The sequence below is a fragment of the Dermochelys coriacea genome, chromosome 20 (genome assembly GCF_009764565.3).
Source record: "Dermochelys coriacea isolate rDerCor1 chromosome 20, rDerCor1.pri.v4, whole genome shotgun sequence".
Taxonomy (NCBI): Eukaryota; Metazoa; Chordata; order Testudines; family Dermochelyidae; genus Dermochelys; species Dermochelys coriacea.
This window is the reverse complement of record NC_050087.2, coordinates 1,465,237-1,598,314: the sequence shown is the minus strand read 5'-3', so window position 1 is coordinate 1,598,314 and position 133,078 is coordinate 1,465,237. Positions and strand designations below refer to the sequence as shown.

The following is a 133,078-nucleotide window of genomic DNA, read 5'->3' as shown; positions in this document are numbered from 1 at the left end:
AATGTACCATCTTTCCTGTAAGGGGAATTGCCGTTTTAAGAAAATATACCCTAGAGGTGAACTAGGTGATGTAAATGTTTTAAAACATGGTTGTACTATGCAAAATCCTATACAACGTTTTATAATCTATAAAGCAGATGAGAGCATCCAGCAATGCTCATGTTGTGTGCTGGACGCAATAGACTTTACTGTTCCTGGCTATACAGCTAATGTTTGTTCAGGGTTAGCATGTGGTCTAACGGGTTCAGACATTCTCACTCCTACCAGGTATCACCTCCCAGGGAAATTCAGGGAGCACTGTCAGCATGGGATTGCTTGTAGAAGTAGGATCACACGTTCCCTGCCTGAGACCGTGGATCTGCTTCAGCCGGAACATGGTGGCTGTTACATTGTGGTGTATAATGTTCCTGGAAAAAGCACTTCTCTTCTGAAACGAGGGAGTGGGAAGGAAGCAGGTGTCTCTTTGGAGCATGAGAAGCAACTTGTAGAAGGTGGGGTAGCAGGAACATGTGCAGAGGGAGAGAGGGGAGAGCAAACAGGTACTGGGATTTGGAGTGGAGAGAAATCTGGAGTAAGAGGAGTTGCACAGAACTGGCCCCTTTGCATGTGAAAATGTTTTCAGTTTTTACTTAGGTGAGACTTCTGTGTGTGTGCAGCGCCTGACACTGGGGCTCCTAGGTGTGGCACAATTCACATAATTAATGATGTTGTGTTAAATAATCCCCATTCGGTAACAAAGATAGCAAATCCAATTATCATGGATATCATTCTTGGTGGGTGAGGTCACATCTTTTACTGGACCAACTTCTGTTGGTGAGGAGAGACAAGCTGTCGAACTTACACAAAAGACCTAAAGACTAGCTCACTGTAAACTGGAAAGTTTGCCTCTTTCGCCACCAGCAGTTGGTCCAATCCCTCACCCACCTTGTCTCTCTAATATGCAGGGACCAACCCAGCTACAACAGCAGCCTCCAGTAATCACTGCTCTTCTCAAAAAGAAAAGGAGTACTTGTGGCACCTTAGAGACTAACAAGCTGCTACTCTGAAACCTGCTCTTCTCACTCCTCCTTGGCCTGCAGATGGTGCTATTTGCACATGGCTCTTCCGGGGAAAGCCAGGCTTGGATCAGTGCTTGACCTGGGTGGTGTGAGCTCTGACCTGGGAATGGCAGCAGCTATGACTGGTCATCAGAAGAGAATGAAAACGGGATGTTCTTGCAACAGGCCCTGTGTTGTTACCCTGTATTATATAATCACGTGCTGTTTGCATTTCTACTGGGCCTGGTACCCCCTCATTAGGTGACATTACATATTATAGAACATGGACCCTTATTAATATGACAGATATTGTCTGGTTTTAAGTTTCTGGGTTTTTTTTCCTCCCCAACTTTGTTTTTTTAAGATGTAAAATGCAGTTGCTCACCACTTGTATTAAAAAATCAATTTTTAGTCTCCCCTACCCCCCCCCCCGAAACCCCATGAGATCAGCTTACAAATCATGAGGATTGTAATAACAGCTGGGGTGGTTTGATTTGCCTTTTGGTGCTGCAGCCTTTCACGTTTACATTTCGTGCGTGACCGTGCAGACTAGAAGCTGTTTTGTTAGTTACAGGCAAGCTTCTCCTCTCAATGATGTGACCCTGCTTTAAGAAAAGCAACTGAATATTGTGACACTATCTATAAAATCATGAGACTGGCAACAATTTAGTCATTTTCCAGCCCCCAATTTCAATTCCTGGGGAAAACACTGCAGTGGGGCCAGACTAGCACTGGAGACAGAGATCGGGAGCAGCTTAGCTTTGGCTTGACTCTAAGCTCCTGGGTCTTTCTGATACAGTTTAGTGCCCCTCTCTATCCATTACCACCCCAGCACCCATTAGGGCATTAGGTTCAAAGTGGTAACCCCCTTTCCAAAGCCAGTGTCTAAGAACCGTTCATATTTCTTATAGAATTAGGCCAAAGCCTGAAATTTACACCCTTCCTTCCCATTGGTGAAATCTGCCCACAAAGGGTGTCATGGAACCAACAGAATGTGCCTGCCTCCCACCCCCCTCCAGCTTCCTAGGGGCTCATCCCAGGAGCAGACACACCGATGAAAACCCCTACCTAGCTGACAGCTGGGGAAGGAGGGACTGGGGGGTGTACGCCCCCCAGGGTGGGTGTAGGGACATCCGCTCTCCAGGTACCAACCACCTGCCGTCACCCCATGGTAAAGTGGGGAACTGAGGCACGGGGTCAGTCACACGGGAAGCATGGGGCCCAAACACGGGCCCCACCCCTGGTTTCTGGGACCGTCCCCCAAGTCTCCGCTGCTCGCCGCCAGCAAGGCCCCGATCCCTGCTCCGGGCCCAGCCTCGGGCGGGGGCGGAGCTGGGAGCTCGGCCTATCGGGTACAGCTCCCGTCCCAGCCAATGAGCAGCGGCCGATTCAACTTCCTGCAGCCAATGAGCCCTTCGCATGGCCGGCATCACCCCGCCCCCGCCGGCCTGGCCCGTTTGCTGCGGGCCCTTTAAGAGTGGAACGGGGCGCGCCCGCGCGGATACAGTGTAGCCCTCGCCGGGAGCGCCTTAAAGGGGCCGCCGCAGCTGGACGGGCCGCCGCGGACTGAGCCAGAGGCGCCCCCAGCCATGCGGGGCGGGGAATGGAGCCGGCGGAGCTCGACGTGCTGGGGCTGCGGGAGCAGCTGTTCCACGAGCGGGTGCGGGAGTGCCTGGTGAGCGGGGCCAGAGGACTGGAGGGTGCAGGACGATACCACGGGGATGGCCCCTGGTCTGCATCTGCTGCTGGCGGGGCACGGGATTTGGGGGGGCGTCAAGCCCTGGGGTGGGGGGAGCTGGGCAGAACAGGGGGGATGGAGGGTCCGAGGGGTCCCAGTGGGATCCCTGCCCCCTTGGTGGAGCCCTGGGGTGGCAATAATGGGGGTACTGGCCTGGGCCCTTGAATCCCGCCAGGGGTTCAGGTGCCTGGCCCAGGTCGGTGTTGGTGGGGCTAGGCCAGCGCTGGGTGAGGGGCTGGGAAGTGCAAGGCGGATGCAGTTTGGGCTGGGAAAGCGCCTGGCTCCGAGTTGGAGCAAGAAAAACAAAACTTTTCCCTCCCTCCAGCCCCCCGACTTTGGTGCCCTGCCGTACATGTGCTCGCTCAGGAGTTTAAATAGTCTGTGGGTTTGTAACGTGTTTCACCCCGAACCAGCGTGTGAGGTGCCTGCAGGAGCTGCTGCTTCGGCCCTGCTGACATGCAGCCGCTTCTGATGCGTGGCATGGCAGGACCCCGACAGCTGCACACGCTGCCTGTTGGGATGGGACATTGAGAGTCCTTGGGTCAGACTGCCCAAGCCTCCGTGTTGCCAGCCTCCCACCCCACTGTCTCACAGAAAGGGGGAGCCTTTGGGAGCCCTAGGAGCAAAGAAGCAGCTGGGTGAGACTCAGGTCTGAGTTACTGTGGTCACTGGGACTCGCCTTGGCCCCCGCCCTGTGCCGTTACCCCCGGCTCTTCTGTGATCGTTCTCTCTGCTAGACACCCCTCCCTCTCCGCATGCCCTGCTTATCTCCCTTGCAGGCGTCTTGAGCTGTGGCTGCCTTTACAGATTGTGCCCTTACTGAGTCTGGAAAGCCATTTCCCCCAGCCCAAGAAGGGGAGCCACCTGTGGCCGACATCCGTGTCAAATATCACAGTTGGCCCCGTGTCAGTGGGGACCAGGCTGCACTCGGGTGCAGGTCACAGTGCTGCTGCGTCACAACAATATCAGCCGAGGTCTGTGTTTGGACACCTGATGCCGGCCGTGGCTCGGTTTCCCAGCGTCAGCTAGAAGGCAGGGAGGTCTAACAAGAAACTTTTTTTGGGACATGCCTCTACCCAGAGGCAGCTGCCCGGCTCGTCCCTGTGCCACAGTATTTGGAGGGATTGGCAGCAGGAGAGAGGTTCTTACCATTGCTGCTGTTCCCCTCACTCCCTGGGCATCTAACCCATCCCCGTGTGGCTGGATATTCCTCACCCTTGTCCAAGGGGACTCTAGCCTCTTAGCAGGGTTTCAAGTGTGGTAGCAGCGACCATGATCTGCTTAGCAGAGAGAGTTTGTTGGGTCTTGTGCAGTGTGAGTGGATGTCCTGAGGGCACTGTTTCTGCACAAAGACTGGACTTCCATGGGGTATTGTCCCCGGTACCTGAAAACATCTAGGTAAATGAATTCTCCCTTCCCACCCCAGTGCAAACCATGCAGTGCCATTGGGAGTCCTTCTCCACAGACAGTGCAGCAACACCAGCTTGTACAGCTGGCACCAAGATTATAGCTTTCAGCAAGATTGTAGCCAGTTTGTTTGGGAATTTGGACACTTCTGGCCGGATCCCCGCCTCCCTGGCCATCTGTAATCATGAGTAGGAACATGCCCTCTTGCCAGCAGGGCTCTGGTGTCGGGGGGGAAAAACATGCTAGAACCCTTTGACATCTGTGTCCTAACCAGCCCACAGTGACTCCAGCATCAGCTGGGTGATGGGGTTTTCTAGCCCCTCCTCTGCCAGTGTTGGCAGCCCCTTGACTTGGATCCTGATGACGCTGTAACACTAGCTGTGTTGGGGAGTGGGGAGCCTTGGTTACAGATGGCAGCCCTCTGTTACCCCAGGGCTCAGTCTTGCAGGAATCCTGGCTCCTGGCATTTGTACCCCCCCACCCCACATGGTGAATTGGGTGGCTTAGAGGGGGCCTTCCCGAGTGGAGGTCCTTGGGTCAGCCGGTCTGAAACAGCCCAGTGCTTCGAGCAAGGCAAACTCTGCTCCTGAGCCAACCCCGCACTGCGAGCTCTGCCAGAGAAACTGGAGCTGAAGGCCCAGAGGCAGGCAGCTGGCACACCAGGGTCCGGCTATCCTGCTTGGCAGGCGAGCGGGAGCAGGAGGGAAGCAGCTGGGTTTGTTTTTCCTGCTGAATTGACATCAGTTAAAGGGTTCAGGGCTGAAGACTTTCCCAGCCTGTTCTGGCGGATCTGTCCGCACGTAGCCAGCGCCTGAGCCCCTCCCGTTGGAATGGGAGGTCCACAGGGCTGTTGCTCCATGGGGGAGGGGTGCTATTCAGCAGGCTCCCCTCCCGCCCACAGGTTGGTAAAATAATGTCATTTGATTAAGACTGAAGCACCTCCGGGCGAAGGTGGGTTGGAGTCGGCATAAGGGGACGGGGCACAGAACACCCAATGCTGCAGGGAGTCGAGAACCCAGGAGTCCTGGCTCCCTGTCCCCTCCTGTAATGCCTAGGCCATGCTCCCTGTCTGGGGAAGAGAACCCAGGAGTCCTGGCTCGCCTATCTCTTGCTGTAGCCACGAGGTGACATTGGCTCCTGTCAATGGCGGGTCCCCCGAAGAGGAGCGTTGGTGGCCGGCTGTTGAAGGTGGCGCTAGTGGCAGCAGCCAGGTTCTGTGGCGGGCACAACCATTCATGGAGTTGTGGGGGCTGGTTGCTTGGGGGGCCCCACAGGATTGGGCAGGCATGGCAGCTAAAGCAGGGCAGTGGCTTCAGGATGCCTGGGTTCTAGTTTCCCTGCTCTGCCACTGACTCACCGTGATACCTTGGTTGAGTCACTCACCTGTGTGGCAAGGAGATGAGGATGCTGCTCTGCTGCCCTGGGTGGGGTGTGGGGGAGGAGAACAGGTTGGGATTGCTCACAATCCCTGGAGGAAAGAGCACTGCTCTGTTCTCCCTGGCCTGGGACCTGTGGCAGGGAGGGAGAGTCCAGGACCCACTCAACCCTTCCCCCCACCCCCCAGCAGAACCCTGCCTGGCTCTGTTGCTGGGGCAGCACAAACTCCTTTGCTTGGCACAGGTGACGGGGAGCTAACTTGACCTTCCAGTGCACACGCTGTGCCTTGCCTAAGAATTAGCAGGTCGGTGCCAGGGGAGCTAACCCTGCTGGGAATGCAGGTGCCATGCACCGAGTGTCTCAGCTTGGTCCTTTCTTCCGGGGCTGTAAGCTGGGGGACCCCAGGATCATTCAGCAGCTTTGCACGAGAGTCTGTGCTCACTGGGTGGGGGCAGAGGGGGGGAGCCTGTGTGATCGCCGTGGTGCACGGGTGTTGCTGAATGGCAGTTGCGCTCAGGCTCTGCACCTCTCCAGCCCTGTGCACATCGAGGAATCCTACTGACCCCATCGCCCCGGGGGTGCTAAGGCACGCGGCGGGGGGGCGGGTCTGGATGGTGCTGAAAGCTCTGGATGCGTTGGTGGATTTGCAAATGGCTTTTATTTCCCTGCATCCCCGCTACTCCCGTCACAGAAACCCTGTTAATTCCTTTCCTGCCTGGCGTCCCTGGAATTCCAAGCTGGAAAAGACTTAACTGGGTCCCTCGCTCCCCCTGCCAGAAGAGGAAGGGCTAGGGGCATGCAGGCCAATGCGTATACTGGCCCTAGGGCTAGGGGCTGACATGGCCTGCGGTGGAGGGAATGGGGCCTGGGGTGTCTGTGCCTGCCGGTCCCTGAGGGGGTATAAAGAGCCACGCAGAGCATTAGCTCCCTGCGGTGTGCATGGGTGTTGGGGAGGGGAGGTGCTGCTGAGAACCAAGGTCACAGCTCTTCAGCACCTGCGGCTGCACCTGGGAGCCGCAGGCTACTGCCCTTTATTCCCCGCTGGCTGCGCTCACTCGCTCTCTGGCGTGGCGTGACGCCCCGCTGGGGTGGCAGGGAAATCACTGCGGAGCTGGGATTGCTGCTTCCCTTCGAGCAGGGCTAGGGACCGAGGGATCCTCCCAGGGGCTGAACTGGGGCAGAAGGGGGACCCCGGACAGCTCTCCTTTCAGGATCCATTGACCCGGAGAGGGGCCAGGCCAGGAAGCTGAGGCCCAGCTGGCCCCTTCTGGCCCTCCAGAAGGCCCCCAGCCTGAGCCCCCCCGTGCTGCATCCAAACCGCCCTGCTGGCTGGACCCTTGAGCCGTCCTGTGTGGGCTCAGGAGCCAGACTGTGCCCAGGGCTCCCTGCTGGCTAAGCTCCTCTCACCGCTGCTCAGACTCTCACTAGAGAGGAGGGAGAGTTCTCTGCTCTCCTGGGATGAATCTCTCGTCCCTTCCCTGAAGCCGTTGCCACTGGTGGTCTAACACTGAGTAGGTTGGTTGTCCATGCAGCTGTCCGATCCCTGTTTGAATTCTGCTAAATTCTGTGGCTAAATTCCACAGGCTAATTAAGTATTGTGTGATTAACAGGTTTCCTTTGTACGTGTTGAACTGGCCACCCTTTAATTTCTGAACCCCTGTGCCCGAAGGATCCTGGGTAGGGCTGGGCTGCCGGGCCTGCGGGGGCCTTCCTCCAGCAGGGAGCAGGCTGGGGGTGTTGGCTGGCTCCCAGCAGCAAAGAGAGGTCAAATCAGTCTCTGCCAGCTTCTAGCGCTGACCTACTAGAAGCACGTCAGGACGGGTGCGGCCTTCGAGGGGTTAACCCTGGGCCACTTCTTGGAGCCCTAAATTTAAACCACCCAAACGTGAATGGCTGTGTGGCTGGCGGCTGCTGTGAGCTCCAGGCTGGGATGTCGGATGTGTGCAGCCCCTGATACCAGCTCGTTGACACTACAGCCACTGCAGCCTCTCTGCAGAGCCATTTCCTTGGCCCAGGGAAGCGGAACCAGCCGCGCTGGGACCCGACCTGGGTTTTCTCCAGCCGCTGAGCTCTTAGCAGCAGTCGGCCTCTTCTGTAATTGTGGTTTTATTTTGCCCTGTGGCTCTAGGAGGGGCTGGCCTGCCAATGGGTCGTGCTGCTTCTGGAGGGGTTCAGTCTGTGCCGGTGTCCAGGGAGTCTCCATGCCTGCTAGGGCACGATCCAGAGTGCAGTGGGAGTCGGCCGGCACTCTCCCGGTGAGCCCGGGCAGTCGGCACTTCTTGAGGCAGGGCTCAGAAACAGACTTGGGGGGTGGGAAGGGTAATGAATTTGTGCTGATGCAACGAAGCCAATGGGTTCAGGTCAACCTTTGCGCTCGGCCTGTCTGACACACGCTGCGAGTGATCAAAGGTCCTTGTGTTCTTAAAATGTAGCCTGCTTTGCTTGGACCTCGGAGCGCGGCTCAGGGGCGGGTGAACCATGTGCCCAGTGCTGCCTGCAGCTCAGCACAGGACACTGCCGGCTTCCTTCCAATCACTGCAATGGCTCTAGTGCTGATGGCAGGCGGGATTGACCGCACCGGGCCCCTGCTCTGTGTATAGCACAGGCAGGGGCTGGCCACGATTCCCTGGACCCTTCTGAATCCCCCAAGAAGGAGCAAATTACAGAGCAGGGGCATTATATGTGGCCAGACCTCCATCACCAGACGTTTTCTGGCCTGCTTGGCATGGCCTGGCTTGGATCCGGCGAAGAGGAATGCCAGCAGTGAGCGTGAATTGCCAACCTGATTGCCGTGTCGCGGTTATCCAGGCCCTGGTGACACAAATTCAGAGCCTAAACCCCTTTGTGGACCTAGGCCAAAATGTACCCTGTTTGTTCAGAGATTGATTTCTCCGACTTGGCCTGAAATTTATTCACCCCCCCACTACGCCCTGCTCCAGTTGCCCCTGCAAAATGCAAAACCCACCAACACAATCCCTTCCCTGCCCTGCCCTGTTGCCCTCTGCAGCGAATACCCTCGCGGGCAGGTTACGGGCTGAGCTCACAGCCAGGCCTCGCGGGTCATTTTAGGGCAACGGATGCTGTGGAGCAGCAGGGCGGGGACGTACCTGAATAGAGCCCAGAGTGGTGCAGAGTCTGACAATGAACCTGGGGGCATCCTGAGCCTCTCAGTCAAAGGAGCCCCAGAAACGTGTCACGGGGGCATCCAAAGATACTGGCAAAATGTCTGGAACTTCTGGCGTGTGCATGTGTGGGGCCTCTGGGCCGCCGTGCTGGTCGCATCCGCCGTGCAAAGGCTTGCTGCTGGGGGTGGCTGAACAGCTCTGGGGCTGGCTGCTTTGTGGGAGGTTCCCTTCTGGGTCCAGGCCCAGACTTCTGAAAACAGCCCCAGGCTGGCAGGTCTGGGTTGGAGGGTACCTTTAAACTGGAGTTGTCATCCCCCCCCCACCCTCCCCTTCTGCTTGGCTGCAGGGGCAACCTGCAAGGGCCTTCAGGCTTCAGGGCATCCCATTTCCAGCTGGTGTGGGGTCAGGCAGAAATCAGTATAAAAGCCCTGCCCCCAGTGCAGCACTGGGTATTGTGTGGCAGCAGGCTGGGGGCTGCTGTCCTGAGAGACACCCAGCGTGAGCTGTTCCTGGCGGGGGCACCACAGCTCGGAGCTGGGATTCCTGCCCGGGGTGTCAGCACTTTCCCTGCAGCTGCTCTGCAGGGTTTGGATAGTAGCGAATGGGGGCGTGGGGTGGGTTGAGGAGGGGAGGATTGGTGCGGGGGTGGGATCCAGCTGCCTGGGCCACTCTGACCCTCCCTCCCTCTCTGCAGATCTGCACGCTGCTCTTCGCCAGCCTCTATATCCTGAGCCACTTCGTCATAACCTGCTTCAAGAAACACGCGGATTTTGCCACAGGTAACCGGCCTGGCTCTGGCTGGGCCCCTGGCTCTGGCTGCCCCCTCCCTGCACAGGGCCTTTGTTGAATTCCAACTCCAGGGCGCCCAGCAGCCCCCTGCCCCACGCACACACCCCTGGGGCTGCTTGAGCCAGGGGCCAAACCTCCTGCAGCAGCTTTGCTGTGTGCTGTTTGGTGCATCCCCAGGGGAGACCTTGTCCTGCTGGGGAGGGCCCCCCTTGATTTGTTTACATGGCTGCTGTGTTGTGGTTGCCATGGGCAACATTCCCTGCCCCTCCCCCCCCCCCCCCCGGATCTGGGCTCAGAGACCAGCATCTCCCGAGCATTGCCTGGTTCTGTTGCTAAGCATGGTGTCATCACCATGGTGCTTCCCTCTCCGGGGCTGTGCAGCGATCCCAGAGCAGGATGTCGGGGGGGATGGGGCCAAAACACCAGGCCCCCTAGGCAGAGCCTGTGACAGGAGAGTTGCATGGTGGCCACTCCGCCTGACCCTGCACCATCCTTGCCCTCCCTGAGGAGTTGTCTTACCAAAGGCCAAACCCGTCCCATCCCCGGGGGTCCCCCCACCATGCTGGGGGCTGTGTGGGATGGAGCCAGGCTGCCTGGCATCCTGTGAGCTGGGGTGGGCAGGAGCTGAGGGGCCGTCTGGGCACAGAATGGGGAGAGCCTGGAATGGAGACCCCTCTGCTGCCCCTGCATCTCAGAGCAGAAGCTCCATGCCCTGGGGAGAAGCCCAGCGGTGAGGATCCTCACGCTGCAGGGTCAGCATGGTGCTTGTGCTGTGGGTGTCTTGGCTGTGCCTTGTGCATTGGGGTGAGTAGCGCATTCCCTGCCAATGGGGCCCCCTAGCACACGGCTCCCCTGCAGGGTCTGCAGACCCATGGATCTGGTCTGATGCACTGCGGACCCCAGGGCACAGACCCCCGTGTGGGCAGGGACTAGTGCTGAGGCCAGGACTTGGCTTCTGCTGTGCCTGGCAGGGGTCCCTGGGCTGCTCCCCACTGGCTTGGGAGGGGACCCACATCTCCCCGTGCTGTGTGCACCCCAGCTCTCACCAAGGCCCTGCTGGCAGGTCTATACATAAATAAGAATTGACCCATAGGTTCCCCCCCCGCCAATGCACATGTTGACCCTGGCTCCTCTGGCCACCTGCTGTCTTACCCTCCCCCAGTACGCTCCTTTGCCCCCATAAGCCAGCCTTGGTGGCTCAGGGTCCAAGTATTTGGTCTGAAATCCAGGGGACCCCCCACCACCACCACCATACACACACGGCCCCTGGGTTCCTATCTCAGATGGGCTGGTGCAGCCACTCGCTCTGAGGCGAGTCCAGAGTCCTGTCGTCTCCCACCGCTCCCAGCCCCATCTGCGTCTTTCCAGATGGTGCATTTCCCAATTGAGTGAAAGCTCCACTGTCTGTCCTGTCTGAGGGTGGGAACACATGGTGGAGATTCTGTCAGGAGAGCGCTTCCCTCTGAGCTGAATCTGGTCTCTGTGGGAGGGTGTGAAACCAAGCTCCTGGCCTGGTGGTGGAGATCCCAGGACCCTTTTCATAAGAGTCGGGGTCTTGTGTCCGACATGCTGGCCAAATTCCACATCTGGGGAGGCAGAATGTGAATCCTGTTGTGGCCATTTCAGTGGGCTGCAGGATGGGCAGCGATGCTGTGGGCCCTTAATCAGCAGCCGTGCCCCACCCCAGAGGTGGCTGCTTTTCAGGCTGGGGGAAGCAATACCTTACCTGCTGTGCACAGAGGATGTGAGGCTTAACTGGTGTCTGTAAAGGGCTTTAAACCTTTGTCTGAGAAAAGAGGGGGTATTGCAGTGGCTGGGGGTTGCCTTACAGTGCTGACAATGCCTGTGTACCCTGCTCCCCTTCCCCACTGCACTGCCCCAATGCCCCTCCCAACCCCTGTGCTTGCTGGCTCTTTTCCATGGGAGTTGCTACCCCTGAGGAAACTCTGCCCAGAATAGCTTTCCTGATGAGACCATTCCACCCTCAGCCAGGGTCTCTGGGTGCCCTGTAGGGCTGGCCTGCCTTGGGGATTCCTGTGCAATGTAAACCACCAGTGTGGGGAGTGACAGTGCCCCGCTTTCATTTTGGTGCGCTGCCCCTGCTTTGGGGGTGCTTGGGGCGAGATCTGCCTGTGCAGACAAGCCCTTGGAAACGCAGAGCCAGCCCCGGAGCAGGAGCAGGCTGGAGAGAGATGTGGAGGGTTGCGAACTGGGGGTGCAGCTGGGGACAGAGTCAAGCGGGCTATTGCAGCCTCACTGCCCCGTGCTCTGACTGCGTCGCTGGGCCGCTTTCATGCAGTTCTTTGTGTAGCATTTCTGTAGTTTTTACTGCTGCCCTGCAGTGGCCACGGTGCCGACCCCTGGGCCGTGCAAGGGCTGAAACGCCCGGCGCTGCGCCGCCTGCCGCACGGACAGGTTCTGGGGTGTGAGGAACGGCTGCCGGGGTTGGGGGGTTGGTGAGCGTCAGGGGATGGGAGCTGGCTGTGAGCATTCAGCTTGGCATGGAGCCAGGCGGGGCTGGCCAGGGAATGGGAAGAGGAGACGTGTGACCTGAATACGGATGAGAGCTGCTGGCGGCTTGGTGGGAGCGAAGGCGGAGCGGAGATGGGGGAGGAGGGCTGCTGAGCCCTTTGTTAGGCGGTGCTGTCTTGTCACTTCCCCCCCCTTCCCCTTTTCCCATCGCTCAGCCCCCCACAGCCTTGGGCCGTCTCTGTTTTGACTCGGTGAAATCCAAGCTCAGGATGATTCCTGGGGGTCAGGGTGGGGCTGCTCCTGGGCAGGACAGAGCTGCCCTCCGCCCACCTGGCCTGGCTCGGCTGGGCCTGGCCTATGTGGCTGCCAGGCCCTGGGGGTGTCAGGCAGCCAGGTGCAGCACACGGGAGCCTGCCTTTGGGGAGACACCAGTGGGCACCTGGGCTTGTCTGAGTCACTGATGCCCCCGTCTCTGTGCGGCACGTGGGTGGAAATCGATGTGCCCACGTTCCCATCCATGAGGTTACTTCTTTGATTGAACCTGCTGGGGGTGCCAGTCGCTGCTTGGAGGGTCAGCTCCTCTACTAAGAAAATGTCAAATAATCCCAGTCAACCAGATTTGCCGAGTGTGAGCCAGATTAGTTGGCACAAATACGGGGGGGGGGTGTTAAATCTTCCCCGAGCCAGGGGTACAACCAGCAGTGGAATGCTGCCGAGATGTCTGTCTACACACACGCCTGAGCCTGCTACCATGGGCACAAACTCCCCAAAATGACTTGGTGCCCTCTGACCCTAGTACTTCAGTTCCTGGGCACAAGGCTCTTGGAAGTCCGTGCCGTGTTTTTAGCAACAATTCTGTCCGTTTGTATTATTGTCACAAACGTCAGCACAGTTCTCTGCGTGCCCCCAGAACAAAAGCTTATGTGCTGTTTTTAATGTGGTTTGGTACAGAGATGCAGGGGCCATGGGCTCGCTTTAGCATGAATCTGGATTCTCTTAAAAACACATAATATTGGCTGAATAATTCTGGACATCTGGCTGCAGGGCAGCAAGGGAGGGATCTGTCTGGGACAAGCTGTTGGCCTGGGTATTCTGGCATCACCTGGGACCCCCGCTGCGACCAGGTGCAGAGAGACCCTGCCCCCGAGCAGTGCCCATTTCCAGTAGGTGAGGCAGAGGCCCCTTCTCCCCATCTCAGAGCTGGGGGCAGAGGGGCTTCGCCCTGGGCCTCGCAGGAGTCTAGCAGAGCTGAGTCCCGGCCTGGCAACCCCTGGGCCATGAAACCTCCTGCCCCACCCACAACACAAAACCTTGTTGTGGCTCTTGGCTGAAGCTTCCCCAGCTCTGTCCCGTGAGGTGTAATGAGCATGAGGGTCTCTGCTGAGCTGACGGCTTTTCTCCCCCATCTCTCTGCAGTTGAAGATGATGAGGATGCTGCTGTCGACAGAATTGCGTAAGTTCCTGGCTTTCCTTGGCCCCTTTGCGTATAGACGCACTTCTCTCTCCCCCCCCCCCCCCGGCGTGCTGGGACAGGGCAGGTTTGAGGATCGCAGGTTGAGCAGGGCGATGGGGCTCAGGACTCCTGCGTTCTATCCCCAGCTCTGGGGGGGCAGTGGCTAACATGTCTCTCCCTGGGGCACGTGCTGGTTTGAGTCTCCCTGAGCTGCTCCACGCGCTGAGACCTGGCAGAACTTGCGTCACCGGCTGCCTCGGGGCGAGGCGCGGCCGGCCCTCGCCCTGGGTGCTGCCTGCTCGCATTCCAGCCATGGCGGGGGCTGCCACCTCTCCCAGCCCCCTCGCGTCCCGCTGGCTCTGCCCTGCGCCCTGGGGGCCATTCGGGAGGCTGGCTGGGGAAGGGGCAGAGGAGCCAAGCTCATGCTCGCCCCCCTGCAGGCTGTCGATGTGCACCTTCACGCTGGCCGTCTCGCTGGGCGCCGTGCTGCTGCTTCCCTTCTCCATCCTCACCAACGAGGTGCTGCTGCTCTTCCCGCACAGCTACTACGTCCAGTGGCTGAACGGCTCGCTGATCCACGGTGAGCGCCTGCCCCGCCCCATCCTGCCGGCCCGGGCGTGGTCCTGGGGGCTGTGCTCGGGAGGCTAACCTGCCCGTCTCTTTCCAGGCCTCTGGAATCTGGTCTTCCTCTTCTCCAACCTCTCCCTGGTCTTCCTCATGCCCTTCGCCTATTTCTTCACTGAGGCCGAGGGCTTCGCGGGATCCAAGAAGGTACCAGCTGCCGGACCTGTCTCCCCTGCTGCCCTCGGTGCCACCCGTGCCATGTTAAATTCTCTCCTCCCCCTCCCCCCCCCCCGCAGGGCATCCTGGCCCGAGTCTACGAGACCTTCGTGGTGCTGCTGCTGCTAACCCTGTTGGTGCTGGGGATGGTCTGGGTGGCCTCTGCCATCGTGGACGAGGACACGGGCAGCCGGGAATCCCTCTACGGCGAGTGGCTGGGCAGCGTGAGCTCCCCACAGGGTGGGGCGGCGGTGGTGGGAGGGGGTTTTGCATGCTCTCAGACGGAGGGACAGGACTCCTGGGTTCTTTTCACAGCTCTGGAAAGGGGAGTGTGTTCCAGGGGCTAGGCCCAGACTCCTGGGTTGAATTTTCCATCTCTGCCAGTGGCTTGTTATGAGAGGGGCAAAACTCTGCCTTGCCCCATGCCTCAGTTTCCCTATCTGCACAGTGGGGTGATTGGCACCCAACCCCCCTTGCTGTGATGCTCTGGTGTGACAAACCCCACCAGATGTGCTAGTTAATGTCCTCCCCCACAGCCCGCCCATACCCTGCTCCGGTGGGAGTGACCATCTCCTGCTGCATGCCAAAGAATCCCATTCCCGGCCCCCTGCCCAGCCCTGGCACCGAGGGTCTTCCGGGCCCCATGGCTTACCCCAGCCTGGGTGTGTAATGTTAACCCTCTCCTCTCCACAGACCTGTGGGAATACTACCTCCCCTACCTCTACTCCTGTATCTCGCTCTTTGGGGTGCTGCTGCTGCTGTGTAAGTGGATGGTTTGATTTCTTTGGGGGCTGAGGGGGGATCTGTGGGGTCCAAGCTGATTTTTCAGCCCTCCCCCTGAACAAATGCAAGGGGGCAGGTTGGCCGTATGATTGGGGTGCCGGGCTGGGACCCAGGAGACCTGTCTGACAGACTGCTCGGTGACCTGGGGGGAGTCTCTGATGAAATGGGGCTTGCGTAGTTAGACTGGGAGCTTTTTTGGGGTGGGGTCTGTCCCTTCCTCCAAACAAAGGCCCATTCAAGCCGCTGTAGCCAGACTCTGCCTCCAGCCCCGATCCTTGCGTCTCCTGCTCGGTCTGGTGCACATTTTCCAGGAGCTTCCGAGCTGGCTCTGGTCCGGAAAAGTCTGAATGCAGGGGCTGGAATTCAGGATCCCCCCCACTCCAGATAACCTGTTGGTGGGTGGATTTTCCTGACCAACCCCTTTTGGGTGATGCTGGGGTCTCCCTGACGGACGGGCAGATGCCAGGCCAGGTACCCACAGGGTGGAGCATGCACTCTAGCCAGGTCTGCTCCTGCGGGGGGCAGTGTCGTCTCTTCCCCCCCCCGGACACCCTGCCACGCCTCATGGCCATGGAACTGAGTGACTGTGTGTTCATCGGAGGTGTCTCCCGCCACTCTCGGAGCATGATGCGGGTTCGGAAAGGAACTGTGGAGGGGGGGGGCTGATTTCAGGGCAGGGACCTCTCCAGCTCTGGGTGCTGAGACCATGAAGGCCCCAGGCTTGAACCCACCCCACTGGCGGACCCAGAACGGACCCGATCCCTTTGGTTCCTTTTGCCAATAGAAGGTGGGGCCGGTGCCTGTTCTCATCCTGCTCCTTTGCTCTCTGCCCCCTGTAGTGTGCACGCCTGTCGGCCTCTCCCGCATGTTCACCGTCACCGGGAAGCTGCTGGTCAAGCCCAGGGTAAGGCTCCCTGTTCCTGCCCCGCCCTCGCCCCATCTCCTGTGCCCCCGCTCCTGGGGGACACTGAGCGGAGAGGTTAACCCCTTGTTTGCTGGGGGTCGAGCCCTCCGTGGGGGAGGGATGGGGTGTTGCTCTCCCAGCTGTGTGGTGGCTAAAGGGCCCCCTGCTCTCCCTCTGTCGTCCCCCCTGCAGCTGCTGGAGGATCTGGATGAGCAGCTGAACTGCACAAGGTTTGAGGAAGCTGCCCTCTCCCACAAGATCTCTGCCAGTGAGTGTGTGTGTGTCCCCCCATTCCCTGTCCTGGATGCTGGAGGGGCGTGATCCCGGCTCACTCTAACAGGCCCCTTCCCGGAGGGGCTCAGACCCCCCCCCCATTCTCCAGTTCATCCCTCAGGACTCTCTCCTTCTGCAGGTCCCACCTCCTGCTGGCTGAACCTGAGTGCGGCTGTGCTCCAGGAGCAGTTCCTGGCCATCCAGAGCCGGAGACTGGCGCTGGGTAAGAAGCGGGGGGTGGGGAGGCAGAGCTCAGGGCGGGTGGGGGATGGAGCAGGACTCCCGGGTTCTCTCCCCGCTTGCTGGGCGGTGAGATCAGTTGGATGCTCTGATCTGGGTGGGGGAGGGGGGCAGTGTTCATTCTTAAGGGGGCAGGCGGTGGAGCCTCAACCACTTGCTCACGCGGGGCGTGTCCTGTGCTTCCCGGCAGAGCTGCGGCGCTGTGCCTCGCCCTGGCAGCGGAACTTGGGCTACCCTCTGGCCATGCTGTGCCTCCTGGCGCTGACGGTAGGTGCTGGGGGGGAGGGGGGACCTGCCTGTCTGCCTCAGTTTCCCTGCTTGTCAGGGGTGGGGAGGTTATTCTCTGTGGAGCTCTCTGGGGAAGGACCCCCGAGGGTGCTGGGAGGAGGCCACACTGACCTCCCCTCTGGTCCTTCCCAGGGCATCTCTGTGCTCGTCGTCTGTTTTCACACGCTGGAGCTGCTGCTGGATGATGCTGCGATGCCGCGGGGGATTCAGGTACTGTGGCCGGGGGGGGGGGGTCTGAGCTGAGTTTAACCCTTCCCTCTCTGCCGTGGGCCCTGCATGGGACGAGTTTGCTGGGTTTCAGCCCAGCTCCCAATAGACTCACCATCAGCAATGGGGAGACCCACCTATCTAGCCCCCTACCGGGCCTCTCCAGGTCTGGGAGTTCACCCTGCACTGCATGGTCTGTGCCCACCCCATGGATTCATGCGGGGGGAAGCGCTCAACAGGTGACAGCGTGAAGGGGCTCTGGGACGTCCTGGGACATGAGCTCAGAGCTGGCTGATCAGTTCCTGCTCCAATCTGCCCCCCACACCAACCCCCTTCTCTGCTCTCTCTCCCTGCAGGACGCACCCCTGGGGCAGGTCTCCTTCTCCATCTTTGGGTCCTTCGGCGCCGCCCTGCAGGTGGTTCTCATCTTGTATCCTTGGGATGTGCAGCCCCAGCCCCTCCATCTGATCCCTGCAGGGGGGCTGCTCTCACTGGGGCAGGGCCTGGGTTTGCTAGCCCAGTCCCCCCTTCCCTGCCCCTCTGGGTGCTGTTCCCCCATCCCAGTCCCTGCATCAGCTCCCTGGGCCCAACAGATTCCCCCCACTCAATTATTCCTCCTTAATCCCTGGACTCAGCTATCTGATGGTCTCCTCTGTCGTGGGCTTCTACAGCTCCCCCCTGTTCATGAGGCTGCTCCCCGTGAGGCAGGATACCCCCATGACCAAGGTAAGTGGTACCTGCCCCTCCGCCACTGGGTGCCCTCTGCCTCCATGCAGCCAGAGCCGCTTACTACCCGCATGGAGCCACTAGGGACCACGGTGTGGTGGACCCAGCACCAGGGCTGCACTCAGGACGCCTGGGTTCTATTCCCAGCCCTCCTGCTGGGGGCGGCTTCATTGCATCATCTTGCCACACGAGGGCGCCGTGGCCCCGGCACCAGGCTGGATGGGCAGAAGGCCAGCTGTGAGCTGCCCCGTCAGATGCCCCCCCAGCTAGACATGGATGCTCAGCGGGAGCCCCCCACCTACCCCAGGGCCAGAGTCCAGCTGGGGATCTTGGTTCCCTAATTCCAGGGGTGGGGCCGCTGATCCTGGCCAGAGGGCGCCACAGGTGTCTTGTGCCTCGCTGGGTGGCGGATATGGAGTTGCGGTGGTGTTCTGGGGGGCGGGAGGGGTCCTGTGCCCATGCTGGGGTGCAGCACATGTGGGGGGAGGGGGGAGTCTGGCTCCCAGGTTCAAGGCCTGTCTCTTCTCCCCCCGCCCAGATCATTGGGAACTGTGTGTCCCTGCTGGTCCTCAGCTCCGCGCTGCCCATCTTCTCCAGGATGCTGGGTGAGTCTCCTGCGGCCGTGCTGGGCTCCAGGGAACCACATGCCCCTGGGGTGGGACTGAGTGGCTCCCGACACGCACACGCACCCCTGGACTGGGCCAGCAGAACTGCCCTATCCTGGAGGCTCATCCCGTTGGCCAGGGGTTGGAGCTCTGGAGCAGCCATTTAGGGGCCGTAAATTGGGATTGAGGGGCAGAGGCAGGACTGGAATAACAAGGGGCGGTGGGTCAGGAAGGGGGCTGCAGGGGGAGGTGCACTGGGGTCCAGCCCCACTGAGGGGAGCGCTCAGCCTCTCTCTCTTGCAGGAATCACGCGGTTTGACCTCCTGGGCGACTTTGGTAGGTTTAACTGGCTGGGCAATTTCTACATTGTTTTCCTCTACAACATGCTCTTCGCTGCCCTCACCACACTATGCCTGGTGAAGAAGTTTACGTGGGCCATGCGGGCTGAGCTCATCCGAGCCTTCGGTGAGTCCTGTGCCTGCCACCCCCACCCGTGGGGGGAGCCGGTCTCTGGGCCAGGGAGCCTGGTGTGCCGGTGTCACGGGCCTGCAGGGCCCTGGGAGAGGCATTTGCCGGTGAGCTGGGGCTGTGGGTGAATGGGACCCTGGCCCCAGCCCAGGCTGCCAGCAGGGGGATGGACATGGAGGGGAAATGTCACCATGACCCCTAATCTGTGTCTCCCCCCCCCTCAGGTTTGCACAAGCTGCCCCTACCCGTGACGCGCACCCGCCAGCCCAGCAAGCTCTGCTAGGACGAGTCTGGCGCCAGCCAACCACTGGGAAATGGGGGGCTGCTGCAGCCCCTCCAGGCCATGGGGCGGGGGGGCAGCCCCCACCCCCACTCGATGGATTTAGTTGTCTCCTGCATTCTAAGCCGAAGGACCATGGACCCTGCAGAAGGGGCGGGGCTGGCTGACTCCGCCCTCATCTGCTTCTGCCCAATGGGCTGCTGGCGAGAAGGGGCCTGCATCCTCCTGTGGTGCTGATGCTGCACTGGGATGGGGGGAATCGAGGGGGGGCCCCCCACATTCGATCCCTGGTGGGGGGAGACAGGAGAATTCTCTGCTGGGATAGCTGCTGAGCCACCCCCCCCCCCAGTCCTCCCCACTCTGCTGCAGCCTCCTGGGGGGTGGCAGCTCCAGGCACCCTGCAGGAAGATGTAGGGGATTATAATGGGATCTGATGGGCAGCAGGGGCTGCTGTGGGGAGCGGGGCAGGGCCCTGGCTGGGGGGGGGCAGCTCCCAGCGAGTCCAGTTCCAGCCTCTCCCAGCAGGGGGAGCGGGGGTTTAGCAGGTGCAGAAGCTGCCTCACTAGAATTGTTGCCCGGGGGCTCGGCGCGCCCCCCTCACCCCGTGCAGACCCCCCCCCGCAGCCACGGCTACATACCTCACTCAAGCACACTAGGTGGCCACGGGCTGTGCGTTCGTCTGCTTCGCTGGCTGCGTTTTTTCTGTCTGGGCATTTTTTATTTATTTATTTTTTTTTTTTGAACAGCTGCTGCCCTGATGTTTTATGGGTGAAATATCTCCCCTCTCTCCCCCCCTGCTCCGAGACCCTCCCCTCGCCCAGTGAGCTCAGCCTCTCCCTGCTGTGTCTGTCTGCCCCCCTCAGCCCCAGGATGCTGCTGTCTCTCTGACACTAAGTGACTTAGGACTGGCCTTCAACTGAGCGGGGCTCCCGGGTGGGGCAGGGAGCCAGGGAGGAGTGGGTGGGGGTGTGGGAGGCTCATCATTCAAACACCTGGGGCTTTCTCTTTCTCACCCGGGGTTGTAGGGGGAGGAGCTCTGGCTACAAACACCCCTTATCCAGCATGGGTCAGGCTGGTGCCTGATTCTGCCTCTGTGAGGGGGGAGTTGGGTGGAATGTATCTGTGTGGGGGGGGGAGGCTGTAAATGTCAATACCCCCCCCCCCGGCATTAGCATTGGGGTCAGGGGACAGAGCTGAAAGGGGTGTGGGCCTGGATCTCCAGTCCTTCCAGCTGTGTCCCCTGCCCCCGCTCCTGTTCCTGCTCTGGAGCATGGGAGCCCAGGGCAAGCTTTGCTTTGTCTAATGAGTGTGTCAGGTCTCTGCGCTGTCAGCTGATAGCTGATCTGCCTTGTCACTATCAGCTGCTGTGTGGTTGTTTTTTTTATTTAAATAATAAAAAGTGTCTTTTAATACATGGTGAGAGGCTAGTACCTTGCAAGACACCAGCTCTGACTGTTGAAATTCCTGATGGGAAATGTGGTTCCCAGCTCCTGGAGTGCTGTGTGGGCACGTACACACCCCCTGCTGCACCTGGACGCCCCTGGGCCTGCCCCTTGGTTTCCTGCTGCTGGAGCTGGGTACAACTTGTTCCTCCCCCAGGTGCTGGGGCATGTGCAAAATTGCACCCACCTCTCTGGGCCTGCTTGGGCTGTTGGGGGAACCTGGGGGTGCTGCAGCAGGAGCAGCTCTGCTCTCTGACACATCCAAATGGGTGTGTGAATATACACTCACAGCTTCCCTCCTCCCCCCACCCCATCCTGGAAGGTGCCACACCCTGTCTGACTCCCCATTTGCTTTTGGGTATAATTACCCATTTTCCTGGCTGTAGCAAATGAGCCTCTTCTACCTTCCCCCCAGCCCCAGGGGAGGCAGCAGAAACAGTCAGGGCAAAGGTGAGGGCTGGGCTGCTGGGTGGGTTCCTGGCTTTCAGGGGCCCATTTTCCCTGCTCCCCTCCCCCGCCCATAGACAGAGTCCCTGCAGGTCTCTATGGGCCAGAGGGGGCCCAGGCTGGGCTAGAGCACCAGCGGCAGCTCCGGGCTAGCGGAGAAGGGGGCCAGGCAATCTGTCACTGGGAGCTTAGGGCCTCTAGGCTGGGACTGAGAGGCAGCAACAGAGCTGTGGGGGAAGGGAGACCAAGGGGGGCTGTGGGTCAGGACTGCAGGGGGGAAGGGAGCCAGGGAGCAGGGGTGCCATCGACGATGACTTGTTCACCTTTCAGCCCAGCTCCAGTCTGCTCTATAGGCTTTTTGGGTCACAAGCTCCATCGAGCCCAGTGTCCTGTCTGCTGACAGTGGCCAAGGCCGGGGCTCCCAAGGGAACGAACAGACCAGGGAATCACCACGTGACCCATCCCCTGTTGCCCATTCCCAGTCTCTGGCAAACAGAGGCTAGGGACCCCCTCCCTGCCTAGCTTGGCTAATAGCCATGGATGGACCTGTCCTCCAGGAACTGATCTAGTTCTCTTTTGAACTCTGTCATAATCTTGGCCTTCACAACACCCTATATTGGGTGGGGGGAAGTTGTGGGAGGGGGCAGCGATGCCTCCATCCGCAGGCCCTTCCATGGGGTGTTTGTCAGTCTGAGCACAGAGGAAACTGCCCTAGTGCCAAACCTTCCCACCCATCCTGCCCTGGCTCTCCGGATGGGGGGAGTGGCCGCAGGGGGCTGGGAACTGGCCCGGCCTGGCTGTCACAGCTGGGAGTTTGCTGTCTCGTCCGTGCCCTGCCCAACCTCCTGTTTTTACAGGGGCTGATCAGGAAGCTGGGTGTATATTGCAGGAAATGTGGCTATAGCTGCCCGGCTTCCCTGGAACATGCTCTTCTCCCAGCGGCCCTGGCCCGGCACCGATCCACCCCCCCCAGTGAGCGCTGCTCAATGCACCTGCCCCAGCCTCCGTCTCCCACCTGGGGGCCACAGCCCTGGGGGGGAGCTGGCTCAGCCTGCTCAGAGCTGGGCCACCCCCTGGGCCTTGGACCTCCAACCTGCTCTGTAGGCGCCCAAGTGACCCTGGGGACCTGCTGGGGGGAGGGCCCTGTGGCACAGGTCCGGCTGGGAGCGTGGGTGCCCGGCCCAGGGGAAGGCAGAGGTCGCTCTCTGCTCTTCCCCTTTAGGGGTGAATTTGTTCAACTTTGGTCCTTTGAACTGCAACAAAAGGCAAATTAGGATGAGAGGAGCCTGCCCTCTGCTGGCCAGAGCCGGAAATGCTGCTGCAGGACCCGCCCCGACCCCCGCCCGGGCGGGCGGCCGGTTCTGCTGAATTTTTGGGGCCCCCACCCTGGAAGCTGCACCTCTCCCGCTCCTGGGGCATGGCCTACGACTCCAGCAGGGACCCCTGGGCGAGTAGGGTTGCCAACCCTCCAGGATTGTCCTGGGGTCTCCAGGAGTTCCAGTCCTGTGGCACCTCATAGACTAACGGGCCTATTGGAGCATGAGCTTTCGTGGGCGAATCCCCACTGCGTCGGATGGCATGTGAAGACGCCGCCAGGAATACGCCTACCGACCACCGGCAACCCTCTGGGCGAGGCAGGTGCTGGATGTCGGGGTGGGGGGAGACGGGGGGCATACCCTGGGGCAGGCCAGGCTGGCTTGGACCAGGGCCCGTCTCCAACAGTGGCCGGAGCCAGCGGCTCCAGAGGAGAGCGCCGGCTGTTGAGGGGGCCCCTGCTCCCAGGCTAAATTCTCACCTGACACCCCCCCTCCCCACGAAAAACTGGCCCCGGCGTGGGGGAGGGGAACCCCAGCTCAGTTGGGGTGGCCACTTTCCCCCCTGTGAATTAAACTCTTTAACCCTCCTGGCTGGGATGGGGGGGCTAGATCTCCTTCAATGGGGGCACCCGAGCTCCCCCTCCCTGGGGGCAGGCAGCCCCTGGGAGACCAGAGGTGGGTTTACACTGACCCGTAGGGGCCTGCTGCGGACTGTAGCCCGGAGGGGCGGGGGTGCAGGAGACGAGGTGCAAAGGGGGGCTGGGGACCTGGGGAGCGAGAAGGGGGGAAGGAAACGCACTGGGGTGGGAAGAGGGAAGGGGGGGCATGGGCTGGGGTACTGAGAAGGGGAGGAGGGCGCAGTGGGGGATGGGAGACTCGGGGGTGCAGGGAGTGGGGTGCGATGAGGGCTCGGGGGGCCGGCAATGGGGGTGCGCTGGGCCCCACTGTGACAGGGGTAAGGACACCTGTCAGGAGCGCGCTTCGGAGAAGGGCAGAGCCGCGATCCCGCAGGTGGGGCGCGCCGCGCGTGGTTGGAGTTTCGCACAGGTGAAAGGGCGGGAGCGCGCTCAGGTGCCCCGAGGCTGGTAGTGCGCGAGGACGCGCATGCAGGATCCAGAGGGGTTACGCACGGGAGCAAAAGAAGAGGTTTCGCGGGGACGCGCGCTGGGTGCTGGGTGCAGGGCGCGCCAGTGACCACTGGCCGGGGCTCCGCGGGGGCGGCACCGGGGGGATGTGGCCGCCGCTCCCGGGGGACGGACTCTTAAAGGCGGAGCCGGGAGCCTGGCAGGGGCAGCAGCAGCGAAAGACCCGGCAGGGCTGCCCAGTGCCTGGCAGCAGCAGGGGGACGCTGCCCGGGGCGCGCGGCTGGCACCCAAGGGTCCCCGCAGCAGGGCGCAGCCGAGCACCCAGGGTACCTGGGCATGGCAGGGCCAGGAGGGGTCCCCGGGCCCTAGGGGCAGCGGTGCCAGGAGGGGTCCCCAGGCGCTAGGGGCAGCGGTGCCAGGAGCGGTCCCCGGGCGCTACCGGGTGGCAGTGCCGGAGGGGCCCCGGGGCTGTCGGGGGTACCTGGCTCCGCACTGATGAGGGACCCCGGAGCCGTGGGAGGCAGCTGAGCCGTCGGCCAGACCCCGCGATGCCCTGGCACGGCCCGCTGGCGCTCAGTCTGCTCTGCCTGGCCTGCTGCCTGCTGCCGCCGGGCCGGGGCTGCGGGCCGGGCCGGGGCCCGCCGGGGCGCAGGCGACAGGCCCGGAGACACCTGGTCCCGCTGCGCTACAAGCAGTTTGTGCCCAACGTGCCCGAGCAGAGCCTGGCTGCGAGCGGGCGGGCCGAGGGCCGGCTGGGGCGCCGCGCCGAGCGCTTCAGGGACCTGGTGCCCAACTACAACCCCGACATCATCTTCAAGGACGAGGAGAACACGGGGGCCGACCGGCTCATGAGCCAGGTAAGGGCCGCCCGGCCCTGGGACCCCCGGCTGCTCCCCCGGGGGCGCCCCTCTCCCGGGGCTGGTCCCCCCTCGCTAAGCCGGGTGCTTTGCCCCCCCCGCTCCCCGTTACCCATTAACCCGGCCCCTGGCGGCTTGTCCCTGGCGCGGCTGGTGCCCGGGGCCCGGGTGCTTTGCAGGGCGAGTCCAGGGGCCGTAGCCGTCCAGGTACAAGGGGGAGCGAATTGGGAGACCGGGGTCTCTCTCCGGGGGGCTGTCCGGCAGCGAGACCTTTGGAGCTGGATCCCGAGCGGCTGGACCCCCCGCCCCCCGGGGAGGGGGCTGTTCCCAGTCCGTCCCCCGAGTCGGGGGTGACCGGCCCGGACCCGCCTGCAGCTTGTTCCCAGACCGGAGCGGGCTTCCCTGAACCCCCGGCGATTTGCTGCCCCTTCGCTCGGGGGTTTGGCTGGGTTTAGAACTCACAGCGGCTGCGTGGAGCTGGTCTGGCGGCCCCGTCCCTTGCACTCCCCGACTCTGCGACCCCCGCCGCCCCCCCGGCTCTGCAACCCCCCTGGCTCTGCACCCCTCGACTCTGCACCCCCACGACCCACCGAATCTGCAGCCCCGCGACCCCTCGACTCTGCATCCCCGGGTTCTGCACCCCCTCCCCGGGTGTTCCAGCCCCAACTCGAAGAGCTGGGAACCCCCTCAGCAGCAAGGAGCGCTGGAGGCTCCGGGGAAGGGTCCAGCTGTTGGGGCGCGAGGGGGGCGCTCAGGCTGGGGGCCCCTCCGGCTGTTCTCTGTGACAGGTGAATAGCAGCCGATAGAATCCTGCTCTGCCCTGCCCCAGCCCCGGGAGCCGTCTTGGACCCTGATGCCTTGGAGCATCCCGGGCTCTGAAAGCACCTGGCCAGATCCAATTCAGCGTTTCCACCTCCTCAGAGCCTAGCTCCTACAGACTTCCCCATTTCACAGACAGGGACACTGAGGCACGCGCCTGGGCCCAGGTGATATGGGGCTTCTGTGCTAGACCCAAGCATAGTGGCTCCCAGCCCTGCGCCCTGTGGCCCTTGCCTGGAATCCCCGTGCTTGGTCTCCACCCAGGGCCTGCTGCAGGGCTGAGCAAACTCTGGCAGACCCCTCTGTCTATGTGGGGTGCAGAGACTGGATCCCAGACCCCCAGGCCCCGAAGGGACCCATTGGAGCCAATGGCAGGGAAACGAAGTGAGAAAAATGAACATGAAGTAGTTTGTGAGACCTTTTGGGGAGACTGACCCAGAGCTGGGCGGGGGGGCCTGGGGTGGAAGCTGGAGCTGGTGAGATGGGGGGTGGATTAGAGCAGAGGAGCTGGGGGCTAGTTCTGGCTCTGGTATGTGGAGGTGGGGGGGATGGGGGAGAGATTGTTCGATGTAAAGCTCGAATGCCTCCCTTGAAGCCAGTCCGGATTTACACTGGGAGAGAAGCTCGGGACCTGGTCCTTGGCATCACCATCTAACTCGGACTCCGAAATGTTTGGCACCCTGGTCTCTTTGTCTTCAGCAGCAGCATCTGGTCTGCCAGCAGACTGGGGGATAGGTCCAGCGGGGTCACCCCTGGGTGCTTGCTCTCCTGCTGTCAGAGCCCAGTGGAGACAGGGCCTAGGGAGCTTCCCCCCTATGTTGCCAAGACGGGACGTGACTCCGGCCCACGACTGACTTGGCCTCACCATGGCATGGGCCCAGCTGCCTGAGCCCTGTCTCCACTGGGACATTATCCCGCTGCAAGAACACTCCTGTCTTGGCAGTGAAGATAGGGACAAAGTGGCAGCTCCTTGGGCGGGGACGGGGGAGAGAGCAGGGACCCTGCTGCAGAGCAGGCAGGGTGGGCAATGGGGGACAGGGACATCCCATCCTATTTCATGTCCCTGCGGAGGGCTCCATGGCTTGGCAGGGGTCGAGATGCGGTGCCAGGGGCCTGGCTTGCAATAAAGCTATTGTTGGCCCCTGCTAACTGGGTTCAGGGTTACATGCAGAGATGCACCTTAATAACAGGACCCAGGAAAACCTGCACCTGGCCCCATTTCCACCCCTCCCCTGGATGTGTTCTCCAGGCTTCAAGACTTGGGCGGCCCTGGGGACATTCACCGAGGGCTTCTGTGTTGCTCTGGTTTGTTGGAAAGGTTACGAGGAGACGGCTGGCCCAGTGGCTTGGCCCTGGGAGACCCAGGATCCGGTCACAGCTCTGTCACAGACTGTATGAACACAAGTCAGTCATGCGACTTCTCTGTGCCTCAGTTTCTCCACTGCATCAATGGGGATAGTGGCCCTGGCCTGCTGCCTAGGAGGGTTGTGAGGATAAACATGTGACTAGCGAGGTGCTGGGACACTAGGGCAATGTGGGGCAGATAAGTCCCTTGGATGGCTGGAACAGGTCCTCTAACAGGTCTGTTAGCTGGGGAGTGGCTGCCTGGGGGCTGAAGGCTCCAGGGTTGAAACATGTACAAAGCAGAGTTTCAGATCCCAGCACAGCTGAGTGCGCTTTCTGCGTCTGAACAATCCTGGGGCAGTGAGTTCCATGGGTGAACGTGGTGCTAGCAACACGTAGAAGTAGTTGGGCCAGGACTGGCTAGCTGTTCCATCAGCCCCACTCACCGGGCTTGACCCCACTGCTGTGACAGGGGCCTGGCGATGAGCAATGTAATATGACAGAGGGGCTGCAGCTGTGCGGGAAGCCCCCCGGGCACCCTGGCGGAGGAGGTGCAGGCCCAGGGCCAGGCTGTGCCCCAGAAAGGGGGACATGGTTGTGCCATGCCCCTTAGTCATGATAGTTGGTGTAACCACCCCCAGGGTGGGCAATGCCAGGTCCCAGCGGTGCCAGGGGAACTCTGGCTCCCGGGCTGTGCAAGCCAGTGACATTTCTGCCTCTCGCGTGTCCGTGGGTGGGCATGCTGACTGCATCGCGGATTCATTTCCTTCTGCTGAGTCACCTGATGCCTGTTGCCTGGGCGAGGGGGGAGGCTGGCAGCCAGACTGGGTCTGGATGGCACAGGGTGGTGGGCGCGCCCGCTCTGCGAGGAGAATGAGCTGGCTGTGCCGGAGGAGAGACAATGGGGCGTGGGGGTGCATGGAGAGTGCCGGGAACCTGGAGCGCCGGGGTGGGTGTTTCCTGCTGCTCATGCTGCAGTGCTGGGGTGAGGAGGGGAGTCTGTGTTTGGGGAAGGGGCCACACTCTGGGGTGGGCCCTTCCCTCCCAGGAAGGAACCAGGACGCTGGAATATTCAAGCCCTTAGCAAACCGGGACGGGGGGTTGACGGGATGTGTCCGGTGCTGGTTGCCATGGCAGCTGGGACTCCTGGGTTCCATTTGCAGCCCTGGGAGGGGAGCGGGGTCTAGTGGTTGGAGAGCCATAGACACTAAAATTGGAAAAACCCGAAGTCCATCTTCCTGTGCACGTTAGTCCCTTACAGCTGCTCCTCGCCTGACCAATTCAGCTCCATCCTTGGGGTTTGCACTGGGGGATCTTCAGCGTATCAGCCCCGGTGCCAGGTGCTTCAGAGGGAGTGAACAGAACAGAGAATTAGTGAGTGATCCACCCCCTGTGGGCCAGGCCCAGGTTGAGGGTCCCTCTCAAGTTCCTCACGGTCTTCATTAACCTCAGTAACGTGGTGTCCTCCCTCACCCCCTGCTCAGCCCCTCTTCCAGCTCATTAATAATGGCTGGATTCTATCCCTGCCTGCAGCCCGGACTCACTGACTAGTTCCCTCTCTGCTCTGTGCCTCAGTTTCCCCAGCTCTGAAGTGGGGATACCATGGTACCTATATCCCAGGGCTGCTCTGAGGCGTCAGGACTGTACTTTGGGACTCTCAGGTGAGGGGGAACTGGCAGGTCACGGGGGCGTGAGCTGCGCTGGGCATCGTCTGTGCAGTGCCCAGACTCCCCCCCTGGAGGGGTTTTGCAGTTGGGGTGTCGCTCCCCCTCCCCTGCCCCGGCAGCACTTGCTGCTTCTCTTGGTTTCCCCATCCCTGGCTCAGAGGTGCCTGAAAATGCCCCTATTCAGCTGCTCCAGGACTGTGGTCCTGGCAGCCTCTGGCCCTCAGAGCCAGGCAGCCTCTGCAGGTCAGAGATCCCATGGCCACACAGCTGGGCTTGGCTGGCTGCCATGGGGGCGTGTGGGTACTCGGAATAGAAAGCGAAGATCATGGGGTCCCATGCCCCCACTGGGGCAAATGGGGGGCGGGGAGAGCTGGCAGGAGGGAAGTTCTGTGTCTCCCCCTCCTAGGAGGCTGGGGCAGTGAGGGGGATGCCCGTATCCCGTTGCCATGGTGATGGAGGAGGCTGCCTCAGGCTCCCCTGGTCCAGGCTGCTTGGCTCTGTCTCCATTCTCTGTCCATCCACCCTGCTCCCTGGCTCTCCCCCTTCCCTTGTTCTCCTGCTCTATCGCTCTTTTCACTGCCTGTCCCTCTCCCTCCTTCCCATGCTCCCGGCTCCCCTGCCTGCCGCGCCAGTCTCGCCCTCCTGGTATGAGAATAATGTCAAGGCTATAGCAAAGTGGTTACTTTTTTCTTTATTTGATTATTCGTTTAGTGATAAACCTCCTCTCCCAGCCGGAGCTTCCCAGCTGGTACGATTTCCCCTTGCTCCTGTCTTGCCTTCTTCTGGGCTGCTTCCCCCTGAGGCTGCCATGCTGTGGGCAGGGACCCGGAGGGCATCGTATTCTTGCTGGGGCAGGGCATTGGGGTATCTCGGGGGGATGGAAGGAACCCAGTTTTCAACAACCCCTAACTGCAGCCCAGGGGCCTGTGGGGGGACTTGAAAGGCAGCTATCCCCACAGAAGCTGTTTCAGAGTCGCACAGCAAAAGGGATTACTTGCCCAGCACTGAGATGCAGCCTCTTCTGGGGTGGCGTGTGGCGGCTGGTTAGGACGAATATTATCCAGCTGGAAGTGTGGTGGCCGGTGGTGCTGCTGAGTGGATTAGCCACCTTGAAATTTGGCTGCAGCACCCTGACTTTCATGGGGTGTCTGGCCACTAGGGTTCAAGGCCTGGGAGTTCATCCATCCCTTTGCTGGTCTGGGTACCCCAGAAAGTGCTTCCCCCAGCCACTCTGTTCACCCCTATGGAAAGTGCATGCTCTGGGACGGGGGGGGGGGGGTGAGTCAAGCTAAAAGGGTTCCCCCCCAGACCCCCAAGCACTCCTCCCCGCCAGGGGGTATTCTGCTCTCCCTCCAGCCCGACACCCCCTGGTGGCCAGCACACAACCTCTCCTGTCCACTGCTCCAGCCCCCACCCTTGCAGGGCCCCAATCCTGGTCAGTGGCTGCTGCAGTCCTGCAGAGGGGGGAGACTGGCCGGAGAGTGGGGTCCCGTGGCTGCCCCTCCCACGGTGCGCTTCCCCCTTGCTGACATCGGCCAGGGGGTGCAAGGCCGCTGAATGGGCCCTTTGTGGCAAAGCTGATGACTTTGCTGTTCTTTCTCTGTTGAACCGGAGGATCTGAAATTCTCGCCGAGTTAAGTAATTCTCGGGCTGGAAAACAGCTATTGTGCTGTGAGGGGAGAGAAGCGCGGCACATTCCTGCTCCGGCCCTTCCCTCCTCCCCGGCGCGCCATCAATCTGACTTTGTTCCCTTTCCAGTTGGTTTAAATGCCACCCATGCCCCCCCCGCCATCTCTCCCTCTGCCCCTCTTTCGTTCCTTCCCTTCACTGCTCCCCACCCACCCTGCCTGCCCCCAAGGCCCCAGCTCTGCTATCCGGCTGCAGGACTTCCCCCTACTTTTCCTATGCCTGAGCCAGGGTGGGCTGCAGCCACAGGCCGCTCAGCGCTGAAGGGGTCAGTGGCAGGAGCCCAGGAGGAGGGAGGGAAGAAGGAAGGAAAGTGGCTGCCAGGAGTGAAAGCTGCAGGAGACGGTTAATGATGCTGGGGGGGGTCAGATCTGGGGGAGCGCTGGGGGTGAAGGGAAGAGGCAGTATGGGCTGAGACTAGGGATGTTTGCTGCCACTCCAGCCTTTCCCTTTGCCTCTCCTCACTGAGCTTATCTCAGGCTCTGCCTCTTGTTGCTAGTTGTTGCAGTCCCGCATTGAGAGAGACTCGGCGGGATTCTGACTTTAATGCACTGTTTTTAAAACAATCTGCTCTGCAGCGTTGGTGTTATACGGAGCTGCTCCACCTCGCCCAGAGGTGGCCGCAGTTCTGTGCTGGAGGAATGGTATAACAGATAAATAACCTGGAAATTGTTTGAGGACAAAGTGTACATGGGTCTGCAGCAGGATGGATGAATCTAGCACCTTTCAATCAAGAGTTTCATTGCTTTGCAAAGGCGGGGAAGCGTGGCTATCCCCACAGCCCCTGAAAAGGGGAGTGACTGGCACAAGGTCACAGAGGGAGACAATTCCAGAGCCAGGAATAGGACCCAGGAGTTCGGGTTCCCGCCCCAGCGGCTCAACCTCAAACAAGTCTGATGCTCCTGAAACACGGATTAGCCATTCCCTCTGGGCCTGACCCGAGTTAATGAATCACCCATTAAGGAGCTGGTCTGTGTGTTTCTGTGGGGAGCTGGTGAGCTCTGGTTTGGGCCGGGTGGGGGCAGACAGACCCAGTTTAATCTTTATTCCCTCTCCCCACCCCCTCAGCTTTGGTTCTTCAGCCAGACCCAGGCATGTCCCGTTCCCATGTGGCGTCATCCCCAGCATGGCTCTGTGGGGCCGTGCGGCATCTGTGCCCGCCGGGGTCCCTGCCCAGGAGATTTGGCTGCCAGATTCTGATGACAAGCCAGGGCCTGGAAAAACACCACCCCCCCAGTCTCACTGGAGAGCTCAGAATTGGGGTGGGGGGTCACCACAGCCCCCCTGCCTTTTGTCCCACGCAGGAGCTCGGGGAGCCAGCCTGACTCGGGGGGTAGGGCACTGGCCAAGTGGTTCTATCCCTGGCAATGCTGCTGCCCCACGGCAATGTCCCTTCCCCTTTGTGGGCTTATTCCCTGCCCACCTGCGTCTGCCTGGTCCATAGGCCTTGGCTGTGCTGCAGAGACAGGTGTGCCCTTCGCCCAAGCTGGCTCCAGGCGACCCTTGTCTGCCAAGCCAGGGGAGTCAGCCGGGTCTCCTGGCGCTGAGTGCACCTTTCATTTCGTACTGGAGATGAGGCCTTAGCCGGTGAGCTGCTGTGGGTCTCAGTGTCTGTGCAGGGCCCAGCGTGACACTGCCCCCGTCTCCGCTGAAATGCCTCTGAAAACCTGGACGGCCTGGCCCAGCGCCCGGTGGCACTGCTTGGCTTTCCATGGCGTACGTGCGCCAGTCTGGAGAAGGAATTAGGCTTGTGAACCAGCAAAGCTGTGGGACCATGGGGGTGCTGCTGTCTTTGCCTTCCCCTGTCTTCCCCCTCTCCCTGTCCCTGTCAGTGAAAATGGCCAGCTCCAAGGAATTAAAAATTAGCCGGAGGCCTGGCCTCTGCCCCCTGCAGCAGCATCTCCTTCATCTGGGTGCCCCCCGCAGCACCCCAGGTGGCAGCTGAGCCAGGGTAGGGCTGTCCAAATCTCTTAGCACAAATCTCAAACTGGGGGTCGGGACCCATCGGGGGTCATGAGGTTATTACACAGGTGGTTGCGAGCTGGCAACCTCTGCCCCAAACCCCGCTTTGCATCCAGCATTTATAATGGTGTTAAACATATAAAAAAGTGTTTTTAATTTATAAGGGGGGGGTCACACTCAGAGGCTTGCTATGTGAAAGGGGTCACCAGTACAAAAGTTTGAGAACCACTGTCTGACCGTTCCTCCTCTGATGTCAAGGTCCCCTCTCCTTGCAGCCCCCTGGCAAGCTGTGCATTCTCCTCCTGTAATGCAGCTCCTTTCCGTCTGCCCCACTGCATCCCCTGTGCCTCCGGAGCAGTAAGGGTTAATGTATGAGGAGAGATTAATAAGAGTGGGACTTTTCAGCTTGGAAAAGAGACGACTAAGGGGGGATGTGATAGAGGTCTATAAAATCATGACTGGTGTGGAGAACATAAATAAGGAAGTGTTATTTACTCCTTCTCATAATACAAGAACAAGGGGCCACCATATGAAATGATTAGGCAGCAGGTTTAAAACGAACAAAAGGAAGTATTTTTTTTACACAACACACTATCAACCCGTGGAACTCCTTGCCAGAGGATGTTGTGAAGGCCAAGACTATAACAAGGTTCTAAAAAGAACTAGACAAATTCATGGAGGCTAGGTCCATCAATGGCTATTAGCCAGGCTGGGCTGGGAGGGTGTCCCTAGCCTCTGTTTGCTGGAAGCTGGGAATGGGTGACAGGGGATGGATCACTGGATGATTCCCTGTTCTGTTCATTCCCTCTGGGGCACCTGGCACTGGCCACTGTTGGCAGACAGGACACTGGGCTAGCTGGACCTGTGGTCTGACCCAGTCTTGCCGTTCTTACATTCTTATGTTCATGCTCTCCCTTGCTAGCGCTGCAAGGACCGTGTGAACGCGCTGGCCATCGCTGTGATGAACATGTGGCCCGGCGTGAAGCTGCGGGTGACAGAAGGCTGGGACGAAGATGGGCATCACCTGCCCGACTCGCTGCACTACGAGGGGCGGGCACTGGACATCACCACATCTGACCGGGACAGGGAGAAGTATGGCATGCTGGCGCGCCTTGCCGTGGAGGCTGGCTTTGACTGGGTCTACTACGAGTCCAAGGCCCACATCCATGTGTCGGTGAAAGCAGGTAAAGGGGAAAGATGACATGGGGGACAGGGATCCTGGCTTTGCCACCTGCTGGAGGGCATGGACCCATGTCCTAGGGTGGCATGTGTTCCTTGAAATGAGTTGTAGCTCACGAAAGCTTATGCTCAAATAAATTTGTTAGTCTCTAAGGTGCCACAAGTTCTCCTTTTCTTTTTGCGAATACAGACTAACACAGCTGCTACTCTGAAACTTGACTTCTTCAGGTTGGCGACTCCTTGTTTGAATTCAGAAGTTTGCTTCTGTTCACGTGGAAGAGTACAAAATGTGTCACTGATGCTCAGCTGTGTGATTGCTCGGGTGTGTTCTGAGAGCAGGGAGCAGCTCTGGAGAGTGTGTGGGGAAGGGGAGGGGGCAGATTTTCTTTGCCTTCATCTGAAATAAAATTTTCAACACCTCACGACCCCTTCGATTGCCTTTTATGTCCCCGCCCAATACCCCTCGTGGGCAGAGCACTAGGCTGGGACTGTGGACTCCTGGGTTCTAATCCCATCTCTGCCAATGACCTGCTTTGTGACCTTGGGCGAGTCTCTTCCCAGCTCCATGCCTCAGCTTCCCCTCCCATACAAACTGTTGCCTATACAAACTGTCAATTTGCCTATACAAACTTCCCCTCCCATACAGTTTGTTGCCTATACAAACTGTCAGCTCTTTGGGGCAAGCCCCGCCTCTCACAGTAGCACTGTGCAACTCCTGGCATAGCAGGGCCCTGATTTTTGGGGTGCTTCTCGGCACTGCCGAGCAGCAGAATTCCTTACTCATCCCTTTAGCGTTAAGGATTTCACAAAAATCTAACATGAAGAGAATCGTTCTTATGATTTTTGTAAAGAAATGCGGTGCAGAGAGGGTTCTTAGTTAGTAATTATTGTAGTAATACTAACTAATTGCTAATTACTAACTAAATAATTAGTAATACTCGCTAAGAATATTTTTTTAAAAATCCCATCTTCCCTCCCACACCCCTTCCAGCAGCCCCAGAAACCCCCAGGCATGCACTGGTGCACAAGCCAAACTGAGAAGAAACAATAAGTGAACCTGTCCAGGCTAGTCCTTGACCCCAAGCCAGCCCGGGGTGAGCAGTAAACAAAGCAGGACAGCCTGGAGAGTCCTCAAGATTCGAATACTCGGTTTGAGTGTGAATGATTTCCTGTGTGATTAGTGACATGCGTAGAGAGACTCTGTGTACTGTGTCGCACGTCTGTTGTTGTAAACACGTTTTGTCTCTTGAGAGCTAGTTTGTGTTTGCTTCATTTCGAAGCCCAGTTCAAACTGCCCCTCTCTTTGTCAGATCTATAGTATCTTTCCACACTCACTGTCCAGTTCACTTGTGCTCTCTGCAGGTAGCAGACAAAATCCTTCAGGGCCTACATAAACAGGGGCCGTGGTTTGGGGCCTGATTCTCTGCACCTTGCATTGTTGGCTCTGCTGATGCAAAGTGGGGGTGAAAGAGCAGGCGCTCACATGGGAGTGTTGTGTACTGGTGTGGTCAACACCCGCAAGGGGCAGCACAATCAGGCCCATTGGTTTTAACCTTCCAGTGACAGAGATGGGGGCGTGTTGATACATCTCTAGGTTTCCTCACCAGGCAGCAGCACTTTAAGGCAGGAGGGGAGAAAAAACTGTCTCTCAGGATCCCTGTTGAAGTCCCTGTTAAACGGGCTTTCCCAAGCACCGGGCCCTGTTGGTTTGTTTCTGGATTGAGCCCGTCAGGTGCGAGCACTTCCCCTCCCTAGAACCATGACCAAGCCCGACGAGAGAATGAAGAGGCTCCAGACACGGGAGGTGCCCACGGCTCCCGCTGCCTTCGCTGGAGGCCAAGAGCGCACAGCGCTTCTCAGGAGCTGCTCCGCCCCTGGTGTGGGCACAGGCAGGCCTCACAAGCCCGGGTCTGTCTGTGCCAGGCACTGGTCTCTCTGCTCCAGTGCGTGTGAGCCAGGCCTTGTGCTGGATTTAAACTGCCCACGTGCTAGCCCTGTTTTCACCTGGTGCACCACCTCTGCTCGGGGGAGGGCTGCCACCGTGGAAGCGAGGCAGATGCAAATATCCCCCATGCGGACAGGCCGCGGGCAAGATGCTGATGCCTGCTCGCCCACTCCGTGCCTCCATCGCGGTGTTTTCTGGCCCACTCGTGCCACCGTGTTGACGGGACCCTCTGTCTTTCCGCAGAGAACTCCCTGGCCAGCCGGGCAGGCGGCTGCTTCCCAGGCCACGCCAGGGTGACACTGCAGAGCGGCGAGCGGAAGGGGCTGTCGGAGCTGCGCCGTGGTGACTGGGTGCTGGCCGTGGACCAGAGCGGCCAGGTGGTCCCCACCGAGGTGCTGCTTTTCCTGGACCGCGACCTACGCCGGCGTGTGTCCTTCGTGGCCATCGAGACAGAGAGCCCCACCCACCGGCTGCTGCTCACGCCCTCCCACCTGGTGTTCGCTGCCCAGGGCCCGGCCAACGGCACGGCCAGCTTTGTGCCCATCTTCGCCAGGCGGGTGCGGGCGGGCGACTCGGTGCTGGCCCACCACACTGGTGGACGCGGGCTGCAGCCGGTCCGGGTGCTGCGGGTGTCGCGGGAGGAGGGTGTGGGGGTGTTCGCCCCACTGACGTCACATGGGACCCTCCTGGTCAACGGGGTGCTAGCCTCCTGCTATGCCATCCTGGAGAACCACCACTGGGCCCACCGCGCCTTCGCCCCGCTCCGGCTCCTCCATGGCCTCCTCTCACTGCTGCCCCTGAGTGGCGAGGGCAAGAACGGCAGTGCGCCGGAGACGGGCCTGCATTGGTACTCGCGGCTGCTCTACCAGCTGGCGTGGGGAGTGCTGGGCCAGGACTCCCTCCAGGCCTAGCGGCTGCGTTACAATCAGTGACTCAGACAAAGTTAATGTAACAAGCGGGAAGCAGGAGGCACTGGACCCAGAGTGGCTTCCAAGCTTTATTGCAAGTGCCTTGGGATCCCTGCAAGCCTTGGGAGCGGGGAAGGGGAGGGGATGGGATGGGAACCCGGGCCCCCAGCAGGGGAGCGAGGGGATACTGGGTTCCTTGTTACAGCATCCCAGGAAGTGTTCACGCTGACTGGGGGGACAGGGGTCTCATGGCCAGCCCCGTGCGGGTGGGTGCACACTCAGCAGTGTCACTCTGGCACCTGCTGCTGGTGCCCCGGCCGTGTGACTGGCTCCGTAACTCCCCCCTGCAGGGCGTCTGGCCCCTGCCGTATGGAGCCGATGCTGCCCCTCTGTATCTGTTCATGCTTCGTGGCACTCCTGGGGTGACCCTGTACGGAGTGGGTGGGTGAGCCCCAAACCACACTCCTGTTGGGGCACCTCTCCCCAGTCCCTGTGTTTATTGCTTCACTTAACCAGCATGACTGGGCCTTGACTTGCTGCTTTCCCTGCTTGAGATGAAATCCCGACGCCGGTTTTGGGCTGGTGCCCACCCGGGCTGACCCAGGGGCAGAATCGGGTCTGGAGGGTTTGCAGGCCCAGCCCAGCCCATGGCTTTGGGCATGTGCCAGCCCCAGGCTGGGTTCTCTGCTGCGCTCCCCAGCTCTGATTCCACCGAATGCAGCAGGTCAGACTCGGGCCATCCCTCCCTCCTGTTACTAATGCTTCTGCCAGGCCCCCTGCCCCCTACCCTCACTCTGCAGCCACCCCCCCATCCTGGCATGACCCCCACCCCACGCTTCTCCTTGGGCACGGCACCCACCTGCCCACCCTTCTAGTGTCTCCCCGAAGCGTTCATCGAGGGATTCTGCCCCAGCCCATTCTGCTGCTACCCCACAGTGCCTGGGAGATCCTCGGAATGGTCATCACCAGCAGCCAGCTGGCACGGCCGCCCCCTTTGCACCCTTGAGAGGAGGGAGTGGTGGCACTGGGCCCAGTTAGTGCCCCACCAAGGAGTTCATGCAAGGGAGGGGTTGCATAGTGGCTGCCTCGGGGTCCTTGGAAGGAGGAACAGAGGCAGGGCCCCTGAGCCCAGATCCCACTGGGGATGGTGGGGTGCCGAGCACACAGTCACGCTCCCGCAGGAGGCTCCGAGGCTGCATCATCATCCCAAGACCCTCTGCCCAGCTGCGGTTCTCGGCCGCGCGGGAAGCCATGCTCTGCCGGGCTCTGGGCTGGATGGGCCTCCCCCGCATTCCTCCAAAGCAGGGCTCAGAGGGAATGAGCTCCATGGGAGGAGTGGGGGGAGGCTCCAGGCAGGCTCTCTGACTCAGCTGCCCCACAACTGGGGCAGGAATAGGGTGGCAGAGGGCCCCTGAGCTTTGAAGTCAGAGGGGTTCCCTTGTGTGGGGGTAACTCATTGGCTTGAAAAGCCAGACCCTGGCCATGCTCTCTTGGAAACTGTGGGAGCCAAGCACTAGTGTGGGCTAGTGGCTGGAAGAGGAGGGTGGGCATCAGGACCCCTGGCTTCTATTGTGGGCTCCAGGAGGGGAGTCCGGGCTAGCGTTCACACTGGGGGGGGCATGACTCCTGGGTTCTTTTCGTGGCTCTGTGAGGGTGGCACAGCGAAGCTCACGTGTCTGTGTGTCCTGCCCGGCAAGGGTAAGCGCCTGGCTTCCTTGCCAGCCTGTTCTAGGCTGACTTGTGCTAGTCTGTGCGGGCAGTGCCAGGTGAGGGGATGGGATTCTCTCTCCTAGCCGCAAGGCCAGTCAGCAGCAGGGGCAGGACCCACGTACTGGGGCAAGTCGTTCCACTGAACTCGGGGGGGGGAGGTGCTAATCGGGGAGTGGGGGGGCTACTCCCTCACTCTGTCTCATGCAGGGGAGGCGAGTGGGGGGACGTGTATCTTGGTAACAGGTTAACTCTGCACTGCTGGGCCCTGTCACTCTAACCCCCTAACCTTGCCCCCCACCCCTGGCTTAAGAGTTTTATTTTTATATTTAGAAAGGGTAATATAATTGTATATGCTGTTCCTCTCTCCCTTGGCTACCTCTGCTGCACACCGGGGGGTAGTGGGGTGCAGGGGAGGGGTTAAAGCTGTTTTAACTGTTTGGGTTTTTAAAAAATAATATTTAATTTTTGTTAATGAAGAGATTGTGTCGTCTGGTGCTGGAGAGAGGCTGCTAACGGGCTGTGCCTGTCTCCTACCCCCACAGCTGGTTAGACCCCCCCCATATGGCTAGTCCCTCTTTCTCCTCTCCAGCTCAGGGGTGTGGGTGGGGCCCAGATTGCCCCCTCTCGCCATGGCTGGGGATAGCCCTAGGGGCACCTCAGGCCTTGGTTTCCCATGTCTCACCTGGTGCCTGGCCCCTGAGGCTCAGCACAGGTGACCCCCCCCGCCCCAGCACTCATACCACCTGCACCCCCAGGTCTCCCATCCCAGCCTTGGTCACGCCCAGTGCTGCTTAGGGGGAAGCACCAGGCGCCTAGCCAGAGGCAGGACGCGCCCCACGCTTAGCAGCAGGCCCCTTTCTCCACATCTCCCGTGGGGTGGCTGGGCCCCACATCCCCACCCCCAGCCCCGCTCTCTGACTCCGCACCACCCCAATCCCACTGCCCAGTCCTTGCTTCACATTTGCATAGCAAAGGTCAAGTGGGCGCGGAGCTGCGAGAGCAGCCAGTGTTTGCTCAGAGGGAGGCAGTCTGGGCCCCCCGAGCGGGCCTGCTCCCTTCTGGCTCCTCTCCGGGGACAAGCACATGGCTCAGCACCTCAAGGACCTGCTGCCAGCAGACCTGCCTCCCAGCTTGCTTTTGGCGGGGGGAGGAGGCGTCATTGGAGGAACAGCTCCTCCCCCACGCCCTCCCCAGCTGGCATTCAGCAGCTCCCATTCCACCCCAGGCACGAGAACAGGTGCTTTTTTCTCTCTTGCATTGACCCCCCCAGCACTGGGGCGAGATTGGCCCTGCAGGCCCCTTCTGAGCCCCCAGCACAATCCATCGGCAGGGAGAAGGGGGTGACTCCTGCTGGGAGACCCGGAAAGGACCAAGCCCAGAGCTTTTTGGCTTCTGAGCCAAAATGAAGTATGGAGATTCTTGGGAGCAAGGTGGACGGGGGTGGGATTCTAGGCCCAGAGAGAAGGGGGCTGCTTGGGGGGTTGAATTTGGAGGGCCGGGGACTGTGTGCAGAGGGGAAATGCCCCCCCCAACCCCAAACACCTGAACCTTTTGCACTGAGCCCCTTTGAGGAAATGATGCAGAAAAATATGGGGGGAGGAATTGACCCAGATTCAGGTTTAATCTCAACCCACACCTCTCCCAGGGGGCAGGATTCCAGCAGGAATTAGCAGATCCCATCCCCCATGCACTGAGACACCCCCCCCCATGATCACTGTGGGCACCTTTGCATAATCAGCCCCCTTCCCCATCATTTGCTGTCTGGCCCCTGCCCCAACCAAAACCAAGCAAGGCCTTACTCATGAGAGGAATTGGTCCTCTGGCGAGCAGCCCCTCTGGCCTCTGTCCCCATGACCCAGCGCCATCCCCCAGGAGATAGGCAGGGCTGCTAAGGGGGGAGGCTGTTTCATTGCCCACAGGCCCAGCTAGTGCTGGGAGGGCAGGGGAGGCTGAGTTGTACAGGAATTGGGATAAGAGAGGCAGAACCTCTCCTGCCCCCACTGCCCCATCTTCCCCTTTTCCCAGCGCCCCCCATTCACCTGGTTCTGCCCAAGCCCCCTGCACTGCTGCAGTCTCATCCCTCCCCATATCACCCCCCCACACACCCCAGCCTGCCCATTTCAGCCCCTCCCCCATGCTGTCAGCCTGGCACAACCCAGACCTTCCTTCATGTCACTGTGACGGGGCTGCCCTGTGGGAACTGGGCTGAGAACTCCCCAGACTCATCTCCCGCGTGAGCGGCCGCACACCAAGCGCTATGGTCAGGCGCTGGGTTCGAGCAGGCGATCCAGAGGTGGAAGGGTCCATTCTCCCCCCAGCATCTCCCAGGTTTGGGTTCTGGCCAGCTCCCATCTGTCCCCCGGTTCCCTGTGGGGGGGCTGGGGGGGCGTACAGGTATTTGGAGACACAGATATGGCTGAGCTGGTGTGGGCTGCCCCCTAGTGTCCCAGCAGAACCATGCAAGAGACTGGCCGGCAGCTGGAGGTAGTGGGCCCTGCATGGCCCTGGCCCGCCAGCACCCGGAGCTGAGCCAAAGGGGGCAAAGGGGGCAGAAGCAAGACGGGTTCAATCTCCGTGGCTGGGATCCCCACACAGAGCCAGGCCCGGCATGGTGGGGCAGGATTCTCCCCTCCAGGCCCTACCCCCACCCTGCTGTCAGGGTGCCCTGGAGGCCATGAGGGACCAGCACACATGCAGGGACCTAGCCCAGGATTGCTGCCCTGTAGTGCATGCATGGCCCCCTGCTGAGCGTGTGTCACCGGGGGAAAGGCAGAGCGGGGCCCTGGGGCTGGGAGCTGCGGTGCCCACTCAAGGCTCCTGACACCGGTGCCACAGACCTCAGGGATCCCTGCCCTGCTGCAGAGAGACCCTGGTTTCCTGCTTGGGCCCCTCCGGTTACACAACAGGGCAAGACCAAGAGCTCCCCCAGCCCTGTCCCCTAGGCCGTGGGGTGGCTGTGGCTGTCCCAGGTGAGAGGTACGTTTCAGTCGGATACAGACTAAAAGGGGACGCCGGATAAGGACCCCCCCCTTCCTAACCCTGAGCCCACCACAGATGCTTTCCTCCCTGTCCCAACCCGCCCTGACGATGGGACAGCTGAGCACTGTGCCAATGGGTCTGTCTACACTGCAGTCACACCTCCGCGGCTGGCCCGGGCCAGCTGACTCAAGCTCGTGGAGCTCAGGTTAAGGAGCTGTTTTATTGTGGTAAAGACATTCAGGCTGGAGCCTGGACTCTGGGACCCTGCGGGGGTGGGGTGGGGGGGAAGGTTAAACAGGCCCTTGTCCCAAGCCCTCCCCAGCCCAAGCCTGCTGACAACTGCAGTGTAGACAGGCCCTGAAGCTTCCCGCTGGGTTTGCAGTAAACAAGGCTGATTGCTGCAGACAGGCCCGGCAGGAGCTGATGTGCTCAGATACTTCCCCGAGGAAGGACCCAGCCCCAAGGGGCATGCTCCAGCCAGGACCTTTACACTTGTTTACAAGCAAAATTCTTCCACCACCTCCACCTATTTCCCCCTCCCCGTGCCCACCCCACCCCCCAACTGCCTGCTGTGGAAAGAACAAAACAGACTCCCACCTGCCCCTAGTCTTATCTGGTGTGCGGTTTATTTACAGGGGAAGTTAATTTATTACACCCCCACCCAGGCCAGGCTCAGGGCAGCTAACTGTAACAGAACAGCTTGGGATGTTTCCATCCCAACATGGGCAAGTCCCAACTCCACTCTAGGCTGGGAATCCCTGAATACTGGGGCTGTCTCTTCCCATTGAGATGGCAATCCACCCTCTCCCTAGAATATCTGCGAGTGCTGTTCATGGTCTCTGTGGCCAGGCATGCCCATCATATTAGCATGGAGACCAGGGGACCTACAGAAAGGGGAGAGGGTATTGAGCTGGCAGGGTACCAGTACCAGTCAAATTGTTTGAAACGGTGGTAAAGAACAGAGTTATCAGTCACACAGATGAACATGATTTGTTGGGGAAGAGTCAACATGGCTTTTGTAAAGGGAAATCATGCCTCACCAATCTCCTAGAATTCTCTGGGAAGAGAAGAGGTCAACAAACATGTGGACAAAGGTGATCCAGTGGATATAGTGTACTTGGCCTTTCAGAAATCTCTGATAAGGTCCCTCATCACAGGCTCTTAAGCAAAGTAAGCAGTCATGGGATAAGAGGGAAGGTCCTCTCATGGTTCAGTAACTGGTTAAAAGATAGGAAACAAAGGGTAGGAATAAATGGCCAGTTTTCACAGCAGAGAGAGATAGTCGAGTCTCCCATGGAGCGGTACTGGGATCAGTGCTGTTCGACAGATTCATAAATGAGCTGGAGAAAGGGGTGAACAGTGAAATGGCAAAGTTTGCAGATACATAATTAGTTATGCCCAAAGCAGACTGCAAAGGGGATTTCACAAAACTGGGTCACTGGGCAAGAAAATGCCAGATGAAATTTGATGTAGATAAATGCGAAGTAATGCACATTAGAAAACACAATCACAATTATCCATATGAAGTGATGGGGTCTAAATTAGCTGTTAGCATTCAGGAACGAGATCTTGGAGTCGCTGTGGATAGTTCTCTGAAAGCATCTGCTCAGTGTGCAGCGGCCGTCAGAAAGGTGAATAGAATGTTAGGAACCGTTAGGAGAGGGATAGATAACAAGACAGGAAATACCATAATGATAGTATATAAACCCCTCGTACACCCACAGCTTGAATACTGCCTGCAGTGCTGGTTGCCCCATCTCAAAGAAGACATATTAGAAGTGACAGAAGTGCTGAGAAGGGCAACAAAAATGCTTAGGGGAATGGAACAATTTCCATCTCAGGTAAGATGAAAAGGACTGAGACCGTCCAGCTTGGAAACGTGATGACTGAGGGGGGAGATGAGGGAGGCCTGTAAAATCATGACTGGTTTGGAAACGGTGACTCGGGACGTGTTATTTACCCCTCCACCTAACACACGAAGCAGGGGCCACCCGATGAAATTAACGGGCAGCAGGTTTAAAACAAACAAAAGGAAGTTCTGCTTCACACAGCGCACAGTCACCGGTGGAACTGCTTGCCAGGGGATGGTGTGAGGGCCAAAAGTATAAAAATATGGAGATCAGTTCATGGAGGACGGGGCCATCAATGACTATAAGCCGAGATGGGCAGGGAACCTTGCCCGATGCTCTGAGTGTCCCTACACCTCTGACTGCCGGAAGCTGGGAATGGGCGACAGGGGGTGGATCACTCCATAATTGCCCTGTTCTGTTCACTCCCTCTGGGGCACCCAGCACCTGCTGTGGGCAGACAGGACGCTGGGTGGATGGACCATTGGTCTGAGCCAGTCTGGCTATGCCAAGGTTTTGGGTGCAGAAGTGGGGCGGGGGGGCAGAGGTGGAATTGTGGGGGGGACGACAAGGTGACAGGACTACGAGGAGGTTGGTCCCTGTGGGGCAGAGAGGGGGACCAGAGCCGGGGGGGGGAAGCAGAAGGGGGCAGATGCACAGTAGGGCGTGGGGGGCAGTTAGGGTGTGGAAGCAGCTCTGGAAGTGGGGGGGTCAATTCCGGTGGGGGAGTCAGGCTGTGGAAACAGCCCTCCCCGCACGTGCTCAGTGCCTGTGTGTGTGTGTAAAACCACGTGGTTCAGCTTCCACGCCTCCGTTTTAATGAATGGAGCCTGCCCTATCAGGGCGCATGCGCCCTCCCCCTCCCCGCCCTCCTCGGGGGAGGCTCCGCCCCTCCGACCGGGCCGCCAGCCAATAGCAGCGGCGGCTTTCGCAGTGTTGTGGGCACGTGGGAAGCCGGGTGTTGTGGTTGCGGTGGCCGGCCCCGCCCGGGCGGGCTCTTATCGCTCATGTTGTCGGGCCCGCCCGCGTCTTTCTCCTTCGTCCTGCCGCCCCCGGGCTCAGCGGCGCGGGTGTCATCAGCGCGGGCCATGCCGCTGGTGCGCTACCGGAAGGTGGTGATCCTGGGGTACCGCTCCGTGGGTGAGTGCGGCGGGGCGGGGCTCCCCTGCAGGAGCGGGGGGAGGGTGCACGGAGCCGGCGGGGTGGGGCGCAGAGTGCATGCGGGGTCTGGGGCGGGGGGGTCTGGGGCATGGGGAGGGGTGATGCACTGGGGGCTCTGCACTGAGCAGGTGGGGGTCTGCTGGGGGGGCGCGGCTCCTGTGAGGAGGGGACGGGCCCGGCTGCGCTGCGGGTTTCCTGTTGCTTCCCGGCCCAGCTGCCGCACGCTTCGAGCTGCCCCGCAGCTTCTGCGGGGGGGTCCTTCCCACCTGCCCCCAGGCGCGCCCCAGGGCGGGGGGGTTATGGCCACGTTCTGGGGTGTGCAGCCCCGTGTGTCTCTGCTGGACCCCCCCCCCAGCTCCGACCCCAGAGGGGCTGCGGGGAAAGGTCATGCGGGGTCAGTTTGCCATTGAGCCACATGGCAGGGGAGGGGAGGGAGCAAATGACCTGGAGTCAGACTCGTTTCCTTAGATCTCATTTATCACTTTCAGGTGTTTGTGTGTGCGGGTGTCCAGCCAGGGGGTCTGCCCACGCAGGGGTGTGTGTGTGTGTGTGTGACGTTTTCCCTCCACTCCCCTGAGGGGCCATGGCAGAATGGGGTCTGGGCAGGTGGGTTCGAATCCCTCTGATCAGCTGTTGTCTAAAAACACCCACCCGTGGGGCTGATCCCCGCACCACAGCAGAAAGGCTGCCGTTGGCCTGGGCGCGCATTTGGACATCCCCTGTGAACCTGGACAGGGTTGTGAACTTGGCAGGCCTCGCCCGGCTGTCTCTGTGGGTGGCTCGTAGCAGCGGACAAAGCAGTCTTTAAGGGTATGTCCTCGCTGCAGTCAGACACCCAGGTGGCTGGCCCGTGCTGGGCTGACTCGGGCAAAGGGGCTTGTTTAGTTGTGGTGCAGCTGTTTGGGCTCAGGCTGGAGCCCTGGGCTCTAGACCCTGGTTCACACTGCAATTAAATAGCTTCTTGGCCCTAGTCAGCGGGCATGGACCATCTCCAGGTGTCTGACTGCAGTGTAGACGTACATTAAGAGACTTGCGGCATTCACAACAACGAGGTTTCAAATCTCTTCCCTCCAGGTAAAACTTCCCTGGCTCATCAGTTCGTTGATGGGGAATTCCTGGAGTGCTACGACCCTACAGTGGAAAGCAGTGAGTGCAGGGCCCTTGGAGGCCTGATTAAATCCGTAGTGGGCATCTCTACCTTGGGGATTGTAGTTGTCTTCACACGTTATTTATCCCCCTAGTGTCTAGAGGCCTCACCAAAACCAGTCTCCATTGGAGGTGCTGTGGAGTTCCCCCGCCCCATTGTTTAAAGATGGGGTGGGGGGGCACTGAAAAAGGACGGGATGGGAGGAGACTTGGCAAAGTGATGTGGCAGAGTCAGGGGCAGAACTGATCCGCTCGACCAGGCTACAAGATCCATGTGTTGCTGTTCTTGGATGGGACTAGGAATGTCCGGTGTCCATGCTACAACTCGCACATGTGTTAAAACAAACACCAGCCAGGACGCCAGCCGTTGGGGAGGGAATGTGGGGAGAAGGTGGCTTCCCTGCCTGGAATCCAGAGCCTTCTGCGGGGGGCAGGGAGGAGCCCGGGGCCAGGTATCCATCAGGACTCTGTCCCCGGCTCCCTAAAGCGATCGGTTAGTTTCTTTTGCCTAGTATGAATGGAAACCACTTGAGCTCTGCTTGGGGTTTCACTCGAATAGATCTCGACCCAGGGCGAGAATCCAGCTCAAAATAAAAAGACAAGGGGCCTTTAAGCTGAAAGGCCACGTGCTGTGCGTGGGGGGGAGGAGGGGGATGTTTCCTTTTGCTTTTATCGTGACCCCTCCCTCCTTCCTGCCCTGGGCTGTTTCCAGCCCCTTCCTGCTTTTCAGAAGACCTCAGCCCCGCCAAAAGTGAGGCGGTTGGGTGGCCCTTTACTCAGGCTTGCCTGTTGTCAGGAAACACAGCGATTCCTCTGGCTGTTAAGTATGCAGCTAGTCCTGTGTGTGTAATCACAGGAGACCTGCTGGACACGCTCGAGTCACAGGGGGCATCAAACGCCCAGTCCTGCTCCGGTCCTTAGCTTACCACGGAGCCTCCCTGGCCCACCCCGGGTCTGGGGCTGCATCAGGCTTTGGGCTCAAATCCATCATCGACTGAACATCCATGAGGAGGGGGGAGCTGCCAGAGCCTCTGGGGTCCCTTCAGCTCAAATGTCTCCGGGCTTGGCTCTGGTTCTGTTGCGTGGAGCTGGCTGGGCAGGACCGGAGGCCGTGGCCAATGGGAGCTGATTTCAGCTGAGCTCCTGGGTTGGGTGCAGAAGCTTCCAATGTCTTCCCTGCAGCTCCAGGGGCCTCGTCTCCTTCAGCACCCGGAACCCTGGGGCGGGAGGGGACATCCAAGTCCAAAGGACCAGGCCTGTTTGCTGTGGGGCAGTAGTGGACTCGTAAACCAGCCACCAGAGGGCAGCAGGGAGCCGTGGGGCTAAGTGTGGCGGGCCACACCCCATAACTGACTCGTGCGCCGTTGATTCCCTCTAGCCTACAACAAAATGCTGATGGTGGGAAAGGATGAATTTCACCTCCAGCTAGTGGATACTGCAGGGCAGGTAAGGCCTTGGGGCAGCCAGGAGGGACTAGCTATAGCCTTTCCCCTTGGTGCCTTGTCTTAATGGGTCTTCCCTTTCCACCCCCAAAACTGATATGTGATGCAGCCGTCTCTGGGGTGGAACCCATCACCTATCAAGGCAGTAGTTTAGGTCAGGAAGGGGGAAATCATGTCTGATGATTAGAGGGAGTTTAGGGAGGGGGGGATTTGGTCAGGCCCTTCCCCCTCCCTGTTGTGAAAGGTTCATTCACAAAGGAATGAATCTCCAGCAGCAACGCTGTCCCTTAGCATGGTGCTGGGGCAGGAGGGGGCACTCGTGAAACACCTGCTGGGGATCTCCCATCTGCCTGCTGGCCTGACTCGATTCTGCTGCACCTGGGCTGGGCGCCTGTGTCTCAGTGGGGTGGGGTCCCGTAATGAAGGGGGGAGGCGATCTTGTCTGTGTTTTTTCTCACCCAACGCTGTGCCCGGGCTCACCAGGACGAGTACACCATCCTGCCCCCCTCCTTCAGCATCGGGATCCACGGATACCTGCTGGTCTATTCGGTCACCTCACTCAGAAGGTGAGGGCTTTCCCTCCCCCCCCGGGGGGGCGGGGCAGGGGCTTGGCTCCAGCGCGGGGGAGGGGATGTGCCCTGCGGTGGGGCTGGGAGCTTAGTGAGCCCCCACACTGCAATCAGCCCTGTGTCCTGGGCCATGACTCCGGATCAGAGTGGGGGCTGTTCTCCCAACTGTCCCAGCAAACTGCCTCTGGGGTAGCGGGTCTGGAGGGGGCCTTCCAGGCTCATGTGTCATCACCAGCAGTACAGCGGCTGGGCTCCCCCCCCAGGGTTGTGCCCCCCAGTTGTGGTGGAGCTGCTGGCCAGGCTAATCGATGACAGTGATCCTAGGCCCGGCTCGGCCAGCTCCAGGCTGCGATCCAGCCAGCTCTGAGGGCGATTGGGCCCACCCTGGCTCCACCCGGGGATAGGCAGAGTGCAGAGGGGCCAGGTTGGCAGTCACTTCTTGGAGCAGAACCTGCCCAGCCCCGGTGTTGGCCCCGGATCCTGTCATCAGGGTTGCTTGGCCATTCTGGGCCACGCATGGTGGCGGAGCAGCGCGGCTGCTGCTCCCTGGCTTCTCCTTAGAGACCGCTCCCCATCTCCCCTCTGCAGCTTCCAGGTGGTTAAGACCCTTCACAACAGGCTGTACGAAAGCAGAGGGAAAACCCGGTAAGAGTTCCCCACCCCTGTCAGGGGCCCGGTCTGTCCCAACAAGGGGGCTCTCGGGGAGAGGCTGGGTCTGCAGCTGCACTGGATGGATCTACTCTATCCCCAGCCGTTGGATTCCAAATGGGGCGTGTGCCTGCATCTCAACCTACCGAGGCTGTGGATGCTAACTGGGCCCTTTGACTGAACGGGCCGTGGCCTTGGGGGGCCTCCCCAGGCAGGGCTGGACACCTGGCCTGCTGGGTGTGCATGGGCCATGGCCCAATGGAGTTGGGGAGGCGGGGGCCGGAGGTGGCCAGATGCCACCAGCTCACTCTGCTCTTCTGACCTTTCCTCCCTCTGCAGGATGCCGGTGGTGCTGGTCGGGAACAAGGCCGACCTCTCCTTGGAGAGGTAAGAAGTGGCTCTGGTGTTGCGAGGCCCGGTGGTCTGTCACCCATTCCTCCCTGCATCCCACCTCCCTAGAGCTCCCTTCTGAGCTCCAGCCCGCTGCCCCTCCCTCTGCTCACGCGGTCGCGTTTCTGTGGGGTGGGCAGCTCTGGTCTAAGGGATCTTCGCTCCTCATCCAGCTCCCATTCAACCCCCTGTCATGTCTCTAGTCGGGAGGTGAAGACAGACGAGGGCAAGAGGCTGGCGGATTCCTGGGGGGCTGTGTTCCTGGAGTCGTCGGCCAAAGAGAACCAGGTCTGGTATATTTCAGCTCGTGGTCCTGATTCTCTCAGTGGCGCAGGGGGGAGTGAGATGCTGAATTGCCCCGGGAGCCTACAGCCCGTCTCTGCAGCATCTCCTGGTATCTCCAGACTTGAGAGGTGGGGGGAGAATCTGCCCCTTCCAACAGAGCTGAGGGGTTGTGGGGCGGGGAGGGGGCTGCACAGAGGGGTAAGGTCCATGCAGTGCAGAGACAGGAGTGACTGGATTCCCTGGTAGCGCAGCCTGGTGTAGCTCTGCAGCTGCTGCCAAAATAGAGGCGCTCCGGGGGGGGCGGGGGGGGCAGCAGATGCTGGGGACCGAGAGCCCCATGCGAAGCACTGGGCGGGTGGATTCCTTCAGGACTCCCCCAAGGGGGTGCCCCAATTATCCCATCCTAGCCCTCCCGGCTGTCTCTCAAGCACCCCTCCCCGGCTCCGTCCCCGCAGATGACCCGGGGAATCTTCACCAAGATCATAGAGGAGATCGACCGGGTGGACAACTCCTACGGCACCGAGCGCAGCTGCCTCCTGATGTGAGCGCTGTTGCCTCAAGCTTCCTCGTCGGAGGCGGCACTGGGGGGCGGGGACAGGGGCAGGGAGGGTGGCCACCTCCCCGCCTCTACCTAGAAGTTTCCTTGCAGCCCCGGGACTGGTGGAATCCAGGGCTAGACACCACCAGAGCCACCTGGCCTGGCGTTGTTACGGGTAACCCACAACCACACTGTACCTCTCTGCCTGGCCCCGCCGGGTCTCCCTGGGGGGCAGGGCCTGTGTTTGCACATTCCCAGCCTGGAAGCAATCTGTGTGTATCGGGCACTCTGCGTTTATAGAAGAGGCTCTTCTTACCAAATGTATTTATGTTTTTTGGGGGGGGGCTTTGGATATTTATAGCCGATGTCTAAGCCTGCACCCACATGTTTACAGCAGTCTCTGCCCCAGTCCCCAGCATGGGCTCAGTTCCCCTTGGCTGGGCCTCCGGGGCAGACTGGGACTCCCCTTTTTTTTTCTTTTTTTTTTCCTACCGCTGCTGGCACTGGAATCAGTTTTCCAGCCCTTCCAAGACCCGGTCTGGTCTCCATTCGGCTGTGCCGGCGGCAGCCGAACCCTGATCTGGCCAGGATTCCACCCACCCTCCTGCCTCACCATCTGTTGCCTTAGTTCTCCTTAAAACCAAGAAACTGTTGTGAATTTTGGGCGGCAAAGGGAATGTTAATGTGGATTCTTTTCTGGTGTGGGAGTTTCTTCCCCAAGCCCTGTTGGAAGGGCAGCACTCATGGGTGGGAGCTGGGGGTGGGGTTGGCTGGATCAATTAAACTTTGTTTCATATGCAAAACGAATTTCCTGGAGTCTTTGTGCTCAAGGTCTGAGAGAGAGAATGGGGAGCATCTGCCGAAGCTGGGCAGCACTCTGAGACCGGGGTGCTGTATATTAAAACCTTAGAGTAGGCAGGGGAGGGGGAATAATTGGTGGTGTTTGTCACCCACCATCTCAGAGCAGCTGCAAAAAAGATGAGCAACGAAATGGTGTTATCATTAGGTTTCAGAGTCAACATTCACTGGGCCTGGATTAACACTCTGCATGCACGTAGCCCTGTCAGCAGATCTTAGTGTTTTGGAAGAACTGAGCCAGCCCTGAGAGGGGTAGGTCAGAATTATTTCTGGTTTGGGGGAAGCTGAGTTAGAAGGAGTAAGTGACCTGCTGGGGAACACGCTGCCTAGGTTGGAACCCAGGTGTCCTAGGACCCCCTGCTCTGCCTCAGCTTGTCTGAAGCATGAAGGGAAGGCTTGGTTCTCCCGCAGGGCTGGGGCAAGCTGCAAAGGAGCAAGCAGAGCCTTTGCTGTGGGGGGCACCTAGTCTCTGCACTGCTAAAGAGGGGCTGGACAGCGACACCAGCTCTGGGTCTCACAGGATTGGCCCCGTTCATCCTGGTTGCTTTTTGCTGTGACTCTTTGTGAGGGGGGCTCGAGGGTCTCTGGCTCTGTGGGTTGCAGATGCTGGTGTAGACAGTGCCCTGCTGGCTGCACAGAAACCCCCCCCACTTGTGTGGTGCGCTGGGAGATGGGGGTAGGGGAACAGGAACTAGGAAATAAAGGTTCAAAAGGTGAAAGCAATTGCCTGGACTGTTCCTAGGTTAACTAGCCCCATAAATGTGTGGGGAGGGGCCTGCCCCAGCCCAGAGAGGGCCAGGCTCTGGGCAGGGTGCATGGGGGTGGATCCCATTGCCAGGAACTGAGAGGTGTTGAAGGGGTGCAGAGGAGGAGTGGGGAGGGAGGGTAGACAGTTCCTGCGGAGGGGACAATCCCTTAGTGGTGGTCCAAGCACTGCACATCTCCATAGCTAATTACCCTGATCCCGTTGTGAGCAAAGAGGCAGTAACGGAGGGCCCCTGCCTGGGAAATCTGTGTGACTGGTTGCCCCCCTGTCTTGCTGAGCCAGGCTATTAGTGTACACTGGCAGTCTGAGGGGTGGGTCCAGTCTCAGGTGCCTCACACCCATGTCTCTGCAGGGTTGTGGCAGCCATGGCGTGGAGGCTGCCTGAAGGGTCCACAGGAAGACTGAGCTCTTTCACCGTCCATTGTCTCTGTTAATAGCCCATTAGCCCTGTCTGGCTCCTCCATTGTTGTACCGGAAGGGCTAGGTGGGGGTGATGCCCAAAGTAACCCAGGTACATAGTTAACGTTCCTAACTTTAGCTACAGAAATGATACAGACACACACACTGGATGATCGCATGCAGTAAATCAGAACCTTGCCACTGATACCTCACATGGGCTATCTGGCCTAGAGTACATCTCACTTATGTCAGATCCATCGTCTAAGCATATTTTCATAAAGAATATGGACTGAAATGTCTCAACCTGGTGTGAGATTATTGGAAGCAAAGAGGCCTACAGCCAGTGCACGGCTGCCCTCTACAGGGAGAGGGACCAGCCTAGGGCAATAGGAGCAGATGCTGGACTGGTGTTGGGGGGACGGGGGTGAAGCCTCTCCTGCCCCCCCAGAGCTGCTGTTTGTGTTCTGGCTGGAACTAAACTGCTGATGGCCGTGGTAGGGTTTGGCTGCTGTGAGCAAGGGGCCCTCTGGGAATCGGCATCGGGAGGCTCCCCGGGTGAATGTCCCAGGGCACTGGGATCTGATGGCGGCAGCAGGGTTCTATACCTGGCTCCTGCGGGCATCACTCCCACACTGTGTGCCTCAGTTTCCTTTCTTGTTGGATCGGGCAAGTCCCCGTCTCCCACAGCACAGGGAGGTGTAACTCATTCCTGCCTGGGAAGAGCTCTGCCCTTCTGAGCTGCGGTGAACACGTCTGTATTTTAAAAAGTAAAACAGCTTTCTGCTGACCTGGCCAAATTCCCGCTGGAGCAGCCACTGTCCCGTTCCCTTTAAAATTCCTCAGAAGAGGGATCTTCCTCCTAAACGTTGCTGTACAGGTGTTAAACAGCTTCTGCACTCCACCCCAGCTGTGGCTGCATCTTAGGGGTGGGTTGTTCAACCGCTATTGTGCTGCACCCAGAGGTGGGTGAAGCGGGGATGGCGGATCATCTCTGTTAGGAATAGCCTGCTGGCTGTGCCCATTCCCCCAGGACCGTTGTCCGTGTTCGGAGCTGGCTTCCAGAACCAGCTGCACCGTGAGCAGATCACATGTTGGAAGGCTCTCCCTCCTCGGTTCCTGGGGGCTGGGACCTGGATCCCCCCGGAGAGTGAGCATTTAGCTAAAGGGATGTGGGGCGCAGGCCTCTCAAACAGCTGAGCGAGGGAATTCGGCATGGAAACTCTGCCCTCTCATGGCTGACCTGTAGCTGTTCACCCTCGTATCTGGGCTGTTAGGGGCCGATCCTGTTTGTGTTATGCTGCTGAGCCCTCCAGCGGCAAGAGGGGAGAAAGGAAAAACTCATCATGGAGGGGGAACCGGGCACAGAGAGAGGCACAGAGGCATCAAACAAGAAGTCTGGGTCAATGTTCCTTCTAATATTTGACAGGCCGTGTGCGCAAAAATTTTCTTCTGTGCAAATTGTTGTGTGTGCAGGGTTTCGCCGTGTGCGCGGGGTTGAGGATCTCTGTGCGCCCAGCTTAGAGGGAACAGTGGTCTGGGGTAGGGCTTTTTGAACCCAGGTGGCCTGACCCTGGACACTGGGGAGGGATAGCTCAGTGGTTTGAGCATTGGCCTGCTAAACCCAGGGTTGTGAGTTCAGTCCTTGAGGGGGCCATTTAGGAATCGGTGGCAAAAATTGGGGATTGGTCCAGCTTTGAGCAGAGGGTTGGACTAGATGACCTCCTGAGGGTCCCTTCCAACCCTGAGATTCTATGATTCTATGACCCCCAGCCCACAAGGACATCTCGCCTGCTAGAGCTCTGGCGTGGGGTGACGTCTCGAGGGGTGGCATGGGGCAGGGACTCATGTGAGGGTTTCAGGCCTGTGCTAGGCGCTCTGTTAAAGCAGCAGAGTTAACGTGCCACAGGAGGGCAGGGGTAAGATGGGACGTGGCTCAGCCCGAGAGCCGGTGGGGCGGGCAATGCTGTGGCATCAGCAGCCCCACCTGGGTTGTCGCTGACCAATGTGCCTGGGCAATTCGCTCTGCAAAGCGGGAGCCATGGACTCGAGCCCCAGGGGGCTGCGTGGATGCGGCCGTGAACGCAGCACAAGTAAGAGACGGGCTTTGCACTAGTGCGGCTCACCCTGGTGCAAGCTTGATTTTGCGCCAGTCTAGACAAGGTCTTGGAAGCAGCTGCCCAGGCTTGGGCAGGACGGGGCCCTGATGCTGGGCAAGGCCTCCGGGTGCTGCTGCAACTCAAGTGCTGCCAACAGCTTCTTGCGCTGTGCGCCGCTCCACTAGGCTATGGGAACAGCCCCCTTTGTTGCAAGGTCAGCTCCACGTCCCAGCCACTCCTCAGTGCCACAGGCCTCTGCAAATCCTGTGCTGTAGAGTGGGGAGGAGGCTTTTCCCCCGGGGAGCTTGGTGCCTTCCTGCCTCTATTTCCTTTGGAAACACCCCCTCTCTGTGCATTGCAGCGCAGCTGGGCTGGAAAACGGGGCTCACACTAAGCTGCCTGCTGGGACAGGTGAGAGAATCTGGTCAAAAAGTGTTGTGAGATCGGTGCAAGGAAACTACCTGGGATGAAAAAAACGTCAAGGGTAACACACTGACAAGTCATAAAAGGTTAGTCAGTGCGAAAAAAGCCTGTGGAACTCATTGCCACAGGATCCCAAGGCCAGGAGCTTAGCTGGATTCAAAATCCATCTTGGGCGTTTAGAGGGTTAATAGGAACAAGCTACAGTTAGGCTAGCTAGGAAGAGCTTTTTTGTACCCCTGGAGGTTTCATGGTGTTAACTAATAATGCAGGCCTGTTCCTTCTTGGAGACAGGACCCCTGGAGCAACTCATCACACAGAGTTTCTGCACCAGAGCCGCTGGCTTTCTTGGCCATGCAAAATTGTCATGGAAATGAACCAGCCCGCATTTAGTCGCCTCAGACCCCTCCTCTAGGGCAGGAGGGGTCTAACGGGGGAGGGGGTTGTTTTACTTCCCCAGGTGAGGCAACCGGGGGAGGAGAAATTTGTGGGAGGTTGGACGGAGGGAGGAAGGTGCTGGGCACTACGCAGCCTTGTGAATAGCTGACATTGTTTGAGGGTGGGTGGGGGCATCACTCCTGTTTTGCAGATGCAAAAATGGAGGCACAGAGGGGGTCAGGGGCTCACCCAAGGTGATGCAGTGAGTCAATGGCAAAGCTAGGGATGGAACCCAGGAGTCCTGGCCAGTCTGCTGCTGTAACCCCTCCCCCAAGCTGGAAATGGAAGGCCGGGGTCCTGCTTCCAAGGCCTCCCTCTCTGGCAGCTGAACTCTGCTCCCCTGCTCAAGCTGGGACTAGAACCCAGAGGTCCTGGTTCCCACTCTGACCCCCCCGGGTCAGGAAAGCGGGGAGCTGTGTATTAACAGCCCCCTCCCTGGGCACAGCTGGGGGCCTCCCAGCAGAAGCTGTCCCAATGGGGCTGTGGGGAGGAGAGCCAGAGCCCATGGGTGGGAGATGATCACACGGGAGCCTGCCTGCAGTAGAACAGGGGAGCTGGGTGGGGGGGCGGATCAGATGCTCCATTGGGGCAGCAACACAGCGGGCAGCCATGGATGGTGGAAGCCAGGGTCTCATCCCCAGTAGGACCAGGGTGCCAGGCCGCTGGGATCCACTCCTGGGGCTGGAAATCCCAGTGCCACAGGATCGGCAGATGGAGGCTGTGCTAATCCCACTCTGCAGAGCCCAGGAGGCTGGCGGGGAGAGGGGAGCTGGCTGCAGGCGCTAATCCGGGCCCTGGCTGCGGCTCAGGGCAGCTCCCTGCTCAGCCCCGGGCCTGCGGCTCTCCCTGACCCCTGAGCTCTAGTGCTCTGTGTTTGCTTTTCCCTGGGTCTCTCGGTGCTAACCACGGCTCTGTCCACGTGTCCGTCTGTGGCCAAGTGGAAAGTCCCAGGCTGAGCCCTTAAGCTGGGCTTCTGCTCTCGGGAGCGATTTACTCTGCGTTTTATTGGTAGTGACTCTCAGACTGGTTGGATTGTCCCTGATCATTTCAGCCACTGTCTGTCTGTTCAGCCAGGGCTTGAACTGGGCCAGTGCATGCCTGCACCGTGGATCAGCGCCTTTCCCAAACTGCCCATGTTCTCCACAATCTCAGCTTTCGTTTATGAGCTTTCTAGCCCTCGTGGCTCCCCTGGGAACTGTGATTCAGGTGTAGTGGGGCAGCAATGGCTGCTTGAGTTTGCAGAGAGCCTGAAACCCTAGCTGTGAACTGCACTGTTCAACCCAGTCCCTGCTCACTCCAATGTCAAAGATGATCCTTTCAGTATGATTGTTATCTAGCTCACTGCCCCTCTAAGCCTCTGGTGAGTGATTAGGAGCACAATCAGACTACGAGGAACTGCTCAGTCTAGTTTGGGTAACTGCTCAACCTCAGAGAAGGGTAGGGGCTTTGGATACCACCAAACTCTTATGTTTTTCCTCCAGTCAAGCAGGAGCCGTTGGGCATCTGAGCTCACCCTGTGGTGCTAAACACAAGGAGCCCGAGCTGGTGAGAGCGGATCGTACTTGGAACATCTGCACAATCTACTTGGGCCCTTGTTTGGCATCTTAACTTAGTGAAGCTGTTTAGTGGGTGGGGCTTGAAAAAGTATTTACTGTTGTTTCCCCAGTTCAACCCCTACATCCACCCCATCTAATCTGTCTGTCCCACACACCCCTATCTAATCTCTCCTGGCGCCCATCTCCTGGGCTCTGATCTCTCACTCCCTCTGCCATTTCAGTGGGATACAGGATGATACATCACTTCCTGTTTTAAACCACTGCAGAGTGTGGCTGTCAAACAGCTGCCCATTCAACCACAGAGGTGGCTGCATTTCAGTGGTTGATGGAGCAATTCCTATGTACAGCACCAGACCGAGTTTAGGAATTTCCTTCCTATAGGCTTTTCCTTTTCTCCCCCACTCTCTGTTTAAGAACAGATGCAGCTATTGGTGCCCTGACCCAGTGTCAAGCAAAGCCCCAGGGCATGAGGTTAGAAGCATGACTGTTGTGGAAATTGGTTGCAAGAGAAAGTTTGTAGAGCACATTGTAATGTAGGGCAGCAGCCTGCGTTAATGATTAGAGTCCCAGTATTTGGAGTCAGGACTCGGGGGCTCGATTCCTGTCCCTAGGAGGGAGTGGGGTCTAGTGGTTAGTGCAGGGGACTGGGTGCCAGGACTCTGGGTTCTATTCCCAACTCGTCCAGGGAGCGTAGGCAAATCTCTGCTCTGTGCCTCAGTTTCCCCCTCTGTAATATGGGGGTCATGGTGTTTACTTCCCTTGGGACATGCTCTGAGCTCCATGACTGAGAAGCCACTTGAGGAGGGCACAGAACCAGCTGCACTATTACATGCTATTGTAAAACTCCCTTGGCCATCACTGCTCTTGGCTGGGAGAGTTGGGGTTTCATGTCTCCCTGGTTGCAGGTCTCCAAGGAGTGCCAGGCTAGAAGGGGCAGTAGCCTCAGGTGAGTATGCTGGGGCTGCCTTCTCCCTTCCAGCCCCAGGATGTGGCCCTCTTCCCCCTCCTCCCAGATCAGTGCTGGGATCAAGGCTCAGGCTCCAGCCTCGGCTCCCTTTGAAATGTCCCTTCACTGGGTAGTTTTGATCATGGTTATTCCCCTGGGCTGGGGAAGTGGATCAGCCTCAACCCAGCACCGGCTCCACCCCCAGTAGGGCAGCACTCTCCAGCCTCTTGCTTGCTCTCCATGACCCTCCAGCTGGGGTCTGAGCTGGGACCCAGTTGTCCAGGGGACCGTTGTCTGGAGTGGGGGGGATTGAGTGGGCCAGGGGGGCTCTGCTCCTCTGCAGTCAGAGGGTGCTCTGGGGGTCTGCATGGGGCATGTAGCTCTTCCCCAGTGGATTGCCAGGGCAAAGCCCAGCCCTGCTCCCAGGTGATGGCTGTTCATTGAAATGCGCTCGCAGCCTCCCATAAGCGCTAATATCTTGGCCCCAACTGGCCCCCTCAGCTGAGCAGAGAAGCCCAGGACTAAGGGGGGGCTGAGACCCAAGGCCTCTCTCCCCTCTGGAACAGGGCTGAGGCTTGCCTGCTTCTCTGCAAATTGGAGGCAGGGTCTCCCAGCCATAGCATTGTGTTTGCTCTGCCCTGGGAAACTGGGGAAGGAACCGTCCCTTCCCACAGGCAGAGCAACCTGCTATTAACGCCCCCCCATGCTATTCTAGACAGGTGTGAGCTTGGAGAGACCCCCCAACATCTGGGAGCGTAGATCTCACTAATCAACTGGGCACCGCCGCCCTCTCCCGGAGGGAATCAGAACTGGCCAATTCCGAGCACTGCCCTATACATGTCACAGCAAATGAAGATCCTTGAGCTGGAGGGGTGGGGCCTGGGAGCTGGTAGATCCCAGTTACAGCCCCACTATTGCTGGACATTCTGAAGTGTCCAGTCCTAGTGATAGTGACGAAGCTAGATCTAGTTTTTCCAGACCCCTGTGAGAGCAAAGCGAATAAACCCAGATCCTTTCATGTCCGACACTGCCCTGGCTACGGATGCATCTCTCCAGGAATTTGCATTGCAGGGAAGTTTTCTTTGAAACTTATAGGTTTGCCAACAATAAAAATCCCAAACCCCACTGAAACCTGCCATGGCATCATCATACTTCCATAGGCTGCATTTTGGGTTTGTTTTTTTTAGAAAGCAAGGCCCCAATTTTGCACGAGCGCCATGCAGCCTGGTTGAGCTGGGCCCATTGCAAGATCAGGGCCTAAGGCTGAGATTTCCAAGCCATTTGGGGATTTAGACACACCGTTGCCATCCATTTCAATGGGTGTTGTGCATTTAAATCCCACAGGGAAGCTTTGAAAAAATCTCTGCCCACGAGTGTCCATTCTCCAGCTCCTTAGTCCAAAAGGTGCTGGGTCAATAACCCTGCAGGGGGGGCCAGCACACTCCTGGGCGCAGTACAACCTAATTCATCCCGTATGCAAAGAGAAAGAGCTGCAAATATGGGGAAGATGCACCCTGTTCTCCAAGGGGATGACTCCTGGCTTTCAGTGCATAACAATCTGAGGTGGAAGAGCATGGCCAGCCCCTCCTGTGTGTCTGTGCACACCCCCAATATACACCTCTCCAGAGCTTTATGCTGTCAAAGCACTTCAGACAAATCGACTAACTGAGTAGCCCCTCCTGCCTTTCAGCGGTGTCACTGTGCCCTGTGGGGATGGGGTAATGTGCTCGCCACCCACACAGCTGGAGCTTGCTGCAGTCCTAAAGGGGTTGTTCCCTGACATAAGCTCAGCCATGTGCTGAGGATCAGGTATTTCCCCACTACCCTGGAATCAGATTTCAGGTTTGCATAGCAATATAATCTTTAAAAAGTTTAGTGTAGTTAAAATTTTCTATAGATAAGGCTACAGCCTTGCAGAAGACAGGATAACAGAAAATAAAAAAAACTGACTTTAAAAAAACCCCAAAACATGCTGGTTCCTGAGCAGCCCTGCCCTCTATGGGATGGAATCAGAACTGATCAACTATGCATCCTAGGGTTTATGCTGCTAACACTTGAAGGGGATTCCCCTTCGTCTGGCGTGGTAGGGGCTGGGGCTTTTGGCACAGCGGAAACTCTGTTCTCTCCCTGCTCCGGATCTGAAGGAGAGATCCCAGCAGCTCGAAAGCTTGCCTCTTTCACCCACAGAAGCTGATCCAATAAAAGATATCACCTCACCCGCCTTGTTTGTGTAGTACAGACATTCACCAAAGAAGCCACGTCACCCTTCTGCAGGGGCCCTGTCCCCTGTTTTACAAGTGGGGAAACTGAGGCACGGATCGGCACAGCGGCTTTCCTGAGCTCACACAGCAAGCTGGGAACAGAACCCAGCTCACAGACAGTGAGACGTGCCCGGACGGACAAATCTCCTGCCCCCCCCGGGCTTGACCCCAGTCTCCGTCCTATGGGGCACGCCTGTTCCAAAGGCTCCCGTGCCAGCGCCTGCGTGGGAGCACGAGGCCGGGCTCTGAACAGCACAAGGCGAGCAGAGGGGCCCCCCATGGGGCAGGGGATTACCCCGGGGCGGGGGCAAGGGAAAGCGGCACCCGGCGGGCAGAGCTGACAAGGGGGCGGGCTCCTACCGCTGGGGGCGCTGTGGGTCTGCAGCGTCCGCAGCCATGTGCCGAAGGCAGGGCGTCCCCCTGGGCTGTGCAGGGGTATTGCACCCAGCCCGGCGCGGGGGGGGCGCTAACCAGCCCCCACCCGGGACCCATCTCTGCACGCTGCGGGGCCCCGGGGGGCGAGGCGCCCTTGGCCCCCATGCTCCGTGCAGGGAGGGGGCGCAGGCCCACGTGCTCGCCACCGGCCGGCCCGGGCAGGGCAGGGTTAACCCGCGCGGAGGGATCCCGGCGAGCGTGCGCTGCGGTTCCGTACCGTCACATCCCCCTCCCTTCCAAGCGGCGCGGCTGCGTGAGCGTGTCCCTCCGCCCGGGCCCAACACAAAAAATAGAGCCTCGCCCCCCCTCCCCCCCGCGAAGGGGGCCGGTGTGGAGCCCCCCCTCCGCTCCCGTCCCGAGCCAGCCCGCCCGGGCGGGGCCGCCCCCGGGGCAGCGGCCGGGGCCGGGGCCGGGGCCGGGCCCCACGCGGGATCCCCCCTCCCCTGGCGGGGGGGGCCCAGCAGAACTACTTTCCCCTCCGAAAATGGCGGCCTCGGCGGGCACTTTCCGCTCCGCTCCCTGAGGCCCGGGCGGCGGCGGCGGCGGCGGCGGGGGCGGGGGCGGCGGCGGGAGGGGGGCCGCCCGCCTTGCCCCTTTGAACTCCCCCCTCAGCAGGAGCCGGGGGGCCGGCCACGAGAGGGGGGAGGGGACTTCACACCCCCCCACTCCCCCCCCAGTCCTGCCGCCCCGGGCCGGCGCGGGGGGTCCCCGGCTGCTGCGTGTCCGTTTCCGGGGCGGTTACAATGTAGCCAGGCCCGCGGCGGGCGCTCGCTTCCCCCGGGGCGAGAAACTTCCTAGCCCCCCCCCCGCCGCCGCCGCCAGCCCCCCCCCGGGCCGGGCTCGGTCCGCCCCCCCACCCCCCCGGAGGGAGCGGCCAGGCCCGGCTCCGTCGGATGCGGATCAAAGGCGACGGCGGAGCAGCTCCCTTTGTGTCTGCCCCGGGTCCGGCGCCCCGCTCGCGCGGGCTGGGGGGCGCCCCGAGGGGGCCGCGGCAGCGCAGCCCCCCGCCCCCCGCCGAGGAGGGCTGGGCCCTTGCCCCCCTCCCCCCGGCGTGACCCCGGATTTGGAGCTAGCCGCGTTTCCACACCACCGAATTCCGCTTCGGGTGACGCTTTATTTTTTGGGGGGGGAATCCGACCCCCCCTCCTGTGTTGGGGGGGCTGCGTTTTAATTATTTCGTGGACAATGTTCTCCGCGGCCGCCCGCCGGCGGCTGGCGCTGGCTGCGGGTTTCTGGACGGCCTTGTAACGCGGTAAGTGGGACCCCCTCGGCCTGTCGCCCCCTCTCCCCGGGGTGCGGGGGGCCCGGGGCTGGGGGGGGCGGAGAGGAAGCGAGCGGAGCAAACTGGAAATAGCGTCTGCTCTTAGGCCTCTGCGCCGAGCCGGGAGCGGTTCGAGCGCCGCCCCCCCGCGGGGCGCAGCCCCCCAGACCCCCCTGCGGCTTCCGGAGGAATTGGGGGGCGGTGCGGGGTTCCGCGGCTCACCCCCCACCCAGGGTCCCGGTTAAGTTGGGGATCCCTTTGCACAGTGGTGGATCTCGGCGGGGGAGGGGGGGAGATTGGGGTGTGGTGCGGGTAGGAGGAGGGTGAGGGGGTATGGGGGGGGTGTTTGTTTTTTGCAGGGGGGCCTGGGGGGAGCTTTTTGTTATGTACAATCCCTGATCCTAGGCCTAGTTTGAGCTTTCTCTCCATGGGGCAAGGCCTCTCTGTATCGCCCCCCAAATTCTGCTGCATTTGGAGCCTGTGAAGAGGGGCTGACCCCTGGCCTGAAGGGGGGGTGCAGGGGGGTATTTGGTGTGTGGGGGGGGTTAACTCTGCTCACTCCCTTCCCCTTCCCTCCTGCCTTTTCGAGGCTGTTGGCTGTGTTCTCCCCACTGCTTCCTGTAAACATACTGGGGGTGAGGGAATGGGGCTCCCCCCGGCTGCTCCCCCCTAAATTCCTCACACTGCCCCTTGACTAGGAAGTGTACACTGGGGGGTGGTTCCCCCTAGAAATAGAGTGACCCTCAGTGCGGCCTAGGTGGCTGTATGCTATCCTGGGCTGAGTGTAATCTCCAGCGGATTAGCAGGGAGCCCTAGGAGATTTGCTCAAACAGAAAGTGGTGGGATTTGGGGGGGGGGGGGGCGGGAGAGAGCTCTTGCTTATTTCTACCCCCTTTCCCAGGCAGAAATGTGGCTTTCCAGGCTTTTGTTCCCCAGCACCGTTTCTGATCCCTGAGCTTCAGGGGAACAGAACCAGCAGCCCTGGGTAGGCAGTTCCCACCCCTCCCCCGTCACCGGCATCAAACCCCGAAGACTGTGGGGCCCAGATTCTGCGTCTATCCCCCCAGTTAAATCCGGCTCCTGTCTGAGCTTCCCTGGTGTGGTGGAATCGTGAATGAGAGGGTGGCGGGGGGACCCTCTTCCCCAGCAAATCCACAAACACTTTCTCTGTCTTTGCTCTCAGGAGGGGCTGGGCTGCACCTGTTGCACTCCCTGTATGTGCTGGCGGTCTAGCTGTTTCCCATGGGTGCCACCTCCAGCCTCCCGCGGCCTCTCCTATCACATGGGGAAGAGAGGATAGTGGGGTGGGGGTTGGGTGGGCAGGGCAGGGCACGTAGCGGGAGTTATGCTGGATCTGCCCCCCTATAAACAGCCAGGAGTTGCAAGGACTGTGGTGTCAGGGCTGGAGCTGGGCCGTGCGTTCTGCTCGCCTCCAGAGGCGGGGCTCAAAGGCAATCCCCCGGACCTCCCCAGTCAATATAAAAAGACACTATGTGCTGCTTAAATTAATACCAGGTTAAAACTGCAACAGGCCAGGTTCTGATCTGCATCCCGCTAGTGGAAAGCGGGAGCAGCTCTGCTGGCATTGTTACTCTGCGTTTACGCCGACAGAGCAGGGGTCGGAGGGAAGGGATCATGTGTCGGGTCTGGTCAGGCTGCAGTGTTTTGTGTCTCTGCTGTCACAATCCACCTACACCCTGTTATTGGGTCTGTCTTTACCTAAATCCTGTTCTCGTGGGCAGGCTCCTCATGTCTCTATTTTGCTGACCAGATGCCCAGGCCCTTGCTCCAACCACTTGACAACACTCCCCTGGAGCTGCCATTAGAACACAGGAGTCCTGGCTCCATCCAGGGCCTTCACCCTGTGTGGTTGTGTGGCTGTGCATCTCCCATGAGCTATTTTTCTGTGTTGTGAAGGAGTCTGGGGCCCCATCTCGGATATGGTCTTTTTAGGGTGAGGTGTTGCAGGGCCTAATTAAAAACAAAACACAGAAAGCCCCTTGGGGTGAGGCCCAGTGATACAATGAAATTACAGTCCCCTGCCCTGGCCTATGGAGCATGCACTAGAATGCTACCCCTGTGGGAGAAGGTGATGCTCTGAGGGGGTCACAGGAAAACTGCCCTGACACAATCCCTTGAAAACATTTCAGTTTTGGCACCAGCTTGGAGCAGCCCCAATTGTCTCTTAATCTAGAACTTCGTTGTTGTGGCAAGTCCTGCTGCTCGGGAATGAAAACTGTCTCTGGGAATTTTGAAGGTTTGGGTTTTTGGCTAGTAGGCCCTTCAGTGTAGGGTTCAGAGGGGGGTTGTCTATATGGCCCTCCTTCCGCAATTGGCTCCATGCGGGCTGAGCCCTTGCCCCCGTGCTGAGCTGCTGTGGATGCTGGGATCTGCCCACAGGGATCTGCCTGTGGGATCAGGGCCCAAGGTATTTGTCTGCACTGATTTTGCTTGCTGAGACCTCGAGGTCTTTTGCATCAGACAGAGAAACGACTGGCGATTGTTCGGTCCATTTTCTCCCTGCCCCCCATGGCGCCGAGAGGTCTCGTTCTCAGCCCAGGTTTTCTGGGAAGGTCCGTTGCTGACCACGGTGGCACCAGCGAGAAGTTGGTGATGCTGGCAGGGGTATACCTGGGCCCTGCCAGTCTGGAGTAAGGCTCCCTTGTCCTTGTCCCACCTCTCGTGCCATCAGTTCCGTCTCACCTGGCATTTTCTCCAGAGGCTATCTTTTAGGGGACCTCAAAGCAACTGGCGAGTGCCTGGCTTGGCTCTGGGGGGCTGAGTGCCCCTTGGGTCCTGCTGGGGTCAGTGGGGAGTGGAGGTGGCTTGGCAGCTCGCCAGGTCATGCCCCATCTACCCACTTTCTGCAGTGAGGAGGAGACTGAGGTGCTGAGAAGTGACTGGCCCAAGGTCACAAAGGGAGTCAAAACGGAATCCAGGTGTTCCAGCTCCCAGCCCCCCTGCTCCAGCCACAAGACCCCTCCCAGAGCTGGGGAGAGAACCCAGGAGTCCTGGCTCCCAGCCCACCCGGCTCTAACCCACCAGACCCCGTTCCCCTCCCAGAACCGGGGAGAGACCCCAGACAAATCTCCTACTCTGAACACTAGGCCATACTGCTTCCCATGAGATGCAGACATGGCAGCTGGAGCGTGCTAACGTGGGAGCTGCTGTCTCTGGGCGGGTGCGGGGAGCCCTCCAGCCCCATACTTTGACCTAGTTCTCATCCTCTCCCACCATCATGGCTGGCGATGCCCAGCGTGGGTTGGGTAAAGCTGCGCTTGGTTTGCCAGGAGTCCGGGGGCAAAGGCCATGTCGGGGTCAGAAGGTTCGTGGCCCACTCCACCTGCAGGTGCCCCTCCTCCCAAGGGTGCTGGGCTGGGGAGGTGGCACAGAGTATCCCTCAGGGTTGTGAGAGGGCCGGCTCCAGCAGATTGGAGCTATCTAGCCCAGTGCCCCATCTCTGATAGTGCCTGGGGCCAGCTACTCCAGGGCCAGGGGCAAGAAGACCTGTCTGGGACGTGGGGGAGGTGATGTCTCCCCCCATCTCCTGGAGCTCCCAGGTGGTCTGTCCATGCAGCCAGCCCCAGCTGAGGGCTCAGTGGATCTCAGAAGCTAAGCATGGTCAGGGCTGATCACTGCCTAGATGGGAGACCAGTGCAGAGCAGCTTGGGATGTTTTTGGGGGCGTGCTCTTCCCCTTCTGCCATTATCCCTGGGGGACTTTGCCCCAGGAAGCTCTGTCTTCAGGCCAACACTTCAAACCCTGGCTGCTCGCAGGGAACAATCCCCTTTCACTTCTTACGAGAGTCTGTGCGCCTGGGGCAAGGTCAAACAAACGCTGCCCTCTGATCTGACTAGCTCATTAGTGACTGTGCCGGGGAGATCAGCATCAGCATGCAACGCTGATGGGGAAATTGAGGCACGGAGCGGTGGAAGCTTGTCCAAGATCACACAGTGACAAGGGATGGAACCCAGGGGCCCTGAGCGCGTCCTCACACCCTGGGCTTTGGGCTTCACCCAGCGGTTGCATGGACCCTGCAGTGTGCTGGGTAAGGTGGCATCGCCTGGTGCCCCCAGCTGCTTCTCAGCAATGCCTGGCCCCCCTGAACCCATGAGCCAGCTGGCGTCTGGGGGTGCCCATTCCTGCGGGCTGTGCTGGGAAGGAAGCTGGCTGCTACCACCTGCGGTGGCTCTAATTGAGGTTTGTCCATACAGATGCCGCCGGCCTCACCTGCAAACACCCTGCGCCAGATAATCTGCGCTGACCCCTTCTTGTTCTTGGGCCCATGTCTGCGGCAAGCTGGCAGAACTACATCTCCCACCATGCACCTGGGTGCAGGCTGCAGCTGGCCCAGTTCAGTTTATCCTTGGGTAGCATTTCAGGAGAAGCGGGCAGCTGGGGTAGTGGGACCAGGCAGGGGGTTCGGAGTGTGGGAGGCCTGTCCGGTTGGAACAAGGGTCCTGTGAAATGTGTGCTCGGAGCAAAGCATGCTGGGATTCCCCCCCCCCCCCAGTTTCCCTCGCCTTGCTTACTTTAGCACAAGCCTGGGATCTGGCCAGACCTCCCCAGAACAGACCCTCCGTGGGGCGCATGCTGGTTGTTATTGTGGTGCTGGCAGGGGCCTGTCTGACCGCCCTGGTGACGGAGTCCTGCCTCCAGCTGCCCCGCCAGCCTGGCCCTGCAGAGCCTCCCCTGGGGTGGGAGAGGAGCGTACTCTCCATGGCCCGACTGCTGATGCACAGGGTTGGTTCTGATGGGGCGTGGGTATTATGTGATGAGCCCAGTGGGCACCATGAGTTTAGCAGGGCTCAGTACACATACGGGGGTCTCTCTGGGCCTTGTCTGGCACCGACGATGCCCCAGTGGGGGTGGGGGACAGCCCCGCTGTCTCTTGGCAGGCGAGTGAAGGGGTCGGGGCCATGTTTGTGGCTGGGAAGCCTGTCATGTCTCTGCCCTGGCTGCACCGGCTCTAGCTAAGCAGAGAACTGCAGACTCCAGGCTTGTAGGGCTGGCACTGCCCCAGGCAGGCCTTGGGGTTTGCAGGTGGTTGTGAGCTGACCCCTGTGGGGTGGGAGCAGGGAGGGGGGTTGGCTAGAGGTTCCTGGCCTGCTGGAGGCTGTGGGGCTGGTTTCTGTAACATGGGCTCTTTCCTGCAGGGAGCTGGGCTGAGACCTACCCCACTTGAGCGGCTGTCTGGTGGGAGCGTCACCTATGGCTGCTCTTCAGGGCTGGGGCAAGTGGCTCCATCTCACAGCACAGGATCTGTGCCAGCGGCTGAGGGTCTGGTGTGCCAATGGGAGGAGGGCTGGGGTTAGGTTGGAGCTGGGGGCAGACGAAGGGCATGGTGGGTGAGGCCATGGCCGGTGTTAATGAGCTGACATGTCCCCTCCTCCCCGGCTGCAGGTCTCTCAGGGAGGGACGGCAGGAGACGGGATGGATGATCGGAAACCGCCCAGCCAGGCCAAAGACTGTGAGGTGCCAGGTGAGTCTGGGGCAGGGGGGTGGAGCCGGATGGGGACTTGCTGGGGGCATCCATTGCAGCTCTGCCGGAGCCGCCTGGCCTGGAGGCTGTTGGCTGCCTCGAGCCATTGCCAAGGGCTGCAGCGTGGCATGGCACAGGAGTATGGCCCATGCCTGACCAGACGGAGTCGCACCCCTCTGGGGTGTTGAGTTTTGGGGCCACACGTCCTCCCTTCCATCCCACAGAAACAGCCAAATTGGCCGCATTTTACCTGGAGTTTTGGGACATTGGTACATGGGAATTGCCAGCTCCTATGTGGCTCCGGCTTACCTGAAACTCCTTCCCCTAAAGAGTGGGGTTGAAAGGTTAGAGTTGGGGGGCTGGGAGCCAGGACTTCTGGGTTCTATCCCCAGCTGTCTTGTTTGATCTTGGGCCAGTGCCTCAGTTTCTCCATCAGAGCAATGGGTCTGAAAGTGGCCCAGCCCAGTAGCCAGGGGCAGCGGTGAGCCGTGGGCGAAGGGCCTGGAGGGAGCTGATGGATGAATGATCCACGACATGTCAGGGACATGGCTGGTGAAGCAGGTGGCTCACTAGACATTACACTGTCCTGTTAGGGGCCCCGTGGTGCATCCCGGGGAGCTGCCATGGCTGAAGGGGGAACGACAGGCAGCCGCCTGGTGCAGAGTGCTGTGGAGTTACAGGGATCCCCCAGTGGAATGGCTTCTGCTGGGTGAGAGGGATGCACTTGGTGCCCTGAAAACAGAAGGGCCATGCTGAGCCATGGCCCAGTTTGTGGCAGGAGTTGTGCCTGTGGGGGTGTCGGGAGGGGGATCTGTGTCATGGGGGTTGGGCACCTCCGCTGCTGGGACCCTGATGGGGCAGCTCCCCTGTTGCAGCTGACGGGGGCGCGTCTTCGGAAGAGCGGGGTGGCGCAGAAGGAGAACCCCTGAAGCCGCCGGAAGGGGCCCCCACTGCCCTGGAGCCGGAAGCCAAGGAGTCTCCCCAGGCCTGTGGGTGAGTGTTGTGGGACATCTGCAATGCTGAGAGCCAGGAGTTGGGTGCTGTGATATAAGGCAGGGAGCAGATGAGGGGAGTGGGTCCGTCCCACTCAAGTGATGCCCCCGAGGGGCCCAGCCTGGAGCTCAGGCCCCCGATCCCCTGTCTTGTAGGGAAGCCAAATGGAGCTGCCTGATTGGTGCTGGGACCCAAAAGCCCAGGGGATGCTCTCTGCCCCCCAGGGACGGGAAGGAGACATGGGTGCCAGGGAACATTGGAGGGGTTGGGAGGGGAGGTGACTGGGGTGGCGGAGAGGGTAGTTTCGTGGAGGGGAGAGGGGAGTGTGTTTCTGGGAGCCCCCTGCCCTGCCCCCACTGACTCTGCTCTCGTCTCTGCCCCAGTGCCCTGCCCAGGCGTTGCGCCCTCTGCAACTGCGGCGAGTGGAGCTTGCATGGGCAGCGGGAGCTCCAGCGCTTCGAGCCGGTGCCCGACTGGAACAAACGTCTCTCCGAGCTGCCGGACGGGAGGGGCCCTGGCGAGACTCGGGCCCCTGGGGACGACCTGTCCCTGATCGGCTTCGCGGAGGGGGTGTCACCAGGAGAGCTCTTCGAGCCAACAGGTGAGCAGCGTGGGGCGAGCGTCTTCCTTCTGCGAGGCCTGCTGGTGCCGCTGCTACCCCTGCCCCCCCAGCCCTAGGCTCTCTCACCCCCTCATTCTGCCCATGCTCCCCCAGCCCAGGGACACAAGTGCAAAGGCTGCTGTGGACCTCGGGCGTCTCCTTCCTTTTCAGGTGCTTTGTCCCCCCCTGTGGGGCCCTGAGATAGCTCAGGGGAGGGCTCCCCACCCGCTGGGCAGAGTTCTGGAGAAGGAGAGCCGGGGGGGGGGCTCCTACCCTGACCCCCTCCTCCCATTAACCCCTTGCCTCCCCTCGCAGGGCACTGCTGGGCCCACCACTGGTGTGCGGCCTGGTCGGTGGGGGTGCAGCTGCAGGCCGGAGCCGGGCTGAGCGACGTGGGCAAAGCTGTTTTCTCAGGGATCTTGCAGGTGAGGGGGAGGGGCAAGCAAATGGGAGGGGGAGGGAGGGCCTGCAGGCCCCCTGGCATTGGGGCGGCTGTGGTTGGGTAGGCGACGCCTTGGGCTGCGCTGCTGTGGGGTGTCTGCCTAAGCAGAATCGACCCAGTGCCTCCCCTGGGAGGGGATACTCTGAGGAAGGTCTGGGGCTCGAAGGGGGGAGTGGGGGACATTCCCCCCTGCCAGCCCTGGGGTCCCAGTGCTGCCACAGACGCCGCCCTCCAGAAGAGGTGTTCAAGCAAGGCCCTGCCCCGGGGCTCTTGCACAAACCCTGGCCTCCTGGACAAACAACCAAGGAGTGTTTGCATTCACCTCCCTGATTTCCCACCCACAGGCTTTGCCTGGCTATGGGCTTCTCCTTCACTTCCTGTCTTAAACTGCCAGGCTGTTAATCAGCTGCCCTGCTCCCCCTGGGGGGGGTCTCTGCGTATCTGTGCTGAGTGAGAGATCCCTGTGTGAGCAGCTGCCGTGCCCCACCCCAGGGATGGCTGCATCCCAACCCCAGTTGAGGGATCCTTGCCTCATGTTGCTTCGTAGCTGTTAAGCAGGTGCTGCACCCTACCCCAGAGGTGGCTGCATATGGGGGCTGGGGGCTCTCGGGGATTGCCCCGGAGGAGCCAAGCTGCGACAGCGTCCGTCCAGCCGCGTCTCTAACCCGAGCTGGGGTCCCTGCTGCTTTCAGAAATGTGAACACTGTCGGAGGATGGGTGCTACCATTCAGTGCCACTCAGAGGGGTGTCCGCGGCACTACCACTTCCCGTGCGCGGCGGCCAGCGGCTCCTTCCAGTCCATGAAAACCCTGCAGCTCCTGTGCCCGGAGCACGTGGTCGAGGCGGTGCAGATGGGTAGGTGCCGCCAGGGGCCCTGGGCAGCGGGTGCTGTGGGACGTGAGGAAGGGCAGGAACAGGGGCTGCTTGGGCGCACCTCTGCCGCTTGGTTGGTGGAGTTTTGGAGGGGCTAATGGGAACCTTAAGGGGCTAGGGGGAATGGGGTCTAGTGGTAAGAGCAGGGGGCTGGGAGCCAGGACTCCTGGGTTCTATCCCTGGCTCAGATTGGGGAATGGGGTCTAGTGGTAAGAGCAGGGGGCTGGGAGCCAGGACTCAGGTAGGTGAATGGGGTCTAGTGGTTAGAGTGGGTGGGACGGGCCCAGGAGCCAGGACTCCTGGGTTCTCTTCCTGGACCTGTCACTGCTGTGGTGGTAGAGCTGGGGGTCCAAGTGGATGTCGGTGAGGTTCTGTGAGATCCTTGGGGCAGGGGCTGAGGATGCTGCTGGCCAGGGGACGCCCTAGGGGGTGGGCAGAGCACACACAGGGGTTGTGGGCAGGGGCTGTGGAACAGGGCTTTGGGCAGGGGGGAAGAGCCTGGGCATCGGGCAGTGTTGGTGCAGGAGGGCTCGTTTCCCTGACTCCCTGTCCCCCACGCCCAGAGGATTCGCGGTGCATGGTGTGCGACGGGCCGGGGGACCTGCGCGACCTGCTCTTCTGCACCAGTTGTGGGCTGCACTACCATGGCACCTGCCTGGACGTCCCCGTCACGCCACGCAAGCGCTCTGGCTGGCAGTGCCCCGAGTGCAAAGTCTGCCAAACATGCAGGTAGGTGGCAAAACCCTGGGCATGGGCACTGTGTGACCCGCACCAACCTTCCTGGTCTGGGGGCGGGGGGAGCTGGGAGCCAGGACTCCTGGGTTCTATCCCCAGCTCTGGGAGGGGAGTGGATTAGAGCGGGGGCAGAGCTGGGAGCCAGGACTCCTGGGTTCTATCCTGAGCGGTGCTCCTCTCTGTGGGGAGGCTGGGGTGGCGGCACTTGGTCCATGAGGGGCCCGGGGCTTGTCTGAGGGCAGCGTCTTCCCTGCAGACAGCCCGGTGCGGACTCCATGATGCTGGTGTGCGAGGCCTGTGATAAGGGCTACCATACGTTCTGCCTGAAGCCGGCCATCGAGAGCCTTCCCACGGACTCCTGGAAGTGCAAGGTGGGCTCCACACCTGCTTCGCCTGCAGGGAGTGCCCCGGGGAGGCCAGGCCCGGCTGACTGCCAGGGCAGCATCTGCTCTGGGGCCCTGGCAGCTCATCCCACGGAGCCAGCCCTGCTTTGCTTCACCTGATGCCAGCGCCCCCGGCCGGAGTCCCCAGGGAGAAGGACAGGGACCCCCAGGCTTTTCCAGGCCCACAGCCCCCATAATCCAAGGGGAAGAGATCCCTGCATAGCACCGACCCTTAGCCAGCCAGTCCCCCACTCCAGTCCTGGGGCCAGGTCAGAGCTGGGGCCACCCAGAGGGGAAATGCCCCATTCCCCACCCCACTGAGCCAGCCAGTCTCCTCCCCTGGGACCAGATCAAAGCCAGCATTCCTAGAGGGGGAAGGCCCCATGTCCCATTCTCTGCCCCCTGTGCCAGCCTGCCCCGCTGATTGTCTGTCTCCCTGCAGAACTGCCGGGTGTGCTCCGACTGTGGGTTGCGGCCAGCAGCGCTTGACCCTGGGTGCCACTGGTATGAGAACTACTCGGTGTGTGAAGGGTGCCAGCGGCACCGGAGCACGGCGGGAGGCACTGATGCCGCGTGGTGCTGCCAGAAGTGAGTTGCAAAGGGGGTCCCCTGGTACCTGCATGGGGGTCCCTGCCGGGGGGGCAGGAAGGTCTGGGCCTGGCCGTGCCAGATAGCGCTCTCCCTCCCGTTATAAGCTGCTGAGCCCAGTGCTGCGAGTACCGGGGGAGGGGCCGTGGGCACCACTGGGTGGGTGTTCGGGGGTCCAGGGTGTGTTCTAGCTGCAGCCTAGGTGTAGGGGCCAGGGGAGAGGGGAGGATCCCTCCTTCTCCAGCATCTCTGGCCAGCCGGGTGGGTCAGGGGCTCTCAGACACTCCTCATGTGGCTCATCCCCCCCAGGCCCTTGCCCCCGGATTGCAGTGATGCGGCAGGGGGTTCCGCCTGCCTGGCGTGTCAAGGGCAGCAGAAACACCCGCAGCTGGATGGGGCCGTGCCCCAGGAAGAGATGCCCTCAGGGTGTGAAGCCAAACCACTAGGTGAGCGCATGCCCTGCCCCACGCCGGCCCCACAGCATTGGGGGTGCCCTGGCCCCAGCGTGGGCCTGTGAGAATTACCCCTTGGTGCCAGGAGTTTCCACCTGCCTCCTCACCACTGGCTGGGAGGAAGGCTCCCTCTGGTGAGAGCCAACGGTCCTGGCGTCTGTTCCCAGCTCCAGCACTGACCTGCTGCGTGACCTTGAGCCAGTCCCTCCACCCCGTGCCTCAGTTTCTCTCCCTCTATAAGCCAGCAGTCGTATTTGCCTTTGTCTGGGTGGCCCTGCCAAGAGGCTGGAGCTTGGGAGAGCCCAGGGAACGTGGACAGGTGGGGTGTTGTGTTGAGTGTCCCCCAGGCTGCGCCCCCGTCCCCAAAGGGTGGGGTGGGGTGGGAGCCCAGGCAGAGCCCAGTGGCCCTGTGCTGCCTGCCAGGAGGCACTAGGTGGCGCTGCTTGGCCTGCGGTTGCTGGACGCTGCAGTTGGGCCTGCTGACCCGGGGGGTGGGCGAGGCAGGGGGCTCGGGGGCTCCCCCTCCTGCCCCCCCAACCAGCCGTCCTGTCCCCCAGGTCCCGCTCTGGAGCCGGAGGAGGCGCCAGGCCCGGCAGCACCTGCCAAGGATGAGGTGACGGAGCCGACAGCCCCCGAGACGGCCCCTGAACCGCCAGCCCTGCCCCCAGACTCGCCAGGTGAGGGGGTGCACCACGAACACCCCTGGGGGCGGGTCTGCCAGCTCTGCCGTCATCTGGGGGGAGGGGACAGCGGGCCGAGGCCGCCCCAGAGCATTCTGGGAGTTGGGCTCTTTGCTTGGGAGGCTCCGAACTGCCCAATGAAGTGAGGTGCTATTAACCCTCCGGGTGCTGCCCCGCGCCGGGGCCTGAGTGTTCTGCGCCCCCATGAGAGTGACCGTCTCCTCTTGATTCTCTCCCCAGACCCCCCTGTTCCCGCATCGCCTGCCCACTCTGAGGAGCTGCCACTGGATGCCAAAGAAGAACCGGCCCCCGAGCAGCCAGCGGGACCCCCTGCCATCACCGCGGCCCCGCTGGAGCCTGTGGGCAGCCCCCAGCCCCCCATGGAGAAGGAGCCTGCCTCCCCACCCCGGACAGAGACACCCCCCACAGTCACCCTGCCAGGCTCCCCTGCTCCCCAGCTGGGCCCCCCACAGCCCAGGGAAGCGATGGAGTGTGGGGAGGAGGAGGGGATGGACATGGCAGGGGGTGAGGCGGGGTCCCTGGCCAGCCCCGTGGGGGATGGTGCGCAGCCCACCCCAGCTGTGGCCCTGGGGCCGTTCCCAGGCTTGGTGCAGGAGGAAGAGGAGGAGGGAGCCGCTGGGCCGGAGCAGGCCGGAGCCGGGGGGAGGTGCTCTCCCCCACTGAGTGAGGACGGGCTAGAGGAGAACCGAGGCGGGGGGGACCCTGAGTCGAGCCAGACCCCGGTCAGCTTCACCAGCGAGCCTAAGGGGTCCCCCATGCTGCTGGAGCCCGAGGAGCTGGGCCCGGCCACCCCGATGGAGGTATATGGGACGGGCGGGAAGCTGCTGGAGCGTGGGGAGGAGGGGGGCCCTGAGCCCCCCGTCCTGCGGCCCCGTCCCACCCTCATCAAGTCGGACATTGTCAACGAGATCTCCAACCTGAGCCAGGGCGACACCAGAAGCAGCTTTCCCGGCTCGGAGCCCCTGCTGGGCTCTCCGGACCCTGAGGGCGGGGGCTCTCTCTCCATGGAGCTGGGCATGACCTCCACCGACATCAGCCTGCAGAAGGACGACGCCGGCTCCCTGCCCCACTGCACCGACTCACTGGCTGAGACGGACGACTCGCTGCTCTTCGAGCCCGGCGCTGGGGCCAAGGGCGAGGGGGAGAAGGGGCGTCGGCGCAGCTCCCCGGGGCGCTCCCGGGTCAAGCAGGTAACGGGGGGACCAGGGCACGGGCAGGCAAGGGGGGGGGCATGTGGACACAGGGCGTGGCGGGGGCACCAGGATGGGGGGCTCTCTCGCTGTCCCTGCTGGGATCGGGCCTGGCTCTGGGCACCCCTTCACCACATGCTCACTCCAGCCCCACATTGTGCACCACCCCATCCCTGGTCTGACACCCCCTGCCAAGCTGTGGGGCAGGGAGGGGAGCACTGTTTCCATCCTGAGTCAGGCTGGCCCCTGCACCCCACCTCTCCACTGTCAAGGCCATCCCCCTCTGGCCGTTTTGCTGGGGTGCAGGGTGGGGGACAAGGGGGAATGGGGCAGCCCCCATGGGTCCCGTGCACGCCCCCCGTGAGTCCCAGGGGCTGTGCCATCTCCTGGTGCCCCCTGGAGCGGGCGGGGGGCTGTGCTGGTTGGAGCAGGTCCCCTGGCTCTGGGAAGCCTGGGTGTTGCTGTAACCCCCCCTCCCCTCGGCCCTAGGGTCGCAGCAGCAGCTTCCCAGGGAGGAGGCGGCCCCGAGGCGGGACCCAGGGGGGCCGGGGCCGGGGCCGAGCTCGGCTGAAGTCGACCACCTCGTCCATTGAGACCCTCGCGGTAAGGTTGGGCTGGGGGGGTGGTTCTGCATCCCTGCGTTGCCCCCCCTGGCCCTTGGAAGCGGCTGCTGTGGGGCCCCTCGCTCCCCAGGGTGGGATCTGTGGTGGGCCCAGGCCACTCCCGGTGTCTGGAGCATTGGGGTTGGCGAGTGACCCCTAGGAGCGTTGTGATGGGTTCTGATTCCCCCTCCCTGTGGCTCAAACCAGAACTGGTAGCGTCTCTCCATTGGGCAGTCGGTGGGATTGGTTGGGTATGCGGGGGCTGGCTCAGATCCCAGGCCAGGAAGACTGGCTGACTGGCTGGGGGGGACATGCCTCCAGGGGACTCTGGGCCTGATGAGCTCCAGGGTAGGAGCGGGGACAAGGCCTTTCCCCTCGTGGGCTGTGGGGTGCTGCAGTGCAGGTATCGGCACATTGTGCTGTTCTGCTCATTCTCCCGCAGTGTCTAAGCCAGGCCCCACTCCAGCCTTGCAGCGGGAACCTGGTGCTTCCGTCTCTGGCTCAGCTGGCCGGATTGGCACTGAGCGGCGCCCTTGGGGTGCCTGGCTCGGTTGGGGGGCGGGGTCCGTCCCTGCTCCATCGGTGACGTGTTCTCACCCTGTCTCGCCTGCTTCCCCCAGTTGGCAGATATCGACAGCTCCCCCAGCAAGGAGGATGATGAGGACGACGACGACACCATGCAGAACACTGTGGTGCTTTTCTCCAACACGGACAAGTTCGTTCTCATGCAGGTGGGGGAGCAGATGGGCCCCACTGGGAAGGAGAGAAGGAGCCAGGCTCTGGGGAGGGGAGGAGCCAGGCTCATGGACAGGAGGGGGGAGGAGCCAGGTTCCGGGCTCGGGGGGGGGGGGCTCTGTGTGTCTCTACCCAGCCCCCCAACATCTCTCTCTCCCCGGCAGGACATGTGCGTGGTGTGCGGCAGCTTCGGGCGCGGGGCGGAGGGGCACCTCCTGGCCTGCTCCCAGTGCTCCCAGTGCTACCACCCCTACTGTGTCAACAGCAAGGTAAGGCGGAGTGGGAGGCCCTGGATCCCCCAAGTCCTAGTATGGGCCCCCTGGCCCTGGTGCACCTTTGGGAGCAACTCTCCTCCTGCACCTGGGTTCTCCCGTCAGCTGCCATTTCACATGGGCCCCAGTGCCACTGGGCCCCTTCCAGCATGGGGCTGGGTCCCTACGGCTAGCCCCACAGGTTGCGTGCCTGGCCCTTGGGCACCTTCATCTCTGCCCCAGCAGAAGTGCTCTGAGCTGGGTCCAGTGCCATGGGCAGGGGTGTGACCTCTGTGCCTATTGATCCTCCCCCTTCCTGTGCCAGCCCTATGGGGGACGGGACACCCCTCCCCCTCCCTGTGCCAGCCCTGTAGGGGGCGGGACTCCCCTCCCTGCCCCCTCACCGTGCCAGCCCCGCTCTGTTCCCCAGATCACCAAGGTGATGCTGCTGAAGGGCTGGCGCTGCGTGGAGTGCATCGTCTGCGAGGTGTGCGGCAAGGCCTCGGACCCCTCGCGCCTGCTGCTTTGCGACGACTGCGACATCAGCTACCACACCTATTGCCTGGACCCGCCACTGCACACCGTGCCCAAGGGCGGCTGGAAGTGCAAGTGGTGAGTGCCAGAGCCGGGGCCCCGACCCAGCCGTGCCCCGGGGGAGCCTGCTGGGCAGCAGCGATGCTGGGCCGGAGCCAGGGCAGCCGTGGGGCTTGCTGAGGGCGGGGGGAGCCTGTTCTGACCCCCGACTTGATCCGTCTCTCTCTGTGTGCAATGGGGCCTGAGCCTGGGGTGGGGTGCAGTGCGTCATGAGATGGGCAGTGCATGGGGGACTCTCGGTGGGGTGGGACAGGCCGGTAGGGGTGCAGTGCGTCATGAGACGGGCAGTGCATGGGGGACTCTCGGTGGGGTGGGACAGGCCGGTAGGGGTGCAGTGCGGCATGAGACGGGCAGTGCATGGGGGGCTCACGAAGGCGTGGGGGGGTGAGGCGGGGTGCTAGTGCTGACCCGTCTCTTTGGTAGGTGCGTGTGCTGCGTGCAGTGCGGGGCGGGCTCCCCCGGATTCCACTGTGAGTGGCAGAACAACTATACGCACTGCGCCCCCTGCGCTAGCCTCGTCACCTGCCCCGTCTGCAGGGCGAAGTATGTGGAAGACGACCTGCTCATCCAGTGCAGGCACTGCGACCGGTGGGTCCCAGCCCCCTTTCTGCCTGGGGGAGGTCGGTGGGGGGCTAGCCATGGGGCTGCACACAGCTGCCATGGCATCTCCTAGGGCAGGGGTGGGCAAACGTTTTGGCCCGAGGGCCACATCGGGGTTGCAAAACTGTATGGAGGGTCAGGTAGGGAAGGCTGTGCCCCCCAAACAGCCTGGTTCCCGCCCCCTGACTGCCCCCCCTCAGAACTCCCAACCCATCTAACCGTCCCGCTCCTTGTCCTCTGATCCACCCCCTATCCAATCCCCCCCCCTACCCCCGGCTCCCTGTCCCCAGATTGCCCCGACCCATATCCACACCCCTGCCCCCTGGCTTCCACCCCCTATCCAACCACCCTCTGCTCCTCGTCCCCTGACTGCCCTCTCCTGGGACCCTCCCACCTCTAACTGCCCCCGGGATCCCACCCCCTTATCCAACCCTCCCTGTCCCTTGACTGCCTCCGCCTCCTGACAGGCCCCCCAGGACTCCCACTCCCAATCCTCCCTGTTCCCTGTCCCCTGACTGCCCCCCCCCCGAACCTCCGCTCCATCCAACCGCCCTCTGCTCCCTGACTGCCCTGCGGGACCCCCCGCCCTCTTACCATGCTGCTCAGAGCAGCAGGAGCGCGCCACCTGGCCGGAGCCAGAGCACTGCCTGCGCAGCGGTGTCACTTCGCAGGAGGGGCCGGGGGCCAGCCTCCCCGGCCGGGAGCACATGACAGTCTCATGGGCTGTAGTTTGCCCACCTCTGTCCTAGGGGTTCTGACACCCCAGCTGGTGTTTGCCCCCTGGAGCCTGTGCCAAGCCCCCTTGCTTCATGCAATCTGAGGCTGGTCCCTGGATTTGGGAACAGCCTCTGGGAATTCTGGGACAGTTTCCGGTGAAATATGCAAATAGCCAACACAGCCCTCCTAATCCCTGCTCCTTGGGTTATTGGGTTAGAGACAGGATCTTGTCCACACTGGCACACATCTTCACAGCTCGATATGCCACCCATGGCACCATTAGGTTTCAGAGTCCTCAGCCTTGGTGAGGAGTCAGGTCAGTTCATGCCTTCAAGAGCTATTGTTTCAGGCTCTCTGCAGACTGTTGGGTGGGTCATATTTTTTTAATTTATTTTATTTTTTTGAAAGGTTTCTGAAAATATAAGGGCCAGAAAGATGTAACAGATCTGGAGCAGGGTTCTGCCTCGGGGAACGCACATGGGACTGTGCTCGGGGCCCTGCCCCTGCCGCAGGAGGGTCTAAGCGAGAGACCAGACTTGCTTTTATTGAACTAGTCCCTGCAGAGCTCCCTGTTTGGGGCTGGGTTCCCCCGATGGAGATCAGCTTGTTCCTTGGCCTCCCAAGCACAGGGAGCTTGGGAGGGTTCCCTGGGGCGCTCAGGGTTAATGTGGGGGTGCCTCCGGGAGCAGCATTGAAGGGAGTTCCTGAGCCAAGCGCCTTTCCCCCTGGGGAGGCGCCGGGCCCCATGCTGTGCCCCGTCCCTTACCCGTCCCTGTCCCCCAGGTGGAGCCACGCAGTGTGCAGCAATCTCTTCACGGAGGAGGAGGTGGAACAAGCGGCAGACGAGGGCTTCGACTGCAGCTCCTGCCAGCCCTACGTGGTCAAGCCAGTGGGTGCGTCTATGCCTCCCCTACGCCGGGAGGCAGGTGCTTGGGGCAGCAGGGAGGGGCCGGGGGACTGGGCGGGGGGAGTGGGGCGGGGACTCGGGTGGACTCACCGCTGTGTGTTTCCCTCCCCAGTTCCGGTCGCCCCCCCAGAGATCATCCCGGTGAAGATCAAGGAGCCGGGTAAGCATGTGGGGAAGGGGACACGCTCTCCACTCCGTGTGACCGAACTGCACTTGCTGCCCCACTTGGGGGATTCCAGCATGTGCCCCGTCCCCCCGAAGGGCCTCTGGCTGAACCGGGCCCTCAGCCCGGGGGCACAGGAGAGTCCGTCCCTCTCCCAGCTGGAAGGAAGAAGCTGCCATGGGGGCTCTGAGCCCTGCCGGAGCTTGGGACGAATCGGTCTTGCTGGGCTGCATCACCTTGTTCCCAGGGAGGGGTGTGCTGCAGAGGCCAAGACTCCTGGATTCTGTTCCTGGCTCAGGGAGAAGAGTGGGGTCTAGCGGTTAGGGCTGGGAGCCCGGACTCCTGGGTTCTGTTCCCGGCTCAGGGAGAAGAGGGGTCTAGCGGTTAGGGCTGGGAGCCCGGACTCCTGGGTTCTGTTCCCGGCTCGTGGGGGTTGGGAGTCCAGTAGTTGGAGCAGGGGGGCAAGGAGTCTCTCTTGCCTTGAAGAGCTCACAGTCTGAATGGGCTAGATGAAGGGCACAGAGAGGCCCAAGGTCTCCTAGTTGGTCAGTGCAGAGCTGGGAATAGAACCCAGGCATCCTGACTCCTGGTCCAGCACCTCAGCTACTAGGCCAGCCTGCGTCCTGCAGGTGGAGAGTGTGTGACCCGTGACTCTGTCGCCTGGCCCTGCCTCCCTCCCCCCACAGAGCCCCAGTATTTCCGCTTCGAAGGCGTCTGGCTGACGGAGACCGGCATGGCCGTGCTGCGCAACCTGTCCCTGTCCCCTCTGCACAAGCGCAGACAGCGCAAGACCCGGCTGGGCACCCTGAATGGGGAGGGGGGCCTGGAGGGGGGCGACCCCCTGGGTGCGGACGAGAAGAAGGACGGGGATCTGGACGGGGACGACCTGCTGAAGGGTGAAGGTGCGCTCCCCTCGCGTGGCCCCCACTCCCCACTGCCAGCTGGCGCAGTGCATGTGTGTGCCGGTGCCAGCTGCTAGGGCTGCCACCTTGCAGTGCTTGGAGAGGAGCCAAGGTGCCTGGGTTCGTTGCCATGCCGGGTCAGCACCCTCGAGCCCACCGAACCGAGAGCTCGTGCCGTGCCTGGGAGGACAGGTCTCGGCTCAGTGTCTGAGTGTGTTGGTGCTGTGATGGATGGGCCCTATGCTGTGCACGGAGGTGGCTGCAGCTGGGATCCTCCAGCACTGGGGCGCAAGGGGGATGTATACATGTGCGGGGAGGGGCATGTGCACGGGGGGTGCAGATGTGAGAGGGAGGGACTCGCACAGGGCGGGTTTGGTACGTTGGCAGAACTGCTTGGGGTGTGGAGAACTTTGCTGGGCCCAGCTGGGTGGCTGCTGGCTTTCAGGGGCCCATGGCTGGTCGGGGGGGAGGATGCACCAGAGAGAGCGGTACCCCTCTGTCGCTGATGGGCTGAACTGGCTCCTCCAGGGTCAGTGTCGTGGGGAGAAGGGGCGCAGCTTGGCAAGCAATGTGTGGGGCTTGGTGTAGGTTTGGGGAGTGGGGGATTCAGGGGGTCTGGATTGTCAGTTGACTTTCCCTTCGCCGTAGTGGGACTGGGAGTCATGAGGGAGTCCCGCTCTAACGTCTCACCCCCTCCCGCACGCAGGGGGTGTGGAGCACATGGAGTGTGAGATCAAGCTGGAAGCTGCCACCAGCCCCGACCGGGACGGAGGCGCCGACGTGGACTCGGGGAAGGGGCTGGAGGATTCGGAGGAGTGTAAGAAGAGGAAGCGGAAGCCGTACCGCCCCGGTGAGTGCTCCTGCACTGATCCATAATGGGGGGGACGGCTAATCGGCTGGGCTCCTCCGGGCCTTGTCCATGGTGACTGACGGAGCTGTCCCGCCAAATCTAGCCCATTGGAGCGGGGGCTGGAGGGTGTCGGTTCCAGCATCTTGTGCCCTGGGCTCTGTGCGGTGAAGCGCCCAGCTAAGCAGGGCTGAGGCCTCCCTCTGTAACCCCCTAACGCTCCTCTTCCCCCACAGGGATCGGCGGGTTCATGGTGCGGCAGCGGAAGTCCCATACCCGGCTGAAGAAGGGCTCGGCGGCACTGGTGGAGGCATGTCGCGAGGTGCTGAGCGCCGAGGGGCACCCGGAGGACGGTAGGAGCCGCATGCGCCCAGGCAGTGCCTGGCCCTCTGGCATTAACCTTTGTGTCGTGGGGTGTAGCTGGGACAGAACACCCCCCTCCCCAACCCTTAGTTCTGGGGATCTCCTGGAGGGAGGTGGGGCTGCACCACAGCTTGGGTGGGAAGGCGATGGGGAAATCCCTGCCCAAGGCAGGGCTTGTTCCAGGAGGGCCCCACATCTCCGGGGTCCTTTACTCCCTCCTGGGGAGGGCGGAAGTAATGGGAACTGCTGTTCACAGGGGTGCCGGCAGAGATCCCAGCGGAGGGCGCTGCGGAGCAGGGCACCACGGAGGTGGACGAGAAGAAGAAACGCAGAGGCAGGAAGAAGAGCAAGTTGGAGGATATGTTCCCTGCCTACCTCCAGGTAAGCCAGGCTGCAGTGGGACAGGGCCATATCAGCCCCCACTGCTGGGGGCAGAGCGTAGCGGGAGGGGAGAGTGCGGGAGCTTCATGGGGCAGAGAAGTGGGAATGGGGTCTGGCTCCTCTGTTAACTCTGGTACATGTCCCCTGGCTCCCTCCCGCCCCCTCCCGTCCCCTTCCCCACTCCTTCGGCAGGAAGCGTTCTTCGGGAAGGCGCTCATGGACCTGAGCCGGAAGGCCCTGCTGGCTGCGGGGGGTGTAGGGGATGGAGCCGCCTGCCCCCCCTTTGGCCAGGGTGCTCCCAGACCAAGGGTGGACCCTGGGGTGCCCAGCACACTCCAGAAGGCGCCTGGAGATGGGAAGGAGACCCCTGCCCATCTGAAAGGTAAGGGGGCTGCAGAGATGCCCTTGGCTTCTGGGCGGAGGTTGGCAGGGTATAGGGCTGGCCGGTGGGACTTGGCTTGGTGGGGAGGGATCTGAGGGGCTGGGAATCGTCACCTGGACTGGGGGCGGGTAGTGCCAGGAGCCGGAGATCACCCTTGCCAAGGGCTGGCGTCACGGGAGGGAGGGGCCGTGTGCTGGCTCAGCGTCCCCCTCCTGTGACACCCCCCCCAGGGGACGGCAGCACGGACAGCAGCACCCTGGTGGCCCAAGAGGAGGACCTGAAAGGGGCGGAAGCAAAGGCCGAGGACCCAGGTGAGCACCTCCCACCGGGCTGGCCTGCGGGTGGGGAGCGGGGGTTGGGGCGGGGGGCTGGTGTCCGGCCCGTGGCTGGGGGTGTTCCCTGTGGGGACAGGACTCAGCATTATGGCAGGCTGGTACAGAGAGCTGGGGGGTTATGCAAATAGAGTGACCCTCTTATTTGAATATCTGAATATGCAGGACCTCATTTGCAAAACCTCAACCATGCCTGGAGCTCCCCATCTTGTTGACCAACTCCCCTGACCATAGAGATCCTATCTAGAGTGTACTCTCCAGCCAGCCTATGGCCATAGAGCTGTGCCACTCTATCCATCATGGCTAAGCACTCTAGCTGCAGCTCTATGGCTGTGGGCTATTATCTAGGCAGGGTGCATCTATGGTCAGTCCTGGAGGACTCCGGAGTCTCTATGGTTTGAAGTCCTAGAGTGATTCCCCCACCTTCAGAACCATAGAGGTGTAGCCTAGAACATCGCCTTCAGTCCCTACTCTTTTCAGGGGAGAAGGGTGCTGAAGGGGGGTGGGGACTCCCAAGCTCCCAGCTACTGGGGGTGGTCATCCACAGCCCAGGCACCCCCAGGTCATGACCCTGGCACGTCTGCCCTGATGGGGTGGGGGTCACGACCCCCGCCCCCGATGGCATGTCTGCCCCCATTGTGTGTGGGGTGGGGCAGGAAGATATCTGCAGCGGCACACCCCCTGGCCACGGGTGCTGAGCTGGGGTGATGTGGGTGGCGTGTGCGTTTGTCTCCCAGGCGCAGAGGAGTCGAAAAGTTCTCTGGATCCTGGGGACAGCGAGAAGCCGGCGACGCCCGGCGAGGGTGCTCTCAGCTCCGACCTTGACAAGATCCCCACAGAAGGTCAGGCTGCCGGACGCCCCCTCATACCTCCCTTGGTTCTGTGCTGGTGCCAGCCGGGGCAGGCGAGAAGGGCAGAAATGGGATAGTTAAACCAGGGCCCCAAGCTGAGCGGTCCTCCCAAATGCCTATCACTAGGGTGAAATGGGAGGGGGTGGGGCCCCAGCAAATGTACTGGAGCCCACAATGGGTCTTGCCAGCCTGGTGCCAGCTCCCCCAGAGGGTGACGGGGCTATTCCCAAGGCAAGGGACTTGCCAAGACCAGCTTCCCAGGCTAGTGGCTCAGTCCTGTGAGGGATTCTTAGGGATCGGAGTGCAAGTCCAATCCCTTTGGTCCCCTCTGCTGAAGCCCCTGGTGGTCCGGGGAGACCAGTCGCCGCAGCTTGTTGCATAGAACAGCTGCTGACCAAGCAGGGGATGGTGGTGACCCTGTTTTCTCAGCCTGAACCAGGTGCCTTTTTATCTGCTTCAAAAGGGCTCTGAGAGGGGGTGGGGTCTAGTAGAGTAGAAGGGACCCGAGAGTCAGGACTCCTGGGTTCTTTTTCCAGCTGCGCAACTGGCGTGCTGTGTGAGGGGAAGTCTTGTCTCTGTTTTGCCCCGGAAGATGGTGAGAATGGGATGGGGTGGATCTTCACACGGAGCGTGAGGCCGTGCAGTTCCCCAGCCCTGTGCTCATTGTGATCGTCCCTCTTCCCCCAGAATTGCCCAAGATGGAGAGCAAGGACATCCAGCAGCTCTTCAAGGACGTGCTGGGCTCTGCGGAGCGGGAGCAGCAGCTGAGCTGCGTGGCGGCAGGGATGGAGGCCGGCATGGGAGGGCGAGACCCCAGCCGGGCGCAGCTCTCCCAGAGGCCCTTCCTGCAAGGTGACCTGTCTATCCCCTGTGTGGAGAGTGTGGCTGATAAATTACAACCCCCCTTCAAAAACTCCTGGTGTGAAAGGGCTGCCCTCGGGGCCGGTTGTGAGAGGGAGGGCCAGCAGGGGGCGCTGTCTGTTACGCAGGGCAGGACACAGGAGAGCAAACCTGGGCGTGTTCGGAGTGCCCCATCTCCAGCCCCTTGCTGTGCAGCCTGGTTTGAGCAGAGGCAGCGCCATCTAGGGGCTGGAGGACAGCATTGGGGGACCGGACTCCTGGGTTCTGTTTCCTGCATAGATGTGTCATGTGATCTGTGGGCAGGTCACGCCTCTCGTGCCTTTGTTTCCCCATGTACAATAAATAGGGTGATTCCTGGGGGAGGAGAGAGTGGTGTTAGGACTCTTTAGGAGCTAGGCATTCTCCTGGCTTGGCTCTAGGAGCCCCGTTGGGGATGGGAGGGTCGGCTCTGACTCGCATTGCCAGCTCTCTGCCACACAGTTTGCTTTCCCTCACAGGGAGTGTTTCTCTGGGCTCTCTCTCCTCCGCTGTCCCCATGGAGTCCTACTCAGGAGTCTGCCAGTCCCCGTTCCTCGATAACAGGTACACTGGTGCGTGCCAGGCGGGCAGTGCTGGTGCCCGTGGGAGGGGCAGGGCACAGGGTTCTTCAGGAGATGGGGTGAATGCGGGTCCCTAAGGTGCTGGGGGCTGCTTCAGTCCAGGGGCAGGAATCTATCCCAGCTAGCATGTGCTCTGGGCTTTGCCTGCAGCTCTGGTGACTCAAGCCATGTGCTTTTTCCCCGGTGCAGGGAGAGAAGTGGCTTCTTCAGCCCAGACCACTGTGAGCCCGAGAGCCCCTGGGCCAGCAGCTCGGCTGCCACCACCCCCTCCACGCCCACCACCCCCACCACGGAGGGTGAGGGGGATGGGCTCTCCTACAACCAGCGGAGCCTACAGCGCTGGGAGAAGGATGAGGAGCTGGGCGAGCTGTCCACCATCTCGCCCGTACTCTATGCCAACATGAACTTCCCCAGCCTCAAGCAGGATTACCCAGGTAGGCAGCTGCTCTCGCCCCTCTGGCTGCCCCCTTTGGGAGGGAGGGGTGCTCAGTAACTAACCTGTCTTGATCTCAGTGGCTGAGTGAAGGCTCTTACCCATAATCCTCTCCAGTATGAGAGCACCGAGCCCTTTCTCCTATTGGGGGAAGAGTTCCTTGCCCATAGTTCTCTTGGCATGAAACTTCTGTGTTGGCTAAGAAGCTCTTTACCCAGAGAGCTCTCTGTGAAGCCAATGGAGGCTCATGCCAAAGCCCCGGGTCATGCATCTTGGGGAGCCCAGGCTGGGGGGTGTCCCCACACCTGCCCTGACCTGGCTGGAGCTCCGGATGCTCCGGAGACTCCAGCCGGAGGCTGCTGTGGCTGGTGATTTGGGGCGATCGTAACCTCAGTCTCTGTCCCCCTCCCAGACTGGTCCAGCCGCTGCAAACAGATCATGAAGCTCTGGAGGAAGGTCCCTGCCCCGGACAAAGCCCCCTACTTGGTGAGTCTCCTGGTGGGCCCGCTCCCTTCTGGGGGCTGTGGCCAGGAAGCGTGACCTGCTCGCAGGGGATCGACAGGGAGTCTCACAGCCCAGCTCTGAGAACTGATTTTTTTTTTTTTTTTTTTTTTTTTGGTGCAGCAAAAGGCCAAAGATAACCGGGCGGCTCATCGCATCAACAAGGTGCAGAAGGTACGTGCCGGGGGAGCACGCTCCGGACACGGGCAGGAGCCTCGTGGGGCTCCTCTCTGTCCTTGCTTCCTCTTGGGGACGCAGACTGGGCCAGGGAGGAACTGGAGCAACTGGCCCCTCCTCTGACTCTGCCGGATCCTCCCTTCCCTGCCCCTAGCCCTCTTCCACAGCCCAAGGTGGTGGGTGGGTGTGTATATGGGGGGGGGGGGGGGAGGAGGTCCAACCTGATGCCGTCTCAGGATCTCTGCAGTGCAGAGAGGATCCCCTGGCAAGCTGACCCCCATCCCGTGCTGTCTCTGCAGCAGGCCGAGAGCCAGATCAACAAGCAGACCAAAGGCGAGGTGCTGCGCAAGCCTGAGAGACCCGCGCTGCACCTGAGGATCCCGCCCCAGCAGGGGGCACTGCCTGGTGCTGCGGGGCAGCCTGTCTACATCAACAGCCCGCTGGCTCTGCCCGGCTCCACGGACGGGTTCCTGAAGTCCCCTGCTGGCGCCGAAGTGGGGGCCGAGTCCAACGAGCTCTCCCTCAAGCTTCCTTCCCAAGTGCCTTCGCACGACCCCTACAGCATGGCCCCCACCTACCCGCTGGAGCCCTGCTTCCCCTCTCCCCTGGGCCAGAGCCCCACTGCTGGAGCTGCCTTCCAGCCCTTCCCCACACAACAGCAGCAGCAGCTCCTGACCACTCCCCGGCCGGCCCTGGGCCCCCAGCCTCCGGAGTTCCACCCCACCTCCCCTGGACCCCCCCGGCACCAGCCCTCCACCCCAGACCCCTTCCTGAAACCTCGCTGCCTCAGTGGCTCTCTGGACAACCTGTCGGTGCCGGGGAGCCCTGGGGCCAGGCCCCCTGAGCCGCTGCTCTCGTCCCCTCCATTTGGGGAGCAGAAGCGGAGCCTGGAGGCTGGGGGGCTGCAGGTGAAGAAGGAGGAAGGGGGCCCAGGAGTGTGTTCTCCTGGCTACGTGGCTGCCATGGGCTATGCCGACTCCCCGTCCCACCTCTCCTCCGCCGAGCTGAAGGCAGCCGATGTGTTCAAAGCCCCCCTGACCCCACGGGTGTCTCAGGTAGAGCCACAGAGCCCAGGGCTCGCGCATCCCCACCCCCAGGCTCTGGCCCCCTCACCTCCCAGCCATCCCGACCTCTACAGGCAGTCGCCCTCCGTGTCCTGCTACTCGGACCCCTATGCCCAGCCCCCCCTGACGCCCCGGCCACAGCCCCCTGACAGCTGCTGCACCCTGCCCCCCAGGTCCTTGCCTTCCGACCCCTTCTCCCGTGTCCCTGCCAGCCCACAGTCCCAGTCCAGCTCCCAGTCCCCCCTCACCCCCCGGCCACTCTCCAATGAGGCTTGCTGCCAGTCACCAGTCACCCCTCGCTTCCAGTCGCCCGACCCCTACTCCAGACCCCCCTCGCGCCCCCAGTCCCGGGACCCCTTTGCCCCCGTGCACAAGCCCCCGCGGCCCCAAATGCCCGACTCCGGCTTCAAATCGATCCCAGTCTCCCACAATCCCCCAGCTGGCGGGGGCTTCCCTCCGGCCCAGCCCAGTGACCCTCACTCCAAGGGGCCGGGAAGCCAGCAGCCCCCCTTTGCCCGCTCCCCTGGAGCCAGCGTCTTCCCTGGCGCCCCAGCGCAGATGCGGTTCACCTTCCCCCCAGCTGTCTCGGAGCCCCTCAAGGGTTCCCCTTCCCACCAACCCCATGGGATGAACAGCCATTTCGCCTCTAGCCAACCTATGGGCAAGCCCCAAAGCACCAACTATGCCTCCTCGCCCGGCTTCCACCAGGCCAGTAGCCCCCTGGGGCCTGGCAACTGCCCTGCTGAGACCTACAGCCTCTCTCCCCTGCGGCCCCCCTCGGTGCTGCCGCAGCAGACTCCCCACCCCCAGCAGCAGCAGGACGGCGCCCTGACCTACTTGCCCCGAGCCGGGATGGCGCTGCCAGCTGACAAGCGGGACGAGGTGGTGTCGGGGATCTCTGCTCTCCCCAGCCGGGAGCTGCCCGAACTGCCTGTCAGCCAGGAGGGCACCCTCAGCAGCGTCAGCCAGTCGGAGCTGGAGAAGCAGAGGCAGGTGAGCACTCCACTTTCTCCTTAACCCTTGGGGGTGACTTGGCTTTGGGGGCGTTGGCTCGGGGCACCCTCGAGCACAGACCAGGTGCACGGCGAATCAGAGGTTGAGCTGGGACTGCTGGCTCCCAATCCCCCTGTTCTAACCACTGCACCCCGCTGCCCTCCCAGCGCCAGGCATAGGATGTGTGAGTGCTGGTGGGGGCTGAGCCCAGGGACACCGTGACGTTGCCTAGAGGATACAAAGGAGAGCTGGAGCCCAGGGAATGGCTCTTTGCCCTCTAGTCTCTTTTACTTTCATGGACTGGGGCTTGGGTGCTGTTCCTGGCTCTGCCGTTAACCTGCTGGGTGATTTGGGCAAGGCCCTCTCCCTCTCCGTGCCTCAGTTTACCCTCCCACCTGTGTCAGCCTAGTCAACTTAGGCAGAGAGTCTCCAAGCTGCCAAGGGTGTCCTGTCTCCGCTCCATCCCCCAGATGCTCAGGGGTAGAGCGGTGAGTTCCCAGGGTGCAGTCTAGGCCCTGCTGTAATGGTGCATCCCTCATCTCCCAGCGCCAGAGACTCCGCGAGCTCCTCATCCGTCAGCAAATCCAGAGGAACAACCTGCGGCAGGAGAAGGAGAGTGCGGCCGCCGCCACCAGCTCCTCCCAGGCAGCGTGGAGCGCCGAAGCCAGCAGCCAGGCCTTCGAGCAGCTCAGGGGCCTGGCTCCCTACCAGCCAGCACAGGTAGGGCAGGCGTGGCTGGGGCCACATGAACATCTCCGTAGCCGTATGGGCCACATCATACTGGCCCCAGGGGCAGTCAGAGCCGGCCGGTGTGGATTTGGCTCTGCACATTGACGAACACAGCGCTTCGACAAGCCCCGCGCTCACACGAGGGCCCCTCTGAATGGGACAGAGGGCTGGGGGGGCACAGATCTGGAAGTGCCTGTCACCTGGGGAGCTCCCTGCTGCAGGGTGTCACCAGACAAAGCACTTGGGGAGACTCGGATGGGGCTAGTCCCGAACAAGGGCAGCGAGGTGCAGTAGTTAGAGCAGCCCATTGCCTGCAGCAGAGAAGCTTGAGTCCAGGCTGGGATCAGGAGGGAAGTCAGGATCCCCCACAGCTGGAGGGGAAGGGCGCAGGTGAGTGAGTGATCTGCAGGAGTTGGGGTACAGGGGGAGTCACTCTTCCTTCCTTCCCAGGACAAGAGCGCCCTCGGGAATCTGCCCACAGCCCCTGGTAGCAGCAAACTCTCCGGGCCAGTTATGGTGCCTGTGGCCTTCGCACCGGACGAACGGCTTTCTCGCCCGCCTCCTGCTGCCACGCCCTCCTCCATGGACCTCAACGGCAGGTGCGTGTCCCCACAGCTGCTGGAGATGAGCAGTGCTCTGGCCTTGCTGCACTCACAGTGGGGAGAGGGCAGGGCACTTCACTTACCCATGAGACCCTGCCCTCATCTACACGTGGGGAAACTGAGGCCCGCTAGTACTCAGCAAGTTTGTGGCAGAGCTGGGAATAGAACCCAGGAGTCCTTGCTCCCAGGTCCAGCTAGGCACAGAGCCTCGCTCCCCTCTCTGGAATCCACTGAGGGAGTGGGGGGGCTGGGATTTCTGGGGAGGCCCTGGTTGACAGGGTGCCGTCACTGAGGCCCCATCCCCTGACATCAGGCGTGGGTGGGGAAAGCTGTCGGCAGGTCAGCTGTCTGACAGGAGCCCCTCAGTGGGGCAATGCCGTGCTGGGGCGTGGCCAGCCCGTGTCCGCTTCCAGAACCCCCAATTGCTGCTGACCTGCCCCTGGGGTGGGCGAGTGAGGGAGTTCCTTGACTATGGCTCCGCTCTCAGGCGGATGGTGGCACCGGCACGCTGTGCGGGCCAGGAGCTGCATCTCCCGGGGTGCCCGAGGCAGGGGCCGCTCCCTGACCCCCCCGTCTGTGTTGCAGGCCGTCGGTGGGAGCCCCCCAGACCTTCTTCCCACGCAGCATGTTCCAGGGGCAGCAGCAGATGTGGCAGCAGCAGCAGCAGGCGGCCGTGCGGCTCCCCAGCCCCGCCCGCTTCCAGCAGCCGCCTGGCCATGAGCTCAGCCGGCCGGCACTGGGGGGCCTGGCTGGGCGCATGCCAGGCCCTGCCGAGCAGATCCCGTCCTCGCCCGGCACCATGGGGGCCCAGTTCATTGAGCTGCGGCACAACTCCCAGAAGGGAGCAGCTGGGGGCATGGGCTCCCCCTTCACCCAGCAGGGCTCCCCGGCCAGGCCACGCTTCTTCCTGCCTGGCGATGAGAGCTCCAGCCAGGCCCTGCGTGCCTCTGTCATGCCTCTGCCAGCCCCGGTCCTGCAGCCACAGAAGCTGCCGGCCCCTCTGCCACCCTCTGCTACTTCCCCGCAGGGGGCTCAGCGGAGCCACCAGCCTCCCCCCAAAAGTGGCCCTCCGCTGCCTCCGCCTGCCAGCAGCCTGGAGCTGCAGCATGGGCTGCCGCGCCCGCTGTCGTCCTCCAGCCTGCGCCCCGAGGGCCCCAAGGACAGCCCCACCATGGAGCCCTCGCTGGTTCCAGCTCCCAGCAAGAGCCACCTGGCGCTGGAGAGCGGGCGGCTCCCATGCGAGGTGCCGGGGGAGCCCGACCTGGACGACGACTTCGACTCCCACAAGGACCTGGAGGATGACGACCTGGCCAACCTGAGCCTGGACCCGGACGTGGCCAAGGGGGATGACGACCTGGGCAACCTGGACAACCTGGAGACCAACGACCCCCACCTGGACGACCTGCTGAATGGTGACGAGTTTGACCTGCTGGCCTACACCGACCCCGAGCTGGACACGGGCGACAAGAAGGACATCTTCAACGAGCACCTGCGGCTGGTGGAGTCGGCCAACGAGAAGGCTGAGCGTGAGGCCCTGCTCAAGAGGGAGCCAGCTGGGCCCTGCCCCAAGGGCCCCGGGGAGCCCAAGGAGCTGGCCCCCCCCAGGGAGGGGCTGGCGCCTGCCCCCTGCCCCTCCAGCATGGCACCGGCTCCCCACCCAACCTTCAAGGCCCAGGCCAGCATCCTGGAAGCCAAGTCTGGCTCTCTGCCGGCCAGCATCCAGCCCAAGCTGGAGGAAGGCTGCCTGAAGACATCCCCCTGCCAGTTCAACGCCGGCGCCTCTGACCGCCTCCCAGTCCCCATCAAGTCGGAGGCCCTCCAGGGGGCCGAGAAAATGGCTGCCTCCCTAGGCCTGACGCTCAAGCCTGGCCAGAACCTGTTGAATCCCGGAGCGGGGCCTGTGCGGCTCGGCACAGCCCCCTTCCCGAACAACGGCCATCCTGCCGCTTCTGGCTCAGACAAGGGCCCCTACGCTGCCCCGGGCCGCGGGCTGGTACCCAGCCAGAGCACTGCCCTGCTGGAGCTGGATGGAGGGGCCTTGGGCCTGGCCAACGCCCAGCACTCGCCGGCTGATGACCTTGAGAAGATGGAGAGCTCCCTGGTGGCCAGCGAGCTGCCCCTGCTCATCGAGGACCTGCTGGAGCACGAGAAGAAGGAGCTGCAGAAGAAGCAGCAGATGTCGACCCACCTGCCGGGGGGCGCCCAGCACCTCCAGACTGTGCAGCAGCAGCAGCAGCACTCCATACTAGCTCACCCCGCGGTGCCAGCCCAGCCCCCGGACGGGCAGGCTCCTCGCCTGGTGGGGCCCCAGCAACAGCTGCAGCTGGGCCTCATCTCCAGGCAGCAGAACCTGGTGCCCACCCAACAGCTGATGACGCAGCAGCAGCGGGTGGTGGGACCTCAGCAGGGCCAGGTGCTGGCCCCACACGTGGCGATGGCACAGCCCCAGCCCCATGTCCTCGCGGCCCAGCACAGCGTCCAGCCGGCGCTGACCCCGCAGCCGAACCAGCAGCAGGTGCTGGTGCAGAAGCAGATACCTGGGGTGCAGCCGACCCCCATGGGCATGAAACCCCAGCAGCTCGTCATGCAGCAGCAGCACCAACTGGCCAACAGCTTCTTCCCTGACACAGGTAGGAGCCAGTGAGGGCAAAGGGACGGCACGCTTTTGAGGTCCCGAGTTCAGATCTGGCCCAGCATCTGGGGAAACCCCTCCCCATTTGAAGGGAGCTGGGGGGATCTCGGAGGAGGAGCATCCCCTTGGCGCTGGGCGACCACAGCTGACCGGCCAAGGACTGAACAAGAGTGGGAAGCTGAGGGGTGACCCCTTCCAACCTGGGTGGGGCATGCTTGGGGTGGGCGACTTGCCTCTCCACAGTTTGCACAGGGGTAAGTGCCACACCGCTGGGGAGTCATCCTGTTTCCTGCCCCCCACATGAGCGTGGATGGGGCCTATGCCAACTGCCCGCTCGGGCCGTGGAGAGCAGCTCCATCCCCACTTGGGCCCGCCAAGCATGGATTCTGCAAATTGGCACCCTTTAGCCATGTCTATTGTCAGCTGCTCCTCTTCTCTGGGTTGGGGGCACTGAGACTCCCACGCAGGGGGGTGGCGGTTCCTCCTGTGGTCTCGGAGCCTGGTGGGTGTTAGCCAGGGGGAAGCAGCTGGGTCTGCCAGGGGTGGGAGCCCTGCAGTGGGCTCTGGCTGATGCTCCCTCTCCACGCAGACCTGGATAAGTTTGCGGCTGAGGACATCATGGACCCCATCGCCAAGGCCAAGATGGTAGCGCTGAAGGGCATCAAGAAGGTGATGGCTCAGGGAAGCATTGGGGTGGCCCCTGGGATGAACAGGTAAGGGGGGTGCATGCGTGGGAGGGGGGCAGGCAGGCGGCTGAGGGCAGGAGCAGTTCCTGGTTCATTCTTCTCTCTTGATTTGGTACCAAAGGCAACAGGTGTCCCTGCTGGCTCAGCGGCTCTCGGGAGCCACGGCCACGATCGAAATGCAGAACCACGTCCCAGCTGGGAGCGGACAGGTGAGCACGTGGCTGTCTGGACCCCCCGCGCTGCCTTGCCCAGCAAATACCCAGCACCTGGGAGTCTCCGCCACTGTTGTGGGGCTTGTGTGTGAGATGAGTTGGGTGGGTCACGGGCGTCTGCACCGGGAATCGCCCTTGCAGACGGGCTGAGTGCATGGAGGCTGCAAAGGGGAGGGTGTCAGTGTGAGGGGCAGCGCAGGGGCAGGGGGCAGTGTGTGGTGCTGGGGTGGGGGGGCATGTACATGATCATAAACATTCTCAAAAAGAAAAGGAGTACTTGTGGCACCTTAGAGACTAACAAATTTAAATTTGTTAGTCTCTAAGGTGCCACAAGTACTCCTTTTCTTTTTGTGAATACAGACTAACACGGCTGCTACTCTGAAACCCATAAACATTCTCTCTCTCTCCTAGGATCGAAGTGGCAGTGACCCATCTCAGACCCGCCCCAACCCACCCACCTTCGCTCAGGGCGTCATCAGTAAGTAGCTGGTGTTGGGGGGCAAGTGTGGGGGGACCCCCTGCCTGGGGGAGTCCCCTGCCAGGGCGGGGGTCACTTGGAGGGTTGTATGGGCTGGCCCTGGGCATTGGGCTGCCCCCCACCCTCTTGGTGCTCTGTGAGGCTTGGCTGTGAATGGAAATGCTAGATTTTCTCTGAGCCCCAGTGACCCAGCTCCGGGGGACCATCTTTCCTGGGGGGCCGGGGGCAGTGGGGGAGGGGAGCATCTCCACGGCTCTGCCTCACCACAGTGCCGCTCTCCGCAGATGAGGCCGACCAGCGGCAGTATGAGGAGTGGCTCTTCCACACCCAGCAGCTCCTGCAGATGCAGCTGAAGGTGCTGGAGGAACAGATCGGTGTGCACCGCAAGTCCCGCAAGGCCCTGTGCGCCAAGCAGCGCACCGCCAAGAAGGCTGGTCGTGAGTTCCCCGAGGCCGACGCTGAGAAGCTCAAGCTGGTGACGGAGCAGCAGAGCAAGATCCAGAAGCAGCTGGACCAGGTGGGGGACTGGGGGAGTGGGGAGCAAGTGTGCCAAGGGGGTGGGGGTGCTGGAGGAAAAGCCTGGGGATAGAGCAGCTGGAGGAGACTATGGCAGTGCACAGGGGGCAGCCTTCACCTGCGGGTGGGGCAAATTCGTGGTTAGAGGTTGGCCAGGCTGGCGTGACAGGCCGGTTGGGGGGGCACTGGGTACAGCTGTGGCAGGCGGGGGGCCTGGCTGGCGTGTGACTGTCTGGTTGGGGGGCACTGGACGCGGCTGTGACAAGGCAGAGGGCCGGGCTGGTGGGGGTGCCTGGTCACAGCTGTGACAAGGCAGAGGGCTGGGCTGGCGTGTGACGGGCCGGTTGGGGGGCACTGGGCATGGCTGTGAGAAGGCAGAGGGCTGGGCTGGCGTGTGACGGGCTGGTGGGGGGCACTGGGCACGGCTGTGGCAGGCAGAGGGCTGGGCTGGCGTGTGACGAGCTGGTGGGGGGCACTGGTCACAGCTGTGACAAGGCAGAGGGGTGGGATGGCATGTGACGGGCTGGTGGGGGGCACTGGGCACGGCTGTGGCAGGCAGAGGGCTGGGCTGGTGTGTGACGGGCTGGTGGGGGGCACTGGGCACGGCTGTGGCAGGTGGGGGGCTGGGCTGGCGTGTGGTGGGCTGATGGGGGTGCCCGGTCACGGCTGTGACAAGGCAGAGAGCCGGGCTGGCGTGTGACAGGCTGGTGGGGGTGCCCGGTCACGGCTGTGACAAGGCAGAGGGCCGGGCTGGTGGGGGTGCCTGGTCACGGCCGTGGCAGGCGGGGGCCAGGCGGGTACATTGTGGGGTGCCCCCGCCCGTCAGTGCTGACCGCCCGCTCCCCGGCAGGTTCGGAAGCAGCAGAAGGAGCACACCAACCTGATGGCCGAGTACCGCAACAAGCAGCAGCAGCACCAGCAGAGCTCCGCCGTTATGGCCCTCAGCCCATCGCAGAGCCCCCGGCTCATGGCCAAGCTCCCGGGGCAGCTGCTCTCCGCCCATGGTGTCCAGCAGCAGCTCCCCCAGCCGACCGGGGCCATGGTGGGGGCGCAAGGCCTGGGCCAGCCGCCCAACCAGCTGGCAGGGCAAGCAGGCAACGTGCGCTCGCCCCAGGGCGGCGTCTCTATGGCAGCCCAGCAGGGCTTGTCCTTCCTGGGCCAGCAGCAGCTGGGGAACGCAGCTGTCCCCAGCCCGTCCAGCAGCTTCTTCCCTGGGAATCCCGCGCTCCGGGGGCTGGCCGCCGACACCCGGCTGATGCAGGAGAGGCAGTTACAGAGGATGCAGCTGGCTCAGAAACTGCAGCAGCAGCAAAGCATGCTGGGACAGGTGCAGCAGCAGCAGCAGCAAAGCATGCTGGGACAGGTGTCGCTGCAGCAGCAAAACATGCTGGGACAGGTGTCGCTGCAGCAGCAGCCCCCCGCCCCTCAGCAGGGTGGTGGGGGGCAGCCCATGGTTCCGAAGCAGCCGGGCATCCTGGTGCAGCAGCTCTCGCCGCAGCCGCAGCCAGGGATGACGGGGCACTCCCAGGTGTCCATGCTGCAGCATCAGGGCGTCGCGGGCCGCCAGAACCCCCCGAGGCAGGTGCTGTTAGCGCCCCACCAGCAGAGGGTACTGGGCTCGCCTCAGCTGGTGCAGCAAACTCACGGCCTCGTGGGCCACCGGCTGATTTTGTCGCCGGCGCAGCAGCAGCAGTCTGGGCTTCTGGGCCAGCCACGGACTTTGCTGGCACAGCAGCAGCAGAGCTCTCGAGCCCAGCATCAGGCCCTGCTGGGGCTGGGGCAGGGGCAGGCTGCCCAGCCGGGCCCCGTGGGGCAGGGGCAGGCTGCCAAGCAGCAGATACAGCACTTTCCACAGCATGGGGCCCTGGGCCAGTCCCCCTCCATGTCACATTTGAGTCAGGGAGGCCAGCCAGCCCCGCAGGGCGCGGCTGCCAAGGAGCAGCAGGGAGGGGCAGAGAGCACTGCGTTGCCCCCAGAGGGTGCCGAGGGCAGGGGGCAGCATCAGGTTCAGCTGACCGCCGCCGTGGGTGGGCCAGGCAGCCAGGAGCTCGGGGGGCAGCCGCACATGGGCCCTCAGGAGCAGCAGGGCATTCAGAACCTCAATCCCCTGACGCTGGCTGGCCAGGAGCCGCGGGCACCCCTGGGCGGAGAGCAGCAGCTGCAGAAACACCAGCCTGAGCTGGGGCAGCAGCAGGCCCTGGCAAGCTCCCTGCAGCTCCAGCAGCCGCAGCGAATGCAGGGGGGCCAGCAGCAAAGCAACCTGCTTCATCCCCCGCTGCAGAACAGCGGGGGGCCAGCACAGCTGGGGGGCGCCGTGAGGCAAGAGCAGCCGCACTCGGACCCTGCCCAGGGGCCTCACTTGCTGGCCCCGCAGGGCTCTGTAGCAGAACAGCAACAGCAGCTCGGGAGCATGACGAGCCAGGCGCAAAGCCTCCAGGTGCAGCCGCCGCCGCAAAGGATTGTGGGCCAGCCACCAGCACAAAGCCTCGAACAGCAGCCGAAAGGGCTGCTGAGCCAGCTGCAGCCAACGGTGGGCCAGCGGCTCCCCAGCCCGGCAGGGCAGCACAAGGCCGGGCCGATGGGGCAGCCGCAGCAGAGCATGCTGGTCCCGCAGGCATCCCTCGCACAGAGTGTCCTGAGCCAGGTGTCCGCTCCGGTGATGGGCCAGTTCCGAGCTCAGCTGCAAGGCGTCATCTCCAAAAACCCGCAGCTGCGGCACCTCACCCCGCAGCAGCAGCAGCAGCTCCAGGCCATCCTGGTGCAGCGCCACCAGCAGAGCCTGCTGCAGCAGAGCCAGGCACTAAGGCAGGCCGGCCCCTTCCCGGGACAGGCCCAGGCGTCGCTAGAGCAAGGGCTGCACCCTCCCTCGGCCCTGCAGGCCTCCGTGGTGCACCAGCAACCGAGGCAGCCAGGGACGGTGTTCCACGTCCGGCCAGCCGGCCCCTCCGCCGCTGCGGAGCAGATGCAGCCAGGGTTTGTCATGGAGCAAGCGTCCGCCGGCCAGCAGAGAGTGCCGCTGAGCGCCCCACAGCAGCCGCTGGCAGAACTGGTGCACACGGCGCTGGCGGGGCGTAGTCCCCAGCAGGGGGTGCTCAGACTCTCAGCTCCGCCGGCAGCCACCCCGGTCCAGGCGCCCGTGAGCATGGTCAACCTGGGCTCTGTGCATCCGCACCCCCCACCCAGCCGGGAACAGAGCCCCCAAGAGCCAAAGGAAGCCTCCCCGCCCATCCTGGCCAGGCCGCCCAGTGTGGCTCAGAGCGCTGGGGTGCAGCCCGAGCACAGGCTGACGCCCACCCAGAATAGCTTCCTGGCAGAGCTGGTGCCCACTGTCCCAAAGCCACCCCCCAGCCAAACAGGGGAGGAGTCCTTTGCTGGGACCCCTGGCCACTGGGAGCCAGGAGCGCAGGGTCCCAACTCCTCTCCCAGCATGGAGCCCATGGATGGATCGAGAAAGCCACTGGACCGCAGCCTGGCCGGGAGTCAAGTCAACGGGCGGGTGGTAGAAAGGCCAGGCCCACAGGCCTCTCCTCTGGAAGGGGGGGCCCTGCCAACTGAGGCCCCCGGGGTCTGCATCAAGCAGGAGCCCAAGGAGGAGACGGCACCGTGCGTGCTGGGCGGGGGCCAAGCTGTAAAACGCGAGGCCAATGGGGAGCCAGCGCCCACCCCAGCCAACAAGCTCCTGATGGGTAGCCAGCTGCTGGCGGGCGCCAGGTCTGAGGCTGGGCACCTGCTGCTGCAGAAGCTGCTGCGGGCCAAGAACGTGCAGCTGGCGTCGCAGCGCTCCACCGAGGGGCTGCGGTCCGAGCTCAATGGGCACAGTGACGGCAAGCTCTCAGGGCTGGAGCAGAGGCTGCAGGCAGCGCCCCCCAGCAGAGAGGTGAGCAGGGGCCGTGCCGGGTGTGCGGGGGTATGGGGGGGTAAATGCAGGGGTGTGTAGAGCACTCACCCTTCCCCTGCCTTGCAGTGGGGGTGGGGTGGGGTGGGGCAGCAGGCAGCCCTGTGACTCGCCCTCTCCCCACAGGATCCCTCCGCCAGCAAGAAGCCCCCAGCCCCGAAGCCCAAACGGGCCCAGAAGAGCGGGGAGCGAGTGGCTGCCTCACGCAAGAAGCTGCGCAAGGAGGATGGGCTCAAATCCAGCGAGGCCCTAATGAAGCAGCTGAAGCAGGTAACCGCTGTTGCCCTGTCCCGCCGTCGTGTGCCCCCTGGCACCTCGTGTAGCCCAACCTGGCCCTGCCGTTTCCAGGGGCTGAGATTGGTGGGCCTCTCAAGGCTTCCTGGTCTGGTCAGGTCGCACACTGAGGAGTCCCCCACCCCCGGATTGGGGCCAAGTTCCCTCTAAACTGGGTGCTCCCGCAGGAGCTCAGGGCTGCAGTGGTGGGAGGGCTCTCCCCACCGGCCCCTGCATGGACCTGCTGCTGCTGGGGAGGGCTGGTGGGAGTCCTCTCTCCCCACCGCAGTCCCTGGGCAGACTGCACCCTAAAGCCCTCACCCCCACCCCAACCCTCTGCCTCAGCCCTGAGCCTCCTCCCGCACCCCTCAGCCCCACCCCAGAGCCCGCTTCTCGCCCCCCCCCCACACACTTCAAACCCCTCGGCCCCACCACACATCAGCTCCATATCGGTGCATATAACAAAATTCATTCCACACATGGACGTAAAAACCGAGAGGGAACGCTGGGGGGTACCCTATCGTCTGTACCAGCCCAGAGGGGTTAAGCTGCCCATGCGTTCATGCCTTGGGCAGTTTTGGGGGGTTTCCCCTCCTGACTGCCTCCCTCCCCCGACAGGAGCTCTCCCTGCTGCCCCTGGTGGAACCCACCATCACGGCCAACTTCAGCCTCTTTGCGCCCTTCGGCAGCAGCCCCATCAACGGCAAGAGCCAGCTGAAGGGGGCGTTCGGCAGCGCCGTGCTGGACAGCGTCCCCGACTACTACACCCAGCTGCTCACCAAGGTACTGCCCGCCCCAGCCTGGGCAGGGCCCCGTGCCTCAGTCTCCCTATCTGTGGGTGAACTGAGCCACCCGCTTTGGGGGGAGGGGGAAAGGCAGGAAGAGCAGGGATTGGGGGTGGGGAGAGGGCGGGGAGAGCAGGGATTGGGGGGTGAGGAGGGGGCGGGATGCTGCCTGACTGTGACCATCCATGATGGATCCTCTCCTGGCAGAACAACCTGAGCAACCCGCCCACCCCACCCTCCTCGCTGCCCCCCACTCCGCCCCCCTCTGTGCAGCAGAAGATGGTGAACGGCGTCACCTCCTCGGAGGAGCTGACCGAGCAGCCCAAGGAGCCGGACCAGGCCCGGGAAGCCGAAGGCCGGAAGGGTAAGGCACGCAAGGGCTGCGCACGCAGCCCCACAGCTGGGGCCCAGGGGGGAGCTGCGGACCTACCCCTCCCCGGGGGAGCAGTGAGCTCTGGTGGGGGGTTGTGTGGGTACCCCGGTGCCCCCTGTTGGCCAACCCGGGAGCAGCACTGATGGGATGTGGGAGGAGCTTCTGGCAGGGTGAGTGGGGCTGATGGGGGAGGGGAGGAGGTGGGCGGGGCTGATGGGCCAGGGGCGGGGCTGATGGGCTGGGCGGCATGCCCATGGCAGGGAGCGTCTGGCTCCGTGCGCCAGGCCTTGGTGCTTGCTGACCCTCGCCCTCCTTCCCTCGCCCAGACGCGCCCGCCGTGGAAGTGAAGAGCCTGGACCTGCTGGCAGCCCTGCCCACACCCCCCCACAACCAGACGGAGGACGTGAGGTGAGGGGCCGGGGGAAGGCTCCCGTTCTGGGCTGTGCCGTTGCTTTGCCCCTCCCCAGCTGCCTTGGGGAGGGTGGGGGTGTCCTCTGGCTGTGCCAAACACCGTGCTGGGGTTGTGGGGAGTCTCCTGGGTGCAGTGTGGGAGGGGCGAGGGCCCCCCCCCGGGCTCTCGCCAGCGATGGCAGGAGGGGCCGAGGGGTCCCTGGTCTGCGGGGTCTCATCAGCATCTCCCCTCAGAATGGAGAGCGACGAGGAGAGCGACTCCCCCGACAGCATCGTCCCCGCCTCGTCCCCTGAGAGCGTCCTGGGCGAGGAGCCGCCCCGCTTCCCCCTGCTAGCCGAGGCGAAGCCGGAGCTGCAGGAGCGGGTGCTGTCGCCGGTCATCCCCATTATCCCCAGGGCCAGCATCCCAGGTGGGCATGGGCAGGGGGTGAGGGTCCCAGTAAGGTGGGCTGGGTACCTGGGGGCAGGAGGTGGGCTGGGATATCCTGGTGGGTGAGTGCCCCTTTAAGGGCTGGGTTGGCTTGGGTGCAATGTGTGGGGGGGGGGCTGGGTCAGCTTGGGGGCTGGGTGAAGGGTGTATGGGGAGGCCCTGGAGGGTGGGCTGGGTTCGGCTGGGTGCCGTGTGCGGCGGGGTCCCTTCACGGGGCTGCGGGCGGGCGCAGCTCGCACCTAACTTGTTTTTTCTCCTGGTCTCAGTGTTCCCTGACCCAAGGCCCCCCGAGGCACGGGAGCCCTTCGGGGAGCACGGCGGGAAGGTGGCCCTGGCGCAAGGCATCGCCTGGGAGAAGGGGAAGGGCAGCGAAGTCTCTGTCATGCTGACTGTCTCGGCCGCAGCTGCTAAGGTGGGGGAGGCGCCGTGTGTGGGGGGAGCGGGGAGGGCTGGGGCTCCCTTCAGCCCATGCGGAGAGCCCCCGGCATCGTCTCGCCGGGCCCTGCCCTTGGGGAGCTCAGGAGCAGGGTCCTGCCCTGGCTGGGGCCGCAGCAGCGTCTCTGACCCAGCCCTGCCTCTCGCCCCCCAGAACCTGAATGGCGTCATGGTGGCCGTGGCTGAGCTGCTCCGCATGAGGATCCCCAGCTCCTATGAGGTGCTGTTCCCCGAGAGCCCAGTGCGGGGCTCCGGGCCTGAGGCCAAGAAGGTGGAGACGGACGGGGCTGGTGAGTATTGGGCAGCCCCGGGGGAGAACCCCTGTGGGCGGAGGGTTTCTCCATCCCCTGCCGGGAGCCAGCAGTGGAGCCACGGGGTCCCGTCTCTCTCGTAGGTGGGCTCGGTGGCAAGGCCAAGGCAGCGCTGGCAGGGAAAGCCCCCGACGCTGGCACCGAGTGGCTGAAGCAGTTTGACGCCATGCTGCCGGGGTACAGCCTCAAAAATGAGCTGGACATCCTGACGCTGCTCAAACAGGTCAGTGACCCATGGCGGGGGGCTTCTCGGGGGGGCGGAGGTATCTCTTGGCCCGGGGCCAGAATGGGGATGGGGGGGCAGCTCTGAAGGTCAAATCCCAGGGCCAGCTGCACTCTGGCTTGGCAGCCTCTGGCTGGACTGATCTCCTGGGCGAGCCCCCCGGTCTCCCCAGCGGGGCTGTTTGGCTCCGTGGGGGAGGGAAGGTGCTGGGAAGCCCTGGGCCAGCGCCCTCATGCCCAGCCCGCTCTGCACCCATGCTCTGATCCGCCCTGCTCTGTGCCCCCAGGAGAGCCCGGCGCTGGAGAAGACTGTGCAGCACTGCTACGTGAACAATGTTTCCAACCTGGACGTGCGTCAGCTCTCCGTCCTGCCCCCGGAGCCATCCCCACCCCTGTCCCCCCTCGTCCCCTCCCCTGCCAGCCCCGCCCACGGGGACAGGATCCCCGAGGCACCCCCCGAGGTGGCCCCCGCGCCCCCCTCCCCACCCTCCAAGGAGGAGGTGGCATGTTCGCCACCCAAGCTCAAGCAGCGCTCGCGGCCCCCGGAGGAGGGAGAGGAGCCCCGGCCCCGGCTCAAGAAGTGGAAGGGGGTACGGTGGAAGCGGCTGCGCTTCCTCATCACCATCCAGAAGGGTGGCGCCAAGCAGGATGGCGAGAAGGAGATCTCCGAGTTCATCGAGAAGCTGGGCACCACCCTGCGGCCCGAGAAGGTGCCCCAGGACCTGCGCAAATGCTGCTTCTGCCACGAGGAGGGGGACGGTGCCACCGACGGGCCCGCCCGCCTCCTCAACCTTGACCTGGACCTCTGGGTGCACCTGAACTGCGCCCTGTGGTCCACCGAGGTGTACGAGACGCAGGGCGGGGCACTGATCAACGTGGAGGGGGCGCTGCACCGAGGGCTGCTCACCAAGTGCTCCCTATGCCAGAAGACAGGCGCCACCAACAGCTGCAACCGCATCCGCTGCCCCAGCGTCTACCACTTCGCCTGCGCCATCCGGGCCAAGTGCATGTTCTTCAAGGACAAGACCATGCTGTGCCCGCTGCACAAGCTCAAGGGCCCCTGCGACCAGGAGCTCAGCACCTTCACCGTCTTCCGGCGCGTCTACATCGAGCGTGACGAGGTGAAACAGATCGCCAGCATCATCCAGCGCGGCGAGCGCCTGCACATGTTCCGCGTGGGCGGCCTGCTCTTCCACGCCATCGGCCAGCTGCTGCCCCACCAGATGGGCGACTTCCACAGCGTCACGGCCCTCTACCCCGTGGGCTTCGAGGCCACCCGCATCTACTGGAGCCTGCGCACCAACAACCGCCGCTGCTGCTACCGCTGCACCATCTGCGAGAACAACGGGCGCCCCGAGTTCGTGGTGCAGGTCATTGAGCAGGGCCTGGAGGATCTGGTCTTCACCGACTCCTCGCCACAGGGTGAGGCTGGGCCCGGCTCTCAGTTAGCCAGCTGCTGCTCCCCACCCCAGAGTCAGCCGCTGTTCAGCATTGGGTGGGGGATCCCTGTATAAACAGCTGTTGTGTCCCACCCTAGAGGTGGCTGCATTGGAGCACTGGGTGACCCGTCTCTGGCAGCATAATTCTGTGGCTGTTAACCTGCTGCTGCAGCTCGCCCAGGGGTGGCTGCATTTCACTGTGGTGAGGGAGTTGATGCCTTGGGCTTGTTTGCCAGGCCACAGGGAATCGCTGCAGGGGGTGAGGGGGGCTGGCGGGGAGCAGGTCAGGAAGCCACGTCTCATCTTTTTCCCTCCCTCTCCTCCCTCCCCCCCGCAGCCGTCTGGAACCGCATCATCGAGCCAGTGGCGGCCATGAGGAAGGAGGCCGACATGCTGCGGCTCTTCCCCGAGTACCTGAAGGGCGAGGAGCTCTTTGGTCTCACAGTGCACGCGGTGCTGCGCATCGCCGAGTCCGTATGTACCGGGGGGGAGCCCTGAACCCCTCACCCGATGGGGGTCTCCCGACAGCGAGGGGTGGGAGGGACACAGCACCCAGCGATATGCTTGGAACCACATCGGTTGGGACCCCCCAGAGACTGTGGCCCAGCCCGGGGGCCGGTGCCAGCTGGGCACATTCAGGGAAGCACTCGCACCCCGAGGGGTAGCTCCATGCCTCCGAGGGGATGGAGGTGCGGAACGGGGCTCCCTTTTCAGTGGGTCCCCTCCAGGCACCGGGACTGTGGTGCTGTCAGCCAACCCACGGTGGGTTCTGCTTGGTCCCTCCCAGCTGCCTGGCGTGGAGAGCTGCCAGAATTACCTGTTCCGCTATGGGCGCCACCCGCTGATGGAGCTGCCACTCATGATCAACCCCACCGGCTGTGCCCGCTCCGAGCCCAAGATCCTCACCCACTACAAACGGTTAGCGAGGGAGAGGGAGGGGGGCCATGCCCCTTGGGGGGGCCACCTGTGGGGGAGGGGCCCTGGCCTGGGGCTGGGCGGGAGGGAATTGCAAACTGAGCCTCAACGGGCTGGGCTCTCCCAGCCACTCCGTTGGGGCCCCATGTGCTCGGGGCTGGGGGGGAGGTCAGTGCTGGTCCCTCCCCCCACTGCCGCCGTGCCCATGCTGTCCGCCTGCTGCAGGCCCCACACCCTGAACAGCACCAGCATGTCCAAGGCCTACCAGAGCACCTTCACGGGCGAGACCAACACGCCCTACAGCAAGCAGTTTGTGCACTCCAAGTCCTCGCAGTACCGCCGCCTCAAGACCGAGTGGAAGAACAACGTGTACCTGGCGCGCTCCCGCATCCAGGGGCTGGGGCTCTATGCCGCCAAGGACCTGGAGAAGCACACCATGGTCATCGAGTACATCGGCACCATCATCCGCAACGAGGTGGCCAACCGGCGCGAGAAGATCTACGAGGAGCAGGTGTGTGTGAGGGGCAGGTCTGGGGGGGAGGGAGGGGGAGATGCCACAGGGACTGGGTGGGGGCCTGGAGCACCCTGTGGGTTCAGACCCTGGGTTGTCCAAGGGACACCCTTGCCCTGCGGCTGCATAACTGGCTTTCTCTGCTCTTCCGGCTCCCAGAACAGAGGAATCTACATGTTCCGCATCAACAATGAACACGTCATCGATGCCACGCTGACAGGGGGCCCAGCCAGGTGAGGGTGTAGGGCACATGGTCGGGGGGGGGATGGCGGCGGTACTGGGGTTTGGGGCAAATGGCCCCCGGGGGAGGTGGTGCTGGAGTTTGGGGGAAATGCCCCCGGGGGAGCCACTTGCCCGCTCTAGCTTTGTTCAGATGGGTGCTCTGCAGTCTCTGACAACCCCCTCTCCCCCCCCCCCCCCGCTGTGCGGAGGGCAGTGGCTGAGAACTTATGGCACTCGACTACAATCCGAAAGGTGCTGGGTTCAAGTCTGATGCGATCTCTGGTTGAAAGGCCAGCTGCACAGGGGGTACCTGCCCTGTTGGGTGAGCGCAGTCACATTGCTCCCTGTAAACCTGGCTGGCTTAGCCCGTGTCAGCCCCATGAGCTGGGGCCTATGGGGAACTTGGAAACTGAGGCAGAGTGAGGAAGGGATTTGGCAGTGGCAGAGCTGGGAAGAGAACCCAGGAGTCCTGGCTCTAGCCCCCCCACCCTCTGCTCTGTATGTCAGGCATCCTTTTTCCCCTCCTAAGCTGCGCAATGGGTCTCTGGCATTGATTCAAGGTATCAAGTCTTGTATTTCACCCCACAAGCTGTGCCTGAGCATTCCTGCTGTGGGGGGAGGGGAACGCAGGGCCTGACCCCTCACCTGGGCTCACCTCTTGTCTCCAGATCCCCACTCTGATGCCCTCCTCTCTGCCCTTCCTGCCAGGTACATTAACCACTCGTGTGCCCCAAACTGTGTGGCTGAGGTCGTGACCTTTGACAAGGAAGATAAGATCATTATCATTTCCAGCCGCCGGATTCCCAAAGGGGAGGAGGTAGGGGACTGGGTCCATGGGGGGGGTGGTCCCAGCCTGGCATCGGGGCTTCTGGCGTGCGGTTAGTGCTGCCTCCTGGCTCAGGGAGCTTGGCGCAGCGGGTGGGGCCCCCCTTAACAGCATTTGCCCAGCAGGTGGGGGGGGGTGTCTCACTCACTCACACACACACCAGGGCCCCTCTCCTCCCCCCGCATGTTGGGGCGGGGCGGGGATGCACAGGGCCAGGAGGGGGCAGGCATGGTGCGGCTCGGCAGCTGGTGGCGTGACTGCTGCCGATCTGCTAGGGCATTGCTGGCTGTGTGACTCTCTGCCCCTCTTGCCTCCAGCTGACCTACGACTACCAGTTTGACTTTGAAGACGATCAGCATAAGATCCCCTGCCACTGCGGAGCCTGGAACTGCAGGAAATGGATGAACTAGCCACCATGGGGCCACCAGTCGCAGGCAGCCCCGGGGGCACAGCAGAGCCTGCTGAAGGAGGCCCCTGCTGCAGGTTCTCCTCCCCCTTTGCCATGCTGGGGGCGGGGGACACAGAGATGGTGCAGGGGAAACGTCCCCATCTGGAACCCAGGAAGTGAGGTTGGTGCAGGTGGGTCAGCCGGGGCCACTTTCGATTCCAAAGGCGAGGTGGCTCCAGAGGGCGCCCGTCCTTGCTCACACCCATCGGATGCTGCCCGCCTAACCTCCACAGGGAGGGCGAATCGAAAAGACCAGGGACCTCGGTTCTCTCCCTAGCCACTCCAGCCCTGCGCGCCTCGGCCCTGGGCCTCTGCTGGCAGGGCGCTGCTCTCCCCGGGTGGGTGGCCACAGCGCCATGAGTGGAACTGATGAACTGGCAACTCAGGGTTTTCTTTGTTTTGTTTTGTGAGGAGGGCAGGGCCTGTGGCACCAACAAAACCTGCCCTGTCCGCCTTGCTCACTGTAAATAACTGGATGGATGCGGGGTGATCGGGGTGCTCCAGCTCAGAGTCCGGGGCGGGGCGGCCGAGGTATCGGACCCACGGGGAGCTCAGATCCAGTCTGTTTGTTTAAAAACAAAAACAAAAAAAAACACAAAAAAAACCTAATAATATTTGCTCGCTAACTTACCAAGGTAACAAAGAGACTCCTTGAGCTTGACAATCCCAAACCTCCCAGCCCGGCTCTCTGGAGACAGACAGAGCTCACTTGGGCTTCGGTTTATTTCTTGTTCCATCAACAAAAGCACCATGAGCATGTGAAGGAGGCACCCGCTGCTGGAGCAGAGCTGGGGAGAGCCGCGTGCAGAAAAGGGCTCCCCACCCCTGATGGACGCAAGGAGCCTCTGCACCCAAACCTACCTCATTTTAAGTGTTAGATTCTGCTGTTTTCAATGTGACCCTCCCTCCAAGACTGACCACACGCAACCTTCCTCGTTCTGAATGAGAACTAGTGGCCGTGGGGGGAGCCTGGGGCAGAGGGAGATTGTTGCCTTGAGCTCTGACCTGGTTCTGCCTGGAAGGAGAGAGAGCATAAAATATCCCAGGATCCCTTCCCCCCACCTGTGGGGCCTGCCCAGTTAGGTGCACAGGTGTGTTCCTGGCGACTCCCCCACCATGCACAAAGCTGGGCACTCTGCTGCCAGCCCAGAGGCAGAGCCCAGGAGTGGTGGGGGTTCGGGGCTTGAATTAGAATGTGCCAAGACCCTGGCCTTGCTTCCACCCACCTTCCCAGCCTGGCGCAAGCAGCTCCCGAGCGCCACTGCTGGACACTGAGCCCAGCATGTCGGGGAGACCAGGCGTTCGTTCAAGCCCCTGGGGCTTGAGGAGCTGAGCTCCATGTGGAGCCTGGTTTCAGGCTGAGAGTTGACTGCTGCTGCCATACTTCTGAGTCTGGAGGTGGGGTAGGGGGCCAAGGTCAGCTCTGGGCCCTGCCTCAGCCACTCCGCTCCCCCACTAACCAGCTCCCCTTTCACTAGGAGAACTGCTGCTCCAGGCTGGCCTGAGGAGGCTGTCTGGGTCTGTAATGTCGGCATGGTATGGGGGGTATTTATCTATTTATACCTTAGCTTGTATATATTAGAATCTTGGGGGGCTCTCTTCTGTGCTCTGCTTGGCTGAGATTTTGGACTGTGCGGGAGGGGAGATCTTGGGGGGAAAGGGGGGGGCATGTTCCATAACTCAACCAGGGGGAGCAAACATCCTCCCCACTCCCTGCTCATCTTCATTGTTAAATAGAAACCCCATATGTGATGGGGTCCAGGAGCCTCCTGCCAGGTGTGGGCTTCCCAGGGAAGGGAGAAGATTGGTGACATTATAAACCGGGCACCACGTCTCGCCCTCCAACCTCCCCCTGCCACAGCACCCTATTGCTGACGGTTGAATGCTCATCCGGGAGGGACCTTCTAAGTCTGCTGTAAACCAGATGGGGCAGGAGGTCCTGCTCTCGCTGCCCCTTTCCATTAAACTGTATAGTTTGACATCTCTTAACGCACAAAGGCATGACACCCCACCCCCTCGGGGATGGCACAGGGAATAGCACAGTTGTGAGGAAAGAAGCAGAAACAAACTCCTGCAGTGCTCTCCCATGCCACAGCTGCCTGGCTCAGCTGAGGAGGGGTCTCTTTTTTGTATTAAACTTCCTTCCTCTCCTGGGGCGGGAGAGGGAATGAAATGAAGTGAGATTATTTTGGGGGGAGTGAAATCTGGGGGAGGGGGCCCCAGGGGCATTTTATGTTTTTAAATCAAAAGATTTTGAGTGAGAGAGAAGAACGGTCGCGTTTTTAAAAAGCTGCTTCTGCAAGTATTCAAAGCTGCAAAAGGTTTCAAATGAAATGTTAAAACTTGGGGCGAGGGCAGGGGACAATGAAATAAAAACTATCCACAGAATTTAAATTTAACCCTGTAAATAAAATGGGAGCTGTGTAGAGAAAACACCGTTTTTACCAATAATAAAACCACTGGATGTTATTTTAAAATAAAGATGTGTGAGAGAGAAAAAGCCAGTATAACTTTTGTTTTGTTTTTTTCCATTAACTTGGAAGGCTGTAAAGTGTATAAAATAAAAATTTAAAAAATTACTACAAAAAAACAAAGCTGGGAAAGAGTAAAGAAAATAACAGAATATAGCAGGTTGTATGACTTTTTAGACTATGGTTAGAGTATAAAATAGTCCTGTAGTTTTTAGCTGGGGAGGGGGGAAAACCTATACAGTTTTTAATTTTTATATAAACTATAATCCAGTCCCAGAGCTGACATTTGATTTTTTTTTTAAAAGTTCTCTGCTTGTAAAATTGCATTCAAAGCCTTGTCCAATACTTCTGTTTGTTTACAGTTGCAGATATTATCTTTTAAGTTTTACCTTTTATGACCCTGAAATAACCATTTATTATTTTGTTGGGTTTTTTTAAAAAAAAATAAAGTTTAAAATAAAACTATGGCAAGCGTGGACTCTGTGAGGAATCTTCCTGTGTGTTTTGGGGTTTTATTTTTTGTGTGTACCCTGTACAGCGAGGTGGTCCTTCGTAACAAAGAAAAGAATGGAAAAAATAAAATTATTCCTTTTTTAAGAAAAACAAAAAAATGAACTTGTATGTGGCATGTTTTGTATTGGATATAATTTTGAAATGTATATAATTTATGTTTAAAGAGGCAAAGAGTGAGTTTCAAATTTTGCTTCTCTGAGTTTGTTTTTAAAGGAAAAAAAATAAAAGTGCATTTTAAATACTGGGTGATCTTGGACTTCCCCCTGTGGTTTTTTGTTGTTGTTGTTCCTCCACATTCTCCCTCTTCTTCCCCCCTCCCCCCATTTAAATGCAGCTCAAGTCCCCAGCTCATGCTCCTGACAGCGTCCCCTGGGAAAAGATTTTGTAGGAGACAGTCACTGTGCTCCAGTGGTGCATGGGTGCCAGAGCTGGGGCCAAAGGGCCATTACTCCCCCCAGGTTTTAAAGAGGAGCACTTTGACCAGAGCTGGGTGGTGTGAGGTTGCCCCTTCCCTGCTGCTATGATTGAAGGGTGGCCACACACACATTTCCCAATCAGTGACATAAGGCTGCTGAGGCTCCCCTCTATAGGCATAGTTGTAGGGGATTGGATCAGTGCCTCCTTCCAGCCCAGGTTCTGTCCTCTACCTGGGGTTGCCCCTTCTGAAGTATGAAAACCTAGGACATGGGGGATGATCTTGAGCCCATAAACTGGGACAGCTGCCCACGTGCACTAAGCACCCTGAATTCTCAGGCCAGTTACCTAAAAAACAGGACTATGGGTGGAAAACTTGGACAGGTCCCAGCCCTACCTCTGCTGCATATCAGCACCAGCTGCTTCAAAGGACGGTGCAAGAAACACCCCCCCTGGGCAATTAGGGGATAACTTTGCCCCAGGGCCATGCCCTCAAGCTCATGGCTGGCTCCTGCCTTGAAGAGCTTCCAGCCCCTAACTCTGCTTTGGTGTTTCCTACTCTAGCCACAGCGAGGTGCTGGGAGCCTGGTGCCCTTGGGGCTGCGGGGAGATCTGGGGGTAGAGGGTTTGCCAGGCCCGGGGGGGGGGCAAAGCGCGTCCTTCCCTCGGGTGAGAGTGGGACTGAGAGAACGAGTGTGGAAACCTGCCCTAGCCTGGGCCCCCCCGTGCCCAGCTTGTGCCCCCCAGGGCCGAGTCTGTGACCCCCGCACTGTTATGCCCCCCCAGGCCTAGTCTGTGACCCCCTCCACCCCTATGCCCCCCCGGGCCTACTTTGTGCCCCCGTCCCCTTATAATTAAGGGCAGGGAGGGCCAGGCTCCGTGGGGGTCAAAGGTCACCGAGTTCAGGGGTCATTTTATCCGCCGGTTTCTTCCCGCCTCTCCTTCCGGTCACGTGACCTCTGCTGGCGGAAGCGGCTGAAGTAGATCCGGGCGGAAGTGAAGCGGCCCCGGCCCCGCCCGCTGCTGCCCCCGGGTGCCCGGCGGGAGCGAGACGAGCGGCGGCCATGGAGGCGGTAAGAGCCCGGCCAGCCCCAGGAAAGGGGGGGGCCCGGAGCGGCGTCCCCGGTCGGTCCGCGTGGGGAGCCCCCCGGATCGGGCCCCGTCCCGGCACCCGGATCGGGCCCCCCGGATCGGGCCCCCCCGGGGGGGCCCCCGAGACTGGTCCCTTCGGGTGGTGCGTCACCCCCCATGGACTCCCCCTGCAGTGGGGGGGCTGCGGGATCCCCTATCCTGGGAGGGGCCCTGGAGCAGAGACCCCCCGGCCCCCCCAGCACGTCCCCTCCCCCACGCGGCCCCTGGGGGGAGCAGACCCGACCCCCCCGGTGACCCCCCCTGCTCTGGGTCCCTGCCCGGCCCCCAGGGGCCCCATGTCCTGCCTAGCCCTGGCCCCCCACGCCCGAGCCCTGGCCCCCCATGCCCGGGGCCAGGGGCCGAGAGCGAAAGGTCCGAGGGCCCTGGGCCGGGGCGAGTGGCAGCGCCTGGCGCAGTGGTCCTGGGGCTACGGCACTTCCCCCCTCGGCAACCCCTGGGCGAGCCAGGCCGGCCCGGGGCCCGGTCCCCCGAGATCGTTTTCCCCGTGGAGGCGGCCGGTGAGCAGGGCCTCGTCTGTGCCCCGCTGGCTGCCCGCTGGCCTGGCCTGCCGCCTCCCCTCCCGGCTCCTGAGCCGTGGGCCCAAAGCCCTTTTCTTGTGTCTGTCCTGTGAGCTCTCTCTCTCGCCCGTCTCCAGCCCTGCCTGCCTGCGTCCCCCGCCGGTGCGTGGCCCCGCCAAGGGGCTGGGGGGCCCCTCTCTGGGGCTAGAGCCCCGACCCACGGCCAGGCATGGATTCCCCTAGGCAGCCGGGCCAGTGAAGCGAGTGGCGCCGTGGGGCTGTGCGCAGGCGGGGAGCTGCTCTTCTGGAGGGTGCCCCGTGCCCCGCGTTTGTGAGCTCCGTGCCCAGCCCCGCTTGCGCCCAGATCCCTCATTACCTCCTTCTGGTCCTTTGTTGAGCCGAGCCCCGGGCTGGGGACTCTGGTGTGTCCCCGGCCAGCTCCCTCGGTGCCCCAGCTGAGACAGTGATGCATGCCTGCAGCCCGGGGAGGGGTCTGCCAGGCTCTGGGGGGCTCCTGGCCTGGAAATAGCGTTCAGGGCTCTGCAGGGCTGAGGTCCCTGCCCACCTGCTGTGTGTGCGCCCTAGGGGTTAAAATCCCCGCCCAGGGCAGCCAGTGGAGGTTGGAGGCCAGAGGGCTGGGTAGGATTTGCTTCCCATTCCTTAATGCACATCCCAGCCCCGCTGCTTGGCTCCAGGCATGGACCTGGCTGCATGGGGCAGTCCTGTGCCCTGGGATGTGCTGGGGGAGCACCTTGTAACTGGCCAAGCAAGGCTTCCCCATGCGCCCCGCGGCCACACACCGCTGCAGCAGAGAGGCTGGGGGCGTGTTGCTGAATCTGGGTGCTGGGGAGCGCCCGTGGGCCAGTGCTGTCAATGTTTCAGGCAGGCTGGTGCAGGGCCCGGCTTAAAGGGACAGAGCCCTCGGGTTGGGTCTGTCAGGGAATCTGCGGTCAGCCTGAGCTGATGGCTGATCCCCAGCCAGGCGATCGTCCCTAGGGGGTTTAGCGAGATTGTGGTTGGGGTGCCAAGTCTGGTCTAAGTCCTGTCCGTGTGGCAGTGGCCATGGTGGGATGAGCTGGGGGACCCAGTATGGTGCCTGCTGGAGAAATGTCCCTGTGCCGAAAGCCTCCGTAGTCTCCATGCTGAGATGCGGCTGGATCCGGGACTGGCCCCATGCCTTGGCCGGCCGGCTCTTGGGTTCCCTCCGCAGCAACGGTTCATCTGACGGGGCACCGTTGCCAGGGTGCGGCCACCGGGGGCTGTCAAGGTGCTAGGCTTGTGTGCTGGGCGCATCCCACCTGGGGCCTCCTGCCCCCTCCATCGTCCCTTCTCTTTCTGAATTGGGGGCAGGATTCTCCCTCCCTGTCCCAAGCCCTGGGGCCACGTTGCTGCGCGCAGTAACCAGCTGCCGGGCTCTGCCGCAGAGGTGGCTGCCTGTCGGAGGCATGAGAAGTGGTTCCTGGGTGCAGTTAGCAAAGCGCCCTGAGACCAGTTGAGATGAAGGAGAAGAGGTTCTCCCTTGTACCAGCCGGAGCTTCCTCGAGAGCCCTGCCAGCCCTGGGCCGGAGCCAGGTTCCCTTTCTGAAAAGGAAAGTGAAAAGTGCGGCTTGGCTTTCTCTTCCTCTCAGCAGCTCCCTGGCTGAGGCACCTTGCAGCCTGACGGGCATTATGGCCCCAGACACCCCCTCCCCCAGCTCTCCCACCTTGAAACCCAGCGCTGCTCAGCTCCGGGAGCTAAGGATTTGCTCTAGAGAAGGAGCAGGTTGGAGCAGAGGCTGGGAGCCGGGACTCCTGGGTTCTTTTCTCACCTGGCTCTGCCTCGCTGTGTGGGCAAGTCACTTCCCTATTCAGCTGGGCCCAGGAATCGCTGCTGGGGCCGGCAGGAGGTTAAAGGGGCACTGTCTGGGTGGAGTGGGATTTCCCCTGGGAATGGGCAGGGGAAGGAAACTCGCTGCCATGCCTCGTGCTCTTCATGCCCTGAGTGGGGCGGGTAGCCCCGGGCACAGCACAGAGAGAGGGGCACAGTGCAGCTGTGTGTGGGGCGGGGGGGACTTTAAAAATGATTTCTTAAAGAGGTTTTTTAGGGTGCTGCAGGAGTAGGGCTGCGTGTGGGGGGGTGCCCGCTGTGTGTTGTGGGGAGGGGGGTTGCCTGCAGCAGCAGGGCTGCCAAGTTCCTTTCCCAAAGCAATGAGTCCTTGTTATGGGGTGGGAGTGCGACCCATCTTATTTCCAGTGTCCCCCACTGCTTCTCCCCTTCCCAGCAGCTGCTCTGCTCTGCTCTGGGGGAGGGTCTCATCTCAGGGTGGGGGGCACAGCACTGTGGGTCACTGGGGAGTCTCTGATTTCTGTCTGTCTGCAGGACCCGGTTCCTGAGAGCGTTGCCGAGAAATGCCCCCTGGCACCCGAAGGTGAGGGCTGGGCCAGGGAAGGGGGGCATCTGACCATACAGGGACTCAGACCAGATGGGCGTGTCTGGTCCGGTCCCCTGCGCTGTGTTGGCTAGATCAGCTAGACCTCGCAGTGTGGGCAAGGGGTTTGTCCGGCCTCCGGGGATGGAGAACGATTTATCACCCTCCTCTGCCAGCCATGAGACTGTTCTCAGCCCTCCAGACTCCTCTTCCCCTGGGTTTTCAGCCTGTCCTCCCATCTCCTGAGGCGGGTCTGTCGCTCTCCGCAGGACTGTCTCCCATTGGGCCCATCCCGCTGCACACAGCCCCCAGCTGGGGGGAGCGAGCGCCCAGGCAGGCTGGGGGAGCCTGGGCTAGGCACGGGGTGCAGGGGCCATGCAGTGGAGGGGGGCCTGCTCCCTGACTGAGAGCAAGAGCTGCTCCTTGGTGCAGGACCCCCTTGACCCCCCAGACCTTCCCCTCTGCACTCACAGCTCTTCCCCCTTGTCTCGGTGTGTGGGGGAGTCCGGGCCCTGCCCCCCTCTTCCTGGGATTCACTGTGACTCTGAGCCAGCCAGTAAAACGGAAGGTTTATTGGACAATAGGAACACAGTCTAAAACAGAGCTAGGGTACAAGCAGGACCCCTCAGTCAAGTCCTTTTGGGGGGCAGGGAGCTTAGACCCCAGCCTTGGGGTTCCCTGCGTTCCAGCAGCAAAATGAAACCAACCCCCCCCAGCAGGCTCTCTCCTCTGGCCTTTGTCCAGTTTCCCCGGGCAGAGGTGTTACCTCCCCCCTCCCCTCCCCCGGCTCAGGTTACAGGCTCTCAGGTCTCCCATCCCCAGTGAAACTCCCCTGCCACATTCCTAGGTCAACTCCGCTCCCTACGTCACACACACACCCCCAGGGCACAGCATGCCCACTTCCTGCCCAAAAAGAAAAGGAGGACTTGTGGCACCTTAGAGACTAACAAATTTATTAGAGCATAAGCTTTCGTGAGCTACAGCTCACTTCATCAGATGCATTTGGTTTTTTTTCCACCAAATGCATCCGATGAAGTGAGCTGTAGCTCACGAAAGCTTATGCTCAAATAAATTTGTTAGTCTCTAAGGTGCCACAAGTCCTTCTTTTCTTTTTGCGAATACAGACTAACACGGCTGCTACTCTGAAACTTCCTGCCCAGTCTCACTGCCGGAGCAGGCCCCTGCACTCCCCTCGCCCAGCCCCCTAACTGCGCCTTCTTCTCGCAGACGTGGAGACTGGCAGCGGGGTGTACTCCTGCTTCATGAAGTCCCATCGCTGCTACGACCTGATCCCCACCAGCTCCAAGTTGGTCGTCTTCGACACCTCCCTGCAGGTGGGTGCTCTGCGGGGGCAGCAAGCAGGGCTGGGTGCTGGGTGCACACCTAGACGGTGGGAAGACTGGCGATGGCTACGTGTGTGCCCACACCCCAGGTGGGACCCCCATGGCACAGGTGGGCTTACCCCAGAGGGCAGGCGGCCCTGAGACAAGCTTCCCTGGGCATGAACCCCAGTCCTGTCTGCTCCAGCCCCCTGGCTGCACAGGTTGCCCCACGACCTCTGACAGGCCATCCTGCCCGACCCCCGCAGGATCTCTGAGAGGCACTGCCCCCCTCCAGCCCTCCCCCACCTCCCAGGAGCTGTGACAGGCACTGCCCCCCATCCCCCCAGTCTGACGTGCGTCTGCGTTGGGCTGCAGGTGAAGAAAGCCTTCTTTGCGCTGGTCACCAATGGCGTGCGGGCCGCCCCACTCTGGGACAGCAAGAAGCAAAGCTTTGTGGGTAAGTCTGGGCCACGGCTTGGGGCCGGGGGGGAAGGCTGCTCTGGGGGCCAGAAGGGCCATGGCGACCGGGCTGCCCAGAGGCTTCTTGCCCCACTCACTTGCTCTCTTCCCTCCAGGGATGCTGACCATCACTGACTTCATCAACATCCTCCATCGCTACTACAAGTCGGCCATGGTAAGGATGGGCCCCCCCTGCCCTGGTGCCAGGGATGGGTACCCACCCCAGCTCCGTGGGGCTACGCGGGCCCCGGCCCCTGCCCCTGCCAGGTTTGTTCCTGTGGGGCTGAGGGTTATAACCGAGCCCCCAGCAATGGCCCCACCACCAACAGGGTCATGCCCCTCGTTCCTGGGCGTCTGGCCCCGCTGGGCCTGTTAGCGCTGGGGACTGCGCCTGCCCCCCCCCCGACACAGCCCCCAAGCCGCGCTCGGGCCGATGGCCGAGATGACTGAGGCTAACTCCCCTCCCCCCTGCGTCTAGGTTCAAATCTACGAGCTGGAGGAGCATAAAATCGAAACGTGGCGAGGTAAGGGGGGGCGGGGTGTTTGAGAGGTAAGGGAGCAGGGTGTTTCAGGGGTGAGGATGAAGGAGGGGGGAGCACTGTGTGGGGAGGTGCTGTGGTGCCGGGGGGTGGGACCGAAGGGGGAGCTGAGGAGCACTGTGCCATGGGTGGGGGGCTGGGATCCCCTGGGCGCTGCAGAACCCCCTGTGCCAAGGGCAGAGCTGGTCTGTTTCCAACCAGAGCTGAAAGCTGCCTCAGGCTCACGTGCCTGCCCCACCTCTCATGAATCCTCCCCACATGCCCCCTGCCCTTGGCTGGGACCCCACCTGCGCTGCGGCCCCAGCTCAGTGTCTCGCTGAGCACGTCTCCTCTCCCCCACAGAGGTCTATCTGCAAGACTCCTTCAAGCCACTGGTCTGCATCTCCCCCAGTGCCAGGTAAGACCTTGGTTGCTGGCCCCACTGGGGGGCTGAGGGCTCCCCATGCCCTCTGGGAAAGGGGGAGGTGGGGGATGGATTATTTATGTGCATTGCCCTAGTGCCTGACAGCCCAGGCCTGGCCTAAGACCCCATGGGGGGCTGGTCCCCGTACAATGGTCACAGGCTCTGGGGCTACAGGCTGCCATCCACTGCTGGCCTAGCAAGCCCAGGAGCTCTGCACTAGCCACTGGCCTTCCCCACGCTCGCTGGGAGGAGAACAAAGGAGTCCGGGGGGCTCTACCCATACTCAGGGCACCTGTCTACCCTGCCTCCTTCTGCCTCGCAGCCTCTTCGATGCCGTCTCCTCGCTGATCCGGAACAAGATCCACCGGCTGCCCGTCATCGACCCGGACTCCGGGAACACGCTCTACATCCTCACGCACAAACGCATCCTCAAGTTCCTCAAGCTCTTCGTAAGTCCTGCGCACCGGGGCCCTTGCTGACGCTCTGCCCGCTGCCCCGTGCAGGACTCGGGGCGGGGGCGGTGTCCCCTGCTCAATTGTTGCCCTGGCTCGGGCGCCTGCCCTGTCCAGCTGGCCCCCAGCGTGATCACGCCTCACCCAGGCTACCACGTGGATGCCAGCTGGATGCCCCCACCCGGCGCCAAGGAACAGCTGCATTTCCCCTGCTTAGACTGTGGTGGCAGCGCTCAGCCCCTGCCGTCGGGCTGAGAAGGTGGTTTGTGTTACTCTCCTCTGGCTGCAGGGGCTCCCCAGCACCCCCAACAGGCTGGGCTGGTGGCACATGACACCCCCTCCTTCCGTATTCCCTGTAGATAGCGGAGGTCCCAAAGCCGGAATTCATGGGCAAAACCCTGGAGCAGCTGAAGATCGGCACTTACGCCAACATAGCCCTGGTGCGCGCCAACACGCCGCTCTACGTGGCCCTGGGCATCTTCGTGCAGCACCGTGTCTCCGCCCTGCCCGTGGTGGACGAGTCAGGTGAGGAGGGGCTGGGGGGGAAGAACATGGCGTGTCCCAGCTCAGGGCCAGCTGCCCCCTTGAGCCCGCAGTCTCTGTATCTCCCCCATGCCCCCTCTGGCAGGAGCCTGCTCGCCCCCCACTCTGGAGGCGGCTCATTCCTGTGCACACTGGTCTGGACTAGACTGCCTGCGAGCTCCCCTCCCCCGGGGGGCCATGCCAAGCTGAGACCCCCCTGTGCAGAGCCAGACCCCCCACCCCACCCCGGGGCAGTGCGCTGGATAGGAATACGCCAATCCCGAGCTGTGCCTGCAAACCAGGGCTCCCAGCTAAGCCCCATACATGTCCCCAGCTTACCCAGACACCACGCTGGGCCGGGGGCCGCCTTTTTCCCGTGCTCCCTGCATCTCTCTCCCACGCTCGGCTCTCCCTCTCCTACCGGCCCCTCCGTAGCCCTGTCAGGAAGTGAATTGATGGACCCTCAAGTTCATGGAGTGCAGTCTGGGACCCCTGAGAATCCCCTGGGTCCTGGGAGCTGCCAGGCAGCATGGGGGAGGTAAAACACAAGAATTGGATGTCAGAGAGGGAGATGATGCCCTTCACCACCCCTGCATTGTCAGTCACCCCCCCTGGATGGAACCAATACCAGCCCCCCCGTCCTCCCCTGGCCCCGTATCCCACCAGTTCTGAGCTCCCATGACGAGGCCAGGCCCCCAGAGGGCCCTGCAGGGCTGGAATCTCAGCGTCAGCCAGCTGCGGGGGTTTGATTCCCACCTAGCAGCCCCCTTGGGGGAGGGAGGGGGCCGATGGGGCAGGGAGGGGGCCAGGCCCTGTCCCTGTCTCAACAGCCCCTCCCCTCCTCTGTCTCAGGTCGGGTCGTGGACATTTACTCCAAGTTTGACGTCATTGTAAGTACCATCCCCAATGCAGAGCGGGGTGTACCTGGGGGAGCTGGTGGGACTGGGGTTGGGAGCTGGTGGGATGTGGGGTACCTGTGCTGGCTGGTGGGATTGGGCATGGGGCTGGTGGGACTCGGGGGGGAGCTGGTGGGATGGGGGGTACCTGCACTGGCTGATGGGACTGGGAGAGGGAGCTGATGGGATGGGGGGTACCTGTGCTGGCTGGTGGCACTGGGGAGTGGGACGGGGGGGTGCCTGCATCGGCTGGTGGGACTTGGTGCTCCCCCCACTTGGCACATGGGAGTCACACACAGACACCCCCTGAGTTGTTGCCCGTGGGTGGCTGTCGCTGCTGGGCATGGCCGAGTTTAGCCCCCCACTGGGGGGCAGGTTGCTGTGGGGTGGAGTGAGAGCCGCAGGCGGGGTTTGCTCTGGGGCCAGCGAGTGCAGCTCACCCGTTCGCCCCCCCGTCCCCAGAACCTGGCGGCCGAGAAGATGTACAACAACCTGGACGTGACGGTGACGCAGGCCCTGCAGCATCGCTCGCAGTACTTCGAGGGGGTGCTCACGTGCTACAAACACGAGACCCTGGAGACCATCATCAACCGCCTGGTGGAGGCCGAGGTAATCTCCCCCTGTGCGGCCCTTCCTACCCCAGGGCCCCTCTTAGCCCCCACGGCCCCCCCATGCCCTGCGGAGCCCTTCCTAGCCCCCATGCCCTTCCGGAGCCTACCATGGCCCCCCCATGCCCTACGTGACCCTTCCTGTAGACCCCTGGGGAGGGACACAACCCAACCCAGGGATTTGGATGGGAGACCAGGGGCAGGGACGACTCCTCCCTCTCAGTCAGCTTGGCCCCCCCGGGCATTGGCATTAGCCACCCTGCCCATGGCTCTGCCTCCCCCTGTTTCCCCAGTGTCGGTGCTGGGGGGACCGAGCTCCCTTGGACTGCAGGGCCCCTGGCTGACCGCAGTCTGTCTGTCTGCTGTAGGTCCACAGGCTGGTGGTGGTGGACGAGAATGAAGTGGTGAAGGGCATCGTCTCCCTCTCTGACATCCTGCAGGCGCTGGTGCTCCCGGGCGGGCCCCAGCCCTGAGGGGGGCGCCCTGCTGCCTGCTCTGAGACTGTCGCCGCGGTGGGGCGCTGAGGGACAGGGACCATGGATGCCAGGCCCCCCCGGCCCCCCATCACCCACTGGCCCTGCCACTGCTCCACCAGCATCACGCCTCCCGAGCCACAGCCCCCCAAGCAGGCGGGATGGGGGGGGCTGCACGCCAGCCAAAAGCCAGCAATAAACCCACCCAGTTCTCCCGGGCAGGCTGGGCTGCTCCATCCACAGGGCAGGGCTGGGCCCCCAGGCCCTACCAGTGCATCAACACCATGTGTTGGGCATCACTTGGCCGGGGAGATCCTAGCTGGGCACCCTGCACTGGTGCTGCCAGCCCCTCCTGAAATGGCCAGGGAAGCCCTGTGTGATCAGCTGCCCCACGGTGCTGGACCTGTTCCCATTTCTGTGCCCCTCCCCCCTGGGGGCTGGAACAGTTTCCTTATTTCATCCCCCTCTGCCCCCGGGGGTCAGATCTCAACCAGCTCCTGCCCTGCAACACCACACAGCCCTGCCCCCGCGCATCTGAAACTACCCTCCCCCTGTTCCCCAGTGATTTCCCCCTTCCCTTAAGAAAGTCCAGACTCTTTTTTTTTACTGAGCAGCTTTTTTGAAGCCTGTCGCTGGAGCCCCGGCCTGGGGCAGGGGCCTCGCTCACTCGTCCTCTCGCTGGCTCAGGGTGGGAACCCGTCTTTAGTCAGAGTCTGGGCTGGTGGCTGTTGGGATGTGGGGGTGAGGAGATTCCCAGGGGCTTCTGCCTGGGACCCCACCCCCACAGTATCTGCACCCATCGCTGCTCGGTTATTGTAAGTCTGTAATAAAAACCCGGCCATGTGTCTAGATGACGCTACTCTTAGGTGGCTGCGTAAGTGGTTGATGGATCAGACTCTGAGTCGTTAGCAAGGTGCTGCTGTGAAACTTGAGGGCGTCTCTCGCAGGGTCCCACAGGGCTCGCTCCTGGGGCTGCTGCTCGTCAATGTTTTCATTAATGATATGGGTGATGGGGCAGAGGATTCTCTGGGCAGGCTTGCAAGCACTGTGACGAAGCGGGACTGTTCTTAATGTTTCCTCTGAATAGTGTGGGGGTGCCTCAGTTTCCCCATGGCAGTTCTTAAGTATCTAGGGGCTGGGATAAGGGTGTATGATCGTGGCAGAGCCCTAGAGGGCAGGTGTGGGCAGGGGTCTGGACACAGAGAATGGCCGACACCCTGTTTCCTGGCAGCTGATGGCCTGGGCCCTTCCTCCTGCAAGGTGAGAGCTAAAGGGTCGGAGAACAAAGGAATCCGGTGACCTCCTGGCCTGGGAAAGGGACAAAGCCCAGAGGAGGGGGGGGCTGGAGAGAGTTTGTTTGGGCCTGGCTGGGGACATGGAGTGAAGTGCAGATGGGGTTGTCTGGCTCCCTGCCCCCCAAAATAGACCCAGCTGAGGGGTCCTGTTCTCTGCACCTACAAGCTCTGTGTTAGACCATGTTCCTGTCATCTAATAAATCTTCTGTTTTCCTGGCTGGCTGAGAGTCACGTCTGACTGCGGAGTTGGGGGGCAGGACCCTCTGGCTTCCCCAGGACCCCGCCTGGGTGGACTCGCTTTGGGAAGCACACGGAGGGGCAGAGGATGCTGGATGCTCCGAGGTCAGACCCAGGAAGGGGGGAGCCGGGTGAGCTGTGTGTCCTGCAGACAGGCTGCTCACGGAGAGGAGACTTCCCCAGAGTCCTGCCTGGCTTCGTAGGGAGCAGCTCCAGAGCATCGCCCGGGGACTCCGTGACAACGCTGGCCCCAAGCTGGGCAAGGTTGCAAGCACTTTGGAGAGCAGGATTTGAATCCAAAATGACCTTCCACACAATGAAGTTCAGTGAAGACAAGTGCAAAGTACATCCCTTGGGAAGGAAAAATGGAAAGTGTAGCTACACACGGGCAAACTGGCGCGGAGGTACCACGGCCGGAAAGGAGCTAGGCTCAACGTGAACCACAAACCGCATAAGCCAACAAGGTGGTGGAGCTGGGAAAAGGGGAGTATCATTCTGGGGTGTGTTAGTGGGAGCATCGTAGGTCAGGCAGGGGCGGGGGTTCTCCTGCTCGGCTTGGCGCTGGGCCCAGTCGCTGCGGGGGGTCAGCGCAAGACAGGCCGGAGCAGAGCAGCAGAAACGAGCCGAGGGTTCGAACCCCCGGCCTGGGAGGAACAGTTCATGCTGGGCCCCAGGCGTCTGGGGTGAGGGAGAGCCGGGGGGACCTGCGAACTCTGCAGATCCGTTGGGGCTGACGCGCATCAAGTGGGATGAGAACCTGTATGGAACAGAACAGAATCCCGACCCGCAGCCCCCTGCTAGCCCAGCCAGGGCTCCCCCCGCCAGCCCTGCTATTGCCCCTCGCTCCCGACCCGCAGCCCCCTGCTAGCCCAGCCAGGGCTCCCCCACCCAGCCCTACTATTGCCCCTCGCTCCCGACCCGCAGCCCCCTGCTAGCCCAGCCCTGGGCTTCCCCCCCCCCACTCAATCCCGCTACCCCAGCCCTGTGGGTTGCCCAGCAGGGGGCAGCACTGTGCGCACACTCGCCTGGGGCCTGGGCTCTGCCAGCTCCTGGCTGGGCCCTGTATCAGCCTCACTCGGGCCTGAAACAGCTGCCGTGGGGGTGTGCTCGGTGCTGAGGTGTCTCCCTCCTCCCCCGCCCCTGCCCCCACCCCCCCAGCACGGGGATTCGAACCTGAGTCGCTACCCTGCACTGCTTGGGCCCCGATCCCTTGCAGGGACCCCTGGGAACTGGCCCAGCTGAAGCAAAGAGCAGGGCCTGCTGGTCGTCCCCCCCGACCCAGTGGGTGACTGGGTGCTTTTGGGTGGTGCGGGGGGGGTTGCTTCCCTGCCCGCCCCACACTGTGACCATCCCTGGGGCGGGATGGCCGGGAATCTGCTGAGCCTGTGCCGTTGTCCAGCCGTAAATCCCTGTTTGTTCCACCCGTGGGTTTTCTAAAAGAGCTGGAAAGAGCCAGGGGGCGAGGGGGGGCTGTAGGACCCCTCCTCCAGGCGCCAGCCTCTGGCAGCTCCCTGGTTCCCCTGGCTCAGAGACCAGCCGGGGAGCCGCTGGGCCGGGAGGGGTGGTCAGGCAGCCCAGGACAGCAGAGGGTCTGGGAGCGTCTGCAGGGAGGGGCCAGCTAGGGGAGGGGTAAGGAGGAAAGGAGCATGGGCTAGTGGTCAGAGCTGGGCGCCAGGACACCTGGATTCTGAGCCCGAGCCAGAGGTAAGTGCATGGCTCTTGGAGTCAGGACTCCTGGGTTCCTCTGCTCACAGGAGCCTCGTCAGTGGCCGGGACCCGGGCCTGGCTCTGCGCGTGGTCCCAGGGCCCTGCTGGCACAGGCTGGGTATCCCAGCTGCTGTCTAGCCCCCCCACATCCCTTGTTCATGTGTCATGAAGTGTGGGAGAGTCCGGGCCCTGCCCCCCTCTTTCTGGGATTCACCGTGACTCTCAGCCAGCCAGTGAAGCAGAAGGTTTTTGGACAATAGGAACACAGTCTAAAACAGAGCTTGTGGGTGCAACCAGGACCCCTCCGTCAAGTCCTTCGGGGGGGCAGGGAGCTTAGACCCCAGCCTTGGGCTTCCCTGCATTTGACCACCCAGCCCCAAACTGACTCCCGCTCCAGCCCCTCCTCCTCTGGGCTTTGTCCCTTTCCCGGGCCAGGAGGGCACCTGATTCCTTTGTTCTCCAACCCTTTAGCTCTCACCTTGCAGGGGGAAGGGCCCAGGCCATCAGTGGCCAGAAAACAGGGTGTCAGCCATTCTCTGTGTCCAGACCCCTGCCCACACCTGCCCTCTAGGGCTCTGCAAGGATCAAACACCCTTATCCCACCCCCTAGATACTTAAGAACTGCATAGGGGAAACTGAGGCACACCCCCAATATTCAGAGAAAACATTAAAAACAGTCCTGCTTCGTTACATCATGGACACCCCCCCACCTCGCTGAAGGCATCGGCCTGTCGCTACCTGGGCCTTGCCCACCTTCCCCTCTGAGCAGCCCCCACCACAGTCTCAAGGCTTGGCCTGCAGCCTCCTCTGACCTGGGGCGGGGGGGATAGTGGGGACATGGGCAAGGCTGGGAGCTTAAACTAGCTCCCCTGAACATAACTAGCAGCCTCTTGTCTTGGGGAGGATCAGGATCAGCAATGGGGGGAACGGGGGGGGTGCAGGGTGGGAGGGGGCTGGCGGGGTGCCAGGTGCAGGCTGCAGGATGGGAGGCCTGGGAGTGCCAGGTGCAGGCTGCAGGGAAGGCCGGGAGGGGGTGACAAGTGCGGAAGGAGGGGGTTGTGACCCACCGGTGGCTGGGGCAGGTGTGGGGTCGACAGGCTTCAGTGGGCTCCAAGCCCAGCAGTGTCATCAACAGGCCTCTTGGGAACGGGGGTCTTGAGGCAAGGGACGTGGTAGGGGACTTTCATCTCCCTCCCCAGTCCTCGCCCATCTCGGTGCCCCAGCTCCCCTGCATGGCGAAGCTTCGCCAGCCCTGGCGCCTCCCCGGGCGGTGCTGAGCGAGGCACATTCCCTGCCGGGTGGGAGGCTGCAAGGGGCACGGGGGGGGCTGAGAAAAAACACGGCCCCGGAGCCGCCTGCTCCTGTCAGTGCTGCCGTCCTGGCTCCAGGGCCCTGCAATCCAGCTGGGGTCGGTGTCCGAGGGCCGCAGCTCGGAGGGGGCGAAGGTGCCGATCCAGCCCAGCCCAGAGCCCAACGAGCGACGGAAACAGGCAGCCAGGTCATGGGGGGCACTGCTGGGGCAGGGCTGAGTGGTGGGCACAGGGTGCATCTGAACTGGGCCCAGGCTTGTCTCTTGCACTGGGCACAGCCTGGTACCTCCCTGCCCTGGGGGCCAGATCCTGCTCTGGCCCGGGTGGGAGCCCTGAGTCTAAGGGGGCCATGACCCCGTCCCAATCTCCTGGGTTCCGGTCAGCAGTGCTGAGCAGGGACCCTTGTCCCCAATGAACACCCCGGACAGAGCAGATCAGAGCCCCCCACCTGCTGCTCTACCCAGAGGGACAAGCCCCCAGCCCGACTCGTTGGGGCCCCCGATATCACCTCGGCAGAGCCCCCCCAGCCCCTCTCGGCAGAGCTGGTGCCACCCGTGCTGGGGCCCGTTGCCATGCTGGCGCCTGGTTGCTAGGTTTCGCTCGGAGCCGGCGTGGGCTGCAGCACGTTGTGCCAAACCTTGTAATTTTTGTGATTGCTGCATCTCTTGGGGGGAAGGGGGATCCCTGTGTAAAGCCTGGGGGGGCTGAGCCCTGACCCCCCCCTTCAGTGGGTTCATTCCTCCATGCCCCATGTGGCAGGCTCAGGTCTGAAGCACCATGGCCCTGGCCGGGTGAGGCATCCTGGTGCCCAGCCCCACATGCCCCTCCCAGAGCTGGGGATAGAACCCAGGCGTCCTGGCTCTAACCACTAAACAGCTTTGCTCTGCGCTTCCCCCGCAGGGCTGGGGGGGTTTCATGACACCAGCAGAGCTTTGGTGGGGGGGGAGATAGCAGCTGGGAGGCCCTTTCAGTCGTGGGGGGCAGGTACCACGCGCCCATCGACTTGCAGAGGCCCCAGCACTGCTGGGTGAAGGGATCCCCATTAACCCAGCAATGACCCCCCCACGGGCCCCAGGCTGAGCTGAGCTCCGCCCAGCTGGGCTTGCAGGTGGTGCCCATCAGCAGGTACGTGGGGGCAGCCCAGGGTCTGGGGCATCACTTGGGAAGGGGGTGTCCCCCAGCAACAAGCCCCTCCCCATGACCACATGGTGTCCTGCAGAGCAGTCGGGGAGTGGGCAGCATTCATGGGGTTCAGCTGCAGGAGCTGCCATCGCCCAAGGCCCAGCCAGGCACCAGTGGAAGCTGGGGGGAGCGGGGTGTCTGCAGGGCACCGGGAGAGGGGCCATGCCAGGTATCCTGGCAGGGGCCAGGCTGTAGGCCCTGCTGGAGGGCTGCGTGCGTTTCAGAGCGTGCACGGTCCAAGTACTCTGTGTCTGTGTGTGTGTGCATGCTGCGTGCCTGTCTCCCCGTGTGCACGCTCTGTTCCGGCTGCTGGCAGGCTGGCACTCACCCGCCCGCACAAAGAGCTGCTCCTGGTGCATGTTGCCGACACAGCCCTGGCGCGGCGCTCCCAAGCTCGCAAGCAGCCCGTGGGCACAGGCAGCCCCCATCGCTCCCTCTCTGCGTAGCGCTACCTCGTGGGCTCGCCCAGCTCACCACGCCCGGACAAGCAAGTCCCCTGGGACCATGCTGGGCTGCCCGGTGCTGGGGGGCCAGGGGCCATGGGGGGCACCGGGCACTGGGCACCTGCAGATCTGCAAGCAGACGGACCTGCTGGTGGTTGAGATTAACACGGTCTCTTATTGCAGCCACGGCAGCACCATGGACCCAGGGCACTGGCCTGCACGGGGCTCCAGCACTCCCTGGATCTACCGGAGCATCTCGGGGGAGTACGCGTGAGTCAGGGCCTGTCTCACTAGATCATTCCTCTTGGGGGGGGCGGAGGGAATCGCTTTGCAAAGCTTTTTCCTAGGCTCGCTTGCCTGAGCAGGGGGCTGCAGGTCAGGAGTGAGGGGCACCAGCAGAGCTGTGTGACGGGGGGAGCCCAGGGCTGGGCTAGAAAGGGGCTGTGGGTCAGCACTGGGACGCATCTCCCCTTTCCCTGGCATCAACCCGACAGGGCCCCCCCCCGCACTGCTGGCCAAGGCTCCCCGATTTCCATCAGTCACCCCCAGTTGCTGCACACAGCAAACCCCTTGCAACCCCTGCCTGTCCCCCACCCTGTGTGTGTGCACCCAGGGCACTGCTGCCCTCCCCGCGGGCCAGGAAAGCCAGGGGGTGTCTGCCAGCGTGCGATGGGCAGTGCTAGGAGCAGGGTCACTCCATGTTCCACCCTAATGTGCCCCCCCAGTTAGCAGGACCTCCAACACCCCCACAGTGAGCTATCTGGGGCCTCTGAGCCCCACCCCCCGCAAGCAGCTTAGCAGTGGGTGGGGTGGCTGGGCCCTGAGCGGGTCTCTGCCTTGCAGGTGTCTGGAGAAGCGCTTCGCGGCTGAGCTGTGGCCGGCCCGGCACCCGGGGCCCCGTGTGCACCAGGACCCCACGTGGAGCAAGACGATTCCTCTGCCCCAGCCGCCCTCCAGCAGCAACCCCCTGCTGGGGAAGGGGGCACAAGGAGACTGGGACATCCCCAATGAGAGGAAACCGAGGGGCGGCTCGGAGGGCAGGAGGAGCCTGGGCTGGGCAGCCCCCCTGGAGAGGAGGGGGCAGGGGGCAGGGGCCAGCATCCTGGGCAGGAGGCGGCTGGCAGGGAGCACCGGGGGGGCATCCCCAGCCGGGCCCCCCAGCTATGAGACCCACATGCTGAGGCGGCTCCGGGCGGGGCAGGGCAGCCGCAAGCCGAACGAGCCGCGGCCCCCGCCCTATGTCTCACCCCCCGCCTACGACGCACCCCACCGCACCCTCCCCACCAAGCGGCCCCGCGCCGCACCCAAGCCACCGGCTGCCAAGCGGGGCCGGGCAGCACCCCATGGGAAGGGGCCCGCCGGAGGCAGCCCGGAGCCCACCCCCTGCTCAGGCCGCCCCCGCCCGCGGCTGGCCAGGCTCCCCCAGGAGGTCCTGGGTGGCTGGAGCTACCACGCGGGGTCAGGCTCACTGGGGCGCCGTGCTGGGTCGGGACTCTTCTGCCCGGGGCTGGAGGGCGCAGTGCAACCCACGGCCCGGGGTGGCTCGGCCGACTCCCTCTTTTGCCCACTGTCCAGCCCAGATGGTGGCAGCCACACTCTGCCCTGGGCATCCGGAGAGGCTGGCAGGGCCCATGGCTCCAGGGGCTGGGATGCAGCAGGGCCCAGCTCTGCCCCGGGCTGGCAGCGACTCCCCTCCGGCTGGGGCTTTGGCTACGCACCCAGCTCCACGGGCAGCGCCAGGAGTGGGCAGCGGGAGGGCTGGGAGCAGAGGGGCCGACCAGAACGCAGGGCACCCCCCTCTCCCCGCCCTGCGGGGAAGGCACCTGGCCAGTCCCCCACAGCCGAAGGCCGAAGCTGCCATGGGGGCATCTTTGTGATCGATGCCACCTGCGTGGTGATCCGTGCCGAGTACATCCCGCCCCCTGGGCGGAAGCAGGTGCAGCTCCTAGGGTCCCCCCCGCCCCGGGACCCAGCCTCACCATGCCAGAGGCTGCTCTTGGACAGCCAATCCCACCTTGGGACCTCCGAGAGGGCGGCAGGGTCCCCTTCCCCTTCCTCCAGTGACGGCTCCTTGGGGGAGAGGGCGGCTCGGATCTTGGGGCTCCCCATGGCCGAGCTGGGCCTGATGGAGCCGCAGGGGGCCTGTGCCCAGCGAGAGACCCCCGGGTGCTGGGGCCAGCAGGCAGGAGCAGCCCTTCCTGGCAGCCCGGAGCCGCTGGTGGGGGTCCCCAGAGTGCATGGGCTGCCCAGCCTGGCTGCTTCCCCCAAAGAGCTGCCGGGGGTCCCGTGCGGCAGGGAGAATCCTGGGTATGGCACCAATCCATCAATGGAGCCAGGGCCGGTTTGGGGCAGGGAGGCTCCTGAGGACGGTGCCAGTCGCGGAGAGCCGCAGGCCCTGTGTCCCCGAGCCCGGCCCTGCACCAAGCGCCCGGCACTCTGCGCCCGCGACCTGCGCGAGGCCGTGTCCCGCATCCGCCGGCACACGGCGCCCGACTCGGACACGGACGAGGAGCCTGAGGGCCTGGCCCCGCGCAGCCCCATGGCTTGGAGGGGGCACCCGCACCACGACGCCCTGGCCTACAGCAGCAGCAGCCTGGAGAGCAGCGGCTCCGATGCCACTGTCGTCCCGGCTGACTGGGGGGGCCCCCAGGGGCCAGGGCAGAAGGACCAGGGAAGAGGCCAGGGGGGTTGGAGTTGAGCAGGGCCAGGGCAGCAAAGTCCAGAAGGGGGTGAGGGCAATGGAGGGGCCTTGCCCCGCTCATGCACCCTGCGCTTTTCTCCCCTTGCCCCTGCCTTCCTCTCTCCTTCTCACATGTTTAGGAGGGGCGGGGCCTGGCAGGGCATGTCCATGAGGGGCGTGGCCTGACAGGGTGTGGCTTGGTGGGGTATGGCTGAGCCGGGCAACTCAAATACCCCTTAGTTTTGGGAGAAGAAGGCTGACCCCCCGAAGGGCTCATCACCAGGGGTGGGGCTGGGAGCCCAGAGGGGTGCAGGGAGCCGACTGGAAGGGAAGCACCGGGTTAGACCCAGCTAGGCCCCCCACGCCGGGCTCCCTCTCACACCTCCTGTGTAGTCAGAGCCGGCACGGTATTCCAGGCCCTGGCCCGTCCCTGGCAGAGCTGTAACAAGGCGTTTTAGGGCCTGTGGTGAGCAAGCATATTTGCACATGCTCTCATCAGGTTTTTTCACCATTTTTACACCCCATTCCCCCCCACCAATGGCTTTGCACCCTGGGCAGCTGCCCCGTTCACCCTGCCCTGGATATGGCCCTGCAGGGAGCAGTTAATGGAGGATTCTGTGTCTGTATCTCAGACTCTTCTGTGTGAATTGAGCTTGCTGTAAAATGTTCCACAGAGAAATAAACTCCTGGGGGGCCTCTGCCCTGGCCTTGTTGCTGTGTCTGTGAGTTTATACCCTGACCAACCCCTCACTATTTGCAGCTGCCCAGGCCTGGACTCCTGGGCAGCTTTGCTGACAAACAGCTGCAGGGCTCTGCCCCAGAGGTGGCTGCATTCCATTGCTGGGTGAGGGATTCCCTGTGCCTCCAAACAGCGGCTGCACCCCACCCCAGAGGTGGTTGCATTTCTGTGCTGGGTGGAGCCCTTGCTGGGGAAAGAGGCTTTGGGCTCCTTGGAGATGAAAGGCCTTCAAGAAACAGGCAAGTCAGAATACTGGGTTGCTGACTCCCTGGTGGGGGGCGGGCGGGGTGAGAATTCCCGTCGCCGGCACCAGGGTTCACAACCAAACGCACGGAGGGTAGAAGAGACTCTCCCGCCCCCTCGCCCGCCGCCCAGCCCCAAACAATCGGGAGGTGCCTGGAGGTCGTTCGCGGAAGCGCCACTAGAGGGCGCGACGCACCCAAGTTTCACCCTCAGGCGGCCCGCGGGCGCAGCTCCCAGCCCCCCGGCACGCGGGGCGGGGGCTCCGGGGCACGGCTCGGTTCTGGGGCTCTTTGTTTGGGGGGAGCTTCTCCCCACCCCCATCGCACCCCCGGCCTCCCCCCCGCAGCAAAGCTCTATTGAATAACATGAGTCTGTGGAGGCCAGGGGCTGGGAGAGAACCCAGGAGTCCTGGCTCTCAGCCCCCCGCGCTCATACCCCCTAGACCCCACTCCTCTCCCATAATAGAAACCAGAAGTCCTGCCCCCCCGCTATCCCTCCAGATGCATGAATCCCGGGTGGGGTATTTCGGTGCTGGGGGAGGCATGGCCCTTGGCAGCCTCGCTGGGTCCCCGTGGGCAAGGGGGGGCAATGAATGAGTGAAGGCCCCCCCCTTGCCACCCTTTGGTTTGGGCTGTGACTGAGGGCTCTGACCTCACAGGGCACCTGGGGAGCTGCTGGGACTCCAGCAGGTGAGTCACCCCGGGGAGGGGGGGATGATGGCAAAAAGCCCCCCCGCCCCCATGCTGGGACAGCCACCACCTCTTACTCATGCTGCCCATGGGGGAAGGATCCCCCAGCTGGAAAGAAAACAAACCGCACAACTAATGTGTCCAATTTGCACTTTATTTAAAACCAGCTTCTCCCCCTCCCGCGGCCCTGTCATTATCTCCCTGACACAGGTCTGCAGCCGCCGGCTGGGACCTCACCGCCCAGGACAGCCAGGAGGTGCCATGCGCCAGGGAATGAGCATGGGACCCAGGAGTCCTGACTGATTCCCGCTCAGCCCCAGTAGGCAACGTTCCCCACCCACTGCTGGGAATGGAACCCAGGAGTCCTGCCTCCCGACCCCCCTGCTCCAACCCATTAGACCCCGCTCCGAGCCAGGGAGAGAACCCAGGAGTTCTGGCTCCCAGCCCCCCTGCTCTAACCCATGTAGAGCCCTCCCAGAGCCAGGGAGAGAACCCAGGAGTCCTGGCTCCCAGTCCCCCCTGCTCTTGCTCTAACCCATGTAAACCCCTCCCAGAGCCAGGGAGAGAACCCAGGAGTCCTGGCTCCCAGTCCCCCCTGCTCTTGCTCTAACCCATGTAGAGCCCTCCAGAGCCAGGGATTGAACCCAGGAGTCCTGGCTCCTATCCCCCCCCACACTCTAACCTATGTAGAGCCCTCTCCCTTCCTGTCATTGGAAATAGAACCCAGGTGTCCCAGAGCTAATCCCAGTCACCACCTCACCTGGTCTAGCTCCTCCCTTTCCTTGTATTTCCCCGGGCACGGGTCCCAGACCCCTCCCCTCCCTTGGCTGGAGCCCCAGCCTGGCCTCAGACCCCATGCCAAGTGACTCCCCGCCCCAGCCCTTGGGGCAAAGATTCCAGCCCCCCACGGGGCTCGCTGCGGGGGAATCATCTTTTGCTGTCCTTTAGCTAACCCCGTCTCTCCTGGCGCCCTGGACTCCGGCCGCCCCCCCAGCCGGTGCGGTGTCCCGGATTCCGGGCAGGGGTGAGCTCGGGCTCTGAGTCAGGCGGGTAAATATAACCCCCAGCGCGGGATCCTGCTGTCAGCCACTCACACTTTCCTTTTTTAAGGAGCCTTTTCGAGGTGGACTCTGCCCACCAACACAAAGGCCTGGCGCTGGCCGCTCTCCCGCCCCCCTGCGGTGCCAGCCCGAGCCCTATTTCAGGACTGCGATGACTTTCTCGCCTTGTTTCCTTTTAAAGAGACCCCGGCAGGTTAAAAAAACCAACCCTCGCCCCCCAGCTGGAGTGCTCCTGGGCGGCTCGGCCAGGGGCCCCAGGCACCAAGTTCTGCTCAGTCTCAGCTGCTGGGATCCTGTGTGGACACTGGGCCCTGGGGAGAGCTGGGGAGCTCCGGGCCAGAAGGGCCAGTTCTCAGTGTCTCCAGGCAAGGGATCGCAGCCCGTCACCCTGGCCTCTGGCCCCTCACAGCTGGCTGAGCCAGAACCTGTGTGTGCCACTTGGCTGAGAGCTAGGGAGACCCACAGATGCTATCAGATCCCCCCTTGCTGTACACACCGGCTGAGACCTGCCCCTGTGCCCTCCTGTGGGCCAGCCCCACACACATGGGCCCACCTTCCCCGGGCCCCAGCACCTGGTTTTACAATGGAAAAGGCTCTGTGCCCCCTTGGCTTGTCACGTGACCCACGTATCAGAGCATCTCCTCTCGGCTGCCCATTCAGGCTGGCCCCCCTGGGCACCCAGCCAGGACGGACGCGGAGCGGGAATGGTGGGGTCATTGTGGATCGTGCTGGGTGTTGTGGTGGTGCCCAGCAGGGCCAGGGCCCCACTGCTCAAGGGGCTGTAGATAGAGACGGGGCTGACTACTGCATCACACCCCCACCTCCTCTTTCCCCAGGGGTCACTTGTCCCAGGGCAAAATGCAAACCACAGAGGTGGTATTTTGCACCCCCTGGGGTAAGAACTGCCCATGGTGCTGGAGGGCCAGAACACTAGTCTGGGGGTGGGGAGGGGCACCTAGGGGGCCCATGGCCCAGGGGGCAGTGCACACATTCTCTGCTGAGTGCTGGATGCTCTCAGGGGTGAGTGGGTCAGTTTGGGGCCCAGCCTGCGGTACTTTCAGGGCCTGATTTCCAGGAGTGCCACGCAGCCATGGACCCCGCCTGGTGCCCTGGCACTCAGCAGAGCTGAGCCTCCCTGAAAACCAGGGCCACTTGGTCTAACTGGCCTCAATTGATGGGAGCCCAGCTGGCAAGGAAGCAGGGAGGGGGGCAAAGCAAAAGTGTTTGGCCCCCCAGGTCCTTGGTGGACTGCCCAGGGCTCCAGCCGTGTTGAGCCCAGGGGCAGGTGGGGAGCTCGAGCTGCGGCTCCTTCATCCCTTGGCCCATCTGCTGGAACAGGGCGGATCCAGCGTGTAGCTTCCATGACACCCAGAGTGAGCTGAGACCCACCAAACTCGACTCACGGCACCGTCTGATGGGAACAACCTGCTGGAGCCGCTAACAGGGGCCTAGACTGGACCCAGCCACTCACAGGTAAGAGAGGCTCCTACCACCCTGCCCAAGCCAGCCTGGCCTGCTCCTCAGGGCCTGCTGAGCCCACTCTTCACCGAGCCCCCTGGGGCAGTGGTTCCCTGGTCTCTACCTGCCCCACGCTGGGTGTTTCCCCATCAGCTCTGCCCCCCATTGCCCCCAGGCTGGGGGTGGGTGGGTTTGGAAATGGGCCGCAGAGCCCAGGTGATTGGTGCAGCCCTGCCCACTGCTGCTTGGACTAAGCCCTGCTTGCCTGTGGGTCATGAGCCCTGTAGTGCTGACGGCTAGCAGAAATTCTCCCCTGGTGGGAGTGGCGGGGGCTGGGAAGTTCGGACTCCTCTTCTGCTGTCTCGCTGTAGTCTCAGGCGCCCGCGCTGAGCCAGGCAGCCATGGATTTGTGGCCAGACCTCTGCTAACCCTGCCCCAGGAGCCAGGCCACAGCAGAGCCCTGTGGGACTCAGCCGGCTCGGGGAGCACAGGGGGCTCAGTTCTGATCCGCCTCCTGAGCTGCGGGATGGAAACGTCCCCAAAGCTCAGGTGAAACCAGCTGGTGTGTGGGGGCGGGGGCCCGGGCGCTCTGAGCAACGGGGGTGTCAGACCCCCAGGCCCTGGGAGGGCACCCCCTGCCCTGGCACTTGCCCTGCTCCGTGGCGGTGGGTGCGCCACAGACTGCAGGGGAAGACCGGGACGATGGTTTCCATGAGCCGAGCGCTGCCCAAACCCCTCCCAGCTCCCTGCTGAGAAAATGACCTTCTAAATCCAGCTCCGGCCGGCGCCAGAACCTCAGCTGCCCTCTGCCCCCAAACCCAGCACGTGCTGGGCTGAACTCCGGGGAGGATGGGCCGAGCCCCCCGCAAACCCTGCTCCCCTGTAAATCACTCACCCAGCTCTCCCTGGGGCTCTGCCCATGGCCCAGGGGGTCTGAGTGCAGGCCAAAGGTGGGGATAGGGTCCTCCTTCCCCTTGGCACTCCCCACGGTCCCGTCCCCCCAAGCCGCATGCACCGGGGGTGTGTGTGTGCACATGGGTGTGTTATCACACATCTCTCTGTGTGTGTGCATGCTCTGAGCCTGCACGGGGATGTGTGTCCTCACACTGAGCTCAGGCCTGCCATGCTGGTGGGCATAGGATGTGTGTGCGTGTTGGGGACCTGTGAACACATCTGGTGGCATTCAGGTGCCGGCCCAACACGTGTGTCTGGGTGTTGTGTATGGAGTGCATGTGTGCGCACGCTGGTGGGTGAGCGTGTGATGCACTGGGGGGATGTATGTGAGGTGGTAGGTGTGTGTGTGTGACACACAGAGTGTGGTGCCATGAGGGGCGCACAATACACCAGCTGTGAGAGGGGCTGACTCCATCTCTGCTCTTCTCTCTTGAGCTGGGCTGGGCCCGCGGACTCCCCCTGACCTTTGACCCCAGCCATGGCCGGGGCGGGTGGGGGCAAGCGGGCGGCGGTGCCCACAGGTGGGCTGGGCGAGCTGCCCAGGGCCGTGGCCACGCAGCCTCTGACTGGTCCGGGTGACACAGGAGCTGCCCAATCCCGCCAGCAGACCTGCAATTAGGACAGATCCCGGCTTGACCACAAGCCCCAAATTCCCAGCGGGGCCTCTCGTCTGGGATGCCCGGGGCGGTGCAACGTCACCGGAGCATTTCCACTGCAACCCCCCGCCTCCGGCTGGGAAAACTCCCCCTTCCCTGAGGGCGGCTGGGAGACCCCGGCCAGGGCAAGAGAGGGACCCAATAGGGATGCACCCGCTGCCACTGGGTAGAGGAAGGGGCCCCCGGCTCCCCCATGCCCCCTTTGTCTTGCTGGCCTCTCCAGCCTGGTATCCCCGCCCCACTGCTGGATCTAAGTACTGGGCCCCCCCAACAGTGAAAGGTCCCATGCCCAGGGGTTGCTGGGAGGAGTCCCCGGCATGCCTGGTGAGAGGAGCGAGCGCTTGGGTACCCTGAGCATCAGGGCCCAGGCCACTGGGCTCTGGGCCAGCCCAACCCGGGAGCAGGCTGGCAGGGCAGGGGGAAATGAGCCTGACATGGGATGGGGGGGCAGCGGAACGGGGCAGCTCTCCTCCCCACACCTCATCATGCCCCCCCTGCACCCACAGCACCCCCTACTGGGAGAGGCTGGGGCTGGAGTAGCCAGGTGCTTCCCCCCCAGCCAGCGCCCTGCCCCGCCCCCAGCGCCCCCTGCTGGCACCGTGTTGTGCCTGCTGCTCTCTGGCTCAGCTGTATTTGACTCCGGACCCTGTGCAGTGCAGAAACCAGCACGGCGAGTGGCTGTAGCCGGCGCTGGGGGGGGGAGGGTGTTGGGTGCGTGGGGGGGCACGATGAGGGGGATCCAGATGTGAACCGGCTGCCCGCAGAGGAGGGAGCACCCTGAGTCACAGCAAGTGGCCGGCCACTGCCCGCCCCGTTCCTGTAACGCCCAAGGCTGGCCAGGGAATCTGCTCCCCATTTGCCGGGCCTGGCATGGCCCTGCAGGACAGACCGGCACGAGAAATCCGCCCTCACCTGACGGGCGGCTGGGCGGGAGCAGAAGACGCTCAGAAAGGCAACGAGTTTGGCCAGGTCTCAGCTGCCTTCTGGTGGCTGGAGATGATCGAGACCCCCCACCCTCCTTGCCATCCCCTCCCATCTACAACCCCCGGCCCTCCCCGACCCTGGAGCTGTGCGAGTTGTTTTTGGTCCCGAATGGCTCCTTCCCAGCATGGCCCAGCCCGCAATCTGGGCACCGATCGCCAGCTGGGGTGCAGGGGGGTCACAGCAGGTCCCGGGGGAGGGGCAGGCGCGCACCCGTGTATGCCTGTGTGTGTGCTTGTGTGTTCACATCTGTACAGGCTTGTCTGTGTGCGTGCGCACACCCAGGCCTTGCACCCCATTGTGTGTCCGTGGACCCCACACTCTGTCTCTGGCGTGCAGTGAGTGCCAGGGGCTCGGGGTCTCAGCCAGCAATAGCCCAGGGGCCTGGCTGGGGAGCAGGCCTGGGCAGTGTCTCCATGCTGCATGGCTGGAACAGCTCCCCAGTGCCGACCTCCTCCCCGCTCCCCCCGGCTCTGGGGAGCCCCGATCTCCCTCCCCACTGGCCACACACGCTGGGGGCAGGGCCGGGCCGGTTTGGCCTCTCGCTGAACTGCCCAGCGCCAGGGAAGGGCTCCCGCGAGCGAGCGGCACACCCGGGGCCCCGACCCACCACAGCCGGGAACAGCTGCTCGCTCAACCACAACCACCCTCTCAGGCCTGGCTCCAGAGCGCAGCTGTGGGGCTTGCTCCTGGCCACACCCCTGCCAGCCACGGGGCCTCGGCCACACGGCGTGGAGCCAGCCGGGGGCCAGCACCAGCAGGGCCTGGCCCCTGGGGGAAGGGGGCTGGGGGAGGAGCCAGCTTGTCTCCTGCTGGGCCAAGGCAGCAGGCTGGTGCCAAGATGCCAGGGCTGTGGGCACAGTACAGACCAGAGCCCTTGTGTAACGCAAATGTCCGACAAATCTTTGGGAGGGGCTCGCTGGGGGGGGAAGACTCCATACGCCTGATATTTAGGGGGGGCGCAGAACAGGTGGGGACTGGGCTGGGAGGTGCAGAGCTGCCGGGGGCTGGGCTGGGGGGCGAAGAGCTGCCAGCGGGGGCTAGCTGGGGGGCGCAGAGCTGTGGTGGTGGGGGCTGGCTGGGGGGCGCAGAGCAGGTGGGGGGTGGGCAGGGGGGCACAGAGCAGGTGGGGGCTGGTCTGGGGGGCGCAGAGCAGGTGGGGGTGGGCAGGGGGGCACAGAGCTGCCAGCGGCTGTCTGGGGGGCGCAGAGCTGGTAGGGGGTGGGCAGGGGGGCGCAGAGCAGCTGGGGGCTGGCTGGGGGGCACAGAGCAGGTGGGGGGTGGGCAGGGGGACACAGAGCTGCCGGCGGGGGCTGGCTGGGGGGCGCAGAGCGGGCGGGGGCTGGGCAGCTTGCAGGCCCAAGGCGAGCCGCAGGCAGGCCTGACTCACGGCCTCTCCCCTCAGGGATGGGGCCCAAATTAAGGGCAGCTGGGCTGCTGTGGACAGGGCCTGGCCTGGCTTCCGCTGCTGCTTCCCTGGGGGGCGCGTCCCAGATTTACGTGCTGCA

At 62.2% G+C, this 133,078-nt stretch overlaps 6 protein-coding genes across 15 annotated transcripts; all 6 read left to right on the top strand.

Moving 5' to 3' along the window:
* Positions 1–2,482: 2,482 nt before the first annotated feature.
* LMBR1L (limb development membrane protein 1 like) lies at positions 2,483–20,364 on the top strand. Of its 4 annotated transcripts, none has more exons than XM_038378476.2 (17): positions 2,483–2,712; positions 9,379–9,463; positions 13,362–13,398; positions 13,839–13,978; positions 14,066–14,169; positions 14,259–14,385; positions 14,872–14,940; positions 15,801–15,865; positions 16,058–16,133; positions 16,278–16,361; positions 16,569–16,645; positions 16,799–16,876; positions 17,230–17,303; positions 17,509–17,599; positions 18,138–18,204; positions 18,508–18,669; positions 18,897–20,364. In XM_038378476.2, the coding sequence occupies exons 1-17, from the start codon at positions 2,641–2,643 to the stop codon at positions 18,953–18,955; spliced, it is 1,467 nt and encodes a 488-aa protein (XP_038234404.1). In that variant the 5' UTR covers positions 2,483–2,640; the 3' UTR covers positions 18,956–20,364. The 4 variants fall into 4 exon arrangements, with proteins under 4 accessions (XP_038234404.1, XP_043362383.1, XP_043362384.1 ...); XM_043506448.1 differs by lacking the exon at positions 2,483–2,712 and adding an exon at positions 7,682–7,814; XM_043506449.1 differs by lacking the exons at positions 2,483–2,712; positions 9,379–9,463; positions 13,362–13,398 and adding an exon at positions 13,638–13,641.
* Positions 20,365–23,083: 2,719 nt separating this feature from the next.
* On the top strand, positions 23,084–37,791 carry DHH (desert hedgehog signaling molecule). The gene is made up of 3 exons (XM_038378492.2): positions 23,084–24,099; positions 32,500–32,761; positions 34,945–37,791. The coding sequence occupies exons 1-3, from the start codon at positions 23,791–23,793 to the stop codon at positions 35,610–35,612; spliced, it is 1,239 nt and encodes a 412-aa protein (XP_038234420.1). The 5' UTR covers positions 23,084–23,790; the 3' UTR covers positions 35,613–37,791.
* A 5,207-nt stretch (positions 37,792–42,998) lies between these two features.
* RHEBL1 (RHEB like 1) lies at positions 42,999–49,290 on the top strand. 4 transcript variants are annotated; one of them, XM_038378505.2, is made up of 8 exons: positions 42,999–43,285; positions 44,381–44,452; positions 45,831–45,898; positions 46,378–46,460; positions 47,052–47,108; positions 47,451–47,498; positions 47,705–47,789; positions 48,242–49,290. In XM_038378505.2, exons 1-8 carry the CDS (start codon positions 43,153–43,155, stop codon positions 48,329–48,331), a joined length of 636 nt encoding a protein of 211 aa, XP_038234433.1. In that variant the 5' UTR covers positions 42,999–43,152; the 3' UTR covers positions 48,332–49,290. The 4 variants fall into 4 exon arrangements, with proteins under 4 accessions (XP_038234433.1, XP_038234431.1, XP_043362381.1 ...); XM_038378503.2 differs by having other exon boundaries at positions 43,055–43,285; positions 47,675–47,789; positions 48,242–49,111; XM_043506446.1 differs by lacking the exon at positions 47,052–47,108 and having other exon boundaries at positions 43,105–43,285; positions 47,675–47,789; positions 48,242–49,109.
* Positions 49,291–59,041: 9,751 nt separating this feature from the next.
* Positions 59,042–106,039, top strand: KMT2D (lysine methyltransferase 2D). Its single transcript, XM_038378462.2, has 55 exons — positions 59,042–59,751; positions 65,164–65,242; positions 66,118–66,235; positions 66,619–66,836; positions 67,152–67,261; positions 67,971–68,133; positions 68,715–68,880; positions 69,143–69,257; positions 69,712–69,857; positions 70,167–70,303; positions 70,867–70,986; positions 71,230–72,200; positions 72,690–72,803; positions 73,423–73,533; positions 73,702–73,806; positions 74,219–74,400; positions 74,806–74,970; positions 76,483–76,592; positions 76,719–76,766; positions 77,456–77,671; positions 78,378–78,521; positions 78,755–78,871; positions 79,138–79,262; positions 79,455–79,644; positions 79,875–79,955; positions 80,714–80,818; positions 81,515–81,679; positions 82,186–82,270; positions 82,477–82,721; positions 83,133–83,206; positions 83,345–83,395; positions 83,698–85,455; positions 86,002–86,175; positions 86,635–86,783; positions 87,372–89,416; positions 90,008–90,131; positions 90,226–90,313; positions 90,728–90,794; positions 91,079–91,311; positions 92,161–95,187; positions 95,332–95,475; positions 96,097–96,261; positions 96,471–96,627; positions 96,963–97,044; positions 97,282–97,457; positions 97,744–97,889; positions 98,067–98,202; positions 98,307–98,446; positions 98,733–99,867; positions 100,222–100,358; positions 100,672–100,802; positions 101,025–101,310; positions 101,470–101,543; positions 102,241–102,349; positions 102,676–106,039. The coding sequence occupies exons 2-55, from the start codon at positions 65,194–65,196 to the stop codon at positions 102,766–102,768; spliced, it is 15,522 nt and encodes a 5,173-aa protein (XP_038234390.1). The 5' UTR covers positions 59,042–59,751; positions 65,164–65,193; the 3' UTR covers positions 102,769–106,039.
* Positions 106,040–107,083: 1,044 nt separating this feature from the next.
* PRKAG1 (protein kinase AMP-activated non-catalytic subunit gamma 1) lies at positions 107,084–116,794 on the top strand. Of its 3 annotated transcripts, XM_038378496.2 has the most exons (12): positions 107,084–107,277; positions 110,213–110,261; positions 111,489–111,595; positions 111,959–112,040; positions 112,159–112,217; positions 112,521–112,566; positions 112,924–112,978; positions 113,307–113,433; positions 113,796–113,961; positions 114,811–114,848; positions 115,317–115,463; positions 115,831–116,794. In XM_038378496.2, exons 1-12 carry the CDS (start codon positions 107,269–107,271, stop codon positions 115,933–115,935), a joined length of 990 nt encoding a protein of 329 aa, XP_038234424.1. In that variant the 5' UTR covers positions 107,084–107,268; the 3' UTR covers positions 115,936–116,794. The 3 variants fall into 3 exon arrangements, with proteins under 3 accessions (XP_038234424.1, XP_038234426.1, XP_043362380.1); XM_038378498.2 differs by lacking the exon at positions 111,959–112,040 and having other exon boundaries at positions 107,132–107,277; XM_043506445.1 differs by lacking the exons at positions 107,084–107,277; positions 111,959–112,040 and adding an exon at positions 108,939–109,615.
* A 3,474-nt stretch (positions 116,795–120,268) lies between these two features.
* On the top strand, positions 120,269–125,593 carry DDN (dendrin). Of its 2 annotated transcripts, XM_043506444.1 has the most exons (3): positions 120,269–120,672; positions 122,293–122,379; positions 122,953–125,593. In XM_043506444.1, the coding sequence occupies exons 2-3, from the start codon at positions 122,306–122,308 to the stop codon at positions 124,805–124,807; spliced, it is 1,929 nt and encodes a 642-aa protein (XP_043362379.1). In that variant the 5' UTR covers positions 120,269–120,672; positions 122,293–122,305; the 3' UTR covers positions 124,808–125,593. The 2 variants fall into 2 exon arrangements, with proteins under 2 accessions (XP_043362379.1, XP_038234402.1); XM_038378474.2 differs by lacking the exon at positions 120,269–120,672 and having other exon boundaries at positions 121,193–122,379.
* Positions 125,594–133,078: the final 7,485 nt, after the last annotated feature.

What these genes read in the sequence shown, in the direction of transcription:
- DDN (XM_038378474.2), top strand. Translation starts at nt 122,024, where the DNA reads ATGTTGCCGACACAGCCCTGGCGCGGCGCTCCCAAGCTCGCAAGCAGC. An exon ending in AGCATCTCGGGGGAGTACGC is followed by an intron (nt 122,380 to 122,952) that starts GTGAGTCAGGGC and finishes TCTGCCTTGCAG; the next exon opens with GTGTCTGGAGAAGCGCTTCG.
- PRKAG1 (XM_038378496.2), top strand. An exon ending in ATGCCCCCTGGCACCCGAAG is followed by an intron (nt 110,262 to 111,488) that starts GTGAGGGCTGGG and finishes TTCTTCTCGCAG; the next exon opens with ACGTGGAGACTGGCAGCGGG. An exon ending in TGCATCTCCCCCAGTGCCAG is followed by an intron (nt 112,979 to 113,306) that starts GTAAGACCTTGG and finishes TCTGCCTCGCAG; the next exon opens with CCTCTTCGATGCCGTCTCCT.
- DHH (XM_038378492.2), top strand. Translation starts at nt 23,791, where the DNA reads ATGCCCTGGCACGGCCCGCTGGCGCTCAGTCTGCTCTGCCTGGCCTGC. An exon ending in CCGACCGGCTCATGAGCCAG is followed by an intron (nt 24,100 to 32,499) that starts GTAAGGGCCGCC and finishes CTCCCTTGCTAG; the next exon opens with CGCTGCAAGGACCGTGTGAA. An exon ending in CCATGTGTCGGTGAAAGCAG is followed by an intron (nt 32,762 to 34,944) that starts GTAAAGGGGAAA and finishes GTCTTTCCGCAG; the next exon opens with AGAACTCCCTGGCCAGCCGG.
- LMBR1L (XM_038378476.2), top strand. Translation starts at nt 2,641, where the DNA reads ATGGAGCCGGCGGAGCTCGACGTGCTGGGGCTGCGGGAGCAGCTGTTC. An exon ending in CGATGCCGCGGGGGATTCAG is followed by an intron (nt 16,877 to 17,229) that starts GTACTGTGGCCG and finishes CTCTCCCTGCAG; the next exon opens with GACGCACCCCTGGGGCAGGT. An exon ending in TGAGCTCATCCGAGCCTTCG is followed by an intron (nt 18,670 to 18,896) that starts GTGAGTCCTGTG and finishes CCCCCCCCTCAG; the next exon opens with GTTTGCACAAGCTGCCCCTA.
- RHEBL1 (XM_038378503.2), top strand. Translation starts at nt 43,153, where the DNA reads ATGTTGTCGGGCCCGCCCGCGTCTTTCTCCTTCGTCCTGCCGCCCCCG. An exon ending in TCGGTCACCTCACTCAGAAG is followed by an intron (nt 46,461 to 47,051) that starts GTGAGGGCTTTC and finishes TCCCCTCTGCAG; the next exon opens with CTTCCAGGTGGTTAAGACCC. An exon ending in CGTCGGCCAAAGAGAACCAG is followed by an intron (nt 47,790 to 48,241) that starts GTCTGGTATATT and finishes CCGTCCCCGCAG; the next exon opens with ATGACCCGGGGAATCTTCAC.
- KMT2D (XM_038378462.2), top strand. Translation starts at nt 65,194, where the DNA reads ATGGATGATCGGAAACCGCCCAGCCAGGCCAAAGACTGTGAGGTGCCA. An exon ending in CTTCGCTCAGGGCGTCATCA is followed by an intron (nt 90,795 to 91,078) that starts GTAAGTAGCTGG and finishes CGCTCTCCGCAG; the next exon opens with ATGAGGCCGACCAGCGGCAG. An exon ending in TCTCGGCCGCAGCTGCTAAG is followed by an intron (nt 97,890 to 98,066) that starts GTGGGGGAGGCG and finishes CTCGCCCCCCAG; the next exon opens with AACCTGAATGGCGTCATGGT.